Source organism: Varanus komodoensis, unplaced genomic scaffold (assembly GCF_004798865.1).
Source record: "Varanus komodoensis strain SLA01 unplaced genomic scaffold, ASM479886v1 scaffold104, whole genome shotgun sequence".
NCBI classification, from domain to species: domain Eukaryota; kingdom Metazoa; phylum Chordata; class Lepidosauria; order Squamata; family Varanidae; genus Varanus; species Varanus komodoensis.
In genome coordinates this window covers 38251-177283 of record NW_025335289.1, presented here as the reverse complement: position 1 = coordinate 177283, position 139033 = coordinate 38251, and the positions used below count along the sequence as shown (strand labels likewise).

General features: G+C 55.8%; 1 protein-coding gene across 5 annotated transcripts; it reads left to right on the top strand.

Annotated features, from left to right (window-relative positions):
- Positions 1-61581: 61581 nt before the first annotated feature.
- On the top strand, positions 61582-134146 carry LOC123017863 (nascent polypeptide-associated complex subunit alpha, muscle-specific form-like). 5 transcript variants are annotated; one of them, XM_044419485.1, is made up of 17 exons: positions 61582-61677; positions 62081-62188; positions 63169-63865; positions 64629-64799; positions 65751-69881; positions 106323-106426; positions 107829-108056; positions 110793-110970; positions 112702-112761; positions 112885-113180; positions 116830-116958; positions 120279-120371; positions 122904-122984; positions 124457-124538; positions 124853-124965; positions 127555-127723; positions 128185-134146. In XM_044419485.1, exons 2-17 carry the CDS (start codon positions 62123-62125, stop codon positions 128187-128189), a joined length of 6603 nt encoding a protein of 2200 aa, XP_044275420.1. In that variant the 5' UTR covers positions 61582-61677; positions 62081-62122; the 3' UTR covers positions 128190-134146. The 5 variants fall into 5 exon arrangements, with proteins under 5 accessions (XP_044275420.1, XP_044275419.1, XP_044275422.1 ...); XM_044419484.1 differs by lacking the exon at positions 128185-134146 and adding an exon at positions 128103-128156; XM_044419487.1 differs by lacking the exons at positions 120279-120371; positions 128185-134146 and adding an exon at positions 128103-128156.
- Positions 134147-139033: the final 4887 nt, after the last annotated feature.

The following is a 139033-nucleotide window of genomic DNA, read 5'->3' as shown; positions in this document are numbered from 1 at the left end:
TGGAAAACGAGTGCAGGGGAGAAATTCGGGGAGGAACCCTGGCTCCTACTGCCCCAATACGCACGCCCTCCATTGGTTTCCTTCCATTCTCTTAGCTTCGCGTGAACCACCTTTGTGGTTGCCTCGCAGGAACCTTCCTGCTCTCTTCAGGCTATGTTTTAGCTGGTTTGATTCCTTGTTCTACCGAGTTTTCCTTCTGTCTGTCTCTCGACTTTGCTCTGTTTCAAAAGAAAAAGTACACTCAGAATGCTCAGGATGCTGCTTCCATTGTGGATTTTCATCCTGTTATTCAGGTGATTACTTGGTGTTGCTCAGCAACCTTCTAGTTCATCTTCCTCTGCTAGGAAATGGAAGCAAGGGGTTTGAGCATGGAATTAAGAGGTCACAGCAGCCCACTGTCTTCATCCTCGCTTCTATTTTTGCTTTGGACTCCACATGTCTTTTGGGTTCTGTCATGCTTCAAGACAGTTACTTAGGTACATATACACAAGTTTGGCTCTGTTTTTACCTAGTAGCAGTTTCCAAATGTGGCTCTGGTTCTTGTATTCCCTTTTTATTCCACTTTCCCTCTGTAAGTAAGCCTATACCTACCTCAAGGATTTTTCTACCTTTGCAGTTACTGATGCTTCCAACCCAGCCACGTCCTGTGCAGAGCATTCCTTAGAAGTTTCTACATTCACTATTCCAGAAGGGCCTGAACTATTCTTCCTTCTGAGTAGACCTGGCAACCATTTCTGCTTGCCGTGTTCTGGGTTATGAATTCTGATTTCTCACATCCTCTCCCATGAGCTCAGCTGAGTCTCTTCATTGTCCTTCGTACCCTGATAGCCTTTTGGACCACTGGCATCTGTTGACCGTAGCCTCTTTCATGGAAAGGGACCATTCTGGTGGCCGTCGCATTTGCCCTTCATTCGCGTGAGCTCTCTGTGTTAAGAATCAATCCTCTGTATATGCTCTTTCATCAGGAGAAAGTGCTTCTTTATCCAGCTCTTGCTTTCCTACTCAAGGTGATATCAAACTTTCCTCTTAGCCAGGTCATACTATTTCCACCTGTCCTCCCTTCCCCTCCATCACAGCTGGAGTCTTTGCTTTATACCTTCAATGTTAGATAGGCTCTTGCTTTCCGAAAGTCTTGAAGAAATTGCATCATGTCTTTGTAAAAGGTAATCCCAACACCCTTCAGAAGGCGGCTGCCTGGCTGATCCACATGATAACTCAAACCTGCAGCTCACTGGCACGATTGGGGCCTGTTCTACTAAGGATTTTGTGACCTCTTGCTTTTGGACACGGTGTGCCAGTACCAGAACTCTTCTGTGCCTGCTGCCTGGTCTAGCCTGTTGACATTCATCGACACTGCCGTTCAGATGTTGGGCTAGAGAGAGAATTGCTCCTCTGGCTGTGTGCAACCTTTCTTCCGCTCTGCAGTGATTCCTCCCCCCCCCCCCCATATGCAGGGCTTCGGCTTGCTACGTGCCCTTCTGTGCGATGCAGAAGGAGCACAGCAAAGCAAGGCAGGCGTCAAGAGGAAGAACCTCGTCGCAAGACGATGACATTGTTGTCAGTCGCAAAGTCGTGTCCGACCCATCGCGACCCCATGGACAACATTCCTCCAGGCCCCCCTGTCCTCCACCATCCCCTGGAGTCCACCCAAGCCCACACCCACCACCCCAGTGACCCCATCCAGCCACCTCATCCTCTGCTGTCCCCTTCTCCTTTTGCTGTCAATTGTTCCCAGCATCAGAGTCTTCTCCAGGGAGTTCTTCCTTCTCATTAGGTGGCCAAAGTATCTGAGCTTCATCTTCAGGATCTGGCCTTCTAAAGAGCACCCAGGGTGGATCTCCTCTAGGAATGACCGGTTTGATCGCCTTGCGGTCCAGGGAACTCTCAGGAGCCTCCGCCAGCACCACAATTCAAATGATGTTGAAAATGATGTTGTTATTTCCATAGAAAGGATGCTTTGGATTGGTGCTTCCGCTTGCTTGTGCCAACCACAACGACCATGCAAATCTCTGTAGGCTTTTCACTGGTGCCAAAAAAGCCAAGGAAGGGCCAGTTGGGCCTCATTTGATTCCAGAGAGGGTTGATACTGGCTGATGACAAGCATAATTGTGAAGCACCATTGCATTTCTTGGCTTTGGACTAGTCGAAGCTGTCAGTCTCCAAGACAGTTGTGGCCCTGGGAAGAGAGGAAGCCAAGATGATGCCTTTTTTCCAGTCCAGTGAAGCAAACCCAGAAGGTAGCCAGGATCTATCATTCCTAAATCATTTGCTGCTCGTTCCCTGCCAGGGTATCACTTCCTGCTGCACCATCTTGCCCAGCCTGCCTAGTCCTTAGAAATGATCTGAAATTAGGATGAGCAGTGAAATGGCCGGGTTGACCGACGGCACAGAGCTGCTTGCAGTGATTAAAACCAGTCGGAATTCCGAGGTGCCCCAGAGGAATCTCTCCACGCTAGGAGAATGGTCGCTCCCAGGAAATTTGACCATCTGAATCCAGCACAAATTCAGGGAGAGGGGTTAGGGTTGGAGTCATGGTCATGACGCAAGACCTACAGCCATCTTGCTGTTGAGGGAGGGATCCACGCAGGCTTGGCCGCTCTTCCTCATGGCCGAAATAGAGAGCCAGAGGTTTGGCTCTGTGCAGCATTCTCTTACCTGTGTATTCAGAAACACACGGGGAACTTCTGAAGCGCCACCATGTCACCACTGCATGCACATTCTCCCCGTGGCCCAGTTATCATCAAAAGTAGTTCAAATGTTGAACTGTTGGTCATCCTGCTGTCGCCCAGGACGGCTTCCTGGCAGTGTACTGATCTCGGTATCACCAGGGCGGCTGAAGGAAGAAGTAGGAAATGGTGCATTGGCTTGATAGATTAGTTTATGCCTTTGGACTCGCCGAAGGAAGCGTAGAAAGACTCTGGGTGGTGTTTGGACTGCGAGCGGATCTTCACAAAGAGGGAGGAGTGCTTGGGAAGGTGGCTTTCTTCGTATTGTACTGAATGGCGACTGAGTTGGCGAGGGACTGCGCCGTGGGGGTGCGGGGAGGCATTACTCCACATGCAGATAGCACTGCCTGAAAGTTGGGGGGGGGGGGACCGGCGTGAGCCAAGTCATCTGGGGTCAGAAATTGCTGCAGGCTGTTCTGTATGGAAGGGATAAAAAGTGCCTTGCTGTGATTGAAGGATGTACATCACTCATTATGTAAAGGATAATCCCCATAAGGGAAGCGCGAGCAAGTGCGGAAGCTGCTGCAGCGCCTCCACGCCCTCTTTTTTGCTCTTCTAATAAATATTTACCCCTTTTTCCCTTCGTTTTGGAGCAGGGGATTATTTTAACATTTTATTCTCCACCTCACCCACTGTGGTCGAGCTGGTTTTACACAAAATTAGAGCAAGAGAATCCCAGCTTTAAAGCCTAACAAGGATGCTAATGAAATAAATGGAGCTAGACAACAATCTGAGGACTCGTTTGACTGTGTGTCCTGAACAAGTCCATGCTCAGAAGTCTGTTTCCCTTCCTCAAAGTGGAGAAAACGTTTTCCTTTCTCATTGTGACTGTGGCTTTTTTGCTTAGTGCTGTGCGTCTGTTGACTTGGATCCATGTGGATGTTAATACTAGCCTAGCTTTGGTCTGTAAACATAGGAGTACAGGCCTGTTCTACTCTGTGTTGGGGACCGGCAGACTGAAAGTCAATGTTTAAAGAAAAACATTGCGGTAAATAAAAGAAAACCTGTAGCATCTTACTTTTTCAGTGGGTCGGGTTCTCATATGTTTATTTATTTATCCATCCATCCATCCTGCTACCCAGTAGCTCCCTGGATGGGGAAGAGGCTTGCATTCTCTGCAGCAAGGAAAAAGAAGGAAGAGGTGATGGGAGGATTCCAGGTAAAAGCCGACACTGCCTTGACTCTCTGTAAAATTCTGTGGACGAGGCATGATGAGTGCATGTCAGAAGCAGGATGCAGAAGGGTTGTAACTTGGGTGTAGGTCAAATTCCTTGCTAACCGAATGCTGCATGTACAGTCCCCGGCATTTCCAGCTGAACCAGCCCAGGGAGCAGCTGTGGGAGAGACGTCTCCTAGTCAGCGTGGACTGTACTGAACCTGCCTGACTAGGAATGTGGCCGCATGCGCCTGTTCATAGGGTTGCAGTCTCTGGGATTAGCTTTCCATGCAGGAGGCTGCCTCTCCATCCCGCCTTAGCTCTTCCTCTAAACCTGTGTTTCCTTTCCCACATTGTTCCTACGAACATGTTTCTCCATTCCTTACGACACTCTTGTGTGGACATTCACGTGCGGCAGGCGCTGGGGAACATGAGCTGCCTTTGGATGCTGGGCTGGCTGGGCCTTTGGTCTGGTCAGGTGTGGCTTTTCTGATTTTTTAAAGCTCCTGGAAGAATACAAGCCCTATTCTGCACCAGTCCCGTCTTGAAGGTCTTGCCAAGTGGACGCACTGCAGGCCTATTTCTTCCTTACTGCCGTGAGCTTGGCCAACATTTCATGGGCATTGGGTTTTAGTCTTAGTTTAACAGGCTCCTAGCAGAGGGATAAATAAATTCCGTGCATTTCACGTTGCCCTTCTTGTGTCCAAGTACTGGGCGTCAAGAGGCATGCTGCCTGCAGAAAAGACTTTCTTCGGGTTACTCCTGGAGACCAGGCCAGAAGCCAGTTTGGTGAAGGAAACCACTGCCAATGAGGGTGCTCCCTTCTTTGTTTAGGAAATAGTTACATGACTTGAACGGCCTTGAGCCTCGCCTCGTGGGCCGAGGTGAGGCAGCGCCTGCTGGCGGACTTCACCGCCACAGCTTGGTTGGTCTAAAACCTCTCCTCCTGCCCTTACTCTCCTTTCTCGCTAGCTTGGAAAGGTGCTGAGCCATGGCTGACCTGGAGCACAACCTCAGCCTAGCAGATGCTCTGACGGAGCCGCCGCCGCAGATCGAGGAGGAGGTGAAACGGGATTTCATCGCCACCCTGGAGGCAGAGAAATTCGATGACGTGATTGGTGAAACTGTTGGCAAGACGGACTATGTCCCTCTTCTAGACGACGACGACCCCAAGGCTGGGAACCAGGAAGCGAAAACCAAGCCCCACGCCGACAATGTTCCAGCCGAGCGTAAGTGCTGCATCACCGCTGGGGATGCCCGGAAGTGGGGGGCAGAGTGGGGCGTGCTTGTGCCGGCAGGGTCACGGCTCCGCCCTGGCCACGTCACCTGGGAAAGGTGCTGCGGCATCCGATGGGGAGGCTCCGCCCTTGCCTCGTGTGCCTTCTGCTGCTCAGGGAAGGAGGGGTGACTGGCGCTTCAGCAGCAGAGCGTGGCAGGTGGGAGATAGGTGGTGCTCTGGCTGGTCTGTGGATGGCTTTGGGGGGGGGTGCACAGCAGCCACTGGGTGCCAGGTGGGCGAGTGCCAGAGGAGGAGGGACGCAGGCATGCTAGGAATTGGCCAAAGGGAGGTTCCTGTGCTCACGCTGGGAAGTTTAGAATTGGGTGGGCCGTCTGGCTGCTCGGCTCGGCTCAGCTTAGCATTGCATCTCGGGATAGGAGTGCTGAATTGGCAGGCCCTGGGTTCCCAGAGAGGGTGTGGAATTGGGGGGTTAGGGTCGTTTAGGATCCCCACCTAAACGACCCTGACCTTGGAGCACGAAGGACGCGCCCATCACGGCGGTATCTGCGTACGCCTGGCAAGGCCTCGCAGCTCGGTCTTTTTAAAGGAACGGGAAGCAGCGGCCTCTCTCGCCCGTCCTCCGCAGGCAGAGGAGCTGATGTCACTTCTGCCTTGCCTCATGGCCTTCTCCCACTTCTGTTCCCCCATTTGGTACTTTCACAGGCCTGCTTCCTCTCTGCACCTCCTGCCCAAATGCTTCAGGCATCTTCCTCTTGCTGCTTCTTGTCTAGACTGTCATTCTTCACTGTCTGGCTTCCCCTCGCCAGCCAGTGCAGGGTGTTTTTTTAGAACTTTCTCTCCCGCGGCTCAGCATAGGGCAGGCGTGCGAGCAACCCCCTCCCTCCAGTAGCCTTAAACTGCCTCTCTGGGGAGCCATTTTCCTAAGAAGGGCCCCTGGGAAGAGTTGCACGAGGTCACAGCCGAGGGTGGGCGGAGCTTGCAGGATGGCGCCGGCCTTCCTTTTTGCATTTTGCAGAAAGAGGAAGAGGGAATGATTTCCAGAGGGGTGGTCCAGAGAATGAGAATGGACTCCCAGTGTCCCAAGAGCCAGATGACTTGGAGGTTGCACAGAATTAGCCTGGGGGACCACCTGTGGCCTGCAGGTTCCCCACCCCGGTGGTACGCCTGCCTTCACCTTTGGGCTCGTTCCTTTGCTCGGCTCCGTGCAGGCTTATTAACCAAGCCCAGACCAAAGAATCATACATTCTTTCCCGAGTCCGTACCTTTCCCCCCATTCCTAATTTAAGTTTGGCATAAGTAAATAGCGATTCCTGTCCTTTGCTTTCTCTTTCCCGCGTCCGGAGCAGTTTCCCTGTTTCTGTTATGTAACGCTGCTCGGAGCTCTGTTCTGGAGAATCCTTGTTTACATAACCTTTTTCTAAAAGTAAACTTACATCTTGTGTCAGGATGCATGAATTGTCTGTTCTGCGGAGCCTAACTTTATCTCTCCTGAAAATGCGCAAATTGCCCAGCCTTTTGGAAAGATGCCTAATGTTTGCTTTTGAAACTAAAACAAGTTGAGCTTTTGGAGAAGCAGAGCGACAGGGAGGCAAAATCCTGCAGGCTCCTTATCACAGCTCTTGCTGTGATCTCTCCGAAGACGCTCCAGTGCACAGGTGGGGAAGATGTTTAGCCACCCCTTCTGCTGGTACCTGACAGATTTGGTAATGTCAAATTGAACGCTGATAGCCATTCTGGGGGCGGCGTAGGAGGTGAAGTACAGGGTCAGCAAGGGGCTAAGCAGTATTTTAAGGCTGTGAGCGCTTTTGAATCACTTGGGAACCTTCATCAGGCAGAAAGCATAATCAGAGCAGGAAAACCGGAACAAGCTTCCTTCCTGCCCGTTTGTGGTTGGGACGGGGACCTACAAACAGAACTGGTGCACCCCACCACCATCAGGACCTTGGCTACATGATAATGAATTATCCGTTTCCTCCTCCTCCTCAACTACTTCTGTGCCTCCCCTCTTGGGACCACCCCCTCCCATCCAAAATTGCATTAAGTCACATGAAGATTTGATGCCTTTCCCTTTTATTTATATTTGGGGGTTATTCAATAAACAACCCCCAAATATCATTAAACTTGTCCTTTTTGTCAGCCCCTTTTCACCTGTGTGTGTTTGTCTTATTATATTTTCCTCTTGCTTGGGGCAAAATGTGATCAGCTTCTGAGAAGAGAAATACTTCCTGAGTGTGGGTGATTCGCTACATTTTGTTGTCTCTGAACTGTGCCTTAATAAGCTGTCTTTCATTCTAGATCCTTGTGAGAATACGTATTTTCATAGAATCATAGAATAGTTGAGCTGAAAGGGGCCATGAAGGCCATCCAGTCCACCCCCTGCTGTTGCGGGACGCCAAGTCACATCATCCCACTCAGATGGCTGCCCAGTTTCTTTTTGAGTGTCTCCCCCACCTCTCTAGGCAGTTGGTCCCACTGCCGTATTGCTCTGACAGAGAGGAAGCTTTTCCTGATGTCCTGCCTGAATCTGGGTTGTCACAGCTTGACTTGATTATTTATTTTATTTATTTATTAAAACAATTTTATGCCGCCCCATTCGCCGAAGCCTCGGGGCGGCTTACAACAAATAAGTTAAAACATCATAACACTTTAAAATATATACATTAAAATAAATTACAAATATACAATATAAAATAAGCCGCCCTGGCCAGAAACATTCAATAATATTAACATTTAAAATGCTGCTTGAATAAAAAGGTCTTCGCTTGGCGCCGAAAAACAAATGATGTGTCCTGCACTCTGGGATCAGCGAGAAGAGATCTTGACCTTCCTCTTTGTGACAGCCTTTGAGGTCCTTCTAGAGGGATCTCATGTCCCCCCTCCGTCTTCTCTTCTCAAGGCTGAACGTGCCCAGTTCTCCCAGTCTCTCCTCACAGGGCAGTGTCTCCAAACCCTGGAACATTTCTGTTGCCCTCCTCTGACCCCTTTCTCATTTACCTGCATCTTTCTTAAGTCTTGGAGCCCAGAACTAGACACGGTATTCCAGGTGAGGTCTGACTAGGACTAGAAGACTACTACTTCTCATCCTTTGGAAGTAATACTTCTGTTAATGCATCCCAAAATCGCATTTGGCCCTTCGGCGGCTGCATCGCATTGTTGACTTGTGTTCATTTACTTCATGAACCTAAAATCTGTCGGTATACAATGTTGTCCAGTAATCACAAGCCTTTTGGGCAGGATGGTGTGTGCCAGGGGAGCCCACCTCTGGCGATACAGACATCACACGTCACTAGGCAAGTCGGATGATCTGTACCAGGACTCCCCAGACTGCTTGGGTCGCTTTGCGCATCTGGAATCTGGAAACTTCAGCAGGTGCTCTCACAGCATGGCCTCGTGGCCACTGTGGGGCCTCACACGACTGTCCCGGAGCGCCATTCCTGAGTGCTTTAACTCGGGCACCTGCCAGCAGAGGCCCTCACAATTTTTGCTGGAGCAGATGGGCTTTCGGGCAACAGTGGCTGGCTGGATCTTGCTGCCGAGTTGGCCTCTCCAGCTGCCATTGCTCTCGCTTGTGAAGAGCCGTTTGGAGGAACATGGAAGGTGGAGCCCCTGGCACCTTTAGCTTGGGGGATCGCTGGTAGTCATGCTGGGAAAGACCCCCCAGCCAGCATGTCTGTGGGGAAGGACAAACCTTGTAGCCCCACACCTGCAGAGGGCACCAGCTTGCAGAAGGGTCCTCCATACCCACTTCTGTGACCCTTCCTAGGGGCTGCAGCATTGCAGCTGGGGTGGTCTGTAGTTAGCTTCCTGGGCATGGTTTGGAGCCACAAAGCGGAACCCCCCCTCTGGAGCAGCCAAATGTCGGTAAGCAGCTGACACAGAACCGCCCCACCCATGTGCCCCACGTGCCTTCGGCCGTCCTGCAGCCTGCCCACATGGGGCTATAAATAACCCGCTGTGCTCTCCTGCCTCTATCTTTGCTGGAAAGGGGGTTGTGGTTGATTAAAATCCCTCAGCCAGATTATGCAGGCTTAGCGGGCAGTCAGATGGAGGCCTGATCCTTATGGGCCTGGTGGGGTGGGGCTCGCCAGAGGGCTGTCAGCCCCACGGGAATTGGTCTTAAATGAGCTTTTTTGGTGTCTCGGCTTCGGTTCTTCCCCACCCCTCCATTAACACGTTACTGGATTGCATTTTTCCCATGAGGATCATAACAACCCGCAAGTTGGTTTTACCAAGTGGCTGAACATCCTAATTTGACAAGTGGTGGATAATCCTCTTATTCCATCCCTTCTGTGATGCCGAGGGACCGTGGGTGGGGGGGCATCCAGCAACTGCCTGCTCTGCAAGTCTGCTTTAACCCCAGAACCTTTCCTCGCAGTTGCACTGCCTCAGACTTTTGAAATGCCACCGAGGAGTTAATTCATGTGGCCACTGAAGATGCTCTGCTTGAATGCAGCCCTGCCCAGGTAAAGTGAGGCAGCAGCCCACTCCCTTAAATCGCAAACTGTTCATGAGGAACGGGAACGGAATGTGTGCAGGAGACCCTGTCCATCCGTCGGCGGGGCAGCTCAGCAGCCCATTCCTTATTCCTTCCGTGAAGCAGGAAGTCACCCTTTCCTGACTCACGCACCGCATCGTCTTATCCCAGGAACTTACCAGTGGACTTGCTTTGGACAATTCAAGCATCCCAGTGCCCACCAGAGGGTGCTGGCCGTTTTCTTTTGGTGAAGGCAAATTGCAGCATATCCCTGCAAGGCATGTCCGCACCCAGCAGCACAACAAACACAGCACAAAAGACTTGGAGAAGGGGGGGGCAGAGGGCCTGCTCCCCCCCCCCGCCTTCCAGTGCAGGGCAGTGATTTCTGTGCAGCCAACCTTTTGTTTTTCCTACTTTTTTGGGGTATGGGTAGTTTTTTGCAAAACTAATGAACACTGGGGTTTCTGTTCAACAAATGGTTTGAGCCTTATTTTGCTTATTTTTTATTTGGAATTTTTGTATGCCATCCCATTCGCATAAGCCTCGGGATGGCTTCCAACATCATAAATAAAACAAACAGATGAGTACATATAAAATCTGGATTCATCCTGGCTGAAAATTTAAAACCAATAAATAATATTAACAGTTATTAAAATATCGTTTAAATAAAAAGGTCTTGGCCTGGCGCCGAAAAACAAATAATTTTCATGTCCCTTCCAAAGTAGGATTTGGAAAAAAAAAAAAAACCTTAACACTTAAGTTTTATTAACATATGAGGTTGAAATTGCCAAAGCCCCCTGCATGGTAAGAAATTCATCATGTTCCTTAAAGAAGAGGTCAGGAGTATGGTTCTTTGGAAGAGGAAGGAAGGCAGCAGGTGGGGTGGGGGGTGGGGATGATGATGATGATGATGATTTCCCTGAGCGATGGTATTCCAGGGCCCATCCTCATAACAAACATCTCTGGAGTCCAGGTGAAGACTCTGAATTTGCTTGGCATGCCATAGAGAGCTACAGCTCTTTTTCCTTCAGAGATTCAGCCTCCAAACAGAGAGGGATAACTGTGTAGGTAATGCTGTTAAAAGCAGGGGTGATAGTAAATGAAGTGCTAATCCTTTCTTTTCTTAAAAATGGTGTGGAAGTTACTTTGAGACTAATTTTTCAGTCTTGTATCAGTTGCTTTGCTGTATTTAGTGCATTTTTCTTTCTCAAGTTGTTTTCTGTGTCTGTGTGTGCCAGATAATAAATGCTGTTGTCGTTTTAAATCCTTGGAAGGGTTTAAAAGGTTCAGCTTAGAAAGAAGGCAGGTCAGGGGAGACATGATGGAGCTGTTTAAAATAATGCATGGTGCGGGGAGAGACCCTTTTCTCCTCCTCCCGTGACACCTGAACCCAGGGTCGTCCCATGATCGGTGGGAGGTTTAGGGCAGATGACAGGAAGTACTCCTTCACACAGGATATAATTCAACGGCCGAATTTGCTGCCGGGGAAAGCGGTGATGGCCACCAAGCCCGGATGGCTTTTAAAGGGGGTTGGACTGATTCATGGGGGAGGAGGCTTTCCGTGGCGACTAGCCTTGCTGGCCATGGGCTTCCTCCACCCCCCGAGTGGCCAGCCTGCATTCCCCAGTTGGTGAGACGCTTGGGCAGGAGGAGGCCCTGCACCCATCCTGCTGGGGGGATCCTGCGGGCAGCTGGTTTGCCGCCTGATTTGTGGAATGCTGGGCTAGCTGGGCCTTTGGTCTGATCCGGAACAGCTTTTCTCATGTTCATGTGTTCCCCTTTTGATGCCTGTGGTTTTTATCTCATTTAACCCTTACTGGCCTTAGGAGGTACAGTGAGCCCTGCTGAATCAGCCCTGCTGGAGCCTCTGGGATGCGGAAGTGACCCTTCCCTCCTGCAGGAAGGGAGGAAACTTTGCACCCCCCCTTGCTTCGTACCCCAAAGGCAGGAAGCGGGTGGACTAGCATAGGTACAGGAGGCTGATTCTGTTGATCATGTGATAAAGATCTTAAACCTCATGGGTGTTGAATGCTGCATTCCCTATCAGGAAAAAAGGAAACCGGAACTAGCTTGAAAGAAGCTATGTTCTGATGACACCTAGGCTACAGAAGCCGGTTCCCGTAAATATTTTTGCTGGTGATGTCCTTGTCATCTAATGACGCCCGTGCCTGAAACCCACTTGGACTGAGGTTTTTATCATTGGCACCCTGAACCAGCTGGAATTTTTCTTGGTACCTCTCCTGTGTGACCGGTTTCCAGTGTGGCACATTCCCAAGCCGATCCCTTGCACTGGGGTGGAGACATGGCTTGCCTTGAAGGCCTCGCCAGTGGCTGGGTCTGAGGCCTGACAGGTGAGCGATACAGTCTCATTCTCAAGAAGAGGAAGGGGTTTCTTTAGAGACCTGGCTGCAGAAACCAGGGCACCGTGGTTCCGTAACTCCGTTGTTACCTTGCCTGTTTTCTTCTGCAATGGCCATCAGTAGGATACTTGATTGGTAGACCATCTTTTGGATTCCCCCAACCCAACCCTGGAACGCCTTGATCGCCACTCTGTGTGTGTGTGAAGTCATGTGGCTGCACGCATCCGAGCCATGCTTTTGGGGGAAGCGATTAGGGATAATATATTGGCCCCATCCTCCTTGCTCTGGATTATCTGTTTTAGAGCATGCCGTTTTAAGGGTTGTTTATATAAAAACAATCCTTTGATCCTGTGGCTGGATGTAAGTATCTAATCATTTGGACCAGGATTACGGATGTTGGGCATCTTGGTTCATTTTGCATTCTTAAAACAGATTTTGAGGGGTTATTTGAATTGTTTGGAAGGAGGGGTGCGCCAAGGAAGAAAGGAACGGATCTGAGACATAAAAGCAGTAGAAAAGGGAAAAGTATAAGGAAGTGGTATGCTAGCTTTTCAAGTTGCAGAAACAGGCGTGAAAACTCTGCTCCAACTTTGGAATGTTGGGTGGGGAGAGGTGCAGGCATCTGCTGGGGCACATCTGGAACGGACTGTGCTGATGTCCTCGTTGATTTCCATTTATCTAGCACATCTGTTTTGAATGCTGAACTTTTCTGTGCGAGGGGCGCTTGCTGCTCTTCCCTAGCTGTAGGAGGAGTCTAGCCTCAGAGGGAAGGGGAGTTCTCTGTCTAGGGGAGACCGATCTAAGAAGCATCCTTACGTCTGTTCTTTATTTAGCCCTTGTCTATGCAGCAGATCGCTGCTTTTTGAAGAAAGTGGCGTCCTTTGATGGTGCTTTCTCAGCTGTGCTTGCAGATAAACGGGTTTGATAGCCTTCCCCACTATTGGATCAAATCTCTGCCTCGCCTGTTCTGAAAGGGTGTGCTTCGAGGAGCTTGATCTGCGAGGGTGCGTGGTGGCACAGCACTGTTGTGTGGCTCCGTTTGTGAGCTCGTTTTACCACCTTGCAAATTCAGCTGCTTAATGTCGGTGGCTTCCTGGCTGTGCTGCGGTGGGTTCGGACCAAATGATACTCCGGGTCGAGTGTGAGTCGCTGGTGAACCAGCATATGTACGGTGGCCATTTTTCCGTCCTCCTTTATGGCTCTGTTCAAGGTGCTGGCCATGGCTGTTCACTGAGTTATTTTGAGTTGGCCCCATTTCGTGCAAGGTACAGGCTGCCTTCAACTAATTTTGAGGACATGCCTAAATTCACATTTGTCCTGGCTTTAATTATATTCCCGGCATAACCCAACACGGTTGGGTTCATACTGGTCCGAGGCTGTTTAGGGTTGTGTAGGTTATCCATCTCTGTATGATGTACCTGTGTGCCCACTGAGATCTTGCACATATCCTCTGTCAGTCGGCTGCTGATGGAACTTCCCTTGGCACCAGATGAGCATTCTCCTGGCCACCGTGCATTAAGCAACCTTCTCTCTGTCTCCATGTGGCCCCGTTAAAGTGGGATGTTGGCATCTGTGATGGCTAGCCAGTGTCAGATTTTCTCGGATGGAATGGGATGGATTAGATCCCTTTCCAGCCTTGTTTTCAACAGAGTAGGCAACACAATGTGTGACACATTCTTCTGTTTTTCCCAGAGATCTCAGTGTCGGCCTTCTGGGTTGCCTGGCTAAGCTCTGCTTTTGGGGTGCAGGTGGTGGCACTTCCTGGAATGGCTCCAGATAGTCTTGGTGTGCCAGGTGGGGCGCGATGTCATAGCCCGTGGTATGCAACCTCCCAATTACATGCATGCTTTTCAACATCCCAATCTTGCATGTTTTTCAACATCCAAGTGTAACCTCTGGGTGAAGTAATCTGGTGATTGGGGCTTCCATCAGTTTAATCATCAGGAAGCCGGGTAAATGCCAAACCAGTGCTGTGGAAACCATTTTTGGAATACTGAAGATTAAAAAGCTCAGATGCAATTCACATGTGAGAAGCACTGTGGATTTGGGAGTTCTGAGGAGCGTGGAGATGCCAAATGTGCTTTAGGTAGAAACATAGAAACAGAGCGAGCCAGAAAGGGTTTCCTGGGCCATCTAGTCTGACCCCTGGCTCCAGCCGGCTCCGTTCATGACATGCCCACCATGTGCATGTCCTGCCTGTCCTTGAACACCCTCACTGATGGGGCCTCACCCACCTCCCCTGGAAGCCCATTCCACACCCTCGGGGTCCTGACTGTCAGGAAGTGCTTCCTGGCATCCAAATTGAACCTTGGCTCCCTGAGCTTGGCTCCGTTGGAGCGCGTCCTGCCTTCTTCTGCAGGGGAGAACAGGTCTCTGCCCCCCTCCATGTGACACCCCCTCACATACCTCTATGCCAGCAACAGATCCCCTCTGAGTTTCCTCTTCTCCAGGCTGAAGGTAGGACTGCTTTCCCTCTGAGGCAGTAGGCTTGGAGTTTGGGTGTGCTCCTTGATGCATTGTTGGCTTGAAGTATTGTTGGGTTTGGGCGTGCAGCCAACAGGAGTAGCTTTTTAGTAACTGGCACACCAGCTCTGCCTCTTCATGGAGATGCACCTCAAATGTGGTAACAATAGTGATGCCCATATAATGGAATTACTTTTCAGAGATCTGTGTCTGGTCCGTTGTCTTCTTGGCTGCGTTGAAATTTGTGCCAAAGACAGTCTTATTTCAATGGGAACTTAAATAATCACTTTTTAACTGCTTCTTCTGTTCTCTGCAGTTTTTCCCCCCTTGAATTGTGCTTTTAAATTGTAAGCTACCTTGAGTGTGTTAATTTTAATTTTCTCTTTTGTGGCAAGTAATTTAAGCCTGTGTATTTTAACTGCTGCTGTTCTCTTTCTTTCAGGATTTGGGGTTTTATTGTATTAAGCTCTTTGTTACGGGTGTATATATATATATATGCACTGTTTAAGTTGACTGCAGATTGCCTTGCAGGCCAATTGTGGTACAAAGGTGGAACAGACTTCCAAAGATAGTAATGTCTGGGCCACTACAGCCTTTCTGCACCTTTTTCTCCCCTCCCCTCCCCTCCCCTGAAAATCTTCTTATGGGCAGGTGGTATAAATGCACATACTTTCCCCCTGTGAATTTAAGGGCCCTTGCCTTGCTGGCTGCCGGAAGTGATGGTTGACCACCAAACGCTGTCCTGACCTCTAGAGTCTCCACTTCTGCAGGGAACTCCCAGAATGGATGGAGGAAGGAAGTTGGCTCTGCACCCTGCATGTTGCGGAGTAAACAGAGTCTCTGAAAAGAGGTCAAAACGAGGTTGGCCGTTTCCCATCGCTTGCTAAAAGCGTGTTTGTCTTCTAGGTACGTCAGCGACCGGACCAGCAGCTGTGGTTGAGAATGGCGATCATGGTCTAGAAGGAAGCAGGAAAGGTATGTTTTTAATGGCCCCCATTCATATGCCCCATTCATATGCCCGCCGCTGGTGCAAGAGGCATTTCCCTGTGGTGTGATCCCATGCTGCCGCTGCCACTGTGTGTATGTGTACATCTGTGTATGAGAGAGGGGAAACGCGGGACGGCTGAGTTTCTTCTTCCTAGGTTGTGCTCAGAAAGGTAAGAACAGAAGTTTTTCTGCCGGGTTATGGTGTTCCAGGCACTCCTTACTAGATGGTCATTTACCTGGTCAATTGGCACTCCTCGGCAAACCCTCGTCCTGACTTGCCCGGTTGCAAGCAACTGGCGTTTTGTGGATGCGCATTCTGTTGGTTGTTGCCCTGTAGCTTTGGAAGCCTCGCTGTCTCCCCGCACCCTGAGAAACTTTTCTTTAGTTTTGAAGGAATGACCATAGATCAGCTTAGAAAAAGTAGGCATGAGGGTCTTTGCAGCAGGCATCTTGTGGGCCTGGCTGCATGCGATCTCTCGAGAGTAGGATATTTCAGCATCCTTGGTTTAACTGCCTTCCAGTGGCACATTCAGAAGGATTATTTCAAAGAGATTAACACTTACGTTAAGTCGCATTTCTCCTCTGCATTCAGCAGAAAGTTTCTGCTGAGTAGTTTGCAGGCAAGGGACTCCTGCAGAAGCAGGCAATGCTTTTCACCTTTGTGTGATGATGGCAGGAACTTTCCTCTAGAACAGTTAGAACAGAGGTGGGCTGATGTCAGTCTCATTTGGTTCACTTTTCTCCCCACTCCCTAGAATCAGGATGTTTCCTCTATAGATCCAGTGCGTATACTCTGGCACTACTAATGCATCTAGTGATTTCTACATTTTATTCAGTCTAATATTTATATGCTGCCTTTCAGCACAAAGCCCTTCCAAAAAGGTTCACCTAAGATAACACTCCATGTGGGTGCACTCTACAATTGTCTGTAGTCTTTCTCTGTTTACACGCATGCCTCAAGTCGGAAACTAGAAGCCGCGCGAACATAAGGCCCTAGGAATCCCAGCTGATTTTTGGTGCTTCAGAGCACCCCTCCTTCGTCTGTTCTGCCCCCGGCCCACTGAGTTCAACTTTTCCTTGTAAGTCTCCCAACAAACACAGGGTCAGTGTTTCCCAGGGTGCTGCTGTCCAGAGAGGTTGGACTGCACCTCCTGCCAGCAGTCTGGAAAAGCTGCTCTTACTTGTTCCTTGGGCCTTCCAGCTCCTCGGCATTCCTCCTCCTCCTCTCCCGGTTTTTCACCTGATCAGCTGTTGCTTTCAGCTGTGAGAGAAGACGTGCAGGAATTGAGGTCGAGCAAGAAGCGATCCCAATTTGGGGAGCAGGGAAGCCCCGCAGGTGGAGTGAGGCTGCTGCCGGGAGTTCAGTCCAGAGTGTGACGAGCAGCCGCCCAGCCGCTTCCTTGCCTCCTCGCCATCAAAGCCAGTGGCTGCCGGTGCCAAGACGTGGCCCAGCGGTTCCCATCGAAAGGTGCCTGCCCCCGAACTATGGGATGGGTCAATTTGCCATGGAGACTCCTGGGCTCTGTTTAATGTGTGGGTGTGTCCCTATAATTATACATTATAGATACAGTTTTATCTACACACACACACACACACACACGTGTGTGTGTGTGGAGAGAGAGAGAGAGAGAGAGAGAGAGCTTTGACTGTTGAGACAGTATAGAAATTCAATCAATTCTTTTGACTAAAAAATTGAGATTTAATTTTCTAAATACGACTATTATTTCTACTTTCCTAAGATGTATAATGGGTTAAGGATGGAGAACCTGAGGGGTGAACAGCCAGGCCCACCCTGAATTCCACGCCATCACTGCGGGGCGCCTGTGGGTGTATAGGATAGTTTCAGACTGTGCCCGTCTCTTCAGACAGAAATAATGTAGCTCAGTGAAAGCGGGAAGGGGAAGGTTGTCAGCCTGCCTTTGGCAAACGGCAGGGCACTCTGCTTGCATTTGTACAAAGTCTGGTCTTTGCCTCCCCCCCCCCCCCCGCTCTCTGTAGTGGCCTCTCCGCCGTGTCCCTGCGGCATGTGTGCCCCTCCGCCCCAGCTGCCTAGGAGTGCCTGTCCCTCCTTGCTCCACTGACTGGGCTGGGGGTGCGGGGTGGCGGTCTGTGGGGTCACACACTTGCTGGCGGTGCTTCCGTAAGACCTCGGCCTCTCAGTTACCCACATAGCTAGCCGGTCTCTGGATCTGAGCTCTTGGTTAGGCTCCGTGATGGAACAGGAAAGCAGCGTGGGGTAACTTTGCCGAAAGCGTCACAGCGACCAGGGTTTTTCAGGGAATGGAAGAGAGGCATCTTTATTCACAGTCCACTTTTTGTTAGAAAGAGACCTACAACTCCCGGTATTCCCCAGCCAGCTCGTAGCTGCTTTACGTGCCCCTTGATTCAGTGTAGCTTGAGTCTGGCAGTTCGTTTCAGACGTCTGGCGGGGTAGGTACAGATGCTGCCAGAGCAATCCTAGGAGCTGCCTGCAAAGGGCTACTGGTGGCCGGGCCAAACAAGCCGCCAGGTTCCTCCTCCAGATTCTTTTCTCACCTTGCGCCGCAGGCCTTAGAGCCAGTTACTTATTTATTGGATTTATCTGCTGTTCCAGTAGCCGAGCGGACACTCTGGGCACCTCACAAACCTTGAAATCCCATATATACCCAAATAAAACATGAAACACTAAAAACACTAAAAATACAAACAGCAATCACTCCATATAAAAATTAACCCCACAGAAAGGCAGGAGCGATTACAATATAAATATGTAAATATAGAAACGTTTCCAACTCTTCATTATTAAAATATATGATAAATAAAAAGGTTTTCTCCTGGCACCGAAAGGATAATACAGATGGTGCCAGGCACACCTCTCCAGGGGGCATATTCCAGAGATGGCATGCCACCCCTGAAAAGGCCCTTCTCCTGTTTAAGGGCCCCCCCCCCCACTTTAGGGGGAGGTTCCCTGAGAAGGACCTCAGTAGCTGGAAGCAACGTGGCTCATTTTCTGTGAACCTGAGGGGGGCAAGCACAGAGGAAAAATCCCACAGAATTGGGGAGGCTGAAAGGAACACGGTGATTCCAGAATCCCCTGTTGCAACACCGCGGAGAGCCCATGTGGGCCGAAGGGAAACCAGTCCCCGTGGCGCCCAGCAGAGCCAGTATCGTGTGGTTTGCTGGCTCGAGTGGTGAACTGGGGGCCGGGAGACTTGGCCGTGAAAATCACGGGCTGGCTGTGGCCCATTCCAGACTCTCAGCATAGCTGGCTCCCAAGGGGGTTGTTGCGAGGTTGAAGCGGAGTGTAAGCCATCTTGGCTTCCCCACAGGCGATGGCAAGGTGGGATGCAGGCATGGAACGCGCCAACAGCGACATGAATAGGGGTGGTCTGGGGTGCGTGATGGCCTGCGTGGCTCGTGTCGGGCCGGACGTGTGGCGTTTGGGTCTCCCGAACCTGGCTGAGCCAGCGTCTCCCACTGCCCCAGGAGAGGCCGCGCGGGTGGGGAGGCGTCGCCCCGTGGGTGAGCGCCTGTCTTGCATGACGCATGTGCCGCGTTCCGTGCTTCGCACGCTGAGATCGCTGGGGGCCGAAGGGAGGCCGGCCGGTCAGCGCTGGAAGACCAGCACGCCGCATCCCTTCCGAAGAGATGAAGGCACACGTCTTTCGTTGAAGTCCTGGAGCTGCTGGCGGTGAAGCACCTGTGCTTCAGCCCCACAGCAGCGGTTTGTGCTGTTGTTGTTGTGCCAGCCCACACCTGGGTTGCCTTACCTGGCATTCAGGAGCCTTTCGGTGGCACGTTTGTTGCCTAGAGTTTGCCAGCCGTAAACAAAGAGCAGTGGAGTCTCCGTAAAATGCTGGACGTCGAAAGGGTTTCTCTTGCCTCCCATTCTTTGGGCCTCTAGAAGCACTGTTGCCATATGACTGGCTTGCTTGGGTACCCATGAACGGGTTAGTCGGGGGTGGGAAGAATCGGGGCATCAGTGAACAGGTGCTTCGTGCTCCCCCAGACTTGTGCAGGAGAATCTCTTGGCAGATTGTGTTGTGCTTCTGAGTTCTAGCTCAATGTGAAGGTTTTTGTGTCTCTTGCCGTGCTCACCAAGCCCTGGGGTGTGAGCTACCCCAGTCTCTGCAAATGGCCAAGTGATTTGGATGCCATTTGATGAATTCTGTGTGCTCGGGCCCCTTTCAAAGCCGGTGGATCAGGATTCTGCATGCCAAACATCTCAGGAACTGCAGTCCGAAATATATAAACAGAACTTTATCCAAATGCATCGATTTTTAACAGCACTTTAGTGCCCCCCTGACCTGCTCGCTCCGATGCTTCCGGAGAAAATGTCTGCATGTTCGGTGCAGTTGACCGGCTGCTTTCTCGCCACACATCCGCATGATTCCCTTGTGAATGTGAGCTGCCCATCTCTCTCTTCTCTGCTGGCTGCCTTTTGTGGTGTGTCGCTTCATGTGCAGTTTGCTGCATTAATGTTCATGTTTACTAATGACTTAATGCTTTTATGCCCCTTTCCCTCTCTCCCATCATCTTCCCCTTTTCTATCTTTTTTCCTTCCTAGAAGCCTAGATCCTGAGGCTGCTATCGACAGGAGACCAGTGTGCTTTTCTTCCCGTCATTACACTTTAAAAACAAACACCCTCTGCATTTTAAAGAGCTCTTCCTTTACCTACCTGGAGTTTATGGGGCTGAAGACACAACTGGGTAGATCTGCCGCTGGCTGGTCAGCTGCCGCCACCGCTGCCGCCACCGCTGCCGCCACCCTCCTCCTCCCCCCCCCTTCTGCAGTGCTTGTTGAAACCTCCCTTTGTGTAAGCACACACGTGCATGACAGATGTTATAGAACCGCACTTTTATTTTAGTTTCTGTTCTGGAATCGCCTCTTACCATTTCACTTTTCACTTTAAGCACCCGTCCTTTTGCTTTCAAAGACACAACACCACCTCTTCTACCCGTTTCTTTTCCCCTTCCCTCAGTGGCGGTACTTGCTTTCCAAACCGCAGGGACGAGGTTTCTCGCTCGATCGACTGCAGCCTTTCTTCGCCCTTCGCTTGCTCCACCCCCTTTAATCCCCTCTGCAGCCTCGCCATATATGGAACTTGGTTTTACTGTTTCTCCCTCATTCAGAACAGGTTTTTTCCCTTTGTAAATGCCTTTGAAGGGGATTTTTGCCAAAATTTGCATTGGGCGAGAGCTTGAAAAGAGTTCTCCGAGAGGGAGGCTGTCACCCAGCTTGCCGTTTGTGAAGTAACCTTGATCACGACGAGCTGCTCGCATCCAACTCGGAGCTGGCAGGCTGGTTCTGCCCTCATAAAAGTTTAATGTGCGCCGAAGTCTACCTTTGCGGGAACGGCGTGCCGCTCAGATGCAGATTCCTCCGTCGTCAAGAACTAAAGTATGAAGAGACTGACAGGAGGGGAGGAAACGCTGGGGCGAGCACTGAGCCAGACATCAGACATGTCAAAACCGCTAATGAAATAATTATCTGACAAGGCTGCAGTCAGAGTGGGAAGGAGCTGTGTCGCTTTGAACTCCTCCTGAACCGTATGTAGGTTTAGCTTGTCACTTGCAATTTTGGCTGCTGTCCCCTCACAGATGTAAATTGGCCCCTGTGCGTGGAGCGAGCGGTGACAAAATGCGTGCCGAGACCTTTTCTCTGCGCTCCCTTTGCCCAGCAAGAGAAGCAGGCAGCTTGGTTTTGTTCAGGGGTGCTTCCTTCACGTTCTTGCTGCCTTATTTGCTGCTTAAAAATGGATGTATTCATTCTTAGATGTTGACCGACCGTCCTCCCCAGCCCCCCAGCAATTTAGGGAGACCTGCAATTGTATACATAGCAGAGGTTCCCTGTAAGGCAAGACCTGCTGCCAGATGAGGAGGCTGTCGGCGGCCACGGGCTTGCTGGCTGTGCTGCCACTGCTGGCCAGGGGGCAAGCCTGCATGCACCCGTCGCAGAGGAGCTTGGGCAGGTGGAAGCCTTGCTCCCATCCTGCCGGAGGGACCCTGCAGGCGGCTGGCTTCCCGCTGTGCGAACAGAGTGCTGGACCGGCTATCCATTGGCCGGATCCAGGAGGGCTCGTCTTACGTTCTTCTGAACACAGTAATTCTCGCAAATTAGCGCCCGATAGCCAACTCCTCATTCGTCAAAGGACGGGGAAGTTCTAAAATTCCTGTATAGGAGAATGGATACTTTTAGGAGCCCCACGGAAGGAGAATTGCCGCATTTACCATAACAGAAGAGTCAGTGGCTTTGCCCCAAGCCGCGTCCGTTGCAGCTAAGGTAGCATTTCGAGCCACAGCGGAATCGTGTGTACAGCACTGGCTGTTCTGGAAGCTTTTGCTTGACTAGCCTGCTAAAGTTGTCCTTGATTTCAAGATTCTTCACTTAAGAATATTCTCCGTCTCGCTTCAGCGTTAGCTGCACTGCAGCTTAGCATCTGCTCAGTAGACGTGTCAGGAAGAGCACGGGCAGATATCTGGAACAGCTCTAGACTTAGCAGAGCAGAAGCGACGTGGTCTGCTGGGTTTTTCTGCTGTCTGCTCTGTTCCCCGGCAGTCATGGTGGTCCCTCGAAGTAAGGCAGCCATGTCCTATGTTCTGTCATCGCTCTCGGGGCGATCCTTTCATCGCCTTGACGGTCTCTCCTGGCTAGCCTGCACCCAGCTGTAGTCATCTGCTGACACAGGTTGGAGGCGTGAGAAAAGGCAGCCAACCTGCTACGCTGGCGCCTCCCCTCGCCTTGGCCTGAAGCACCGTGGGATTGGCTTGCGCCAACAGCCACGTCATGGCATTCTGTGGTCACCGGTGTGTCGCCTAAGTTTCATCTCCGTGGACCGGACCGCTCCCTGACATGCCCAGAAGATGCCAACTACCCGTTCTAGTTCAGCTTAGCATAAGACCTGGCGTGATCCCTGCAGAAAATGGCACGCATCCCAGATAGCGTTGCTTTTGAACTCTTCCAACAAATACCCCATAAAGAGGACATGTACTGCAACGAAGAGGCCTTTCATCCTTCTAATTAGTTCGTTTAAGGAAATGGGAGTGGGTCCCTTTGACCTGGCACTTTGAGTCTCATTAGTTTCAGGCTGGCTGTCTCAGGATGCCAGCTTGTTTTGAGCATTCTGAATAGTCGCTGCTCTTTGTTCGATTTGTTGTCCCAGGACGTGTCCCTGTGCTGAGATCCTTCGTAATGGTGTCTGCCTCATTAATCACTCCTCCTAACCGTAAAACTGGAAGATCATCTACTCTGCTCTCTTGCCTCCTCGTATACTCGGCATCCCATGCTATTCCGTAAAGCAGCCTCTGTAAATGACATCATGGGCACCTGTTTCTGGTTTGAGCATTGATGGATTCTAATGCGCCACTTTGGTCTTCTTGGAGTGGGCCCCAAGTCCTAAGCAGACCCTGTTGCAGAAGTCTTCTAGATTCCAGCCAAGGAAGAGGCTGTGATGTTTGTCCAGAGCATCTTCATTCTTCCTAAACAACCATCTCTTAGGAATTTTGCCCCCAAGAGTGGAAAGTGGGCCTGATGGCCCCTTAAGTTACTTGTTTATTTATTTATACAATTCTTAGGTGCTCTGACTTTCAGATATCCATTGGCAAAAATGTTTCTGCTAGGGAAGTGTGCTAGAAGTTGAAATGGGAGGAAGTGAAGCTTGAGATGCAGAAAGGTTTTGGTGAGTTGTGAGCAGCTGCCTGCAAGGATGGGTGGCTGCTTGTAAGGCTTCTATGGAGCTCTTTCTTGGTCTTCAGAACCAAATGTCATAGCTACTCTCCTAACTTCCTTCTGAGAGCCCCTGGCGTCTTCAGTCAGCAAGGCAAGCAGGAAGACATCGAGGGTTAGGGCCATGCGAGCTTTCTCTTCTTCCTTGATGCTTCTTTGGAGATGTGCCCGGACCAGTAACAAGCAGCCCCCCACAAGCCTGGCTCCCCAAATCTCCCCTGCCCCCTTTTCTTTGAGGAGGGGCCTTCCAAGCAGAACTTCCAAAGCACTTGCAGTTCAGTCTCATTTAACCAACAGTGGATTTGCCTTACGAGGGCAGCCTGCCAAAGAGCTCCTGCAAACAGGTAATCCAGGTTTGCCTCTCAGCCAGGCCTGGCACCTCTCCGACTAGCCCCAGTGGTGTGTTGCACACAAGGAAGCAAAGGCTGAGGGTCAAATTAGCTGCTCCATAAGGTAAACGAGCCATTTCATTCCTTGAACGGGCCAAAGAGGGACTTCCCAAGTTTCTTCTTTCTCCATAATTCCATATCCCATTCTTCCTTTCTTTTTAAAATCATATTTTTTTTCTACCTCACATTTTAGTTTATTCACCTCTTTGCGTTTACAAAACATGCTTGGGTGAAGTTGATGTGGCTAGTAGTGTATATTGACTACTGGCCACGGGTGGCTTCCTGTTGTGGACAAAATGTAATGCATTTCCGTAGTGGCGATTAAATACTTGGTGTTGGATGGATAAAACCTGAGCGCTTGAACCGTGTCTTCTGTTTGCATATGCTGCGGTACACCCAAGTGCGCTTCTCGATTCGCCAGGCCTGCTTTTTTATTTTACGAGGGGCCAGTGTGCTTTATTGCTTCGTTGCCTGCAGTAATTACAGGGAGCTTCTAAAAGAAGTCAGCCCATGTCTCAGCTATGTATGCAGCCTGTATGTTGATCCTGTACCACGTCGCTGAATAAAACACTAATAAACTCATACGCTAACCTCTCCGCTGGTGTCTTCTCTTGCTAGAAATGCCCCCGATGTGAATGCAGCCCCTTGCTCCCTGCCGAGTGGCATTAAATTCCTCCAGATCTGCTCTTGGTCCTGGTACTTGTGCCAGTCTCTGCTGTAAACATTTGGAGACAGGAAGTGGGTAACACAGACCAGGCTACCAAGATCGGAGCCTGTTGACCCTGAGTCTAATGAGTCAGGGAAGTTGGCCAAGTATTTTCTAGAGTGAAGGAAGATTAAGCATGTGTGGGCAATGCAGGCTCTGCCGGAAGCATCAAGAGCAGTGGGGACTTGCGTGAAGTCGGGGCCTGTGTGGAAACACAAAGCCAGCAAAAGAGCCTCGGTGTTGGATTTCCCCACCTGATCTAATGAAGGATGTTTCACAGCTTGGGCCACACCAGACTGGTCCTTAGATGCCTAGTTTATTCAAGGCAGAAGAGCTTAATTGGGCTGCTGCTTCCCCCCACACACACGTAAATGGCATGCTCTCGAAGAGCAGTTTTTCCTTTCAAATTAGTTTCTCTCAAGGGTCAATGGATACTTCCCTTCCCTCTTTAACTTGAGCTATGCAATGAAAGCTGCTATTTGTACATGCCAGTTGCGAAGCCGTGGCATTTTTGGTAGGCTCCCACCCTTCTAGGACTGACTGAGATAACGCTGGAACCATTTCCTAATCCACTTCATTAGAAACCCGAACCCCGTTTCTCTTCAAGGCAACTCCAAAGTCTCCTTGGCCTATTTGTTGTTGAGCATCCCATGTGAAACAGCCACCGCTGTCTCCCTCTTACGACTGGGGGACTGAGACAGAGGGCACCTCCAGGCAAGTTTCTGCAGTATGCAACCAGGTGGCCTCATTCCCAGAATTCCAGTAGGGGATGAAGCAGATCCCCTTTACTGGCAATCGGCCCATCTATCCCCGGCGCTCGCGCTCTTGTCTTCCTTTCCGCAAAAGAGGAAACAGCAGAGTGGCTGCACAGTACCTGCTGACCGGCAGCACTTAGAGGCGTTCGCCTGCAAGCAAGCCAGGAATGCGCTTGCCTTGCTAGTGCCCAGGGGCCTCTGTACCGCAGCTGGATAGGATGCAGATTCTGTAGGAACTTCGAAAGCTGCCTTCTGTGAGCCAGACCACTGGTCTACCTAACCCGGCCTTTGACTAGCAGCAACTCTGCAGGCTTTCAGGCTTTTTCCAACCCCACCTGGAGGTTGGGCCCTCCTGCATGCCAAGCGTTCCCCACCCACCAACGTGCAGCCCCTGCCTGCCAGTCCACGGAGGGTCTTTCTTGCCCGTGTGCACGTCCAGTTGCAAAGTATGTGCAAGTTTGCCTCTGGCTGGCAGTTGACTTCTTCTCCAGCACCAGTTTGAGAAGTTAATGTGGTGGTGGGGAATGATGTAAGGGCGAGAGAGCGTCATTCAAGGAGTAGGCTCCAAGCTTGGGGCCTGCTGGTTGGCGGTCCCCCATCTGCACCATATTTTTTCCCACACTCGGGGAGGAGACAGCTTGAGGAAACTTGCCTTTGCAGCTGTCCAAATCTGGCTCAGATCATAATATGCAAAGCACACAGCTGACCTCATAACATAGAAGGTGGAAGCCCTGCCTGGGCCCTGACGAGGGTGGAGCACAGGTCAAGGATGTGGGAGGTGGGTGGGGGTCCATGCTGTGATTCCCAGCGGGGGGGGGGGGCTTGTGGGTGGTATCCCGGCTGTTGCTTGGGCCAGGGGAATCCTTGGATGCTTCCCCTGTAGCCAGCTGACATTAAGGACCTGTGTATCCGCCCTCGCGTTCTGACACAGTGAATCTACGTCGCTGCCCCAGACAAGAACACACTGTGCCTGTTTTTGAATCTCGCTAGCGTAGTCGTGGAACAACAGTGGGGGAAAAGGCGTTACTGTGCTCTGGCCCACGAGCTGCGAAACTGGAGGTAAGCTGGGATTCCAGCGCACTCTCGGGTTTAAGTCCTTGCCAGTTCCTGCAGAGGATGGAGGTGCAAGGGATGATGCGGGGCTGTGTCCGCTCAAAACAAACGCAGTCTCCTTTTGGGGCGGCGAACTCAAGAACAGTTCGCCAGCTCTTCTCGCATCGACCTTCCTGACTGCATCGCTTTGTTCACACTCCTCTAAGGAGTAGTTGTGTGTTCAGGGTCTGAGTCCAGAGGACTTCCTGCCTTTCGGTGGAGTCTGGGAAACGCTCTGGGCAGAGCCCTGTAAGAACACAGCATCTGGATGCGTGGGTAGATCTGTGCTCCTTAATCTGGTGGGAAAGCTGCATCCAGACAAGCAGCTGAGAATAGGCAGGCGGGCTGGCCAGCGGGACTTCTGGGCCTTGTGCCTTGTGCTGTCGTGTTGCTGGCCTTCATCTGCGCCCTTTCTTTGGGGAAAGAAATGCCTCAGTTCAGTTCTTGGTCACTGTTTCCATGGCGCACCGTTATGCAGATGCTGTACTAGTAACTCTGCCAGGTGGGTACCATCTCGGTTTGTTGAGTGGGAACTCCCCCCATCCGCAACCAGTGGGTACAGCTGAGGATGCTGGGAGGCATAATCTGGCGCACCTGGGGCACTGGGCCAGCTGATGGACTGCTAGTCCGCGTGTTGAAGAGAGGAGCGGGGCCTCGCTCAGAAGCACATCTTGCCTACAGAAGACCTTGGGGGGATCTCCAGCACAGCTAGCTGAAGGATCTCAGGCAGCAGGGCGTAGACAGATCCCCCCCTGCAATCCCAGAAAGCCACTGCCAGTGGCAGTCACTGGCACTGAGCGAAACGGACCCCGCAGGATTTACCTGTTTGTGCGAACAGCAGCCCCTTTCTGCTGTAGGAGAAAGCAGAACAGTCAGGCACCGAGGGAAGAGGTGTGTTTACACAGATCTGTGCCTTTTCAGTCCCTCCCTTGGGTGTATTTTGATCTTTGATGATGGATCAAGGTAGTGTGAAACCTTATATTACTGCACACGTTTGCGCCTCACTGGAAAAGTAAGAAACACCATAACTAGGTACAGGGATGTTTCTGGCTCCAAAAGGAATTGGTTACGAAACTGAGAAAATGGCTCCTTCCTCTCCTGATGGGGAGGGGGATGAAGATGGCGATTTGGGATTCATCCACTGGTGAGACATCATCATTTCCTTGTCCCATCAAGTCCCACTGTCTGATTGTCGATACGGATGTCGCCCGTGGTTTGCACGCAATTGCCATCGCAGACGGCAGTTCCGTGTCTCCTGTGTGTGTGGAGCTTCCCTCTCTGGTGGCTGTGACAATATACATTAGTCGTGTTTGAACATGTGCAAGAGTGTTTCTGGAAAAAAGGGGGAGGCTTTGGCAAACCTTGGGTGAATGTTTCTTAACATGAGGACAGGGGTGGGGTGGGAGTCTGGTCTTGCCTGCTCGGTGGTTCAATCACTTCCTGTCCCTCGTGGGTCAGCCTTTCTTTACACGAACTTTGGCCTCTGCAAGCTGCCCTTATAGAAGTGACCAGAACTGAAGACGTTCCAAAATAAACGGAAGCCAATGCTGAACTCAGGCCTCTCCCTTTAAAGACAGCTTTGCTCTAGTTAAGTCTGCTCTAAGATGCACTGAGTTTAAACTCACACTCAGCCCTGAAACTAACTGAAAATGTTTTTCAGCCAGTGCTTGACCCTAATTACATTGTGGCTGTGAGAACAAAGCGAAGGAGAGAATGCATGTGTTTCTCACTGAGCTTTTAAAAGGAAGGGGTGAAGAGGTTTAAATGCTTCTCCTCCCAGAGATACTCTGTGATGGCATCTTGAAAGAATGACCCTTGACCAGACTTCAGAGGCGAGTTATCTGGTGCACGGAAGAAGCGGGAAGAAAACAGTCAGAAATTAGGCAGCCAGAGAAGTTTCTGCCACAAGCCTATGGCTAATGGCTTGTTATGGTAACAGTCCGGAGGAGGCACATCTGCCAGTGCCATGGAGGGAGGAGACCAGCAGCCTGTCTTTGATCTCCTCCACGTGAGCCGCAGGGAGTCTCCGTACAGCTGGAGCTTAATAGGAAGCTGCTTCCTGATTTCATAGCAGGGACGCTTCAGCCTTATCTTAAATTAGCATCCTTTGCTCTGCCTTGGCTGCATCGCGCCCCATCTTTCAGTGAAAGCTTCCGCTCCAACGGACTCTCACTGTACGGGTGCAGTCCTGGCCTTTGATACGTCAGTGCAGCATTTATATTGTCTCAGGTGATCCAATCTGTTTGGGTAACAGGGATCCCATCCAGAGTATCCAGCTTCACCTTCAGGGGAGTTTGCTCTGTATCTGTAACCCCCAAATTCTTACTTAGCACCAAGGAGATAAAAAGTGAGTTCTAGACATGTGCAAATCTGTCCAGTCTTGCAGATGGCCAGACAAATAATTTGCTTTCTTCTCTAGAGCTCATTGGCTTGTCTTTAGTTTTGACATTCATGCTGCTATATGTAAGTTAAGATTGCTAAAGTGCTTTTCTGTGCTTGCTTGTAAATCCCAGTTCTAGGGCGCTGAAAGGGCAGAGATATAAAACAGAGATTGACGGTAAACTAACTATGAATGCTCCTTTTGACTCAAAGAAACCTCTAAAAAGTCTTGGGGTCCCACCCATGAAGTTAAAAACTACCGACGAACACCGTGGATCTCTGTTCGTGCAAACTTCATGGGAGCAGTTTGCACCGTCACATAGGAGAGATCTCTCAGCAAAGAGCTTTTAAATGTGTTTTTGAGCATCTCATACTGAGCAGCTCTAAATAATGCAAGGACCTGGCTGAGAAAATGTGGGGAATAATGGACATCAGCTCAGTTATACAAAGCGGGAGCTGACCGTGCAGTGAAACGTGTAGCTAGCATGGCCTCTTGCGCAGATTGGCACAGCCTGGGGTTCCGGAATCTTGATACGGGGTGCCCACATCAGGCTAGGCTTCCGCTTGATGGTGTGGCTCGGCGTCCTCAAACTTTTTCACGAGGGGGCCAGTTGAAAGGCAGTGGCTGCACGCGTGGGCTGGTGAGGAGGGGGGCGGGGGGGCACGTGGCGGTGAGGTGGCGGTGGGCGTGCGTGGCGGTGGTGGCTCGCTCGCTCAGAGATCTCCCAGCGAGTCTGAAACCATCTCTGAGTGAGCAAGCCACTGCCTCCTGCCCGCGTGGCGAGTGGCAGCATGGGCCGGATGAATGGGCATGGCGGGCCGGATCCGGCCAGTGGGCCGTAGAGTGAGGACCCATGGTCTGGCTGGCCAGCACTCCCAGCTGCCAGAGTTTCCTTAAAATGCAGCCCGACTGCAGATACTTAATGGCTTGGGGAAATGCTGGGGCTGCGGCTGGAATGCAGCTGGTAAGGCTTGCTGGGCTGTGGGGGGGGGGGATTGGAGAGCAAGGAGGTCCCAGTTTTGAACTATGCCAACGTTGTTGTGTTAGGCTGGTTAAAGGAGGAAGAGTGCAAGCCCAGGGAAGCCTCTCTTGACCGTCGAGACTGCAAAAGGTTGGGGGATCCTTTCTTCTTAGAAGTGGCCTGAATCCCACTCTGGCCCTGTAGAGCTGAAGAGCCTCCACAGAGCCAGCCCAAGCTGGCTTCTGACTTCTCCTCGTTTCCTTGCTGGCCACGGACCTTTCTCCACCTCTCCAGAAGGCTCGCTCATGCAGGTTCTGCTGCCCTTGCCTGCCTCCCTCACAGACCCGCGATCTTACAGCATGCTAGAAATCCCCTTTCAGGTGCTGCCGCCGCTGCCATGTGAAGGCCGCCCTAGTTTTGCTTTTAGTGAGGAATGCAGAGTCATGGTTTCAGGAAGGGGTTGATGCTTTAACCTTGCCCCGCTTCAATGCCTCTGTCGGTTCCTTTCAGCAATAGCACGCTGAAATGTCTCCTCAGAGGAGGGTGGAAGGGAGCGGGGAGACAGGCGCTGCAGTTCCGGGGCTCGCGCCAGCTCTCTGCATCCAGGCGTTCGAGCCGAGCCCTCCGCGGAGCTGACCCGTGGCCTCCCAGGAGCCACAGCTCTGGGGGAGCCTCCTCCTCTGTGGACAGTTGGTGCTGGAGGCAGCCACTCAATTAGAACAGAGTTAGTGAGCCAGCAAGAAAAGTGACATGGGCATCTTTGGGAGCAGAATATGTCCTCACTCTCTTGGAAAGGGAGGCCGTCTGGAAGGGCACTTTGGCCAGGAAATTCCACTCTTGGCATTCCCGGAGACAAGCACTTTAGCTGTATTCCCCCCGGGGGCATTTTGGGGCTCCGTGACTTTGGAGGAGGAGGATTTGGTGGCGTTTCCCATGGAGAGCAGTGGAGAAATGCCCTTGCCGGCAGCATGGTGGAACACACGGCCGGCTCGTGGGGCGGGGCCAGCCGAAGCTTGCCTCGGGGCGGTTGGTGCAAAGACCCTTTTCTGCAGGCCCTCTGGGAATCGTCCGCCAGCGGAATTTCTGCCTGGCATGGTGAGATGAGCTCCTGAAGGAAAGGGGCACGGAAATAGGCTGGCTGTTGCAGACTCAGTCACTTGGAATTTGGCACTGGAGAGGGAAAGGCAGCTGCTGAGGACCCAGCACTACCTGTGCGCCGGCTCCTGCAGTACCTGCTGAACTTGGAACAAAAGCACACGCCATTTGTGCTCGATTTTCTGCAAAGGAAGCTGAACCTGTAAGCGCTTCCTTGAATTCCGTGGTGTTTGTGGAAGTGTGAACGATGCGCTTCTCCTCCCTTAGGGCCGGCCTGCCTGCCCTTTTCCTAAACAGCAAAGTCTCTGGTTGCATCCAGCCTCTGTCTCTCCCCATCCCGCCCCCCCCCCCCCCCCTTTGCATGTGATGCGTCCTTGGAGATGCTGTCGAAGACTTGTCATGACTTGGGCACCGCGTCAGGTTGCCGGCCAGTGCCGCTGCACAGTGCGTGGGCAACGCGGACAAGCATTTGTATTTCCCGGGAAGATCGCAGGCAGTCTAACACCCGTCCTCTGCTGGCAGCCTTTACTCGAGTAGAAAGGTGCACAGTCTCCCATGAAGGTGAGAGGACGGGCTGGAACAGGTTGCCGGGAGCCAGGCGGGAAAGAGGGGCAGAGGAGGTGGGTGCTCAGGCCCCCTCACCAGCCCTCAGGTGGGACTGAGCTAGAACCTTGACCCAAGTTAATAATGTCTCGTGACCATTCCTCCTCTTTTAAGGAGGATTTTCGCCTAAGATCGAGGTGGCTGCAGGTGGGGGTGGTTAACTCAGCCTTCCCAGCCGTTGGCTGTGAGTGACACCAATAGACAGCAGAGATAAGAGCCCATCAGCCACGTTGTTGTGGTTGGTAATCAGGATTCAAAGCTCAATTTTGGGACCCAGAGAGATACTTTCAGGGGTCCTGATTGGCTGGTTTGCCTCCTCCTGTAGGGTATGGCTCAGCTGCCTTCATAGAAGCCTCTCTCAACCAAAGCAAACATGCTTTTAATAAAATGGAGCCACTGTGCTTGCCTGCCAAGGGGCTTGTTCAGCTCTGTGCTTCGCCTGTTCTGGATCCCAGTCAAGGAAGGCGCCCTCGTCCTGCCATGGCGTGGCTGCTGCCGTCGCTTCCTTGGGAGCCCGCTCCTTCCAGGGAAGCTGGCTCCAGCTGGGCATACACCTGCAGTCCAGGTGTCGCCCATTTGTAGCCTTCAGGTCCTTATTCGTGGGTTGGGGATGGTGGCTCCCACCCGCTCCTGTTAATGAGCATTGGATGGGGCAGGCGGGGGGTGGGCGAAGGTGCTTGATGGCTTAATTTTGCTTTTGATACAAAGCCATGGGTTCCTTAATTGGTACACAAGAAACTCTGCCTTCCAAAATCTGTTTGTGGGGGAGAGGGAGGGGGACAGGGAGAGAGAAAGAGAGAGAGAGAGAGCATGCGGGTCGGTTTAAATCAGGCTGCTGGAGGGCTCTGTTTTGTCAAAGGAGGGGAGAGAGTTCTAGGCTGTGTCTGAGCAGAGAATAAATATTTCATTTGCTCGGAGAGACTCAGGCATGTTCCTGTCCCAGCTGATGCAGCAGCTCTGTCTGGTGCGAATCTTTTAAGCTTCTCCCAAAGTCTGCGCTGAACATTTTGTTTGGGTGCTTGGATGGGGGTGTCTCCTCTTACTGAGGCAGGAAGGTAAGACTGCATTTTATAACATACTGCAATGTTCAGTTGTAATTCCTCGACGAGATGGCCAGGCAAAATCGGTAAAAGGTGCTCTCAGTTTCAGAGTGGGGATGTAAGTTTGGGGCCTTGCATGCTGCCACATCCTTTTGTCGGTGTTTTAGGAGATCTATAAGCAGCACACTTACAGTCTCTGCCTATAATAGGCTGCATTTTATTAAATTTCTTGCTTCGCTGAAGAGTTGTTTGCTGCTTCCATCGCACAGTAGCCTGCCTCCAGCTTTAGTTTTGCTGGAAAATGCTTTCTTCCTGCAGATTTGAGTGCTGCTTTCCTGGAGATGAAGCCGTTCCGTGCTGAATAGAGAACACGGTGGCCGTTCTGTCGGTCCTTGTTGTGGATACAGGAGGACGGAGAATGAGTACTCTGACTCATCTGTTTCTGTGAAGGAGGACAGCTGCAGCTGATCTCTTCCTTCTGGAGACTTAATGCTATTGCTGGATCAGACTACTAGGCAGCCGCTCACCAAGCGCAAATGCTGTAGTGAGAAAGAGGGATGCGTTTGAGTGTAAAAATAATCCCGGTAGTGAATACCTGTCAGTGTGTTGGTGCAAGCATATCTTGAATGGCAAGCTAGACTATGGGCCATGTGGGTTGCTCCATGAGACCCCCGTAAAATATTGTGCATTTCTGTAAGATTTAGGGGCATGGTGCTTAGCAGGCACACAAGTCAGTGTGTGTGCAGTTTATAATTTTTGTGACATAAACAAGGGAGGGGCTTCTGGGATAGTGGGAAGCTGGCTGGCCACAGCAAGTGCTCCGTGGTGATTCGGAGTTAACTATTTGCCACCTTAAGGGGCATTCAAAAATCTGCGGCGGAGTTCAGCTGCGCCCCCCCCCCCCCCGTACCTGTGTGTGGATACATTTATTCCAGCTTTCCCCAGTCTTGTGCTCTCCAAATTCCCATACTGGTTGAGAATGATAGGAGTTGCATTCCCACAGTCCTGGAAGGACAGTCCCTTGGGGAAGGCTGCTGTATGTGGACGGAGCCATGGCTTTGCTTCAGAAGGGTCAGGATCAACCCCCAGCATTCCTGGACCCCCTTTCTTGTTCCCCCATGTTTTCCAACTTCACTCGCCAGAAAAGAATCAGCTGAAGAAGAAAAGATGGATTAAGTGCACCACAACTCTTGCTGCGGTGGCTCAGCATCGGCAAAGTTTAGTTTGGGCTAATCGCACAGTTTGTATTGCGATGGGAGACAAAAGGTTGCTTTTGTAATAAGAGGAATCTGGGTTTACAGCGTAAACCACGAAGTAAGTGGCAGGTGAGTGGTGGCATCTCATAAGGCTGATTATCCGGGTTTGTTTTGGCCAGGTTTTTGGCACAAAAACAACCTGGGCCACCCTGTGGGAACACCCTTGCAGGGAGACAGCTGGGGCGTGTGTCCCTGTGGATCGGGGTCCTCAACCTTTTTCAACAGGGGGCCAGTTGAAAGGCGATGGTGACACACGCAGGCCGGTGAGGCATTGTTGGGTGTGTGTGAGGTGGCGTTGGGCGTGCGCGGCGGCTCACTCACTCGGAGATCTCCCAGTGAGTTCAAAACCATCTCCGAGCGAGCAAGCCACCACCTCCCGCTCGCGCGGCGGGCTGGATGAATGGGCATGGCAGGCTGGATCCGTCCCGCGGGCCACAGTTTGCGGACCCTTGCTGTGGATAGTTCTGGACCTCCCGTTGACTAGGGCACTCTTCCACGGGAGTGGGGGCCCCACCTTGCACTCCTCCTCGGGTGGCCAGCTCCAGAAGGTGACGTTTGAGGAGCAGTGCCTGGCCCTGTGGGATTGTGGCCGGCTGGTACAAAGACATCAAGTGGTGGCATCCAGAGGTTTGGAGTGTGTTGCTGATGACAGTTCCGCTTTTCATGAAGCGGTGGGTGTTTGTTTGTTTGTTTGTGTAATCTATTTGTATGCTGCTCCATGGCCTGAGGGCTCTCTGGGTGGCTCACAGTGAAAATAAAAGCAATCAGCATAAATTAATAAAACCGCGAAGTAGAATGAAACTGTAAAATCCTGTGTGCAGCATAACATCCAACTGGTAGGCAGGGCAAGCAGAACTAATATCAAAAATGATAAAATCAAAACTGCTACTAAAAGCAAGTGTTAAATAAAAATGTTTTACCCGGCAGTCGAAAGCCAGTAATGAGGGTGCGAAACACACCTCATTGGGAAGGCTGTTGCACAGGCAAAGTGCAGTGGCGGATGTGCTAAATAAGTGCCGGCTGTGGACCAGCAGACGAAGCTCAGCCCAGACAACGCTGAGACGCTATTGCTGGTTGGCTCCTCTGGCCATGAAGATGCTCAGCCTGCTCTGGATGGAGTGGCACTGTGTGGGGGTGTCCCTGGAGCCCCCGCAGCATGGCGTGCCTTCAGCCAGCTTCAGCTTGTGGTCCATGTGGACGGGGACAGCCTTGTTCAGTAATCCTAGAACAGCACAGTAGAAAGGGGCCTGGAAGGTCCCCCTGAGTGCAGGGTTCAGTGTGAAGCTGAAAGCTGACCCCCTCCAATAGCTGTCCAGCTGCATCTTGAATTCCTCTAGTGTGGGCGAGCCCAGCCGTCCCCGGGCCATTGGCTTCGTTGGGGTATTGCTCTGACAGGCAGAACCTCCGGATTGCATCATCGCATCGCGCTGTGTGTGGGTGCTCTTGGAGGTTGTTCAGAAGCTGCAACACACGGCCAGCTGACCGATAAATGGGACCAGAAAGGCTGAAAACATAGCCCTGGCACTGTCCTGCTTGCATCGGCTGCCTGCAGGCTTCTGATCCTAATCCAAGGCTCTGGTTTTAACCTATAAAGCTCAGTGCAATTTGGGGCCACAATACTTGATGGAATGTCTCACCCAGCTGCAGTCTCCCGAGGCTCGTGCTCCACCCCTGAGACCTTCCTTCAAGGACCATCTCCGAGGGGCATTCAGTCGGTGGCAGTGAAAAGCGTGTTCTCTGTGGTGGCCCCCAAATTATGGGCAGCAGAGGCTAAGATCGCCCCCGCAGCCCCTGCAATTAGCAGCCCTAAATTGGGCTTGGGAGGTGTTATTGTCAGCAGGTAACTGGCCAAGCTGTAAGCGCTGCCTTAGCCATCGAAATTCAGCTTTAAATCCTTGAGTGAGGTTGGATGCGGCTTTGACTGTTCTGCGTACTCTTCTGTTGTATTTTTATCAATGGTTGTGTGGTGCTCAGGGAACTTTGGCCACTGGGATGCCTAGAAACAACATTAATGGTAACAATAGTTCCCTTGGCAGTTTAAACTGACAGGGATTCTATGAGGGAGGGAATATAGTGGGAAGGGTCTATGCAGCCCCCTCTATATAGTATGGTGCGATCGAGGTAATAAAAGCGCTACTTGAAAAGAAGTGTTCAGCAAAAAGTTGGGGAAGGGGGTGGGAAAGCAGATGCTGCTGCCAGCAGTGGAGATCTGCCATCTAGAGGGGATGCCGCGGTTCTGCAAATGACCGGCGGTGTGGCGTTTGGGGAGAGGCCCCCCGCAGTGGTGGGGGGCTTCAGGGGCTCTTGGCTAAAGGGTACCGTCCAGGAGCAGCTCATCATTGCAGGCAGGCTGGCTGGCTCTGTCCCGCAGAGCGCTCTTTCAAGCGAGGTAAGCGAAGCTGCGTCTTCCCTGTGAAGCTGCCGGGCCTCGCATCAATAATGCACTAGAGGAAATGAGTGATCTATTGGGGGCAATCCCGTGATGGGGCTGCCGCTTTTTTCCCTTCCCTGCCTCCCAGGGAGCCAGGAGCCGGCTTCCTCCGGAGTGCCTCTGCTGCGGGGATGCGCTGGCTTGCCACGTGTTGGCACTTGCCCTCAGGATTTCTTCTTCTGTTGCTCTTGCTTAAATGAAGACAATTTAATTTATGCGGCTTTCTTCATTCATCTTGGTTTGTGTAAGACTTTTCTCCCCGGCTTTGCAGTAATGAGTTCCTGAAATGACTGCAACCACACGCTCGTATCGATTCCTCTCCCCGCCCTGCCACCGGTATTGATCCCTGTACCTTTCTCCTTTGCATGGATTTAGATGCCCAAAGGCTAGAGAGAGAGGAGATGCTGCAACCGCATTTCCTGTGTCCCATGTCTGTCGCCTTGCTTCTTCCTGATGGCTCATTCTTGAGGTTGTGCACTGAACTAAGGCACTTACAAAATTGTAACAACAGGACAAATGATCAAAAATAAGTGTGCACTTTATGTTTGTTGTGGGATAGTTGTGGCTGCAGGCCTCTTCCCATTTTGCTCAAAATTAACTTTGCATTGACAGGGTGGAAGGAGAGTGAAATAACCTTCACTTTCCTCTTACAGACATTTTAAAAAGGCTTTAGAAAACTTGTGAACCTTCGTGGGGCGAGGAGGAAGATCCACCTGGCAAACGCTCTGGGTGGTACCTGCGCATGATCTGCTGGCTCAGGCAAGCTGCAGAAAGCGGATGTGCACCCGGTGCGGGGGACACAATCCAAAAGAAAGGAGCATCTTGCTGGGTGGAACTGTTGGGTTGTTGTGTTGCCCCCAGACCGAGCAGGGCAGCCTTCTCCAGCCAGGTGCCCCCCAGCTAGGTTGGCAGGGGATGATGGGAGTTGAAGTCAAACATATCTGGAGGAGACTGGGTTGAGGGAGGCTGGCATAGGGCTGCCCTGAGGAGATGCGGACTGCTAGAAGGCCGGCCGGCCGGCATCCCTTCTTCGTCCCCCTCACTTGCGTCACTTGATGGGCATGTCATGCGGTCTAGAAAGCCCTTTATTTTATCACATGTTGAGCTCAACACCGTGAAGGTGATTCTGTCACTCGAACTGCTGTAAGTGGGTCCGATCCAGCATAATGGGCAAATGAAACGCGCGAGAGCCACCGCTGATGGGCTTCCCGTTCGCTTGTAGAGCTCTGCTCTGAGTGGAGCTTAAGGTGGGTTTTGACCGTTACCTTTCCTCCTTAATTTATGATTCATTCTTCTTTCTTTACTCCTTTCTTGGAAGACTTCAGGCTAGCTTGTTCTTGATCGTTCCAGCTGTTGCCTTGTCTGTAAAGGAAAGCCCAGAGTGAGCACTCAGCAAGATGGTTGCTGTCTGGAAATGATTTGAGGCAAGCTCTCCCAGCTTCACCACACTTTTCAGAGGGTGGAGCAGTTTCCTTGGCGTAGTGGGGACCCTTTGGGAAAAAGGCTGAAAATCTGTCTCACCAGCAGGCCCAGGACGGAGCCTTCTCAGAGACCGGGGTGAGGATGTCTCTGCCTCGTCTTTCAGACAGGGCACAGCCGACGCATCTCTGGCACTCTGCGCTTGACCTTGAACACAGTTGTGTGGTAGCAGCAAGCTGTGCTGCCTGTACCACGACAGCCTGGTGCTGGCCAGTCCCGTCAGATGGAAAAAGGGCCCTGGAGCAGAAGGAGCGGACAAGCAAGGCCCTGATCCGTTGCCCTCTGGGGTGAAAAGCCAGGGGGGACTTGCAAGCAAGCCGAGGGGGTTCTGTGGACCCCGTTTCTTGGTTTCTCCTCCGGTGCCTCCCCGCCCGTGTGCTTACCTGTTCCTTCTGCACGGGCTTTGCTTTATGCGTGTCATGAACAGGTGCTGGTGAGCGCACATCTCTTACAGAGACCGGAACCGAGCCCGGAACCTCGCTGCCGTTGTGCGGCTGGCTTGCAAGGTCAGATGCCCAGTGCCTTTCAAGCGCAGTCGGAGACTCACTGGCCCCCGCTTGGCAAGCGCCCTCCAGCGCCGCGGCGGTGTCTCATGGCGTGGGCAGAGCTGGCGAGTACATGAAAGCCTTCTGACAAACTCGAGGAATGTCATGTCTCATTAATAGCAGTGGAGGAAAGGGGACAGGAATGGAGGTGACAGGAATTGCTTTTTGGGGGGTCATATGTTCTGTTTCTGAGTTCTAAAAATACCTTGGGAAGAGCATGGGGAGCCTAGCTCAGCCTCTTTTGCAGATCCTCCAAGAGAAAAGGTATTTCAGCTTTTTGTGAATGAGAGCCTGCGAAAAGCTCACGGACCAAAGGACCACCCCATCTGCGAACTCCCCGCTCTCTCGGCAGCAACCAGCTCCCCATCGGAACCCTCGGGAGTGCCTGCGTTCGCCTGCCTGAGCTCCTCAGCCTCTGGTGTGCGCAGGTGTACTGCTAATGACGCATGGGCAACAAGGACAGCAGCCACCGGCAGCCCCTTGCCTCGTGAAAGTGCCCAGTCACCTTAAAGCCATCCAGATGTGTGGCCACAGGGAATTCCATAGGTTGACTACGCACTCTGGGAAGAAGCCCCTCCTTCTTCATGTGTCCAGAATTTCTCCACGGCAGGACATGCTTTTAAACCCCTCTGTCTTGCCCCCCACCCGCACTTTCCTTTCTTTGAAGCCAGTTGCTCTCAGGTGATGTACGAGTTCCTCCCTGGGCACCTGCTCCGGCCCCTTCGCCACCATTTTCGCCGCCCTCCTCTCAACTTTTCCCGGCTCAACAAGATCCTTTTCCAGGAGCAGAGACCAGAACGGTGTACGATACTCTAAGTGGTGTCACTGAGACAAATATTTGTACAAGGAGAGTGCGGCCTTTCAGTTCCTTTTTCAGCCCAGTGCGGAGTTTTTGCCTTGCCGCAGCAGCTGCGTCCAGGGCCAGCGTTTCACCCAGCCGTCCTCCACAACCCAAGATCCCCTTCTCGATCCGTCACTGCTCGCTCAGATCCCACCAGCCTATCCTCGAACTGGGGATTTTTTGTAAAATAAGTGTTCATTTTACACTTGCTGACATTGAACTGCATTTGCCATTGTGGCGCCCGTTCTGTCATCGGGGTGCCTTAGACGAGGGGATATGCAAAGAAGTAGGCTGTGGTCCGAAGGAGTTGATCATCCAAATCTGGACAGGCAATGAAGGGTGGAAAGGGAAGAGCAGGACGTATTGAATGTGTGCGGATGCCATAGCGTCTACTCAGGCTCAGGAGGGCAGTGAAGGGCAAGGTAAGACTCTGGGCTGTAATGGAGTTCAGAGAGCAGACTTTTGTGTGGGGGTGATGGAGTTACAGGGGGAAAGGCGGAGAAGCAGAAATACCAAGCAGAGTGGAAAGCTCCCCGAATAGTGATGGTAAAGGTTTAACCAGTCTTACCTTTCCAAGAGATTTGGCCTCTCTCTCCTTGCTTGCCAGCCTGCCAGGGGCATCGGATTGGCCCTCTTGGAGATAGGCGGTTGCACTAGATAGTCTGTGCACTGATCCAGCAGGGCTGCTGTCGTATCATTAAGTAAGTAGAGCACCAGTCCTTCAGAGCGGCGGCTTTGTATTTGTGGAGCTCAGGTGGCTGACAACACTTTGTATTTGCACGTTATTGCAAAACTTCAGGTTTGTGGAACCTCTGTGATCCCCCCCCCCAAAGAATTCTGAGGTTCATCAAAATTCAAAACAGTTTTTGGGGTGGGTGGATGTAAGCTAAGGAACAGGGTGCCTCTGAGACCTGTGCTGCCCAAAACTTAGTGGTTGCTGTCGGAAACAGATCCTTTCATGTAAAAAGCCATGCTTAGTTTTTCTCAGTCCCCCCCACCTTAGAAACCAAATTTAGAAGACTTTTAAGGATGTTGCTGCAATTGTTAGACAAATGCAAATCACCTGGAGATCTTTCAGCAGGTCTCAGTCTTCCTTCTATCCTTCCCTGCCGTGTTGTAATAATTACAACAAAATAAAAGAGAACATTCGCCAAACCATTGTGGATGATTTTACAAACTTGGACAACTCTGTTTCAATCATCTGGTTTCTGTCTTAACAAAGAGAGAGTTGCCATCCAGAATTGCAAGCTTTTCTGTAGTTAAACAGAAGCGGTGAACAAAATTTATCAAAATGAATGCCATACATAAGATATCATGTTATCTGTGTTCTAAGATATGCCTCTTAACATAATTTTAAACATACGACTTCTCCCAGTTTCAAGATGAAGAACTGAAGCCAGTCCTTTGAAATAATGAATTTTTGTAACCACCAGTTTATTGCCTGAAGACTGGCAGATCTTCACAGGTTTCTTCTGCTGAACATTTATATTCTCCTCTTGTTCCAGCTTTCTTCCCCCACCCAGGTTAACATTAGCAGCTGGGGGAAAAGGCATGTGGCTCGTTTCGAGCCAGTTTTAAATGTAAGCTTCCTGCTCTTAAGATTTTAAATCCTGGAACACTGTGCCTTGTACTCCTCCCATGTCGTGCAAATGGCCGTCTTGCTCTGGTGTTCCTCAGTTCATCTGTTGGGTGCGCGCTGGGATTGACGGCCTTGCCCGAGCCCATGGTGAGTTGGGAAGATGTGTTTCTCACCACTGCTTCAGCATGTGAATTTGCAGCTCTTTGCCGGTGGGACTCGGCGAGAAGAAACTAGGTCAGCGGCGCACGCGTGTGTGAATATAGGCTGAGAAATGGGCTGTAATCTCAGCGTTAAACAAACCCGACTGTGATGCTTCAGGGTTTACTATTTTAAGCACTCATCGCCATGATTGCCAGCACTCTGTGCAGAACAAATATATATTTGCAGGAACAGGCAGAAGCCTTTGTGTTGGAATTGGCGATGCTTTTCTGTCGATTGCTTCTGAATGGCCCCAGTTTAGCAGGCACTGTCCTGTGCGTCTCTGAGCAGAAGTGGGCAGGTCCCAAGAAGGGCAAAAGGGACAGAAAAAGCCTACTGTGGGGGAGCAGGGTGGGACTCCACTGCTCATTGCCTCCCGAGGACCGAGGCAGGCAAGAGCAAAGTGTGGAAAGGCACCGATCCTTTTCCTTCAAGGATCGGTTCTGTAAAATACCGGGATGTTCCTGCTGTTCCTTAGGAGCAGAGTCAGTTGGTTTGATCTCCGGTTCAAACCAGGTGGCTGGATTGGGTGCCTTTGGGAGAACCAAGGGAATGTGTCCTTGGGGGAGCCTTTTGCCTGCTCATGCACCCGCCCGCCTGCCTCCTAGCTTGCCCTCGAACAGCTGCTTCCGTCCTCATTTCCTGCCAACAGCTCACAGCCATGCCTGGCCGTGGGTCATGTCCGTGGTCTTTCTCCCAGGCGAATAGAACTCTCACTTCCAGGGAGCTGCGTCACTGGTGGGCCGAGCTCCTTCCCCACGAACCGTGAATCGCCGGGCATCCTCCATGGTCCGCGGCTGCCCTGTAGCACAGCAGCAAAGCAGCTGCTAGCGCCTAGCCTGTGCTTGACGTAAGAAGAGCATGTCACATCTCATCCAGCTTTCTGTTTCCACGGCGTCTGTGGACAGGAGCACGACTCGCGCCCTCCCACAATTGCTCTCCAGCAACTGGAGCTTGGAGCAAGGAACAATTAAAAGAATAAAAGTCTGTTTTGAAATGTGCACACACCTCTGTTGTGCTAGTAAATTCAGTCGTATCCCTCTGTACTGTGTGAAGGAGGATATCCTTTGTCTGTCTGGAATCATGCACCGTTCAGCTTTGCTGGATGATCCTGGGCTCCAGCATTACCAGAAAGCCCTCTCCACTTTCTTCACCCGAGGAGTAGTTTGGAGGAGTAGTTTGATACATCCGAGTGTGCCTGTTGTCATCCACTGCCTTTCTCCATGTCACCTTCCAACCCTTTCCTTTGCCTGTTGGTTGACTCAGGTGCCTCGGGGCTCTTTGCTTTTGTTCACTTGAGAGTATTCCTTGAATGAATTTTGTTGATTTACATTTCTGGAAGTGCCAGATGGTATCCCATTTCCTCCTGTGAGGAGGATCTGAGAGAGGCAGGAGGCCCTCCAGTGAGCTTGGGGTCTGAGCCAGGATTTTACCCCAGGGCTCCCTAGTCAAGAGGGGAGCATGTGATCCACTTACCACACAGGCAGTCGGGCAGGTTCGTGAGACTGGTGGGAGGGACTCCGCAGCAGCCAAATCTGCCTCTCGGTCGAGGATTATGATGGGGCAAACCTGGAGCCCTGGACCTTTGCAGCCCTGCTGCTCTGTATGTGGTGGTCACAGTTTGGCCCTGAGAGAAAAACCACATACTGAGCCTGACCTGGGAGAATGCTGGCAAGAAGGTGCCTCCGAGTGGCTGCGATTCGCTCGGAAATAACACTGAACAAGCCCTGGAAAGCAGGTCCCCCCCCCCCCCGCCTTGTTTCCTCAGCCCTCTGTGCTCCTCTTCCATGTGCCGCTTTCTCCCTTTGGTCCATGCAAGATTCCCAGCACTGGGGTCGAAGTTACTTGTGGCTCCTTCCCCAAAGTCAGCTGGCCTACCAGGGAGTGTGCAGGTAGCATTCATCCCTCTGCATTTGTGGCGTGCAGGTGAGCCTGTCGTCGTCTTTTTAGTGGCGTTTCTGCGTTTCGGCAAGGCTTTGGGGCACGCGACCCTCTGGCTGCCCTCCGCATGTTGTCGGAGAACACAGCCTGCCTTACAAAATCCCCTTCCCTTCAACGCCTTCCTCAAGTGGATACTTCCACCATCGCAGCAGGTCGTCTGCAGCCAGTTCTCCCTTTTTGCTGCCCCTGTATTTGCTCACGCCACACAGAGAAAATAATTAGGTGCCCGTTTGGGAGGCAGAGGGGAAGGGAAGTGGGCTCCTAGCCATCGGTGCTTTGCAGAAGCAGCGCTTCAGTGGAAGACACGCTCTGTCCTGCCACTGGCCTTTAAAATGGGCGGGCTGGGATTTGGTGCAGGCAGGTTAAATGCAGACGTATCTGGATGTGTGGGGTGGAAAAACGGGTCCTGGAAGGAAGAGCAGTGTGGTGATTAATGGCAGGAACTGGCCAGGTGTGTCTTCCAGCTCTGATGCAGGTAATTCGTACTTTAGATCAAAGTGGTATATGCGGGACTATAAGAGAGGAATTCAGAAAGGTAATTATAACGACAAAATTCTGGGACTGAAAGGCTGGAAAAATTTCATGCCACCCAGTTGGAACCCAGTCTGGGCCAAGCGATACCCCATCGTAGCAGCTTTCACAATTTCCTTGATCCACAGGGAAGCCAAGAGAAACATCTGTGGAGAGCACTCAAAATGCAGAAGATTAATATGGGAAAAAATGGCCATGCTATACAAATCAGAATAAAACTTTGATAGTTGTGAGGTTGTATCTTTGCGAGAAGTAGGTGTCATATTGCTGTCATCCTTAGTACTAGAAATAATGGTTCAGTAATTTTCTTTTTAAGACAACATGCCAGAAGTGTGATGGACATCGACTGTTTTCCTGCACAGTCCTGCACAGGTTAGCACATTCTGCCTTCTTTGGAAAGACTTAAAATTCAGTTGCAGGTCTTGGCTACTGCAAGATGTTTTTTCCCTCCATGGTCTTGCACAGCTGCACAAAGGGGATTCGCTTCTCAACAGAGCTGCATTTTGGAAACTTCTGGCCCCTGCTGTTAGGCTTTGGTTTCTCCAAGTAACTGAGACTAATCCTGCCTTCCAGGTATATTGGACTTTTTCTGACTGAGCATGATGGGAACTGCAGTCCTAGCACACCTGCAGGGTCCCAGGCTGGGGAAGGCTGCTTTGAGCGTCATGCTTAATGCTGGCAGGCCGGGCTCCTGCTTGCCGGAAAATTGGTACGAACGGTGCTTTATCAGTGGTCCGGTGGGATCGCACTGGCCTGCTGTGAGAAGATGGGGCATTGCATTTGCCCCCCGCCCCCCGCCCCCGGCGTAAGACCTGCGCTGTGCTGGAAGCGCTCTGTGTTTGTGCCTGTGTCCCATCTGGTGCCCCGGGCTCAGGTTTTGGCCGGGGGTGTGGGGGTGTGTGTGTGTGTGTGTGTGTGTGTGTGTGTGTGTGTGTGATATGCAGCCTGCCTTCAGCGGGGAGGTTGGTGGCCCACCTGCAGTGTGGACTTGCAGGAGGGCGGCTCTTTTGTCGCACGGATTAGCTGTTCTCTTTCTCAGCCGGCTTGTACAGCCAGGCCAGTCTCTGCCACGCAGATGATAAAGCAGGCGAAGCTGCCCCACAGGCAGCCTGGCTTAGTGCGAGTGTGATATTTGTTTTGCGGCCCGAGGCAGGCAGTGTGTGGTGCAGCCCCAGCTGAAGACGAGAATCGCTGCGTCCGCCGCATTTCCTCGCCATCTGGGGACTTCCGTTGTGCTGACGGTGGCATTATCAGTTGACCATATAACTGTGTTTTCTGTTCCAGTTAACGCGGTCTTGTTTGGCTCCCATCTGCTCCGAGGCCTGTTTTCTTTTGGCTCAAAATGAGGGTAGCAAATTATTTTTTTCCGGGATTGATCTGTAGTGGTTCTTAGGGAGGGAAGAACCCCCAGCCTCCTGTCAGAGTCACCTGGCCCTCTGGGGCTCCCCAGCAGGCCATGACTGCTTCCCTTTCTCCCAGCCACTGAGCGTTTGGTGGCTCCCCGGTTGAGACGCCTCTCCTAAGGCTTGGTTGCTGGCCGTGAAATTGCCCTCCGCCCCGTCCGCTGCTGGAACGTGCTCCTAGGGAGCTTCTCTGAGGCTGAAATTGGACCCGAGGCTGAACGAGGCGCCCAGCTGTGGCCATATGCAGAGCTTTGAGGTGAGGGGGGCGTGGCAGACGAGGCTCGGAGTGGTGAGCCTGCCGGTATCTCATAGGTGGGTGGAACTTGTGGCTGCAGCCCCCATCAAAAAGCATTTTGATACACTTGGATTAAACTCTAAACATTTACTCGCTACCTGGGAATCATGTTCCCCCCCCCACAGTGGAAATGAGAACTGCTTCTGTGTGTGCTTTTCAGGGCCCATCTAAATTTAACTCCCAAATTCAAACAAGCAAATGCCATTACAAAACTTGATCTACGCCCACTGTTAGGCCTGACGCTCAGAACCAGAGAGCCGGCGCTGGAAGGCTGTCCGAGCACCAGGCCCAACCTCAGGCTCCCTGCAGCAAAATGTTCCGGCATGGCACCTCCGTGTTCAGGGTGCCAGCCAGCCATATCTTTCCATTCCATTTCCCTTCTGCAGTTCCCCATCTCTCTCCACCAGCATTTTGTGCCCACTGAACTTCATCAGGAAGTCCTCCCCCCCCTTAAACCAAGTTATTTTTGTGCTTCTGCAGGCCTTGAGCCTGTCGGTGTCTCCCTTTTGTATGTGGATAGTGTGGCTTTGGTGGCATGCAGGTGCTCACCTGGAGGTTGAGTTTGCTGTCCCTGTGTAAGATGCATCCCCACCAGTCCCTGGAAGTAGCGATGGGAATCCTGATGTGGCTCTCGGCAGATTCTCTTGTGCTTTTGAAATGGACACTCCTGTGCAGCTTCATTTCAGAGGGGTTTTCCAAGAGAATCTCTTGATAGCTTAAGTTGTAATGGTTTAAGCTTCTCAGATCTAGGCGCTATCCCTTTTGCATGTCCATATAGTCTGTTTTGAGGTCACTGGACACCCAGATGTTCAAGGAAGCCTTGTTTTGTGAGTCGGGTAGTTTACAGTGCCCTCAGTCTTTTGCTTGCTTGAAAAGAAAGTAAGTTTATAGCAAAAATGGCAGAGATATGAGTGCTTTCCCCTAGTATATTTATTTATTTAGAAAATTTCTATGCCGCCTCATTCGCCGAAGCCTCGGGGCGGCTCACAACATAAATAAATAATTTCAGTTAAAATAATATACATTAACAGTATATGTATCTCAGTGCACTGGAACTCAACTAATACCATGGTGTGAGAGCAGTTGCCACTTAGTTTACTCAGGCCCAGCCTGCAGAAATGGTTTGGCATTACCGCTCTCTGCCTTTCCGCCGGTGCTTTTCTTGCAGCACACGGTTAATAAATCTACCTTCTAAGCCAGAGGTCTGCACAACATAGAATGAAAGCTGTTTTATATTTAGCAGTTCTTAAGCAGAGCTCCTCTTGCGCTTTTCCCCATGCTGTATTTGCATGGTTCTCCCCACACCCTTCTCTTCCCAGAACGCCTCATGCTTCAGGGAAATTCCCTCTCCTCCTATTTCTGTAATCGCTTCGGATCTTCCAGTTGCTTCTTCTCTTTCTTGAGAAGCACCCATCTTAGGACAGCCCCCTCGGCATGCTGTGGGCTTTTCCCAGGATGCATCTGCGGATGACATCCGAGGGGGTACATACTATGCTCCGTGGACCCAGGAATGGTGCGGAGCTTATGCAAATGGGGAGGGCTTATTGAAATACAGAAGGAGGCTTCTTACTGGAACCTACACTGATCCTTGGCCAGCTGTAACCGGTGGAGAGAGCAATACACAGTTGATGGAGGGATTCTGGCATGGTAAGGCTGCAGTCCGATTCATTTATGTAGGAGTAAGTACACTTGAACTCGATTGCTGTTTACTTCTGAGTAGCCAGGCCACAACACATGAAAGCAGGATTATTGAAGCACAGTTAGAAACACAGCAGTTTATTGGAAGTTATAACAACCAGAACCACTCAGGAAATATTTAAAATGTGAACGAAAACTGATCTAACTGTCAAAACTCTCTTTCCCCTTGCCAGATAGTTCCAGAATTATGTTGTGGCAAACATGCGCTCTGGGATTCTGACCCAGGAGACGCCAGACCAGTGAGACTCTCTTATTGAAGCAAATCCCACAGCAAAAGTTTAATACTTTTCCCAAGCTGTGTAATTTTGAAGGGTATATTTTGCTGTAGACCCTTTGCATAATTCCACAACGTTCTAGCACTAACCGTTTTCCTGTATCGGATTCATTTGGCTTGGTTTCCCTATTATGGTCTCTGCAGCTCAGAATAACAAGCAAAGGGACTTGAATGCTTTTTGTGGAAAAATTTCCTACCATTCACAGAGGAGAGTTTGGGAAAGGAAATGGAGCAACTCCCTTCTGCTCTGGAGGCAAGGAAAGAAACTTGAGTGATTCCTGGAGTAAACCTTCCCAGGCAATGAGGAACTGGGATTTTAGCAGGGGACTTGAACCGACCCGCACAGAGCCAGGCTTCGTTCAGGGCTGTCAACTCTTTTAAGAGTTCAAAAGCAAGCTCAAAACTGGGTCCAAAGTACTTCCCCCCATGCAGAGATTTCAACAAGCAAAGCTCCCGCCTTTGGAGTCTCAGCACCAGGTTGGCCCAGGCGCAGGGAGGCCCAGGCGTCAGGACCAACCCAGCCAGCCAGACTCTGGGCTGCTGAACAACCAAGGCGGAGAGTCCAGAGCCCGCCAGGATTCTCACCGATGAGACGTCTGCCAGTCCTTCTCTGGGCAGGTTCTGGAGAGTAAAAGCCCAAAGGGACAAACATCCAAGTTAGGTGCAGCGCATGTGCAGAGTGCCTCTGAGGCGCATGTCGTGGTAGAGCCAGCCTGGAGAGGACGCCTGCAGCGGAGGCAAGGGGGCTCCTCGCGGGGGCTCTGGAGGCTTGGCCTTGACCCTGCATGGGGAGGGGTGGCTGAGAGGGCCCTTCTGTTAAGCAGCGTGCTGGCAGGGGAGTGTGGCCCCCAGCGGGGCCCTGTCCAAAGGCAGCGCATCCCTCCTGCCCTTTAGGTGTGGGACTTGGTCCTGCGTGGCACCACGCAGCCACCCTCCTCCTCTGTTCGGTGCTTGTGGGGGCCGCCGGCTTCCATCCTAGCCCAGGCCAGAGCTGCTGCCGGGCAGGGAAAGCCACTCGTTTCCCTTCTGACTCTTAGTGCACGCCTCCCAAACCCTTCTGGGTTACTGCTGGTCAGGCGCCAGCCTCAGACTGCCAGGCTTACTGTAGTGTTGAAGCTGGGCCCCCACATGCAGTCGTTCAAAGCTGCTGAGGACGTTTTAGACTGGCCGTCCTCGAAACGGCCCCTTCCTGCTGTTCTGGGCTTCCGCTCCCATCAGTTGCAGCCCACCTGGCTTTAGTCCGAAATGTCTGAAGGGGCCAAGCTGGGAAAGGCTGTGCCAAGGCCTGTCTTACCCACATCGCTCCAGATCCTACGTTTCCCTTGGGAGAACCAATTTCAGCCTGTTCTATGTAGTTTTATTTTTCAAACTTGGGTGGTTTATCAGCCTTTAAGAGCGACACGCTTGGAGAACCGCGGCACTCTCCAAGGTCAGAATCCTGGCTTTCCGGCTTCAAGGAATCTTCAAAGGAGTTGTAAGGAGATCTTGGAGTGGAGCGGGATGCATTGAGGCTCCAGAAATGAGGCAATTTTAAGCTTGGCTTCGGGGATACAGAAGTTTTTAAAATCAGATGCTCTGCAGCTCTTCCCAGTGGAAGCATAGAATCTCATTATCTCTAAACGTATTGCAGCCAAGGTTTATCTCCATGTCTAATGCACATCGCTCCTGCCTCCATTCTGTTTTTAAAGTTCAACAGGACTCTTGCCTCTGGCCTGACGTCATGCAGGCCCTTGCAAATTGGGGATCCATTTGGCACCTGTCTCAAGCTTGTCAGGACTTCAGCAAAGCACTGCTACGGAATGGGATTGGTACTCTGGCCTTGCAGTGTAGCAGCTTCAGTGGGATTCTCATCTGGCACCAAACCTTAAGTCCTTGCGTAGCACAAGCACACGGCGCTTCTACCCTGCTCCTTCGTTTCTGCACCTAGCTTATTTTCGCCACGCAGTGAATGGGGAGGGCTTGCATCTTCCAGCTAGCCAATTATTGCTGAAGCTGGCCGTGTCAAATGTTGCTCTTGAGCTGAGCGATAGAGGGAAGGCCTGGGAAGGAACCTGGATTTCCCCTGTCAGTTTGGAGCTGGGTTTGGTTTGGCAGGAAGGGCTTAAACCATTAAAAAAAACTTATTAGAGCATTAATCAATGCACATGCTGCCGAATATTCAGAGTGCCTTTCTTGAGGTAAGTGGCTGTTACACCGGTAGCATGCAGTTCAGGTAATAATGAACCACTTTGCATCAGAGAGAAATGGGGGTCTCCTTTTTCATCTAATTTAGGCATGCAAAATACTGCATTAACAGAGCCACTGCTCCTGGAATAAACCAGTTCAAGACCCATCAACATTATAGATGAGCCGGGTTAAAACGGCTTAACATTTTGATTCCAGGAAGATGCTGCTTGCTTTGGTTGCCCGTGGTTCTTAGTTTGCAGTAATCCGTTCCACCTGGGCAGCAGTCAGCACGTGGATTTTGGACGCCGCTTGGAGGAGAATGCCGTCAGACTGCGAACAAACAGAAGCAACTTTGTGTAGGGAGATGAGTCGCTTGTTTGATGTTTATGCTGCCTAATTATTGAAGCTTCCTGGGCAATTAAAAATTTGTAAACAACAAGAATACCGCAATAGATCCTCATATAGATTCAGTAAAAGAATAAAATCCACGGTAAAACCCCAAACATAATTTAACTCCATTGAAGAAGCTAAATTCATTCAGTAAACTAGGCAGCTGCAGACACAAACCCTCCAAGTCTGTTAAAGCTATCAAGTTCCTCAGCATGGAGGACAGGCTGAGTCTGATGCTGGAAAGATAACAGTTGATGCCAGGAGAGCCTGCTCACTATCGGGGCCACCACTGAGAAGGCCCGTTTCCTTGTTGCCGCCGGGGCTGTACGCGTTGTGTGTGCTTTTGGTGTGCCGTGCCGGAGACCGCCTGCACGATGCCGTGCCGGCCTTTTGCAAAATGATGCTCTCTGGAGGTGTGAGACTGCAATGCCCATCTTCCACCCAGCTAGCATATTTTACTTACTTATTTAATTCATTTATGTACCGCCCAATAGCCACAGCTCTCTGGATGGTTAACCAACGTTAAAATTAAGCACAAGTTAAGACACACATACAGCAATAACGAACAAAGCCCTAATTCTTTGTCATTCAGCACAGAACCACAGCAGTGGTGCAGAGATACAGTGCGACATGCGGGAGCAACTTTTAAAAGTTAGATGGTTAAAATGCCATTATTTAAAATAAAATGAGTAAAATGACATAGCCAAGACACTCTACCCTGCCTCACCCCCATTTAGGGCTCAACCCAAATCCCATACAAAGCAAGCGCCCAAGGCTCATTCTGGCATAAAGGGGTGGTTGTTGGGCTCTGCCTTCCTGGATGCATGATGTCGATGCAAATTGTTGTCAGCAGTGGAGCTTTCAGCCCGCCCGTTTTTCTCTGCAAGGTCTCCAACACAGTTCCCTTTGTTTGTTTCCATCAGACTCGTTTGCATGAGCAAGCCTTGTGGCACATTCCATCTCTGGCGGTTACAGCCACGTCTGGGCGCACAAAGAGTGCCTCTGCGGCCAGAGGTTACCTGTCGTGCAGGCCAAGGTGCTGGTGAAGAAGGAGTTACAGCACAGAATTCTGTTGTCTCATAGGAGAAATCAGTTACAGGGTTGAGAGATAAATTATCCCTGGACGTGAGCCTGTGTGTCATGGCTGGGAAAGCATCACAATTTAAGATCAGCTGAACTTAGTAATCGGTTGCCCTTCTAGGGCAGAAGGCCTGAAAGGGACGTGGCTCTCCCTTGACTGAGTCTCAAGAGGCAAGGGGGGCTGTCGGCTTGCTGTGTTGCGTGTATCTCCGATCATAATCGTGTTAATGGCAACGGTTATACCAGTGTCTGTTGTACAGGAGACGGGAAGTCCAACTGTGTAGCTTTTGGAGACTCGAAAAAACCCCAGCGCTAAAGCGTGGCTCTTGGATCCATGCCTGGGGCAAGCAGGGGCCAGGTGGGTGTTTGATGGCCCTGAGAGCATGAGAAGAGGGCTGCCAGAGCAGGCCGCGGGGACCGTTTCGGCCAGTGTTCTGCTGCAGCCTGCCTGGCCCCTCTGCGCGGAACGGGCCTGGCTCCCGGTCCCACGAGAGTCCGGAGGAGAAAGTGCGGTACCACAGGGGCCTCCTCGCTCCCCCGGGAGACGTGGCGGAGCGCTGGCCGGACTGCCTGCCTGCGGCTTGCTCTGCACTGGGCCGGGCGCGGGTAGCTTCACCGGTGCATCACCTGCGAGTGTCCCTCGGCTCGGCGTTCCGTGGAAACAGACGGCTCCCAGTTCGGCTGGAGGTGCCTGAGGCCTCCTTTGTGCCCTTGCCAGCCTGGCTGGAGTGGCCTCGCACCTTCGGCAGGTGACCCACGGAGGAAGGGCTGCTGCTCTCCCAACTCTGCAGGTGGGCCTGGTCTCCACGGCGAGGTGCAGCTCAGGAGTTGACTTCTAGGGACTCTGCCGGGCCTGCAGACGAAACCAGCTTGGCCCCGTCCTTCCCTGGCCTCGCAGACTGCCATGCTTTGCCCCTTGGTTTCTTGGCCCTGTCCGCTGACTCCCGCCCCCAGAGGTCAGGTTGCCAGTCCTCTCCTCGGCCCGGGTGAACAACCCAGGTTCCGGCTACCCCTTTGGTTCTAGGGTTGCTTGCAGGCTTGTTGGGGGAGAGGTCTTGGTCCTGAGCAGCCCCGGTGGTTGGTTATTCGCTGCTCCCGCCCACAGTAGGGCTTCGGGGCGCCCGGCACAGCCTCGCTCGCAACTACCCGCTCTGTCTTGAAGAGGAGGTTGTCACGGCACGCTGACTGCACAGTGTCTGCAGTGCTTCATTCAAACGGTCGTGCAAAGAGCCTTCACTTGTGCAGAATGTTACTGCGTTTGGTATATGCGCTTTCATGGTTTCAGGTCCTTGTGTTAGATTCCTCCCCTTTGGTTGGTTTTCAGTGGCTGTGCCTGAATTTGGATTCTCTCAAGCTGTGTGGGGCCGTCATTTGCTTTAAAGTCAGAAGTTCACGAATAATCCTTGCAAGCAGCCATGAAGTTAATTCAGGCATTCACAATTCGGTTGATGTGCCCAGGAAGAAGGGCACTTTCTTTGCCATCGCCCCTCCTTGGAACGGGCTGGCATCTGCTCTGCGGCGCGATTGGCGTTGCTGCTGCTGCAGGTCTGCAGGCTTCTGCAGCTAGAGCAAGGGAACCAGACATGCGCTGTTAGCATTTAAAAAAAAAACCCTTTTGTGAAGGGGATCTGTTCCTCTTGGTTCTGCTTCGTGGCCTCTCTGCTCCCCATGCAGCTCTCTCCCTCTTTCCTATGCAGCCCCGCCCTGCAGCCCCTGGTTCTTCCAAAGGTGGCAGGTGGATTGTTTAATGTACAAAAATGGAGGCTTTTGAGCAGCAGTCCCATCAGGCAGCCCAGTTCGACAGTTTGGTGTGGGCAGCAGCCAGGCGATAATTGCTTTGCAGACAGGAACACTCTCCCTATGCTCAGGAACTGTTGTACACTTGGTCTGGCTACTAGAAGCAATGACTAGCTGACATGTCCGGCCACGGTTTGTGGGCTTCTGTTTAGGATGCGTCAAAATACTTCCCACGTGTGTTCAAAGTCCAAGGTACATGTGCGTGAAAGCAGGGTCAGGCGACCGCATGGCTCTCCAGTTGTGCTGGCCTTCCACTCCATTCTCCCTAGCCTGCATCGCCCATGAGGGTAGGCAGAAACATCTGGACGGCTGCATGTTGCCCAGTCCTGCTTTAGAGAGAGGCTTCAGGTGGGACAGGCCTTTTGGTGGGAATCAGTTAAAACTGCAGGCAACAATTTGGCCTTGAGTTTGAATTTTTTTCGAACAGAACAGTGTCCTTCACACTGTTGGTAGAAATTGTGTCCTTCACACTGTTGGTAGAGGTTGGTAGAAATTCTGAGAGAGCGGGCAGCTTGGAGATTTGAAAATCTGGGATCGGAAGCATCACATCTTAAATAGAAAAGTTTTGCAACTAAAAAAGCATGGATAAGTGGGTTGGAGCAACTGGAAACTCTGGAGCAAAGTGTCCAGAAGAGAAATCAGATGGCTGAAAAGCAGATACCTCTATCAAGTCTAACTCAGAGAGAAGCAGAAAGGCATTAAAGAAGTAGCTCCTTTTAAAAAAAAACTGGGTGGAATTAATGATTTGGGGAGTAAGTTAGGAAAAACACTGAGTTTTCTGAAGGAAATGAAGGAGCAGTTTGGTTGGGGCGGTGGGGGGAGGGTGGCCTTTGCTTGCTTCCTCCATTGTGGTGATAAATGTCCATTGACCTCCTGTCACCAGAGGTCGGGTTGCATGTCCTTCTCTGACTCAGCCGATGGCCCAGCTCAGTTCCCCATCTGGCTGTTAATAACTGTGCTCTTTCTTTCACTTTCTAATGTCCCCAGGAAAGATCATGGATGAAAAAATGTCCTACAAGGAGTTCCTGGACCGCAACGAGTCGTGGACGATGGATGACAGGGATCGCAGCTTTGAGCCACAGCCAGCATTCAAGCCCATGGATGTGACAGGTGAGAAAGGGCAGTGAGAAAGGACCCCACCGTAGCTCTCAGAGGACCGGAGCCTGGAATTTCTCATTCTCATTGGAATCAGTGCTCCATCCTGCATCTTTTTCAGCAACGGAATAATGCACAGAACAGTAGCACAGTAAAGGCAGGGGTCTCGTTCCCTTTGTCAGAACGTTGCTTAGAAATGGGAGGGTGGGAACGGGTGCCTTTTGTAGGAGCGACTAGAAATGGAGATTTCCACAAAGACAAAAAGCACTCTCAGGCATCGTGACCACATCCCCGTGGCGTGTCAGAGAGGTCTTTCTGCTTTAGAACTCGTAGGGCAGAAGGCTTTATGCTCGCCATCCACTCTAGGTCACATGGGCACCCAAGTCTTCTCGCATCCTCCTCATTACTGTTGCTTGAAGCCTCTCCCTCTCATTGATGGTGCTTGCCAGGGATGGCCACAGTCTGCCCTTATCTTCCAGAAGTTAATTATCTGTTGCATGAGAAGAATAAAGTACTCCCACCAGGCAGAGCTGGGTGACCTTGGTGGACCAGAGAGCACATTTGGCAGTTGAATAAGCCACCGCCACAAAATGGCTGCCTTGGGATGTGTGGCTCATCACGAAGGACGAAATACCTTCCTAGAAGACTGAGCAGAGGGGCCCAGAGCTCTGGAGCATGTGGCGGCTCCTTAGAACTCGGTTTTCAGCACCAGGAGCATCCTTCTTCATAAGACACAGAACTCCCTCCCGCTATATCTCTGCTGGGTGTTCATTGCTCCCCATCTGTCTTTCTCTCTCTCTTCTGCATCGCTCTTTTACACTCTGCACAAGTACCCCCCATCTCCCTGCTCATGGGTGTGCTCTCTCTAGGTGACAAAAGCGGGCAGGGCATCGGCCGTCAAGGTGCAGAAGAGGGAATTTTAGCAGGAGCCGCTTGCAAAGACAAGCTCCACCTCCGCTGAATTTCCCTTTTCTGCTCGGCTGTTAAGGATGCAGGTGCCCTCTCTTCTGCTGCTTCTGGCTACCCTTAGCGCATGCGCACGCACACATGCCTATGCTCATGGGGTCTCAAGGATTTATTTATTTATTTAGCGAGCTTCTGTCCCGCCCCATTCGCCGAAGCCTCGGGGCGGCTCACAACAATACATAAATACATGTCAGCCAAGGATGCCCATGCAAAGTGCTGATGGACAGTTGCTTGTTAGTCTTCCTGCTGCAGGAAATGCGAATGGTTTTTTTCAGTGCCTTGACTTCAGGGACTGTTTCCTGGCGTGGGATGTGGAAGGTTAGGATTCCGTCAACATACAAGTGAGCTTAGGATTTCACCCACTCCCTTGGTCTGCATTGATTTTTCAGTTAGAATAATGTCGGATTAGCCATCTCTCTGACCTCTTTTTCCTCCTCTCTGGCTCCTCGGTGCGTATTTGGAAGGCTTGCATGCAAAGACATTCGCCAGAGTTACATAATGTGCATATCTGCCCTGAATATATAAATGTTTAAAGTTGACAGTACTAGGAATAGGTCATGCCCATTCCCCAGTGCTTGGATCTCCTCCAAATGGGGGGTGAAGGATCTTCAGAGGACAGTAGAAATCAAACGGCCTTTCACATCCTCGTTCTGGGCAAATGGAGGTGAGGAGGTGGGTGCAGTGTGCCGGATCATGTCCACACGTCGAGCAGGACGCCTGCTGAATTGGCCATTGACCTCAGGCAGTCCATGTGGTTCCTTTTCCTTAACTGGTGCCTGGGAATTAATTTGCCATTGCTCAGAAAGCAGACTGTGCTTTAGCTGCCGTGGACGCTGCAGCCGCTGCACCCTGCCTGCCTGAGCGCCCGCCACGTGCGCCGTCCTGCTCTGGGCCGCTCTTCGTGCACGGCGGTTGCTGCGTGTCACGGAGCATGAAACCGTCGGTCCGGTCGTTCTCCCCGGCGTCTTGGCTCGAGGGGCTGGCTGGACGCTCAGCGGAGCAGCCGCCATTGCCAGCCTGTTTGCACAGTGGCCCCTGTGAGCAGAACCCCTTTGCTGTTCCCCTTTCACGCCACGGTTGGTTCGAAATACCTCGTGCGTTCTGGTTTAGGGCTCAGGAAGAAGGATGAGTAGGCAGACTGCAGTCATTAAACTGAATTACGTTCTGTCTGCAAAGATTTAGAAGGCTGCCTTAAGTTTGCTCTTACTGCCTTAAAACGGGAAGCATAAGCAGAGTCCTTGGACGTTCCACAGGAAATGGTCAGTACCACTTCCTCTAGCACAGGGCTGGGCAACTTGCAGGACAAAACCTCCGGAGGATTCATAACTCCCAGGATCTCGTGGGCAGTGCTGGCCAGGGACTGATGTGTACTGCAGGCCAGAATATTCGGAGGGCCACAGGTTGCTAACTTGTCACAGCCGCTGCGCAGGACTCGGCTTTGACTCCACACAAAGAAACCAGCTACCTTTATTAATGGCATCGGTCCTGTCCAGGCCGCGTGAATCTGCATAGAGAAAAAACAGAAGGAAGCCAACATCTGGAAGGGCCCCCTTGCCCGCTGGTCTCCCTGCATGTGTTGGGAGGAAAGGAAAGGGCCGGAACACGGTCTGTTTGAATGCAGTTGTTCCCAGGTTCAGGATGGTTGAACGGAGCTATAGTGTGATTCACTTCAGATGCTAGGAGTTGTGTGAAGCCTGAGCTCACCGGGCACTGGGAGCACTCTGGGAGAGCTGACACAGTGAGTGTCCGTGGGGCAGTCCTCAGTTGCCTTGTGACCTCCGCTAAAGGGTCCAGTTGAAGTTACAGAAATGTACAAACCCCAGCCAGGTCTTTGGGGTTCTTGCCTTGCGTTACATTCCATCTGTACGTGACTCATTGCGGAAGTACAGAAGCATAGTTGCTCAGTAACAATGATCCAGGAAAGCTGGATCCCATGGGATTGTGGTGCGGAACCAGACCATGGCGATCACCCCCCGCCCCCCGTCACCACAGGCTCTGCCTTCCAGGGTGCAGATACAGCGTCCCCGTGAGGCGGCCGTCCAGCTGATGCTTGCGTATCTCCAGTGAAGGAGGACCGGCAACACCTGAAGGAGGGTGTTCTGTGCCGAGGAGCCCTTGCTGTTAAGAAGCTTGTGCCAATATTGGGCTGAAATCTCCTTCCTTGCAGTTCTTAATCTATCCTAAGTTAAAAACTCCCCAGAATTCCTTATCGGTGTTTGCAGGATGGTGTCTCAGAATGAGCACCCTGAGAGGACCCCTTGAGATCTGATGGTATAAAAGAGCCCTGAAGTGGAAATGCGACTCAACTTTATATCTATTGATTTTTTAAAATTGGCATTTAAGGTGAGGAGAGTGGGTGAATTACGACTGCAGTGGTTTCTCCTTGTGCATATATGTCATTACTGCCCAGAAGTCAGAACTGTGCTGGTCCGGAGAGGCTGGTCCAGGGCATGAGGCACTCGCTTCCTTGGCCGGTGTCAGTTTCCCTTCTCCCTGCTCCCCGGTTCGGCAGCATTTAGCTGTTTGTCTGCATAACCTGATTTTTCTTTATCATCATGAAATTCGAGCTCCGGGCGCGTTTTTGTCCTGGCCTCCTTTGGAAGCATGGCCTGTGCACATCTCTGGCTGCTCAGCCACAAGGGAGACACTCGTTTTGGAAAAGTCATTTTGTCTGCAAGGGGGTCTCTGGGGCCGCTTCCTTGCTTGGCTGCCTCTGTCCAGTCAAGGATGTAATAGAATTCCTGGCACAGGCTAAAAAGATGGATGTGCAGATGGTCTGAAAACTGCGTGGAAGTGACAGGTTGTCATTATTACCTTGCACGCACCTGCATGCACCCATACCTGCCCCTCTTACGGACAGAGTTTTTTCCTTGTTCCGTCTGAGGGAGTATCTGCTTATTCAGGAAACTTTATTAAAAGTACTCTTTTTTCCAACTTTCATCAGTTTGGCTGGATGACAGCAAGTGCATTTCCCTGAGACATTTCTGTGTGGATCAAGGGTTCTTATATGCTGAATGAACCCAGCGATCCATTATCAGGGCCTGAACTGCACAGACAAACATCATTTTCCTTTCGTTTTTGCAATCCGATTGCTAAAGGTTGCAAAGGTACAACAAAACCTTCCTCTGAAGGGTTTGAAAAGGAAGAGAACGTTGAGGCTTGCTGGTTAATTGCAGACACAGGTACCAAACCGTCGCCACTCAGATGCCTTTGCCATGCATGTTTGATGTTGATCCATATTTTGCCAATCCACTTCGAACAATGGTTTCCCATCCTAGTTTGTGACTGTTGACTGTGATGCAACACTTAACCATGATGAAGCATAAGGTCTGCTCTGAGCCCGTCTTGCTGATGGGCAGAGTGCAAGATCTGTGCACATGAGCTTCCCCTCTCCAGGACAATATGTCATTGAACGAGTTTGCAATTGATGCCTTGTCAGGCCTGGGCCTAAGTATTTTGAGGTCTGAAGCAGAAAACCCAAAATCTCTCTCCTCCTTTCCTACCTGCCTGAGTAGCAGCAGCAGCAGCAGCAGCAGCACACCCAGCAACATTGATTTACACAACTGCACACTCGCTGCTGTTGGACGGTGCCTCCGGTCAGCTGCCTGAAGCAGCTTGCTCTGTGAACGTGTGGCTGGTCCTGTCCTCCTCCTCATGCTCTCTTTATTATTCCTGCTTTGCATTTATACCGCCCCTTTCTTCCTCTAGCAAAGGGCCCCAAACGGCTTACAAAGTTCTCTTCCTTTTCATTCATTCTGTCCTCACAACAACAACCCTGTGAAGTAGGTTAGGCTGAGAGGCAGGAACTGACCACAGTAGCCTTAATGGCCGAGCGGGGTCTAGCACCCGGATCCCCCGAGCCCCAGCCCACTTCACCACCACCCCACACTGGCTCTCTGGTAAGCAACAGAAACAAGAGGTTTAAACCCTTGAACTGGCTGCATTTTTGCTTGTCGGGTCATAAGTGGTACAAGTCTGAGCTGAGGCAAGACCGACCTGCGAGGGAGTGAAAAGAAAGGGGGCAGGTGAGAGCTGGAGGGTTTCTGTGTTTCCCCACCTTTCACTGGAAGAACATCTACAAGCAGGTCCTTTGCTAGCACTTTTAACCCATTAAATAATACCCCTTTACTTCTGCTGAGGTGTGTCAATTGTAACGGCAGTGGGAAATGCTTAGTGTGTGGGCATTTCTGGACTCCCTGGTGTGGGTCCTCGCCTAAGTGGAACCAGTTGGGAGGAACCGCAGCAGGAGCCCAGAATCCTCCGTTCCCAGAATGTTGCACAGAAGAGTCCCTGCCTCCTTTGCAAGCCTGCCTTACCCTTATCGAAAGGTGCTGTACCTCTTCAGTGGAAGGGAAGGTTGGACAGAAAAACGGCCCTGCAGCATGCAAGACTGACCCTGACTCCCGGATCCTTTCTTGACTGCCAGGGAGCCAACATTGAACTGTCAAAAGTCTGTAGATCGCCCTTCCCCAGCCAGGTGTCCCCCAGATGGGGTGGGCTGCATCTCAGCTGAAAACACCTGGAAGGGCATCAGATAGCGAAAGAAGGCAGCCTTAGACTAAAGCTCTTCCTAGCGTTGCTGGATAGGGGCCTCCCCAGCCCTCTTTTCCACAGCACCGGGTGCTCCTTGTGGCAAACCATCTGTGGGGGGCCCGTCAGCTTTCCTGAAGCTCCGTGTCCTCCCACCCCATTGTTCTGGTGTTCTGCACCTCTCCTTCGTGGCTGCTGCTGGCCACCAGGGATACTGTCCGCAACCATTGCAGGTTGCAAGAGCCGGGTCACGGAAGCATCTTGCGCTGGCAGGCCTTGGGCCTTGCGGTCCCAGCATCGTCCACGACTTTGGGTGTTGGAGAAAGGCCTTTGATATCTGCCGATTCTCCCTTAGAGCCTTTTAAGATGCACCGAGAAGATGTCCTGTCCGACCTGCTGCTGCTTCCTCAGGAAATGACGAATGTGCCGCCTTTCAGTGCGTATTGTGGAGCTCCGGAAGAAGTCCATGGTACCGTTTTTCATTGTGCTTGCCCGTTACGTAACACCACCTTCTTCAAGTGCCACTAAGGAATTCTTCTGCATGGCTAACATCTCTCTTCCTCCTCCGTTGCTTTGAAACACTCATTAACAGCAGAAAGGGCTGAGGGACATAATCTGCTTCTTCACTTCGAGACAGACTTTCCAGTCTTCAGTGGGTCTTGGAGACGGCATGCCTTCCATCCGGGGTGGGACTGGGCTTCTGCAGCCATGGGCTCTTTTCTGGCTGAAGATTCTAATTTGTGGGCGAAGCTTTCTGTTTCCCGAGAATTAAATCCCCCCTTTCCAGTCTGTTGTCCTTTTGTCTCTATACCTCTGCAGCGTCCCAGATACTCCGGCCCTTTCTCTTCTGTGCAGCCTGTAAGATGAAACTCCCAGCTCTCTGCAGCCAGAATAAAATGAAGCTACGCTGATTTACTGGTGCAGCGTTTTATTTGAGGCATGGGGAGCCTCCTGATTTAATCCTTTCTTCCCAGTCCGGTGCCCGCTGGATGTGTTGGACTGCAGCTCTTTCCATGCTGGCTGGAAAGGATGAAACTTGCAGTCCAGCACATACATCTTACTTATTTTATTTCTGCCCTGCCCAGGGCACGTAGTCTTTGGGTAGTCTTTGGGCAGACTACGACAGCACGTAAAATACAATAAAAATGAAATATAAAATACAGGTAAGATTAAAAAATAATGGAATTGCAGCACGTCATTTTAAAGGCCATATTTGAAATGGAAAGGAGCTGGAGAGCCCAGAGCCCAGTCCGTGCCAGTCCCTGCAGTCTGTTGCAAGGGGCCGGGAAGCGTGGGGAAAGGGTACCTGGTGGTGCAGACCTGCCTGTTTCTTACAGCACCTTATGGAGCTGCAGGAGTGCCTGAGCAGCCCCCACTGGGACCCCCACACCCTCCTGCCAGTATCTTTGGCCCTCTGGCCTTCCTTGGTGCAGATTCAAGTGTGGAGACTCTGTGGAACCAGAATGAAGCAGGTGAGCCCACGCTGATCTGCTGCAGCCGTGGAAATCAGCCAGGCTGGAGGGGAACCGGCCGGGAAGCCAAGGTGGGCGGCTGGGCAGGTGGAGCAGCGTGCCAAATACAGCTGCCGGACGAAGCACGCAGGCCTGGCTCGAGAGCTAATGCTAATGCTGGCGAGGGAAGTAGCCGCCCTGCTGCTCCTCTGCGGGGAGAGAACGGGGTGGCAGATGGGAAGTCAGGCGGCACCCGTGGGGCTAAATTCAGTCCCCCCATACCCGAGCCAGTTCTTTAGCTGACTTGGGCGTGTTCCAGGTAAGCCCGGCAAATGGAAGGGACCCTGTGCGAGCCCGGTATGAGCGACAGCCCCAGCCTGGGGTAGCTTGACCTGGGCCGCAAAGGCCCTTCTGAGAAGCCCCCGTCTCAGAAGGTGGGCTTTCATCAGGGCGCCTGCTCACTCTTTCCCGTAGCACCGGCTCAAGAGACGGGACCTCCTGAAGATTTCTGGTTGGGCGCACAGCACTTAGTGGCGGAGGGACAGGGAGCACCTTTCTTTGAGCTGCCAGGTAAAGGCCAGGAGCGTGCAGGGGGTCGGTGCTGCTTGCGCAGGAGCACGGCGGGTTCCCGCATCTCCGCAGAGGACGACAAAGACGCCTTTGAGAAGCGGGGAGTGGGCCGCTCTTGACTAAGCCCTGCTGGCTCTGGAAGTCTGTGCTGGGACTGACCCTTGCGCTCTCGACCCCGGAGGATGCAAGTCCCACAGCCTGTCCGATGCCCCTTCCAGATTCGTGGTCGCAGCAGCGGCCGTCTTCTCCCAGCTGAGGGCAGTTGTCCCTCTGGCTCCCGCTTTAGTTTCCAGACAACGCTTGGTTTTCAGAGAGGCTGCTGCAGCAGGAAGCGTCCGGGAAGCCCTTACTATTTTGGAAAGGAGTTCCTGCCAGTCATCGCAGCCTTGCTGCTGGTCCCAGAGGCTTACTTAGAGAATGTGGTACAAGTGGGGAGGCCAAGAGAAGGGGAGCGAAGCGGGCGGGAAGAGCAGTGGGGCATCAGCCGGTGCTTCCCCGAATCCTCTGCATTTTACCTAAGGTGATAAGGTGTTCCGGCCCCCTTCTGGATCCTGCTCTCTGTCCCTGTCTTCCTGCATCCCACTTAAAATGGGGTGCAAGGCGATGACCCCACACCGAGCCACCAGAGGCCATCCATTTCCCCGCCCCACCTTGCTCCGATCCACCCATCCCAGCAGAGACAGTTGAGTTCCTCTTCTCTTCTCTTGAAAGGATAGGACAGGAGGAGAGCTTTGCCTGAGAGAACGGCAGCACCTCCACCTGTCGGCACACCTGAGGAGATCTTTCAATGGTCTTTGATTGTCCCGTGTTCAGGTCTTCTCTATCAGATCATTTTGAAGTGGAGGTTTCACTTTAGGGTTCCCATCACGTAGAGCTTCTGGCCTGTGCCCCCCCACCCCCATCTCGTGCGTAAAAGGCTTGCCTCTCTCTTAGTGCCCAGCAAGATCCCTGAAGCAGCAGAGGTCCCCTTGCCAGAAAGTCCTGTCACAGGCCTGAGGGACGTCGAGGAAAAGCAAGCGGTACCAGCAGGTGAAAGAGAACTTTTGAAAAGCTTGCTTTGGCTTTGGGCTCTGCCTCACGCAACGAGGTCGGCAGCGTCTGTGGACACCGTTCACCAGGAGGAGCCTGCAGATGTTGGACCCGCCCTCATCTACTTGGCTGGGGAGCATCTCAGTTGGGGGGAATCGGGGGTGTCCGCCCCGCTTCCGGCCCCCTGGCTCTGAGCGCTCGGGTGGATCGGCACCTGGGCCGCGCTTGGGCGCTGCGGATTGTCGGGCCGGCCCCAGTGGTGGCTCTGGATGAGCTCCACCTCCCGGGCAGGCGGCATCGCTTCCCTTTTCTCCCATGCCCACCCGCTTCATCCTGTTTGCAGGCCCCAAAAGTGGATGGTGGGAGGAGTGAGACATTCTTCTGTCTGTTTTGGTTTCTGTAGCTTCTCCTCGAGCAGGCGGCACCGGCCCCGTTCCTGCGATGAATGAGTTTCTGGGCCTCGAACCCTCCTTTGACCACACATTCCTTCCTCCCAAAGACCCTTTCGCAGGTAAGCCTGCGCATGAGACTTCCCTGGACGTGCTTAGCTGCCACATTTCAGCCCCGCATTTCCCTCCACGGTGGGGTACATGCTCCTCCTTTGCGCCCGTGTTCAGAGCAGCCCTGTAAGTTCGACCAGGCTGAGCGCCAGGAGCTGCGCAGTCACCCAGTGGGCTTCGTAGAGGAGGGGGGACCTCAGCCCAGGTCTGCCCGGCCTCAGGGACTCCTGGTTCCACCAGGAGATGCTCCTGGAGATCCTGCAGGCACCAAGGGGACCCAAGAACCGTCCTGCCAGAAGTGGCGGTGGCGTCAAGAACCGGGGCGTGCTTGTCGTTCCCACTTCTGCGCCCCGTCTCGCACCTTGCGCTCCAGGACCCCCAGCAAGGTGTGCCTTCGGAGGTGCTGGAGATCCAGGCAGGAGCGGAGCTGCCCACCGGTGGCTCCGCCATCTCTTCGAGGCGGCCTGGTGCCCCTCGGACACCGGCTGTGGCTCCCCGCCAGGACAGCCGCACTTCTCCTGCACGCATCTGGGGAGGGGGGGGTGCCAGCTTGGGGAAATCTCTCCAGGACCAAAGGTCGGCTCCAGGCAGCTTTCCTCCGCTTCGGGGAGAGCAGCAGAGGCCCTCTCCCGAGAGCTGGGGGTCTCCAGACCAGGCACCCGTTTCAGGGCCAAAGGGGGGCTGGGCTTGCCTCTGCCAGCCTTTAACTCCAGGCACGCACCATCCGGTTCAGCCGGTCATTTCCGTGCTGCCTGCGAAACGCTCGCGGGCAGAATGCGAAAGGGGCGCCCGCCTGTTCTTCCTGCCCAGCAGCAGGCGTGTGCCCACGGCCCGCTTGTGGCCGCACGGTGGCTCAGCCCAGGCCGGACGTGTGGGTCCTGCCCCGTGGATCCCGGATCAGCTTCCTGAACTGGCGGGGGCGGGGCGGCGCGAGGGTGTCTGCGCGCCCTGCAGATGGGAAAAGGCGGTGTGCTCCTTTTTCTCGCAACAGATTCCCCAGGAGCCGCTGTGGCACAGGAGCAGAAAGCAAAGGCCACGGACTCCGCGGGCCCTGCCACGGGCAGCCCTCCTGCGCCGGAGAAGCAGGAGGGGGGCAAGCCTGCACCCGGCCGCCACGAGGAGGAGGAGGGCACCAGCCAGCCCTGCCCACAGGAGCAGCCCCAGCCCAGCAAGCCCCTTCCCAGTCCAGAGGTGGGAGGCAAGAAGGCTTTTCTCAGTCATCAGGAGGAGGAGGAGGTGGCCGCCGAGCCTGCCCTGCAGAAAGCCGCCGAGAGCAGGCCCCCCCCTTGCCCCCTGCACGGAGAAGCAGGAGAGCCTGCTGCCCGGCCCCAGAGCAGAGGAACAGGCCGTGCCTCCTGCCCCGCATGCGGAGAAGGTCGCCGAGAGCGCCGCCGCCGCCGCCCAGCACGTGCAGGAGGGGGCCGACGCACCCGCCCCTTCCCCGACAGGCCGAGAATCTGCGCCACTGCCCACCCAGCACACCAAGGAAGTGGAAGGCGGCCAGCCCGGAGGATCGTGGGAGGAGGCTGCGTCCTTCTCCTTCCCCAGCCAGCCTGTGGAGCCCCTTCCCGGGCCAAAGAAGCTCGCTGAGAAGGACACGCCGCCTCCCGGTGCACCTACTGGGAAGCCAGAGGAGGCCGAGCAGCTGCCGCTGACTCCGCCTGTGGTGCATCTCCCCGAACTTGCAGGTAAGGCAATGGGCTTCTGTTCCTTCCTTAGGAGTGTCACCCGGCGGGACGCTTGGGCAAGTGCCTTGTGTGCCGCGGCGGCGGTGCCAGCGGCCCGCATCGTTCTGCCGGCATCGTCTGAGAGCCGGATGCCCTGATCCGGCAGGTGAGCAGGCCCATCGCTGCCATGACGGCAGTTCCGGACGGCACCCGGGCCCGCCTTTCCCAAGCGGCTGTCGCCTAGATGTTCCGGACTGCAGCTCCCATCGTTCCCAGCCAGCGTGGCTAACACGCCCACATGGCCTCCCCCCGAGCCCACATGCCCGGGGAAGACCCTTTTAAGAGCAGCGTTGGTGCAGTTTTAGAATTTGGCCCTGCTGGTGCCTTTTCTCCCTGGCTCCATTCTGTGTCCAGCTCATGGATTTTCATTCATTCATGCATTCATTCACTTTTCGAGTTATATCCTGCCTTTTTCCTACAAAGGGCTCAAGGTAGCTGACATCATTCTCCCCCTCCATCTTATCCCCACAACAACAACCCTGTGAGGTAGGCTGGGCCGAGAGTCTGTGACTGGCCCAAAGGCACCCAGTGGGCTCCATGGCCGAGCGGGGACTCAAACCCGGATCGCCTGAGTCCCAGTCCCACGCTCTCGACCACTGCGCTGCACTGGCACTTTAGGCTGTTGCTGTCCTCGAGGGCTCTCGTGTCGTGTGAGCTTGAGAGACTGGCCGAGGAGCGTCCCCTCCTCGCGACTGCCATCTCTGTACGCTTTTGTTCCTGGCAGAACCAAGGGGATCCGTGTCCCCAGGAGAGCCCAGCGCCGGCCTGAAAGAGCCTCCGGCAGAAGAACCCCACCTCACTCCCGTGGACACGTCCCCACCAAAGGAAGTGCCCGAGCCTCCCCCCGTGCAGCCCCTGGCGCCGTCCCAGGAACAGCCCCCCCAGGAACCTGCAGGTAGGCAGTGGTGGGGAGGAGCCGGGCGCCACCCCCCCTTCTCTTGCACTCCGTCCTGCTGCTCCTGCCTCCTCCAAACCGCGTCTCCCCTTGCTTCCAGAGGGGCACCCCCCCCCTCCGGGACCGGGTGGGCCATGAGAGGCTGCCTCCAGCTTCTTCCTCCTCCTCCTCAGTCCCAAGTCCTGAGCATCTGACGTCACACTGGTAGCCAGGTTAAACGTGGGCAGGTTTGCCAAGGCCCGCCCCCTTCTTGCTGTGTCTGGTACGTCAGGTTTTGCACCGTGGTTCTGGGAACCAGGGTCTTAATTCCTGATATTGGCAGGTAGGCCAGCGCTTTTCTCTTGGACCTCTTAATTTTACAGCTCTTCCCCTGAAATTTGCAGGACTCCCACTGCCGAACTGCGGGGTGAGTCGGGACCCAGCTGTGCAAAGATGGCGTTGTGGTTTCTCCCATGAATGAGAAACAGAGTCCATCCATCTACATCCAACTCCTTTGCTCCCTGGCCTTCTGTTAATTGTGTGTCCACCTCCCTGCCTTTTCCATCTAGTTGGGTCCCTGCTCTGCCATGACTTGCCGCATACCCATTTCCTGCCGGGGGAAGTTCTGTATTTCTAGAACTCTTGTCTCTCTACCCAGCCTTTTCGGTTCTAAGAGAAGTAGCACAGCGGGCCCCGAAATTCATTTCGGAAGGTTTAATGACTTTCTGGGCTTAAGAGTGTTGCTCAAATAATGCTGGACGTAAAACCAAGAATTTGTCTCTGATGTGTGACGGAAGTGGAAGAAATGATGCATAAAATCCACCACGGTGAGTGAGTGCTTATCTCACCCCCAGATCTGCATCATTAAGATGAGAGTTGGTACCAGTGTAGATAATGAGCCATTTGGAGAATCCCAAAAGTTGCTCTTGGTGAATAATGCTCCAGTGCTTGAGCAGACTTCCTGTATTCCAGGTGTGCCTCCTGCCCAAGTAAGACAAGCTAATAAATCCAGTGACCACCACAGGTTTGGCAGAGCAAAACCTTCCCACGGGACAGTGGCAGACACCCCGGAGGAGCTCCTGGTTGGTTCCCCGGCCCAGGAGAGCCGTGCCCAAGGAGGGGAGGCTTCTGCCGCTGCAGAAGGCGGCTGTGCTTCCGGGACGTCCCCGCGGAGCAGAGCCTCTCACCGGAAGGCAGCCGGCCAGCCGCTGGAGTGTGCAGAGGCTCCCAGGGATGTTCTGCGAGAGGGGTGGGAGCTCGAGGCTTCGGCGGCGTTGAAGAAGAAGAAGAGGAAGCAGAAGCAGAAGCGGAGCCAGCAGCCGAGGGCTGTGGAGCCTTGGGAGGACAGCTGCGAACGGCCGAGAGCCCCGAAGCCCGAGGTCCCCTTTTCCAAATCCCCCGAGAGCGCCAAAGAGATCTCGAGCACCTCCAGAGAAGTCCTGGAGAGGAACACTTGCAAGCATGAAGGGGATTTGCGGTTCTCGGATCCCTTGAGCTCTCCGCCAGTTCCCGCCGGAGTGCCAGCCCAGCCGACCGCAGACCCTCCCAAGCCCACCTTCGATGCGAAGGCAGGGGAAGCTGGCGGAACAGAAGCTGTGACTGGTGCTGGCTCGACGGTGCTGGCTCCGTGCCGGAGGGAGGAGCCTCCTGAAGGGCAGCTGAAGCACCATGCCAGGCAGAGCAAGCCAGGCGGCAGCCCCGTCTCGCCGCCCGCGCAGGCCAGTCCTGTGGAACCGGGTCCCTTTGCTGCAGGCAGGCCGTCTCAGAGCCAGTCCCCCTGGACTTTGGGCCCTGATGCGTCCACTTTGGAGCCCAAACTGGCAGTGGGAGAGGGGGCGCCTGCAGCCGTGGGTGCGGCGACGGCCCCGGAGGGCCCTGCTCCTGCCGGGGAAACCCTGGCAGAGAAGGCAGAGGAGCCCAAGAAGGGGGGCAAATGCGAGAGGGCCCAGGAGGGAGCTGCCAAACCTCCAGGGGAAGCGAAGGCTGCGGAGGCGGCCAGAGAGAGAGAGCGGCCCACGAAGAGGAAGGACAGGGTCTGCACTGCCTCTGAGCTGCCGCCAGAAGCAAGTCCCCTGCGAGAGCTGTCACCAGGTGATGCGAAGGATGGAAAGTCGGCCGCTGCTTCGTCCGAAGTCCCCTTTGTTCCGGAAACCAAGCCAGATTCCGTACAGCCCCTTGCCCCTGCCAGCACGGGTGGCGGTGCTAAAGAGGCCTTCGCTGGTGCAGACAAGGGAGCTTGCCCCAGTCCTTCCGAACAGCCAGCTGGGCCCATTCCCAGGCCGGGGAACGACCAGCCTAAAAAGAGGGGCAGTGATGGGAAAAGCAAGAGGGCTAGAAATCACCCGGAGCAGCAGCAGCGGCTCCTTTTGGAGGACAAGGACAGTGTGGGCAAGGCTCCTGGTTTGGAGGTGGCCAGGGCACCTGCCGACACCAGTCCGGTGGCCCGAAGCCCTGAGCTGGGCGTCTCCGGCACAGAGGAAGGTAAAGCGGCGCTCAGCTCTGCGGGGCTGGGAGAAAAACCCAAGAAGAGAACCGGCAGTGGGAAGAGCAGAAAGGCGGCAGAGAGGATCTCGTTCGGGCCGCCGTACTTCCCGGAGGTGGAGAGCAGCAGCGTCCACCTCGCCGCTGAAGCAGGTGGGCTGGGCCAAGCTGGAGCGATAACGGAGGACGGCCGAGAAGGGGCCAGCGCCTCACCTGCGGGCGGGCTGCCGGAAGCGGCGGCTGCTGCGGCGGAGGCCCACGCTCCGGCCGCGCCATCCGCGCAGGGGAAGGCCAAGGCAGCGCCGAGCAGGAAGAGCGAGTGGGTGGACTTCCCTCCCTCGGCATACCCCTTCCTCTTGGAAATGCCAGGCAGGCAGATGGCGTGTCCTGCCGCTCTGGAGGCAGCTGCCCAAGCAGAGGGAACCGACAGAGGGAAAGGATCCGGCCCAGCGGGTTCGGAGGGCCCCCCCACTGTGGAGTCCCCCTCCGTGTTGCCAGCCAGCAAACCCAAGAAGAGGACGAGTGACGGGAGAAGCAAAAGGTCTGGGAGGGGCCCGGCCGAGCAGCCGCCCTCGCTGGACTCCGTGCCCGACTTGAGCAAGCCTTCCAAGAAGGCCGATGCACCGAAGGAAGCCGGTGCTGCCGGCGCCCCGCTGCTGGAGCAGCCCGATGACTCTCGCGCCCCACTTCCTGCTGCAAAGCTGGTGGGGAGGACGGAAGAGAAGGAAGGGGATGGCCTCGGCACAGCTACACCAGGTCGCGGCTTGGAGCAGCCTCCCTCCTCTGGCCTCGACAGTCAGGCTTCCCAGGCGTTGCTGCTGACCCAGCCCCGGGAGGCCCCTCTGCCTTACCAAAGTCAGGAAGCCGGTCAAGGTGCCACAGATCTCCTGAAATCGCCCACCCCTCTCCCTGAGCCGGTGCCAGAAGAAGGCAAGAAACGGGGTCCTGAAGGACAGAGCCCCCAGACTCTCGACTGCTTCGATGCGAAGTCCGAACCCACCGGGCCTGCTCCTGTACAGAATGAGGCGGCTAGAGCAGAGGAGCCTCCGTCATCCCGCAGGGGAGGCGAGGAGGAGGGTGTTGGCCATCCCCTGGGGGATGCAGAAGCGGCAGTCCGGGCCCCCGTTGTGCCCCTTGACGAAGCGGCTAGAGGAACAGAGAAGGGAAAGAAGGGAAAGGACGGGTCCAGTTTGGAATGCCCTTTCCTCCTGGGGACCAAGGCAGAGGCAGACGTGGTCCCGGGTGCGGAAAGGGAGGCTCCGCTCAAAGAGCGCGCTCCCCCTCCGAGCCGCAGGGAGGACGGGGGCAGTGGCTCAGACCCTGCGGCTGGGCAGGATCCGTTGGCCACGCCTGCCAAGAGGGGTAGCGACAGGAAAAGCAGAAAGACGGCAAAAGAAGCGGGCGCAGAGCAGCACCCCGAGTTAGCTGGGTTCGGGCAGGCTGTGGAAGAGCTGGAGTTGGTGGATGAGAACAGGAACGTTAAAGGCCTCCCCGCTGAGCATCAGATGCGCTGGGAGGAGAACCCCATGAGCTTGTTTGGCTCCTTTGCGCCACCTGGTTCCGGTGTCTGTGAAGAAGCCGCTTCGAAAAGCTGGGGGCTCGGGTGCCCCTTTTTAGAACGACCCGGCAAGTTTGTTGGTGAGCTGAGCAAGGAGCAGGGTTTGCCCACAGATGTTCTGAGAGGTGCCAGTGAAGGCGAGCAGAAGGAGTGGCGAGAGCTGCAGGCGGATTTGGGAAAGCTAGAAGGGAGAGAGGCCACGATAGAGACTTCTCTCTTGGTGAAAGCAGGCGATGAAACGAGAGAGAAGAGGAAGAAGGGTAAGCGGCCCCCAGCAGAGGGCCTTGCCAGGCAGGACGGAGCAGGAGGGGATCAGGGGCTCCCGTCTGTGCCGGCAGAAGGTAGCGGAGCCGCTCTCCCAAGCCCAGTGCGAGCATCTGGGCCTGGTTCGTTGGACGTGCCAGGGGAAGAGGAATCAAAGATGGCCGCTGGAAGGGAAAGCGGCGTCCCTGCAGCGCCGTTGTCATCCGGTTGGAGCAACGAGGAGGAGGCCACAGTGCTCCGGGATCTGGCAGCCGCCCTCGTTGGCGGCCCCGCGGAGCAAGCGGCCGCAGCGAAAAGCCACCCAGGAGCCGAGCAGAAAGCCGCAGAATGCCTGGGCAGCTTAGGAGGCAAGGCTGGGGCAGATGAGGCCCTGGAGGAAGTCCCTGCGGAGGAAGCGGGTTCTGCGAGTAAACCTGAAGCCCTCTCCGAATGTCCGCAGCTGGAGGATGTGAGCGAGCCGAAGGCCAGCCCTGCAGTGCAGGCGGCCAGCACAGAGGAAGTAGGGCTGCTGAGGGAGGCGGCTGACCTGGTGGACACCCAGCGCCCGGGCTCCAGAGCCGCGGAAAGTGCCGCTGAAAGTGCCGCGTCGGTTCAGCAAGCTGACCGCGGAGACCAGGTGGCCAGAGAGACCAGGAAAGAGGGGAGAGCCAAGGCCCCTCAGCCAATGAAAGGCTACATGAGACCCACCAAGTCAAGAGGCCTTCCTCCTCCTCCTCCTCTGCTGAAGGCTGCTGCTCAAGAGCAAGGCAGGAGAAGGCCCGCCAAGCCCGATGGCCCGGGCCTGCAAAGGCAAGAGAAAGGTGTGTGTTTGCAACCGTGGCCTATCCTCCTACGGCTTGTGTGTGAGAATTGGCTCCTTGTCAGCGCATTGGCATGAGCGCCTAACTGTTAATCCTGCGTCCAACACACAACTGTGCCCGGCATGACTGTGTCTTGGCTGTCTCCTAAGAGCCTGTTGACGATTCTGCTTGCCTTGTTCACTGTGCTAACGGCCAGACGGGGACGATCTGAATTTGTAAACCGAGCTCCGTACCTTATGTTTATGTGCTTCTCCTCGCTTACGTATTTCCTACTCCTACTCACTAATGTTAAAAACCGTTCATTTGCTGGCAGAATAACTTTGCGATGTCACATTGCTTGGAGGCTTCCCATTACCTGAGGGTCAGGTCTTGGTGCATTCAGGTCTTCACCCCCCTCCCCCCCACCCGGTCGTAGATCGAAACCTAAATGGCTCTGAACGCCACCGTTGGCCAGTCCTTTTCTCAAACCGGTTTATTTGACGATTTGGCCCGGCATGGGCATCCTTTCCCAGTGTTGGCAGGAACACGCTCAGAAAATGGTCGACTTGCACGACACGCTCAGTGCAAACCATGCGAAATGAGGCCAACCTCGTGGGACGGTTTCTGGGGCTCCCACTGGGCATCGTGCATGTCGACCCCTCGAGTCGGCTCTGAGGGGCTCTCCACGAACGAAGCCATGCAGCTTGCAGTAGGGGAATGCCCCGCCTCCGAGGTCGCCCGCGGAAAGGGATCCGCACCCCGCACGTGCTTCCGGGGTGTCCGTTCCGCCCCACTCACGCCGCTGTGCAGTGTCAGCAGGCAAAGACGGAAGCCCAGTTTAAATAAGAAGGTTCCCATTGCTCTGCATGCATGTTCTGCGCAGTGGTATGAATCGGATAATGCGGATCTGTTACCTGTTATTGCACTAGTTATACAACAGCATTATATAGGAGGGGGTTCTCTGTATAGCTGGCCTTTTTATTAACTTTAGGACATGTTACAGGAGATACGGCTCAATGGGTAGTTTTGCTAGTTACATGTGTTATTTAGGTCAGTACTACCCAAGATATTTTTTAGAAGAGAGTCTTACTATTTATAGCTGTTAAAAATGAATTTATTTCATCAATATTTAGCCACCTTGAGAAGGATTGTCCAGGGTCCGTCCGTGATTCTCTTGGGAACGTAAGCGAAGCCATGCTGGATCAAGCCAGTGGGCCATCCAGTCCAGCACTCCATTCACACGGTGGCCAACCAGCTGCTCCAAAGAGCCCTCCGGCAGGACGGGTGCAGCAAGCGTTCTGCCTGCCCCGGCTCCCCAGCGAGGGGTGCATGCAGGCATGCTGCCCCAATAACGGAGGCAGCACGTGGCCGCCAGGGCTGGCATGGATTGATAGCCTTTTCCTTCACATGTTTGGCCAGCCCCCCAAATTGGTGGCCCTCCAGATTCCTTCCTTCATCTGTTCTGAGCCTCCCCCTGTCTGTTTCATGGAATGCCCCCTTTGGGTTCGAGTGTTATGGGCGAGGCAGGCATTTCTCTACCCCTCGCGCAAGGCAGGTTTCACTGGGGGGAGCATCCAGGTGCTTGGGAAGGCAAGAGACAAGAGCAGGCTGGGCCTAGAAGTTCTGAGGTGCTGTTGCCTTCGAGGCCACTCTCTTCATCTTCACCCCACCCCTGCAGTGACGTCCCTTTCCCCCTGGAACCCCCACTGTTCATGCGTGAGCAGTGGGGCCATGCCTGCAATGGGGCAGACTACGAGGGTGTCTGAAGAGGGCAAGCTGAAAGCGCACAGAAGAGCTAAGGGACCTTCCTTGGCCATCTTCTGCCTTGCCCACTCGATCTAGACTGGCCCGTGGGGAGAAAAACACGCTCAAGGGCCCTGGTAAAGCAGTTGGCAGGATGTGTGGCCTAGTAAAAGTTTCCCCGAGTACCAAGTGACATAAGGGTTTTTAGAACCCTTTTGAAGCCCATTACTGCCAAAACTGCCTTAAATGAACGAACGTACAAAACGGCATTCTCTAGGGCTAGACCATTTAGCTCCAAACATTTCCTTTGGGATGTTGAATAGCCTCAGATTTCCATCCAGTGGCTCCTCCATAGTCCTTCCAGCAAATGGGGTGCAGGAAAACGCCTTTCCTGCATGAATTCTGGTGCTGGCACTCGGCAAATTGAGTTGATGTCGTTCGACCAAATATTTCATCAGCGTGCGCGGAAGAAAGATTCGGTGAAAGAATGAGCCAGCCTGGCCTTGATGTTTTGCTCCGGTTCTGAGGCATTTTCTATCTTTCATGAGTGTTGCATAATCCATAAAGTCGTTCTGTTTTGGTGGAAGTGCTGTTCCCTGCACGAGCTTGCGACTGCAGAGGTGCATGCGTGTTTCCTGCATGGGGGTGCAAAATCGAGGAGTGGCGGGGCCGAAAGCAGGGCCGTCTTCTGAAAAATGGGAAACTGGGCTGCTTGGAACATTTCTTCCTTTTTTTGTTTTGTTTTCTTGGTAAGCGGCTGCATTAAATAGGGACGTGAGCAAATCCAGGAGCCTGCTGCTAATCAGAAAGGGCAGCCCTAAATGAGTAATCCCTGTAGGGAGCTGGACTGCGGATCACACGGCGTATCCCAGGACTCCCGTCCGCTTTGCAGCATCCCTTCCGGGAGGGCTGGGGCATTCCGAAGGCATGGCATTCATTTCAGTGGCTGGAATAACTCTCTCTCCTCTGGAGGAACATCCCCCCGGATGGAATATGTGCTGGCGGTTTGTTAGGGAGGTTGGAGTTGGAGTTAGAACGCCGCCGCTGTCAGTTTGGGGTTGACAGGGTGGCTAAGTGCCCTTGCCGGACTGGTCCCTCTGGCGTGCCTCGAGGCACCCTGGACAGTTGGCTAAGTGTGAGACAGCACAGAATTTGTGGGGGGCGGGGAGATGCCAGGAGCGGAGAGTAACCATGGAGCAGGCTGCCCGGAATGAGTTTTGTTATAATTGCCCTTCGCCACTCGGGAAGGAAGAACCTGCCGTCAACTTAACGGGATCAGAGAACAGGCCAGTGGGTGGAGAGCTCTGGACCTGGCTGCCGGTGCGAGTGCTTCACAAGAAGCGCCGCCGCCCTTTCCGGCCCGGCTGGCCTGCCGCCTCTCCTTGACCGTTCTCCTGCCTCTGGCAGCAGCGAGCACCCGGTGCTGCGGAGAGCGGTTCGTGAGGAAGGAATGAGGCCATCGAGCCAGACGGCCCTGGGTCACCTGCCAGCTCGCAACGGGGCAGAGCATCTCCAGCTGCGAGGCCTGTCGCCTGTTCCCGGGTCTCCGGCAGCTCCCTCGGAGGAGGTTTCTCCCCCTGGGAAACACCCCACGCTGTGTTGCCCCGCGCTCCTGCAGGAGCTTCTGCCACAGCAGCCGTGTGGGTTTTCAGAGCATCCACCACCACCAGCCAGGCAGGCTCAAGATGCGCTGGCCCACAGCCATGCGGGCTGGGGTGATGGCGCCTGTCGTCCGATGCAGCTGGAGGGCACGTGGTTGTGCAAGTCGATTTTAGAACGCAGTGTTCAGGACCCCGTGAGTGGTTTTGGGGCCCTCTGGGCTGTGGCATCACCGAAGCTAAGCAGGTACAGGCCCCTTCATTTTGCGGGGACGGGAAACCTCTTTAAGACCATGTAGGTGGGCAAAGCATGCAAAACTCCCCCCCCCCCCGGAATGGTCACAGCACATGGCTGCTGCCCACGTCCCTCAGGACATGCTAGACGGACAGGCACAGTCCAGCACCCCACGGCGTGATTCTTGGGAAGGGAGGCCAGACAGCTCCCTGGTTCGCAGGCTTTTCGCAAGATTTGCAGCTTTTCCATTGCAACCCACTGGGTTTCACATTGCCCCGGCTGGCTGGTGCCCCATTTCCTCAAGGCTAGTGCGTGTGGGTCCAACAGGTGAGCTTCGCTCCCTCTGCAAACGTTTTATACAGGCCACCCCGGAGCAAAACGCTTTTCTTCCCACACTGCACGTGGGCAGCCTCTGAATGGTGCTTTTTCACGGCGCAGAGAAGCTGTGGCGGGCTCTCATGCGTTGAAAATGGGGGTGCCTCTGCATTCGTTCTAGGGGTGCAGTACCCCAGCCTCGGGACCTGATGTGACCCTCAGAAGGACCTGCAGGAAGGCACACGCCCAGCCACTGATTTGTGGTCATGTCTGCTTTAGTTCGGTCAGGCTGAGAGTCAGAGAAAGCCCCATGGGGCCACGTGGGGCCCCGAGCTCAGGATCCCCCACTCCCAGACTCTGTGATGCCACGCCGGCTCTCTTGCGGCCTCCCCCTTCTAAAAGGTTGAAATGCCTCTCCCGAGACTTCGCTACTGGCGAGTCATGCTCTGCCCCGCATGATGCTCTTCGTGTATTTTTGTCCTTCCCACCACTGGGAGGTGACATTCCCCCCCCCCGAAAAAAAGCATCTCCAAAACGGAACCCGCCCCCCAGGCAGGTATAGACTTGGCACCCCTGATTCGCACATCAGTAGCCAGCCGTTTTTGTGTGTGTGTGTGTGTGTGTGGTGCCTTGTTTGGCGCCACAGGCAGGAGCGCTGCCGGCCGTGTGCCAGAAGAGCTCAGAGCGGACGTGAAAATTCCGCTAGGTGCGCCAGTCCGTTCCTGCGCTCAGACGCCCGGCTGCCTGGTTGCCTGGACCGCTCGCTGCCTCTCCTGCCCATCGCTACAGTTGCTAGGCGCAGGGTTTTGCGTCCTAGCAAGGGTAGCTATTTTAGTCCCACTTAGCAGGTGGGATAACATGCACCGCACCCCTAAAGCACCGTGCACATTGTTCTGCTTCTGAGCCCGCTGTGGTGGGCACACCGTGCGAGTCAGCTGAGACCCCAGGATTGGACTGGCACCTTCTCGTAGCCCCTGGCCATCCTTGTGCATGGCCGCAGCTTGCTTAGGTAGCAAGCGGGGGTAGAATGGTGTTGTGTCACTTGAGCTCTCAATGCCGAGGGTTGGGAGTGTGCCAATTAATAGACCGGACGCTTGCCCTGTTTTGAAGGTGGGCAGAAGCATTCCGTGCAAGCACTGGTAAAGCTCTGGCTGATTTTCAGCGGGTTGGCATCGGTTTTTGACTCCCGGTTGGTTAGCAATAGCGAGGCTTTTAAAAATAGCAAGACTGTTTGAAAAATGAAGCTGATACAGAGAAGTTGCTGGGAAACTGGGAAGGACAGGAGAAGGTTTTTGTGTGAAAAGACGAAGGGTTCAGTTTTGCATATTATGGATTTGGCCTTTGCTGAGTATTGCCAAATGAGAAGTCCCGGGATTTGGGAAGCCTTTGCCCGCCAGTTCAACCCAAAGCTGATTGATAACACTTCTAACAAAACATATGCCAGGAGCTGTCTGAGGGAGCTCCAGTTTTGGTTTTGTACTAATTTGAAATGAGCTGAGCACAGAGATCTCCAATTCCTTAATGTGATGTCTGTCTTTCTCTCTCAGCCATTTTGCACTTGACTTTTGTCAGGACATCCGATGTCTAGTCTGAAAGATAAAACAAAAACAGCCACTAGGTCCTGCAAATGTGAGAGAAGCCTCCCAGGAGAGAGCGAGAGCGAGAGCGCTTGCATGGTGGGGGCGGGGGGAGAGATGCAGAAATAGGATCCCTCATCTGCAGGCCGAAGTAGCGCAGTCCAGAATTCTGCCGCCTCATACGCTTTCCTGCACCCAGGCGCCCTCCCCTCCCCTCCCCTGCTCCTCTGCCACGCGTGGCTTCTAGACGAGGCTCTTAAACTCGCCTTGCTTCCTTCGCAGAATTAAGGGGGGGGCAGTGCAGCCCTCCCGTGTTTCCATCCATGTTCTCCATCTTGTCTCTTACTGCTGAAAATGCACGGAGGAGGAGAAGGTGGAAGGGCTGTGCAGTGGCCTTCCAGCTCCACAAGCTCCCCATCTGGAAGTTGCCATTATCTAAGAACAAGCCACTTACTCAGGGTGGCACCCAGTCCAGCAGCTTCAGCCAGCGGGGAGGCCGTCTTCAAGCGGGGACGGGTGTGTGTGGTTTCTTGCTTCCTTTCTTCTCAGGCTTCAGAATCGTCTCCGCTAATGGGCATCTGTTTCCTCCAGCCTCCCACTAGCATACATCTAAACTGACAGCTTATTTATCCATTTATTTACATTATTTCTATACTGCTTCCCATCAAAACAGACTCCAGAGCGGCGAACAGTGTGAGGCAAAAGCAAAATAAAAAAGCAGCAAGATGGCGGCTGGCCAGCTGGGAAGGCTGCCCAGAAAAGGCTTGTCCTTCACAGGTGCCAAAGGCAGCACGGTGTCGGTGCCTGCCTGCCCTCCCGAGGCAGGAAGCGCCGAAGAAATGGGGCCACCACTCTGCAGGCCCTTCTCCTGGTGGGCTCCGGTTGGAGCCGCCTGGACTGCGTCCTTCGATGCATGCAGTGACCAGGCGGCTGGGCAAGGAAGAAGCTGTTCTCCGGAGTCTGCTGGTCCCAGGCGGTCCAGGGCTTTACCCACTGCTCCTAAAACCGTAAACCTGGCCCAATAGCGCAGTTCCTTCAGCAAGGAGCTGCGTGCTGAAAAGAGGCCACTCCTGACAACGGCCGAGCCGCTGCATCCTGCACCTGCTCTGGCTTCTGGAGCAGCCTTAACGCCAGGCTGTAATTTAACCTTGAGGTTATCAGCACTTGGTAGACCCATCCCTGGGCTGCCATGGGATGCACTGACCCATCTCAAAGAACTCATTCTGCCGAGTGTCTCTTCCCTCTTCACTGCTTGGCTTGAGCACCACTTTCCATGGAAAGGCAGAATACGAGCTCAATAAGTAAACAGCCTGATTTATGTGGTTAATCTAGCAGCCCCTTCTGGATATTGGGTGGCTCAGAGAAACCCGCCGTGCTGTGCAACCCCCGAAGGTTCCTATTGAGCCAGCGGTTGACGACTTGTGACCCCCACCGAGCTTTTGCTCTCCGATTCCCATGATGCCTCCCTATTGGCTATGTCGGCTGGGGCCAGTGGGAGCTGCAGAGTAACGCTCTGGAGGGGCCCACGTTGCTTACCCGTTTTAAGCCAAGGGGCTTGCAAAATGTGAAACGGAAGGGTGCTTCCAAGCATTTCCTTCTGTGAGGAAACATAGAAACAGAGCGAGTCAGAAGGGGACTCCCGGGCCATCTAGTCTGACCCCCGTCTCCAACTGGCTCCGCTCGCGACATGCCCACCATGTGCATGTCCAGCCTACCTTTGAACATCTTTGAACTCATACCTTTGCGGAGATGTAGTCAGTTCTGCACCTCTGAGGGGAGCTGGAAAGGTGTCCCCTGAATCAGAGGCGAGGCTTTCGGGCAGGGCAGAGGCTCAGAATCCCACTCTTTCCGCCAAAAGCAGGCAGAACGGACCAGCACCGCGGTGTCTGCGAACCCACGTGCCTGCCTTTGTGAGCCAGTGGGGGATGCTCATTAAGGACGTTATCTTCTGCTCCCCGGTGTAGTTTTGCCCGTTGCTTTCACGAGTTCCCAGAAATGAGTACCACGGAAAGGGGGCTGGTAAGTCTGCTGCCGAACTCCGGGGGATTTCTCCCTCTGCTTCAGGCAGCATCTGAGAAAATGGAACCTGCTTGCCAAACCAGCGGCTGCACCGCTCGGCTCCGCGCTTCCTGTTGATTATTGCTTTATTAATCAGGTGTGCTCACGAGGCCAGGTCATTCAGGAGGAAGACTCTCCCGCTTGAAACCTTTGTTTGCGCATGTTGTCCTTCCCAGCACGTGTCTTGGTCGATGGTGATGTTCAACCAGTGGTCCCGTGTGGCTCTTTGAGAGTTTGCGAGGGAGCACTTCATCCCCCCGGAAGGTGCCGTTGCCTTGGAAATGGGTGCAAAAGGTTCTTTGCTGGAAACCATGTGCTCGGTTTTTAAAAAGGCGTTGAATGGGATCAGTACCAACCAGAGGAGCGCAGCAGAAAATAGCAGCGCGAGGCTGCTGTGGGCGGCAGTTGGCGGCGTGGGGCTCGGGTCCTGGTGTGCTGATGTAGCAGTGACCCCAGCATGGGGCCGGCCCGTGTGCCCCCGCATGCCTGCCATGCATCTCGGCTCCGAGCAGAATCGGATCGCTCGGGCGACGAGAGTGCTCTGCCGATTGCAGGCGGGCGTCTTTCGCGAGCACGGGTGGGCCGCCTGCAGCCCGCACGTCGCTCTCCAGGCTGCTTGGGCAGGCCCACGGTCCCCGTCGCTGCTCCCGAAAGCGCTGCCCTGGAGCCGGAGTCACTTGGCGGGCCGGGAGGAACCCGATGCTGTGGGGGGAGCAGGGCTTCGGCATCCGTGGCATCACAGCGGCACCGCAGGGGGGATGCTTGCCCCTCGCCCATCCCGGTGATGCTGCTCAGTCGCGCTGGGAAGGGAAGGACGGTTGATTTCCAGCAGGATTTGTGGGAGAGGGTTAGGGTTAGCATGCGTGTGAACAGACGTGTTTGTGTACGTCTGCAGGCCCCAGCCTCCTCCTGTTCCTGCGGCCCTTGTCCTGAGGGAGGTTGACCTCTGAAATGAGCGAGCCGCTTGCAGCCGTTCTGAAGGAACAAGCCGATAGTTTGGTATTCTGCATGGAAGTAGCCAGTAAGTCGAAATAATAATCTAGCTGTAGATGACGTGAAAGGAAAATACGGAGGGTGTTCAGTAGCATTTTGTGGTGGGGAAGGGCTCCCTCTGTGAGCTGCCATCCGAGGAGCCATGTGCCAGCGCGAGGGGAGCACCCTGGTCCCGGTTGGCCCCGATGTGGGGCCTGCCCATGGCGGGAGGGGCATCATAGCCCTCTTGAATCCAGGTAAGTGCCCATCCGGTCCAGTATCCTGTTTTTGACAGTGGTCAGGCAGATGCTTCTGGAAAACCACCAAGCGGTAGTATTCATTCCGCCTGTAGCCGAGGTTCTTTGGGTGGCTCGCATCATGTAAGTCATCCTTCCAGATTTCGACTGGCCCGAGCCCTGCGTAGCTTCTAAGGTCCGGCTGTGGAGTCTGTCTGCATGCTCTGTCGCCGGGTTCTGCTGTGTTCTGAACTACAGCAGAGGCCTGAATGAATCTGATTTTGCAAGGAGCCCACACCAGAACGAGCCAGCCCCACAGAAAGCTGCGCGTGGGGTTGGGCCTGAAGGCTGGGCAACGGTTTTTTGTTCTTGTTTTGTTTTGTTTGCAAAGAGCAGCGCCTTAAACACAGATTTGGGTGCTTTTAGACTAGTTGGGCCCACATCCGGGCTGACCGGGGCGTTGTCTCTTGACAAGCGTTTTGCCAGTCCCAGGCTGCACCAGTGTGGAAGTGGAAGTGGCTGTGGATTAGGGTTAGGGTTGGAGTCTCCTGAGACTAAGGATGGGAATCCAACCTCCTTTGAAGTCAGCTTTCAGGGTCTTCCTGGAGAATTGGGCTCAAGGAAGGTTGAAATTGCCTGGCATGTTTCCATAGCAGAGTCTTCCTGGACCATTACCTGGGGAGCATCCTTCCCCATGACGACGGTTGGGATTCAGAGGTACGTATGCTGCCTCTGAACTTGCCGCAGCCTTACCAAACCTGGGTCTAGCAATCAGCGCTAATCTCCAGTACTAGGCCTTTTCCCATAAGGCCGCCTTTGAAATGCGTCTGTGACCATGACAACATGCGCTAGCTAATGCCATAAATTAAGTAGGCATAACAGGAGGAAGGCGGGGAAAGCAGCCGTGCAGAGCATTGGCTGGAAAGCATCCATATAATCTAGTGCGAAATTAGTCTCCGGCCGATGAAGAGATCTTAATTTCAGAAGTTTGCCCACAATTTTCTGCACATATCCTTGGTTCTAATACATGCTTTGCCTGGCTGTAGATGCCGGAATTAATCTGTCATAGGTGAGCATGCGCTGAGGTGAGGAAGAGGCACGAGTAGACCAGCTGGCCGACACGAGGGGTGGCCAGGACAGGCAGCGAAGGGCCCCTTCCGTCGCGTTTTCCCATCAGACTGCTGAAGCCACTGCTTTGCCGTGCGAAATCCCTGATGGGCGGCTGCCTTCCTGGCATTTCTCCCCACTAGGATCAAAACAGACTGTTGAAGCAAATACTGTTCCCAAGTGAGAATCTAAATAGAGGAAAATAGGAAAACTACGGCAAGGACTGGAGACCAGCGTTGTCTTGATGGTTTTCCGTGGCACTTAAGGCTTCAGCCTGTCTCGGCCCGGCTGCAGTTGCATCATCGGAACAGCCATTCCATCCGAAATTAAGGGTGGACCTGCCTCTTCTGCCTTTCCCCTCACCCCAGCAAGACAGAATTGGTTTCGTTTATCAAGACCTACCGTTCCTGCATGACATCCTTCCTTTGCTTGAATTCATTTTCAGATACGGTATGGGAGAGCAGTCAGGCCTTGTGGAGATAATGCTGCCAAGTGTTAGAGCATGTGAAGGAATGGAAGAGTGCCTCTGAGCATGTGTGGAATGCGTTTTCCTCCCTGCTGTTGCAGGAGTACTTCAAGGGCTTTAAGGAGGCAGCTTGAGCCCTGTCTCTCTCAAACACTACCCCTTTGAAGACCAGAATGCTGGTCCGGAGCCTGTTCTAGAAGGCATGGGAAGGGAAGATTTGAAGTCTCAGAGGTTCAGGACATGCAGGAAAGTCAAACCTCTGAATCCGCAGCCCCCAAGCCCCCGGTGAGCCAAGCTGGCTCTCATTCTCCGCAAAGGCCAGCAGTGCCCCGGCTTTGAACACCAGCTAGAAGCAACACGTTGGCAGTTAACATCTTCGCAATGTCTCTAGAAAGGTGCCTGGGCTATTTTAGGTGTACATCTGAGAAACAGGGTGTAACATAGACCCTGAAACTGGGCTTTAAAAAGCATAAAATAGTTTCTCTGAGAATAGATGGTTTTCCTCCCCTTCAGGCCATTCTGTTGTTGATTTACTTGCATTAAAATTATAGCCTGCCCTTTTCTGATGTGCTCAAATCATACAAGGCAGCTATCCTTAATTCAAATCGCAATATAAAAATAGGAATTGCACATCAGAAATTAAAGCAGTGGCAGCACCCGCATCAGGCAGAATGTGGTCGGATTCCCTGGTCTCCTTGGCGGTCTGAATGCCCGTAATAGGGAGGGGGTCCTGCTTCCGGTTTGCTTGTTCTGAGCTGACCTTCTGCATCTCTGCCGACCTGGCATTCTTCCATGCCTGTGTGCCCGCTCAAGAGCATGTAGCTTGCCCCACCTGTAGTAGAAATAGAACTAGCCGGCACGAGCGACGGGGCCTTCTTGGGAGCTGCCCCAGCACTCCAGCACATCTTGCTGCTGGAGATTTGGACGGCTCTGTTTCTCGTTACCTTTTGCCACGGTGTGAATTCTTTATTCTGTTTCAACAGGTCTTTAATTTGCTAGAGTGCGCTGGGCATAGCGCTAAACCGCTTTACCCCACATGCCTTCCCTTGCTGTGATTGCCGCCGTTGCTCCTCTGCTTTTAATTCATGGCTGCTGCACCGTGACCGGAGCACGGGCGGGGGGGGGGGGCTTGCAGAAGTGCCAGGAGCTGCCAGGCCCCTTGCGAGGGGAGGGGAAGGGCAGCCCCCCAAAGGGGAGCCATCCAGCCGAAGAGGTTGCAGGCTAGCCCAAATCAGCGGTCCGCCCTCGGCAGGAGGCCCCACCCTGGTTGGCCGCTTTGCGCTCTTCCCCACGGGAGCCCTTCCTCCTCCCGGTGGGCTCCTCGGAGACTCCCTTCCCCGCCCCACCCCGTCCTCAGCCCCGTCTCTCCCTGCCCTTGCTGACCGGTCCGTGCCATGCTGCGCCCCGACCTGGCGCCCCCCCTTCAGTCCCCTTGCCTGGCAGCCTTTCCTTGCTTTCCGCCTCCCTGCGCTTCTGATCCTCCGACGGGTTTGTTGCTCACCCTTCCTGGGCCGCAGCACCCCCGGCCCCCGGCTGCTCCCAAGCCCCGTGCGGCCCCGATCCAAGCACCCCTGCCCTCCCTCAGCTCTGCTCCTCGCTGGCTGCTTTTTGTGTCCCCCCCCCCCCCCCCCGGAGGCAGCAGTGCTGTCTGATCCACGCAGCAGCCCGGCCTGCTTGTGTAATTTTAAGTCTGCGTGCGTGAACTCCGCTGCTTTGTGATCCACAGAGGTGGGCGGGCAGTAATTGGGGAGTGTCATGAAATAAAGGATAATATAGCTTTACGCCACTTTATTCGCAGCTCCAACAACTCTTCCACCCCGCACTTAAATGTAAAGTGGCAAATGCCTGAATGGCGGCGGGGGGAGGGGGGTCTTGTATTTCCGTGTGCACTAGGATAAATTCAGGGGGTGTGTTGAAGCGCCGAGTCTAAAAATACTCCCCACAAATTAGCAGGCAGGCGCTGTCATTGCCGCGCGGTGCCATGAGGGCAGCGCGTCCTCCAGGGCAGCCATGCCTAGGAGGCAGAGCCCGCCTTGTCCAGGCACAAGGGAGCAACTCGGTCAGGCCAGGCCAGGCGTGGTGAGGTGAGGTGGAGGACAGGTCCCCGTCTCTCGTCGGGAGAGGGCCGGCGGTCCCACCAGGTGCCTCGAGGGACCGTGCCGGTTGTGGTCTGCCCGTTGCTCGGGTGGGAGGCACGAGTTCTCCCGACCCTGATAATGAGGAACGGGGAGGTGGGCAAGCGGATACAGGCGTGGCTTCAGACATGATGGCCGTGTCTGGAGCACGCGCTTCGGTGCACTGAGCGTTGCCCCCCTCTGCCGCCACGATGCGTGGCCCGGGGTGCAGATGGCCGGGGGAGAGCACTGGCCCGGAAGTCCTCGCAGGATTTTCAGCACTGAGGCCACTTTGAGCACTTCCGAAACATGAAACAGTTGCCGCTTTATTGGATGGAGACTGGACCAGTCTCCCGGAGGAATGTTTACCTCTGCTTGCCACAGGGAAGGCGGCTTCAGTCCAAGAAGCCGCGCGCACAGGGCCTCCTCCCCTGCGGTGGCCTCCAAGTGGCTTCCAAGTGGTGGGGAGCCCTGCTGGCTTGCCCCCGGCACGGGGGACGCGACGGGGGGCTCGTTTTGCAAGCACGAGTGCATTGCGGCTCCTTTGGGGCTGGGGCGGGCTGGCTGGCTGGCTGTGGTGGGAGCCGATGTGGAGAGCCGTCCGTGGTGCTGGGCGACGTGGAGTAGTGGAGAGCACGCCTGCGCCGTGTAGGGCGGATCTGGTTCTTTGTGGAGCTGCCCTGGGTGCCGCCCTGGGAGGGGTGGCTGGTCATGAAAGACACGGAGGCTTCCCAGGGACGGGAGGGTGGGTCTGTTGGTGCTCAGGCCCCACGGCTCCTTTCAGGTTCTCAGGTTCCAAGAGCAGCAGAAACCTGTTTCATAGCAGCCTTAGCCGTTGAGAAGCAAGTGGGGTAATTCAGAGGAAGGTCACCTGCTCTGTGGTGACATCCCACCACGGTAGGCCACTCACTGCGGGTCAGTGACCTTTGGACAGGATCCCTCCGGCCATTCCCCTCTGCAAGCCCCATGGAGCTGGGATGGGTTAGACAGGGCCGTCGCGTTGCTGGGCATTGCCTGTTTAAGCAGCCCCCAGAAGCAGCCTGCTGCAAGGTCAAACGGAGTCTCCCGGCTCGGCATCACCTGCGCAGCTGGGCGGCAGCTCCCCGGGGTCTCCTCGTGGAGCTGGGGGTCTTTGCCGCTGCGCTCCGGCCCCTCCTCTCCCTGCAGAACGGGGGCCATGCCGCTGCCCGGAAAAATGAAGCGTGCCGGTGCTGGAACCGAGCACCTTCCACCCCTCACGATGAGTGCTGGAGTGGCACGGCGTGCACAGTTCCCGGGGGTTGTTTTATTAGAAGGTTTGGATGTTTCTGCATCTGGAAGGAGTGTATATTCATGCCGGCGGCTGCCCCTGCACGGCGTCCCTCAGCCGTTCCTGGGAGGGTGCCCTTTGTCTGCCTCCCAAGTAAAGGGGAAGCTGTCGCCGTCTGGGCGATGGAGCTGGCAGACGCCCTCCCACCCGTCACTTCCCCGGTTTTGGCATCTCCCGGCCGAGAAAGGTGGCCACCAAGCCAAGCAGATCACCAGGCACCTCAGAGCACATCTGCCGATGAAATTTGCATTTTATGTTTGGGGAGAGACTGAAGATGTGAGCACTTGCGATTTTATTAAGGGTCTGACTGAAACGCAGCTCTATATTTAGAAAGCGACAGTCCTGGGCAAGTGGGGGGGGGGGGGGTTGTGGGTTTTTTTCAGAGATACATCGGCGTGCAGGGGGCATGGTGTGTCGTCACCACATCGGATCGCTCGTGCGCCTGGCTGGCTTGCTGGGTGGTGCTGCAGCTCAGAGCAGAGGAACGCGGGAAGCAGGCAGCGATGTCTCTCTCCAACCAGCCGCCCACTCCCCTCTCCGCATACAGCCAGCTGTGTAAAGCCAAGAACACGGACGGCCTCCCAGAAGCGTTCCACTGCATGGAGGCGCAGAAGGACTTCGGCAAGCCCGAATTCGAATGGCAGCGGACGGAGGGCAAGCTGAACGAGATCGGGCTGAGCGTGAACTCGGGGGGGCAGCTGAAGGATGGGCTGAAGAACGCGGGCTTCACGGACGAGGACAAGCTCTGCTTCTTCGAAGGGAAGCTGGACAAGGAGCTGAAGGCAGCGCCGAAGGACCGAAGAGAAACGGAGGGGCAGGGCAGAAAATTCCCGGCAGCCCCGGGTCACCTTGAGAACTGGTCTCTGATTTCGGAGGCGTTCCCCCCCGCAGAAGGGAGCCCGGGGGGCCTCGGCCTTGCAGGCTTCCCTTCGGGGCAGGCAGAGTCCGCACGGCCCCCTGCTAGGCCAGGGCAAGCCCCCCCTGTCACTGACCAGGAGAAGGCAGCAGGTAAGCAGGGGGCCGTGGTTGCAGAAGGGAGAGGCCAGCTGGAGCAGCCCAGTCCGGCTGGGCCGGGGAGCGGCCTCAGCACGCAGGCCAAAGTGACCGAGGGCGGCACGCGGAGCCCCGGGTCCAGTCCGGCCCCGCCGAGCGGCTCGGGCTGCCCAGAAGCAGCTGGGAGGAACAACGGGTCCCCTGCCTACAGTGTCATCGGGGTTGTCAACAGCAGCTACGTGCAGAGCGGGCTGGCCCCCTCCCCGGCGGTGCCCAGGCTGGGACCCCCCACGACCACGGTGGAGCTGGCCCAAGATGACGGCAAGCCTGGCTACTTCAACAGCATCCATGAGGGGGAAGAGGAGGGCTTCTCGATCGAGAAGCTGGGCTCGGCCGACGAGGGCGGCTTCCTCAGCCGAGGGGCGCACCAGAGGAAGGCGATGAGGCGCGCCATGTCGGAGTGCTCCCACCTGTCCGTCCCCCAGGCGCCGAACCTCGCGGACAAGTACCCCGAGCCCGTTGCGCGGGAAGACCTTGCCGCCAGCCCCGTGTCGCCCAGTGGCAGCCTCGCGCAGAGTGTGAGCCCCATGACCCGAAAGCCGAGCGCACCAATGAAAAGGTCAGCCACTGTCTCGGAAGAGCAAACATCTGCCAGCAGCCCGGGTGCTCCACAGCACAATGCCGAGCCGCCCAGCCGCCTCGTGAAGGCGCCCCCGTCCCTCCCCATGGAGGAGCCATCTGCCAGGAAGAGAGAGGAGCGGGACGGCAGCGGCGGCGCCGTCAGGAGGGAGCTGGCCAGCCCGGGGCAGTTCCACTGCAGGCTGGAGCAAATCCCCGAGATCGGCGGCCACAGCAAGGGGGGCACGGCGGGAGAAGAGGCAGCGGCGGTGGCCAAGACCGAGAAGAGCCATGCTGCGGACGAGCCCGGGCACCCTGGCTCTCCGAGCGGCAGCGGGATCCGCGCGCTGGAACTGGGCAGCAGCCGCACTCCCACCATGCCGGAGAGGCGAGAAATCGAGGTCAGCGCAGAGCCGAGCGCTCCATCTTCCCGGCAAGGAGGCAGAGCCCGTGACGGTACTTCGCTCGGTTTTCCTTCCCCAGGGAGCCAGGCAGACGGCGGCGAAGGAGCGGACCTGACAGATTGCGGGCAGGGGGTGGGCCGCTCTTCCCCTCCTTCGCGAGCAGTGCCGCCTGTTCCCGCATGGGTGGAACAATGGGAGAGGGGCTTCGGGGGGCCGGGAGGGGGAGAGGGGTGGGGGGGCAGGCTTTCGATGGCTCTGGCTGCGTGCACATGAAGGCGATGGAAGGGGCTCGCCTCCCTCCCACCTCCCAGTCGGGGTCCTGGGTTTAAGAGTCCCGGTCGCAGGGTGTTCCCACAGACGGTGGGTGAAGATGCCCCAGTGGGACCTCCCACGTTCGGAGAACCCTGGCCGCTTCCCTCCCGAAAGGGGGTGTGGATGCGCAGGCAGTGTGTGCCTTCCGCGGCTCAGACTACGGGGGCGGACCTGCCTTTTCTGCTTGGGGAGCTCCTTTGGGGAACAGTCAGCCTCTTCCCTCGAGTTCTGTGGCCATCCTGGGGGGAAGAGCACCTGCCCCTTTAACAGTGGCGGGAGCCAGGCAGCTCAGCTCCCCCATCTGGGCAGTGCTCCACCAGAGCCTCCCGTCCCCTGCCTGGTCTTGGCTTCTCTCAACAGGGGCTTGCTTTATTCCTTCACAGCCGTGTCCCGCTGCCGGCACAATGCTTTGAGGTCAGTCTGCTGAGATAAGATGGGAAGGATTGGGCGAGCACAGTTAATCTTCTGTGGTGTCGAAAGAGGAGAGAATCTCTCCCGTGCTCTCGGGCTGAGCTGGCTTGCGCTGTTGCCGGTGCTTTTTCGGGAGCGAGGCTGGGGTCTCGTGTGGGGCAGCTGCAGGAAGCACCTGCAGGAGGCACTGTGCTGGAGCACAGCTTCAAGGCAGGGCTTTCCCTGGGCAAGTTCCCTGCAATTTCAGAATTAAGGGCAGGCGCTTATTTGCTTTGAATTGTAGCCAGGCAACTCTGAAATGGTATTTTCGGAGCTAGCCTGGGGGAGCGATCCCGCCACAGTATTCCGTAGCAGCAAATGGGGCTTTAAATGAAGCCTTCGCAGCCAGGGTTGCATTTCTGTCCCTTCGAATGGTATCGAGAAAAACCTTCCGCTCTCACAACAAAGAGTCCCACCCCTAAATATCTCTTGGGTTGCTCCTGCCCAGTCCTCCTTCCAAATGGCCTTTCTGATGCATTTCTGCACGGCCGTCTGCTAAATATTTCCCCCCACCGAGGTCACGCCCTCCGTCTAGGGGGTGGCAGCGTAACGAGCTCGATCGATGGAATCGCGAAACCAGCCACAATCGAAGGCGCGTGACATTGGCACTCGGCGGTGGCCAAATGCTCTGCACAGGAGGGGGGCACAGAACGTGCTGGGGGCACTCGGCGGGCAAAGTGAGCTCGGGCGGCTGCGGCTCCGGGGGGGGGGGGGGGGGGCGCCGGTCCGGGGCAGGCGGAGAGGAGCCGGCTCCTGCCTTTCCGGGTTGAGCCATCGATCCGTCCCCGTGCGCAGAGAACAAAGGGGCGCCTGGGCCGCCGGTTCCGTGGCACTCGCCTCCCAGTCACGTTGTGCGACAGACTCCCCTGAGCCCCGTCTGAGGGGCACAGGATATTTTGACTGCCACACTGTGTGCGTTTGACCTTCCTATTTTGCGCTTCTGGTGACACCCAGTGGATGCTGATCTCCGGCAGGGAACGTGTTTCTGCGTGCAGGCATCCAGTCCGCTCCGCCGGTGCTTTGCCCATCGCCCTTTCTCCCTCCCCCTCGCCTTGGCCCAACTCTCTGAGAGCGTTTTCCAGTCCCTTTGTCTGGGTGGGGGCCGGTGCTGATAGGCCTAGCGCTCAGGAGGACGTCATGTGCGAACCGATCTGCTCGCCACCGACGTGTCGCTTGCCCCGTGGTGGCTTCTCACACACACATTAGGTCTGTGAAGGGAGTCGGGAGTCTGCCTGCTTGGCCTCTGAGAGCAGCAGAGGAAAGTGAGATTCCTTGTCTGCCTCCCGGAGATCTTTCTGACTGTGACTGGACCAGGAAAAAGAGGAGGGTCACTTGAGAGGAACTGCAGACCCCCAGGGTCTCCTAGCTGCTCAGTGTATTTGGGCACCCTTCGCGTTTCGGTCATGGTTTCTTGGCCAACCAGGAGTGAACCTTTTCGCCCTTGATTGGTGGGGCAGGAGAGAGAAGCCTTGTCTCTCCCTTGAGACTCCTTCCTTGAGACGTGTCAGGCAACAATTTATAAGGCCGTCCTAGAGAGAGGTCTTGAAGCTGTGAGCCGATGCGGAGGGAAGCCTTTGGCGTGGCAGATCTGGGGCTCCGTGCCACCGTCGACTGGAGACCCCGCTCCGGGCGAGCTCTTCAGTGAGGGCTTGGACCTCCACCTGTGCTGGACCCTGGACAGAGGGAGCACCGTGCAGTTTCTGGTCACACTCCACCTTTCCTCCCCCCTGTGAATCCCTCAGAGGCTGCCCGTTTGCCCAGAGACAGAGATGGTGGTGCGGAGCCATTGTGGGCCGTGGCTGGTTGCAGGGACGTAGGCCAGCCTTCCCCACCCTGTGCCTCCCAGATGCGTTTGGCCACAGCTCCCATCCTCCACATCAGCTGGTAAAGGGGAGGGTGTCGGTGCTGCAGAAACAGTCCTCCGTTCCCATGTAAGGTGATTTCTGGAGCCAAGAAACCACCAAAGCCCCCGAGCCTTGCAGGCATCGTAAGCGTGATCCTAATTTTTAGTATTTATACGTCCCTTCAGACAAAAGGGCCTTGTGCACAAAGGAGCCCTGCTTGCAGGCCGGCAATTTAAAAGAGGTGTCTGTGTTCTCAAGGTGTGTGACCCAAAGTGGCAGGGTAAGGGAGGGGCCGCCTGAGGAAAGAGGCTGCTCTTCCCACGGAGATAGCCTTGGACTGGGAGTAGCTTGACCCCGCGCAGGAGAGAGGAGCCAGCCCATCAGTCCCTCCCGCCCCCTCTGATCTCCTGCGCCCCTCCTCAACCTGGTGGCTGCCCCGGCCTCTTCCCTGACCAGTTTGGCCTTTCCAGAAGACAGGTTTACCTCCACATATCCCAGGTGAGTGCTGAAGGATGCAGAGGGCTTTTCCACCCCAGCACCTGAGATTCTTTTAAGTGGAGATGAGAGAGTCGGCGTGGGATCACTTCCCACTGAGGGGGCAGAACGCCAGGAGCCTTCCAGGCCGAGGGTCCAGAAACGGTGCAGCGGGTCACGTTTAGAGAGGAGAATGGGATTGGGAAGAGGCCCTGCTGGCGCGCCAGGGAAACTGGAGGAGGATTCCGGGGTGATTGCCGGCAGCTGGCAGAGGCAACCGTTGCAGCCGATGGTTAGGGGTCGGAGAGGGATGGACCCCAGGCATTACAGAGGGGACTCCACGGTGGATGTCAGAAGCAGCGGAGTGGAGGGAGGACCCGTTGCCAAGGTGGCTCAGGGAGGGCTGGGTTTCTGTGGTGTCCCCAGAGCCGCTGCAGCTCCAGTGTGTCTTGACCCCACGGGTGTTTCTCCGTAGCTGGAAGGGCAAGCATCTGCTTCCTTCCCATGGATGCCAGTGGCCTTGCGGGGCCGTCCCTCTCTCCCTCGGCTCATTCCGCACTGGGCACAGTGACCCTCCTCACGTGGAGAAAGTGGCTTGTGCTCCAGCGGTGACCGGTCAGTGAGCCTTCCGGCATGGCGGGAACCGGGGTCTGCGTGGCCTCTGGGGCCCAAGTCCGTCCAGCTGCCCCACCCCACCAATGTTCATTTCCGTAGCCGGACTGTCTCCGAAGGAAAGACGGACCCCCAGGAATAGTCGGAATGCTTCCCCACACACCAGCAGGGAGACACGGAACGCGTTCCTTGGGGGGATGCTCAGCCCCAGCCGCTGCGGGCCGCGCACCACAGGTGCTTGGGAGGGTTGCGCACAGGGATGCCTACGAAGCCATTACGATGCGGAGCAAATGTTACGCTTTGGCATGGCTGCCAGCGGGGCGTGCTTGTTTTCAGCAGTGGCCTCCCTGCTTGATGCCTCCTCAGCCTGGATCTTTTGGAGGGGGTGCATTTCAGTCCGGGCTGTACCACGTTGGGCTGCAGGCGGGGCTCGTGCACACGGAGGGCGGGGCCTGCCGCTGCGAGGGCGGGGCTCCCTCCCTCTCTCCGTGCAGAGGGTCTGGCTCGCAGCTCGGTTCAGCCCCGGGACCCTTCAGCCGGCCTTCATCGTCCCGGCACCTGCCCTTCCCACCCTTTGACGCGTCCGGCCAAGTGTGCCCGACTCGTCCTCGTGACGGGGGCCTCCTCAGCCTTGCCCTCCCCTCTTCCCCCCAGCACATCATGCCAAAAGCGCAACACGCCTCTCCCACCTGCCGTGCAAAATTGGCGGGTTGTTTCCAAGCCTCGTTCTGCCACACCCCTCTAACAACCAGGCGGCGTTCAGCGCTGCTCCCGCACTCCTCTCATCCAAGTTGCCTTTCAGGCGTGCGGCTCCCCGGTGGTTACGCCTCCTCTGGGTTCAGGCTGTGTAGGTGTCCAGGACAGGCTGCAGCGCCTAAGCCGCCCTGGCCCTGTTGTCTTTGTGTGTAGAAAATGCTAAGCTTTTGAGCAGATTAGGAGCTGTGCAAATTTGGTTTCTGTAGGCAGGAGAAGCGAACCCAAAAGCAAGGCTTGCTACATGTGTTTTGTCCTGCCTCCCTCTGCACCGCGGAGATGGTCTCGAGAGCGCTTTCCTGCAACGGGGGTCACACAGGTGTGCATTCCAGAGAATGGATGGGAAAGGGGGCCGTGTGAAGGCATGGGATGGCAAGAAGGCAAGCGCTTGCGTCGTTCGTGCAGAGCAGTAAGGGGTGGAAGAGGCATTTCGGGTTGTGCAAAGCTTCCTTTTTTTGCATAGGCTGGCGCTTGCTTTCTGTCTGCCATGAACATAAATTATCCTTGTAGGACATGTCGGGGCATTAGACCACCCTTCCTCATCCTGGCGCCTTCCAGATGTGTTTGACCACAATTCCCATCATCCCAGATAGTGTGATCTGCCTGCAGGGGTCGGGTGGATTGGACACTTTCGGCCTGGGGAGGACTGATCCGCTCTGTAGCCACGGAACGGCAAGTGGCGGTTAGAAAAAAGGCGTGGAGACGGGACAGCGAGAGGATCGCACACCAGGCAGGAGGAGAATTCTCCGCAGGTCCCTTGTGTGCAGTGGCAAGAGCGGTCGTGACTGTCTCCGGCTCTTGTCTGCCAATCATGTCTTCCGGGTCCCAGGCTTCTCCCTGGAGGCAGAAGGGGCCAAAGAAAGCACAGATGCACTCGGGGATGCATGGAAGGCTGATAAAAATACTGGCCAACAGGCACACCCCTTCCTTGGTCCGCAGAGTCCCCTGCTCCCGGCAGCCCAAGTCCTAATCCCGGCTCCAGGCTCCTAACATCGTGCCTTAGTGGTATAAGTGGTTTTGCGTAGGAAGATAAGAACAGTCTTGCAGGGTTCGGACCATCAGGCAAGAGCGGTTGCCAAGAGGGGCTTCGCCTCAAGGTGCAGCCACCTGTTTGTCCCCAGCATCTGGTATTCAGAGGAATTCTTCCCCCAGAGTTGCAAGTTCTGTTTAACATGGGTGGGTGGGTGGGTTGCATCCCTGTGCTGCCCCGTAGCTGAAACCCTCTGGGTGGTTGGCACAGAATCCAGCATGAACAAGTAGCTCGCAGCCACTGAGATACCTGTTCACCTCTGCAGACAGGTTGAAAACGGGGCTACGCCGGTGCTGCCTTCCCCGGAACTTCGGCTAGTTGTCAGTCCCATAACTTGATGGCGCACAATGCAGCGTGGGAGAACTTCAGGTGGCTGAACAAAGCCATTTTTCATGGGGGTGGGGGGCCCTTCCTTGCTCCCTTCCCATCTGCCTTGCTTTGGCACAATGGCCCTCTCCTCCTCGGAGATCCGCAGAGGAAATCTGCCACCGTTGGTGAGCGCGGGGAGCAGCTTGGTGGGACGGCTGTGAGCGAGACAGTGAGCGACGCACAACTCCGTAAGTGCATGGATGTGTTTGAACTGAACAGTTCTCCCCTGCACCCTCCCAGCGGTTGAGTCCCTGAGTTATTTTGCCATGATACTCGAGTTCCTTTTCTGAAGATTCTTTTAATCAATTAGGGGCAATCAATTTTAAAAGAGTGAACTATTCCAGGGCATCTGCAGCAATCACGGAGGCCATTTTGCAGCTTGCCGAGGAGGCAGCCATATCAGTTGGTTGCAGACTGTTCCATACCTGGTGTGCGGGGAAGGAATTGCGTTTTGCATTAAATGCAGAAAGTGGCAGTCACAGAGGCCCTTCGCCATGACCTGCAGTCCAAAAAAGTCCGTGCCCATAGTGGTTTGTCTTGAGGGTGGCGCAGGACCTTTTGTTCTTGCCGCGTCTTCAAGCACTCAGCTTCAGAACGAACCCGGTTTTGTGGCTGTGTGATTTGGAGCCCAGAAAAGCCAAATTTTACCGCTTGACTTGATTATGCAAATCTTAATCTCATGAACTGGTTTCTGCTTCTCTCTCCAGTGAGGGATGGGCATGGCAGGCAGGCCGCAGTGGTGTTTGTTCCGCCTTCCCTCAGGGAGACCTGGGAGTCCTGCTTATTCCTGAACCTCTTGGTTGTCATTCTGCATCACTTAACGCACCTTGCCGGGCTCCCTCATGCCTGAGGGCTGGTCTTTTCATGCAGCGGGGGGGATGCCGGTTGGGTCCTTGGCAAGCCAGTGTTTTCTGGCGGCAGAATGCAAGGACCGCTTCGGACTGCTTGTGGCCCTCCCCACCCCATCACAGCGTTAAACAGAACAAAAGCCTCCGTGCAAGTGCAAACAAGGAAACGCTGGCTTACCAAGGACTAAACAGGCCTCTCCCTGTGGCACTAGATCGCGCTGGGGTGAAATTTCTGGTTGTGGTTCAGCACTGCAGGGAGAAGTGGTTGTGCGGTCCTCGCGCCGAATTTGGGTTGTGAAGCGTTTGAAATCCAGGACCAGAGAGGAGCCTTCTTTGAAATCCTGCCTCATAGAATCACAGAACAGTAGAGTTAGAAGAGGCCAAGAAAGGCCATGGGGTCCAATCCAGTTTGCATCATTCCACTCAGGTGGCTTTCTTTTTGAATGCCTCCAGTGCGGCAGAGCCCACCACCTCTCCAGGCAGCTGGTTTTCGGTGGCATTAAAAAGGGATTTTAAAAATGCACGGCGGATAAACCTGCCAATGCCTATTGCTACCTCCAGTACCAGAGGCAGTGTGCCTCAGGGCCCCAGCTGCTGAGGAACATGGGTGGGAGAGTGCTCTTGCCCTCGCAGCCTGCTCGCGGGTTTCTCCCCAGCAGCTGCTTGGCCGCTGTGAGAGCAGAATGCTGGACTGAGTGGTCCATGCTCTCCTCCAGGAGGGCTCTTCTTATGTCCTGACCTTGTCCTTGCAAGGTGCCTTCACTTAAGGGGGTATTTAAAATCTGTAAGCCCCCTCCAGAGTCGAAATGGTATGGTCCGTTCTCCATATCCTTGTTCTCCCTCCCGTAATTCCGCGAGGCCCAAGTTTGAGCCTGAGGAGTTCAGTGGCAAAGGGGGTGAACCAGGAGCCAGCAGGGTCCCCCAGTTTGAGTCCTTGTTCGCTATTTAGCTTGCTGGAGAGCTAATTTAAGAAGACTCTCAGGAAGGGTCTTCTCCCACCCCCATTTTCAGTTGCAGACATTCCCAGACTTCCCATGCGGTTCCACTGAGTACGGCTGCCATGTGGCCTGGGCGGTGGGCTAAGGCGGGGGTCCCCGTAGGGACACTTCTGGTCGAATGGTCATTGAAACGTCTTTTCTTTTCCCACTCCCTTCCCCTGCCTCCATTTTCAGTAACGGGGAGAACAGTAATTCTGTTCCGTCTTCCAAGGATGTGGCAGCTTGAGTTGCTGCTATTGCTAGAGGCGAGCATTTGAAAATAAAGCCCTAATACTTTCTTGATGCTGAGTTCCCAGCAAGGGAATTCCCAAAGGGCCGAATCTGGCGCATACACAGGGTGGTTTCCATGTTCCGGTGGACTGAGTCCCACAGAGGCCTGACATGAGGATCACTCTTTGCTCTTTGTGCCTGCTTTGCTGAACAGCTTTCATTTGGAGAAATCTTGTTCCTGAAAGGAGCAGAAGAAATGCGGATGGGGGGAGAACGAGATGAGGCTGAGTCGGTCACACGCTCGGTTTTTAAATGTGCATGTATTTCGTACTGACCTTGTGCATCGGCAGGGAAGAAGCGGTTTGGGGAGGACATTCCTAAGCAGAAAAACCGCCCAGCAAGGAAATGGGAAAGGGTCTTGCGTAGCTGCAAGAGGAGAAAATGGGGGTGTGTGGGGCTGGCGGGGGGCTGTGCTAAATAGAGCATTCTGTGTGGTCCAGCCCCTGGCACCCGTTCCTACCCCACCCCTCCGGTGGGAGAGGGCCTTTTGGATGTGGCGCAGGGGAGGGGCAGAGCACTCACGGGCGGCCCCCCCGTCTCCTGGGCAGATCTGCCGCTTGCCACAGCTGGGGCGGTGGGAGACGCTCTGGTGTGAATTCCCCACTGATCAGCTGCAACCCACTCCTTCCCCGCGGCTGCCCTGGGGTGGGGGCAGGCAGGCAGATGGGCCACCCGCCGTCCAAGCAGCCATGGATGCTCCATCGCCACACCCCTTTTGTGCAGGTGGGAGGCTCCAGGTTTGGCCCCTCGCGGCATCTCCTGGCAGAGCCAGGAAAGAACACCGCTTGACACCCCGGAGCAGCCGGAATCGGCAAGGCTGAGGGGGTCCAGCGTGGCCAGCGCAGCCCAGCGTGTTTGGAGAGCACCTCGTGTGGCTTCCTGCCCTCCATCTCTGCAGATCGCGATAAATTGGCGTGCTGCCTTGGACTCCCTGTGGTTTAAGGGCAGCAGCAACTCTAAGACCCACCCCCACCCTGCCCCCCACTTCCCCAGTGCTGTTCAAAACAAGGAAAGCTTCGCTGCACCAGGAATGGGCTTTCTGTGGAAGGTCTGGAAGCTCCGTTCAGGTTGTCTTGACTCTCGAAACCAATTCCTGGGTTCATGCCATCCTTCATAATGGGTGGTCCTTCTGGCAGGTGGAGGGTACTTGGCCCATTCTGGATGGGGTCAAGTCCTTGGGCTTATGTATTGTGGAAGGGAGTCTGGGGAACGAAGTTAGACAGTAGTGACCAGGGAAGGAGTTCTTCACCTTATCAACAAACTGAAAGTCAGCAAATCACCCAGTCCAGATGGCATCTATCCTAGAGTCCCTAAAATACTCAGATAGGAAATCACTGGCATTCTTACCATAATATTCAGTATGTCCCTGAAAACAGTCCATGTGCTAGAGGACTGGAGAATGGCCAAGATAACATCAATCTTTTAAAGGGGATCCTGTGGGGATTCAGGAAGTTACAGGCCAGTTGGTTTGACGTCCATCCTGGGTAAACTGCTTGAAAGCATTATTAAAGATAGAATCAGTGAGCACGTAGAGGGACAAACCCTGCTGAAAACAAATCAGCATGGCTTCCGCAAGGAGAGTCTTGTTTCACTAACCGACTGGCCTTTGAGAGTGTCAGTGAGCATGTAGACGGGCGATCCAGTAGCCTTTGCTTGCTTGGACTTCCAAAAGGCTTTTGAGAGAGGCTCCTGAGCAGGGGAGGTCCTTATATGGGTCACTAACTGGTTGAAGAACAGAAGGCAGAGGGTAGGAATAAATGGCAACAGCTTCCAATGGAGAGATGGAAGCAGTGAAGACCTGCAGCTCTCTGTATGGGGGCCAGTGCTTTTCAGCCTATTCGTAAAGGATTTGGAATTAGGAGAAAGTAGTGATACAGCCAGGTCGGAGTCAGCGCAGCACAGGGCCACAAGGTTGGTGGCCGGTTTGCAGGGGATGATGGGGTATGAGGCGAGACTGAGGGGACTGGGTCTCTTCAGCCTGGAGAAGGGGAGACTCGGAGGGGGTCTGTTGGCGACATGCAGGTACGCGAGGGGGCGTCACACGGAGGTGGGGAGAGACCTGTTCTCCCTGCAGAGGAAGGCAGGACGCGCTGCAACGGAGCAAAGCTCAGGAAGCCAAGGTTCAATTTGGGTGCCAGGAAGCACTTCCTGACAGTCAGGACCCCGAGGGTGTGGAGTGGGCTTCCACGGGAGGTCGTTGAGGCCCCACCGGTGCGGGTGCTCAAGGATAGGCTGGACGTCCACATGGCGGGCATGTCGTGAGCGGAGCCGGCTGGTGCCAGGGGTCAGACTAGATGGCCCTGGAGGCCCCTTCTGACTCGCTCTGTTTCTATGTTTCTATGAAATGGCCAGGTTGGCTGCTGGCACCAAACTATTTAGAATGAGCAGAACCAAAAGAGATGGTGAGGCGCTGCAAAGGGATCTCTCCAAGCTGGGGGGATGGGCACCAGAATGGCCAGTGCGGTTCAGTGGAAGCGAGTGCAAAGCAACGCATCGTGGGGCAAAAAAATCCCAAAGACGAGCGTGCACCGATGGGACCAAAGCTAGTCGTGGCGGAGCAAGAAAGGGATCTTGGGGCAATAGCGGGCAGCCCGATGGAAGCGTGGGCCCAGTTCTGGTTGCCTTGCCTAATTAAGGGCATCATTGAATGGGAGAAAATGCAGAGAAGGGCATCGGGAATGATCAGGCAGCTGGCGCTTCTCTCCCCTCTGTGGAGCCGCCACAGCAGGTGGGGCTGCCAGCGGGGAATGGAGGCAAGTCGGGCAGACAGGATAGAGGCGCTTAAAATGAAGCACGGAGTAGAGAAATTGGAGAGGGAGACCTTTTTCTACCTCTCCCGTCTCACTTGAACTTGGGGTCATTCTTTGAAGCTGATGGGTGGGGGGTTTCAGACCAAAGGAAGTTCTTCGTATTGTAAAACTGTAGAATTTGTGATGGTCACCAAATTGGCTTTAAAAGGGGTTTGAGCAGATCCCCGGAGGAGGCAGCAGCTATCCGTGGCTACTAGCCTTTCTGGCTGTGGGCTTCCTCCTTTACCAGAGGTGGCTTTACCTGCAGACACCTGTTGCTGAGGAGCTTGGGCAAGGGGAGGTCTTGCACCCGTCCTGCTTGGGGGATCCTGTGGGCAGCTGGTTTGCCACCTTTGTGTACGGAGTGCTGTGCTAGACGGGTCTTTGGTGCAATCCAGCAAGGCTTTTCACACATTCTTGTGAATGCTTGGAATCGAGTAACAAGCTGTGGGAGGCTTTTTCCGTGGCAGCCCCACATCTCAGAAATCCCCTCCCTCTGAGGCCACCAGGATAAGATGACTGCTGATGCGGAGGCTTTTAAAGATAGACGTGGATATTCAAGGACTTGAGAGAATGACCTGCCGTTTTAGAAGGCTATTCCTCATCGTACGTTGTTTTGGTTATTTTAATTTGTTTTTTAGATTTTTGTACTTTGGAAAGATTTTATGGTGTTTTATTGCACTGGCAACTTGGAACTGTTGTAAACTGTTCAGAGAGCTTTAGCTGTTGGCAGAATAGAAATGAAATTGAAGTAGTGTTTGTTGGTTCTGTTGGGCTCCACTACTAGGCCAGTCTGGGTTTTATTGCCCTCCTGGCAATAAGGCAGGACATCCCTGACGATGCCAGCCAAATGAAATGCACAACAACCCCAAGAATATGAATTACGGGCATGTCGTGAGCAGAGCCAGCTGGAGCCAGGGGTCAGACTAGATGTCTCGGGAGACCCCTTCTGACTCGCTCTGTGTCCATGTTTCTGTGAATTAGGCTGGTGGCTTTGCTGCTTCATACGAAGCTTTCAGGAGCCTCCGAATGCAGCGCTCTTTTGCCAGCTCGCGTTTGTAGCACTTCAGCATCCGGGCAAGCGCAGCAGTCGCGTTCTCTCTCCGTCTCCCCCTTGGGTGGGCGGGATCAAAGCAACGAGGATTCTTTGGCTCTGAGTTTTGTTGAATTTTAGGTTCTCCTCTTCAGAGTAGTGTTGCTTCGTGTCTCCCCATCTTCAGTGCCCACAATTCATGTATTCACAGTAAGCCGTTGCTGCTGCCCTGCTTTTTTCCGGCCCGCATGGCTGCCTTTTTGGGTCCGTCGCTATGAAGATAGAGTAAAGATGGCCATTCCCGTGCGGCTTAATCCATTCCTCTAAAGGATTAGCGTCATCGGCAGAAAATCCATTATGAGAATTATGGAGCTATTTCAATGAAGGATGATTTCGTTCAGCTTAGTTCCCCTGAGCATGCCCTGTGGCTCTTCCGGTCCTTTGCCCGAAACTCCTTGTGAATCCCACTTCCTGTCTGTTTCAGGGTAGGCTGATGGAGAGCCGAACGTGATTAGACCGGAGGCGGGCAGGAGTAGTCCTGAAAGCCCCGTGGCTCTTTGGGCACCTGAGGCTGCATGGAGTGGGTAGGAGGGCCAGATTTAAGCCTTGCTAAGCTGTTGTTCTGAAATACCCCTTGCTGATCGGTCATTGTGGAAGCTTGCGGTGAAACGGGGTCAGGAGTAAAAGGCATTCGTTCAACCACGAAGGAGAGATGCTTTTCTCCTTTCCTTACCCAAGTGGCCATAGCGCTGAACTCCTGCTGGGTCAGGTGGAATCTCCAGACCCTGAGAAATGGCCTCAGCTGAGGCACATGTGACGCTTCCCCTGTGAACGTTTGAAAGAGCTGCATGGACTAGCTAAAGTTCCACGTGCTGAAGGGGTGAGCTTTCAGGCGACACAGAACTTTTCTTCAGCGGGAGGTCTTCAGAGCAGCGACGTTTAGCGTAGTACTGCGTGGCGGGCCGCACGGAACGTGGGAAAATTGGGTGAAAGTCTCGTCCTGCTTCAGGGGTCATGTCTAAAACCTCCCTCCCGACAAGGCAGGAAAAAATGAGATGTGGAAGAGCGCAGAAGTCTAGTGGAGGGCAAGGAAAGAAGGTAAACCTTTCTGCCTCCAGTGCCGCTGGGGCTAAAGTCCCCTGGGAGGAACAGTCTCATCATTTTCGCAGAGCTGGAAGTCGATTTGGGAAGTGCGTTATCTTAGTCGTTCAGCTGGCAGGTTTGGAACCTCTTGCTTCAGTGACCAGCTGCCAGACTGAGAAGGATCAGACCTTGCAGTTACTTGGATGGTGACTAACAGCACGTTTATTATGGCTGAACTGACACCTCGCCTTTTGTCTCTGACGATAATGCAGAACTGCCCTCCTCCTAAATCTCGGAGCACATCTTCGCCCACTCCACACGTGAACCAAGCTTCTAGTTCATCTTGCCTCCCAAATATTTATGCTGAATTCGTTAATACGAAACTTGCAGATGGTACACGATTGCTTGCTGTACAAAAGCTTTTTAGCAATTCTGAATGTGCGGTGCGTATGTAAATAGATACTGCCTTAAAATATCTTTTGGCATCATTGTATTAACTGCATGGGGTGAAGCACTCCATTAAAAAGCACCACCAGAATTACAGAATAGTAGAGCTGGAAGGGGCCAAGAAGGCCATCAGGTCCAACCCTCTTCTAATGCAGGGCATCAGATCACACCATCTCACTTAGAGGGGTGTCCTCTTGGATCTTGAATGCCTCTAGTGTGGGAGAGTCCACCACCTCCCTAGTAAGGACATTTTTCCTGAAATCTAGTTTGCATCTGGTTCCTTGCAACTTAAGTCCATTGTTCTGGGTTCTACCTTCTGGGATGTGCGAGAAGAGATGCTGTCCTTCCTCTTTGGAAGCCTTTCAAGTACTTGTCGAGTGCTGTCACATGTCTCCTCCATCTTCTCGAGGCGAAACGTACCCAGTTCTCTCTATCTCTCCTCACAGGATCTGTTTCCAGTCCCCAGATCATCCTTGTTCCCCTGTTCCAAGCTCTTTCCAGCTTGTCTGCATCTTTTTAAAATTGTGGTGCCCAGAACTGGGCATAGTACTCCAGATGAGGTTTCACTTACACTGAGTAGAGCGGAACGAGCACTTGATGTGATTTGGAAGTGATCTTTCTATTAATGTAGCCTAAAACAGCATTTGCCTTTTCGGCAGCTACATCACGTTTTGAGCCAAGTATTCCCCATCTTCTAGCAATGCATTTGGATTCTTTTCCCTAGGTGTACAACTTGGCTTTTGTCCCTCTTGAATTTTATTCTTTTGTTTTCTGTTCACCATTCTAACCTATCGGGATCTCCCAGAACCCTCTTTCTGCTCTCCAGGATAATTGCTAATCTGCCCAGTTTTGTATCATCTGCAAATTTTGGTAATTGTTCCCTGTACTTGCACATCCAGATCGTTGTCGAAGAGCACCGAGCCCAGAACAGAATCCGGCAATGCCCCACTTGTTGCCTTTCCCCGGTGTGAGAAGGTGCCGTTGATGAGCACCCTTTAAGTCTGATTTTTGGAACCACCCAAGTGTTCTCTCTAGACCACTTTTAGCTCGTTTGCTAATCAGGCTGTCATGGGGCACTTGCTTTGTCAAAAGCTTTGGTGAAGTCAAAATAGATTACGTTCACAGCATTCCCACAGTCCATCTGGGAGGTCACCCAGCCAAAACAATGAAACTAGGTTAGTTTGGCAGAATTTGTTCTTGTGAAATCCATGTTGGCTTCTAGGAATCACTACTTTGCTGGAGGAAGTGGTCAGCACTGCATGTGAGAAATCTCTTGGAGGAGTTGTGTTGGGAGGCAGATAGCAGGAAATTGGAAGCCCGCCGTAACAGTGGTATCGAGTTTGGCTCTCGCGTCCTCCTCGATTGGGTGGTCAATAACAGACTCCCACTACGATTTATGGAACACGCTCCCCAGAGAGGTCCGCCTGGCACCACCATCATTTGTTTTTCGGCGCCAGGCGAAGACCTTTTAATTCAAACGCTATTTTAATTGATAGTACTATTTATTTATTTTATTCTTTGGCCAGGGCGACTTAAATTAAACTGTTTCATATTGTGTTTATTTATTTATGACTGTGAGCCGCCCCGAGGCTTCGGCAAATGGGACGGCATAGAAGTTCTCTAAATAAATAAATAATACTGTGCCCCTTTTAGTCCTGCTTCCATTTATATTTATCCAAACGCTCTTGAGGAAACTACCAGCCTCGTCTTCCCCTTTTCCTTTGCAGAGATCTATATCTTTAACATACAGTGCAGCTCCCCCTCCCCTTTTGCTCCTTCTCCTTGGACAAGTTACAGCCTTCAGTTGTAGAATTCCAGTCATGGGAGTCATTCCACCAAGTTTCAGTTATGCCCATCAAGTCCTGTATTGTGAGTTCCAGTTCATGGTGTTTGTTTCCCATACTCTGGGCAATAGTGCATAGGCATCAAAGGCCAAGTGGATGAGACTCGGGCTTCATTCCTAGATTTTTTGGGAGACTGTCGTTAAGCCCTGCTAGAGCTTCTTTCTCCGTTGTGGTGCTTGAATCTTTGTTAGTTGAGGGCGTGCCAAAGTTGTGCATCTCCCTCCCCGTCAAATTCCATTTAAAGACCTCCAGATAAGCTTCCTCCTGCCGCGGCCAAGCCCATCCTTTCCAGTCGTCCGTCCGTGAGGTGCAACCTATTGCTTGGTGGCTGTCCCATCTTGCAGGAATAGTAGCCCGTTATCCCGGAATCCAAAGTTCTCTTTTGGCACTAATTTCATAGCCAGGCTTTCACTTTGAATATTTTTCTTTCTCTGTTTTTTCCTCTTCGTTGAACTGGAAGGATTGAAGAGAAAGCGATCTGGGCCCCCAGGTTCTTGATTTTCTTCCCTAAGTCTCTAGGTGTAATTGTCTGACTCACGAATCCTGGAAATTTGCCTTCCCTTTCTGGGGTGATGCCAGAACACATCTTTTCAGTTGTTTTTCCAAGAGCTTTCCGAAGGCCTCCCTGGCCGATGGCTTTGCTGATACCTCGAGGGAAAGCTTTGTCTTGGTTTGATGTCATACGTGTAGGCCAGTTGTTGTGGAGCATACCTCCTGTCATCCTTGTACGTTGGCTATGCTGGCTGGGGTTGGTGAGTGTTGTATTCCAACAAGATCTGCGGGGGGGGGGGGTGGCCAACGAACATCTCCAGCCATGCTTTAGACTCAGAGGAAAGCCCAAACCTTTCCCTTCTGCAAGTTCCTCTGTTGGAGTTTCTGTGTGCTGTGCAACCCCCTTTTTGTCCATCACGGCCTCCGCTTCCGTGTGCCTCTTCACCCGGTGGGGTGGGGTGGGGTGGGGTGGGGTGCTGAGCTGGTGATCCTCGTGCAGTGCGATTTTTCCACGGAAGTCTGCTTGGCCCCCTGCTCACCGCTCTGGAACCATCTGCTGGCTGGCCCGGCTTCTCCAACCTGGTGCCCTCGAGCCGGACTGGAGCACGACTCCCAGAATGCCCCAGCCAGCGTGGGGCAGTTGCAGTCCAGCAATCCAGTGGCACTAGGGTGAGGAAGGCCGGTGTGATAGCTTTGATGCCAGAGCCTGTTCATGCGGGGTCGTGGCACCCACATCCCTCGCTCCCGTCCCGTTGCTCGGAGTCACGTGCCCTGGCCGGACTCGGCTACGACTCCCCGGCCAGTAGATTGGCACAGCTCCGCTGGCAGCAGCTTTGCTGGCCCCTCAACTCCGGTTTAGCTCCCATTCCTAAATTTGGACTACTGAGACATTGAGAAAGGGGTGGGGAGGGGTGAGGAAGTCCTTTGGCGCCTTCCCAAACAGAATGCTGGCACAGACCCTTTCGTCAGGATATGCGCATACTTGAGTCGCTGCATCGAGCTAATGGCCACTCTTCAGAGATTCCCTTTTCAAGAATAATTGTGTCTGGCATCGCTGCAGATTATCTAGTGGTGAGCCAGCCAGAGTGAATGTCACATCACAGGATGGGCTCCGTCTTCCATCCGTTTCTTCCTCCAGTACAAATAGCACTCACTCCATGAGGGGTCTTGTGAATATGCAGGTGCGGTGACCCAGTCATGCAGCCCGTAAGGCCGTTGGTCCAGTCCGAGGAGCGCAAGAGCCCATGGGGAGTTACTGGGGAACCAGGCCAAGCCCTCGGCCTCCCTCGTCAGCCTCGGGGCTGGCGGCACTGGCCTTGGAGCAAAACCCAGGGTCACCGAGGTGCGGCTCCCTGTGAGTGCTGCAGAGGGACCCAAGTGGCCCTGCTCCGCGACCCTGAGCAGCTTTTCCCCACACCGCACCCTCCAGATGCCTCCAGTTGCAGAACACATCGTCCCCAGCCAGCTGTGATGTCACAGAAGGGCGCCAACTTGGAGAAGGATGCCCTAACCCCCCCCCCCCCCCGGTGGTGTCTCTGGCAGCGATGCCTGATTCTCCGAGGGAGAGGATCCACAACTCCTCCAGGGCGCGGCAGCTTCTTTGCCGCCAGGCTGCCCTGAACTTTCCCGGGGTTCAGTAAGAGAGACCTCTTTCTTCAGGGTTTTGCTGTGCCCAGTATTCAGTGCTCACCCCGATCAAGCTTTTCTTGGGTTCTCCCTTCTGATGCAGCTTCTGCACGTTCCCCCACCCCCTTTATTTAGTTTATTTATTTATTTGAAGTTTTTATATGCCGTCCCTTTGCTACATAGCCTCGGGGCGGCTTACAGAAATGAATAAATACAAAATACAGAATAGTTACAATTACAGTTAAAACCCAGAAACACACTGGCTGCACAATTAAAATTAAAATCTATAAATATTAAACATTAAATATTACAGAGAGCAAGTCCATCCAAGCCAACAGGACCGTTCTTATCTTTGCCCCGATTGATATCTCCGTCCTCATCCTGAATTTTGGCTTCTGTTGGCCGCCTGGTTTGGCTTCAGGTGGGGCACCTCCGGGCTAGGCGCCTTATGCAGCCCATGAAGGCTCCCCGTCAGCTTGCAGGGGTTCCTCCAGGACCAAGAGCAGTCTATCTTCCCGGACCTTGTGTGTGCTCCCCATAACAACCTCCACGTGTTGCTGTGCGTACTGCTCAAAAGGGGGACAGGGGGGTCAAGACCCTCCTGTCCAGTGTGTTTTGGAGGGAGATGACGTGCAGTTCCTTTTGGGAGGGGGACTCGAACTTCCTCGCTCGCTGTCCCCGCAGTCAGCAACTCTCTTGCACAAGTCTTTGTTAACTAACGAAGAAGCCTGCTTGAGATTTGGCAGTCCCCCGCCCGCCCGTATTCCCCGGAAGGGTGGGCAGGGGGGCGAGCATTCATGCTCCAGCACTCTGAGAAAGGGCGGCCTCGTAATTAAATGCTGAATGAAAGCAAATGTGCGCCGAGGAGCACGGTGGGCGGCAAATTCAGCGGACGAGGGAGGGGGAGAGCCCGGCGTTCTCGCCTTGCTGCGCTGGCGCGCTTTCTCTTTTGGTGGTCCTCTGGAGGAGCTGCCCAAATCGAGTTAGCATTTGCGCACACAGTAATCAGGCGTTCCTCTGAGGAGGCAGGGTGCCGCCTCCCCGTGAAAACCACATTGAACTGCTTCGCCTTCCAGAATGACGGCGTGCCCGGCACGGGTGCATGCCGGGGGCGGGGGTGTCGCTTCATCTGCTAGCATAGCGCTCGATCCCAGCTGCCCAGGCCGTGTTTCCCAGTTACGGGAACTGCAGGCCAGTTGTGGGAATTGGAGGGTATCAAGTCGGGGCAGGTATTCAGAGAGAGGAACCTAGATTGCCTGTGCGTTTCTGGCTCAGTCCAGACCTTCTTGCCATGCTGCTCAAGGTTCAGGGATGTGGTTCGGTAGTCTCATTCCATCGGCACCCCAGCAAAGTTACGAAGGATCAAAAGGCCCGGCTCCCAACACTGGGTTGCAGTTGCTCAGAAAGACAAAGCGGCTTTGGCTGGTAATACATTTGGGTGGGTGGGCTGGAGGGAGGGAGTGGGAGGGGCTGGGGACCTGCCATTAGGGGGGTTTGCTTGCAAAGGGATGTGCAGGCCAGGGGAGGGGCAAACGGGAAACTGCTGAGAACGGAAGAGAAGGGATCAGCATGATAAAAGCATTCCGAAATGGCTCAGCCTTTCCCGACCTGGTGTGCCCCAGGTGTGTTGGAGCAGGTGCTGGAAGCTGTGGTCCAGCACACCTGGAGGACCTCCGGTGGGGAGAGGCTCGACAGTTCGGCCCCGTGTGTGTTCCATCCCATCGCTCTGTCTGTGCCACGTGAGACCTGTGCTGCGCTGTGCCCTGAGATTTGGATGAGGTCTGGAGAGGACCAGATGCAAACCTTGCTCGGCTCTGAAGCTCAGGAAGTGATCTTGGGCCAGTCACTTCTCCCAGCCTTGGCCGACCTCACCGGGGAGGTTGTGCGGATGGCCGGCCGGCCGGCCGGCCGGGGGGCCAGGAAGCCTCGCGGACCGCTGCAGACTCCTCGGAGAAGGGGCAGGGAAGACGGGCCATGGATGCCTCGAGTGGGAGGTGCACCCTGGGGATGCTGCCTGTGCTTAAACCAACAGTTTCTGAGCGACGGCCGACCAGAATGGCCAGGGAGCAGGACTGGGGCGGCTGAATCGGCGGGAACGTCAATCAGTCGATCTCGCATGAAGCGTGTGGAGCCACCCGGTTCCTTGTGGCCCTGCCTGTCCTTGTGCCCCCCCTGAACTTGCAGGAGGCAGCAGATAACCCTGAGCCTCGAAGCCCGGGACCTTCCGTGACCTGGCTGCCGATTCAGTCTGGCCAGAGGCCTGGGGCTGCTGGCCCCCAGCACAGCCCATTTTTCTGTGGTGTGAATTTTGCCCTCGTGACCGTCTGAATTGCATGTTCCCTTGCCAGAGGCCAAAGAAAATGCTGACGCGCATTAATCGCTCGTGGTGGTTTGGGGGCAGAGATGAGGCTCACCCACCACCACCCCCTCACACGCACTCGCCCCGCTTTGCCGCGACCTGCTTTTTGCCCATGGGCCGGATTTGGGAGGTGGGCACCTGAACAAAGCGGGCTTGGGCGGGCTTCCGTGGGATGGGGGATCCAACACAGAATGAAGGGGGAGTGTCCCCCGCCTTCCTGTATAGGGTTCTACAGGGACTTCCCCCGTTCCTGCACACTTAAACCCAAGGCAGAAGAGAAGTAGGAAGCCCCGGCAGCGGGAGCCGCCGGAATGCCAGCTCCTGCCTGCACCTCCTGGCCCCGTGTCGAGGAAAGAGCCGCGTCCAGATGGGCTGCAGGGACGCCCTGCCGTGACGCGGGACTGAAAAGAAGCAAAAAGAGCTTGAATGTCGCTCAACCGCCGAGTGTTGTGGTCTGCAGGCCCAGGATGTTTGGCATTCGGGAGCGTGTTCTGATTGCATGCGGGTATTAAAATACTGGGCTTTGCATTCCTCTGCGTGTGGGGGCTTGTGACTGCGGAATCAAGGGGTTTCTCTGGGCCCCCACATGAGCTGCAGGTGGAATAGCCACTTGTGTCGTCCGTGCTGGGGCAGCCATGGCATCTTGACCAGTGTCCGCTCGGCGCATAAACTCATCACACAGTCGGAACACTTGCACACTGCTTGCTCCGTGGAAGACGGCAAGGACCCCTGTGTCGGCGAGGCGGGTGTGTCCTCGCACGGGGGGGGGGGGGACAGACGCCCTTGTGCGCCTTGTGAATGCACCACTGTTCCAGACTGAGCCTAGCAGTGGGAAGTTTGCTTTCTAAACAATCAAGTGACCCAGGCTTTGTAACCAGCATGTGGAAATCCACTCCCTGTGTGATAGGAAGGCTTTCTGTCCACTGCGGACATGGAGTAGGCCGTGATCCCCATTGCCTTGGCCATGCTCCGCGGGCCCCGTCTGTCTCTGTCTCTCTCTCTCATGCCGCCCTGCCGACTCTGCTGAAAACCGTTCCGATGGGTGAAATTTGAGTGCCTGTCGTCTCCTTTTTGCTTTGGGCAGCAAAACCAGAAGAGGCAAAGCCGGACGCGGAGGTTGAGAGGGTGAACGACGCGGCCGCCCCTCCCAGCAAGGAGCTTCCGCCAAGCCCCGAGAAGAAAGCCAAGGTGAGGGTCATCCGACAGCCCTTCTCACTCTGCGGGTTTTAGTCTCCTGTGCCTGCTTCTTCTCTTCCCCGCTTGAGCTAATGATAAGTTCTGTTCTCTGAGCTGGTGGCCTCAGGAGACCCCCTTCCCTTCCCTTCCCTTGCCCAAGCCCCCCCCCACCTCCCAAGTCCAACTGGTGGTCAGGTCGTAAGAGGGATCCAGGAACGAGGGAGTGTTTTGCTCCAGAACTGCGTTTGCAAGCCCAGCTGAGTGCCAGGAGGAACCCTCGGGCACCGACAGGCCTGGGACGCCTGGCCTCTTGCAAAGGCCCCTGGGGGCGCGGGCAAACCTGCTCTCAGATTCTCGAAGGAAACTCAGCCTGTCAGGAGACAGTCCCGAATGGACGCTGACTCCGCTGCTTTTCTTTCTCTCCCGGGTGGATTGGTGGCGCTAGGGACACAGCCGCCTGGCGGAAGGATGTGCCGCACGTTCCCTTTGCGGGGAGGCTCCTGGGGAGAGCAGCAGCCTTTGACCCCCTCGGGCCTCCTCGGTGGGGGGGGGGCTTTGGAAGACCCCCGCCTGACGCCCTGGAGGGCCACTGCTGCCGGTCAGTGCCGGCCGCACTGAGCCGGATGGGCCAGGGGCTGGGCTCCTGCAGGGCAGCTCCCGGGGCTGTGCCAGCGTGATGGGAAGGCCGCGTGGCTTCCAGGGCTGCTTGTTCCTCCAGCCAGCTGCTTGCCGGTCCGGACGGACGGGTAGCTCTCCAGAGCCCCAAGCGGGGAAGCGCTAATCCTTCCAAGTGGGAAGTCCGTCTTTGATCCGGGGACCTCCCACCAGGAAGTCTGCTCCGCACCCTTTGCCCCAAGCCCCTTGGCCCGATCCCCGGCACGATGTGGGAGGCAGGGAGGGAAAGGAGAACTTCTCGGCATTGCGGTGTCTTTTCAGCATTGTCTCCTGACCAGCGGGGGGCGGGGGTGCAAATGGGGGCGGCTTGCTCCCGCTGCCGTCTTTGCCCGTGGGCTGCTGAAGGCGAGCCCGCAGGCGGAGGGGCAGGGGGCTCTGCTGATCTCCCCGCAGGACTGCCCCGGTCCCCCGCCCTCCCACCCGCTCGGCCAGAGCAGGGTGCCGGCAGAGGCGTCACCTTGCGGAGGCAGCCCCTCGCTGCAAGGCTGGCGTCGCCGTCCCCTTTCCCAGGGGCGTCCGGAGCAGGCGGGGAGGCTCCATGCTGTCCAAGTGGCACCGGTGGCCCCCCCGCCGTGGTCACGCTTTCGCTCAGAGAACTGAACGCGCTGCCTTTCTGTTCCTCCTGAATTGACTTGTTTTGCTCACGTTTTTGCTGCCGAACATTTTGTTTACAATGCGCTTCGTTTCTTTTTGTTACACGTACGTGTGTGTGTGTCTGCGTGTGTGTTATAATTTAAAGCCTTCAGCCGCCACTCCAGCAGCAAAGCCTGCTGCCACGAAAACCAAGCCCATGCCCGCCGCCCCCGCCGCCACCCCCACCAAGCGGCCGGCTTCTGCCACACCAGGCCAAACTAAAAAAGCCACCAGCCCTACCGCAGGCCCAGCTGCCGCCGCCGCCACCCCCAAACGGCCAGCAACAAGCGCTGCACGACCCGCCACCTTAACTCCGAAGGACGCCAAGCCAAAGGTAAGGAGCACCGTGTTCCGGCCGAGAGCCCCCGGCACGGCCTGTGGGGCAGGACCCGGCCTCGGGGGTCGGGGTTCGGCTTCGCACGTGTCTGGCCCATCGCCACCCCGCTTTCCCCAGCTGAAGTCCTGCCACTTTGCCTTTCTGTTAAGCAGCATGTGACTTCGGCTGCAGCCGCTTTGGGCAGCCCCGAAAGGTCGAGCAACTTCCTGGGACATGGGCAGGAACATACATCCCAGAATGCAGATAGGGAGGCACGGTTTTTATGGCTTGCTCTTCCCGGAAAAAAACCTCAACTCACACGTGTCATTAGCACGCCAGGGAAGAAGGGGGTTTGGGCACATCTCAGCTGGCCAGCTTCCCACCCCTGGCTTGGGGGGCGAGGGCCGTGCCACTCAAGGGCATCTGGTCACTAAGCCGCCCCCATGAGCCCCTCTTGGAGGCCCTCCAGGGAGATGTATTGATCAGGCGTGAGTCGCATGTCACAAGAGATATATCTGGATTTGTATCACATTTCATATTTTATCACAAGAGTCTGTAGATGGTAGCACAACCTTCGCTGACCTGGCGCCCTTCCTCGTTAGGAGAATTACAGAAATGGCCTCCCAAAGCGCCTGGGAGGCACCGGGTGGGGAGGGGGAGGCTGCTCTGGAGATGGAGGTCAGACTAACGGGAGAAAGAAGGCGGGTTTCCACCGGTGCTGTCCGTCACAAGCGCTGTTTCCAGAGGAACTGAGGTAGAATGAATCCGCAGTCACAGAGTCAGAGACATCACTGGGAAGCTTGGTTGTGGGGAGGGGAAGGATGGGACGAAAGAGCGGGATCTCCAGTGCTCCTGTTAGGAAGCCAGGTGGGGGCGTGGGCAGATCCTTGAGCAAAAGGCCCTTCTGCTTAGATTCTGGTGGGAAGGCTTCCCTCCAGGTGAGCAGCCTTCGCTCGGCTCTAGTTCCCATGGCTACCGAGTGCCACTTGCCAAAATTCAGGCGCTCGCTGTGACGGGTTCATGTGTGCGAAAGTGGGACGGACTGGACCGCACGTCCCCAAGCCCGCTACACCTTCACTAGGAGAATTTCACCTTAAAATACGCGCACAGTTCTAAACAGCCCCCAGGGAACAGCGTTGGGTTTCGGTGATTATGCGCGGAAAGGAAGCCCATAGCATAGCTTTGCCTCCGCCCCCAAAGGTATTCCTGTGCCCCCACACCTTTATGAAAAGGGATGTTTTCCCAGCTGCGTCAACCGATCGAGCGATTGCACCAGTTCCAGATGGTCTCGGACAAACTCCATCTAAGCCTACAGAGTAATTTTCTCTTCTGCCTGTAATTAAAGAGCTTCCTCTTGGCAGACGGCAGTGCGGGCGGGGGGCGGGGGGGGGGGGGGATGACTCAAACGAACAGATCGCTGCTCCTGAAAATTGGGGACCAGCGTTTTGTGAAGGGGCAGCATCTCCTGGGTCCGTGGCCTCACGCCGGACACAGCTGCTCGCAGCACCATGTGCCACATGGCACGACATGGCGTGGTTGCGGCCACGCCATCACAGTCCAGGGTGGCACCCACCGTGTGGGTTGGGGGGCTCCACTGGCCGGAGAGGAGGAGGGTTGTGATTCTCCGGCGCATTGGGAAGGCGCCAGGTTGACGAAGGCATGCGTTTGATCATTTATGTGTTGCGCACCCCATGGAGAGGAAGGCTGCTGAAGCCCAGCGATGCTCCACGATCACGGATGGCAATGCCTCGAATGGGCGAGGGGGAGCCGCGGGCTTCAAAGCCAGGCTTTGCATCGTGGCGGAAGAGTGCTTTCCCATGAGTCGTGGCAGCAGGGCTGCCTGCGGAAGCTCTCGGAAGGCCAAAAAGACGCCCCTCCCCACCACCTGGTCCGGCCCCATGTCGGGCTCTGATCCCTTCCTCGGATCATTTCCTCCCGAAGCCTCCGAGAGGGAGGCCTAACCCCCAGGTCGAACCCTGGGACCACGCAGGGCTCTCTAAAGGTGTGCTACCTGAGTCCTGCTAGGTGAGGAAACAGTTGGGCCTCACCTGTTCCCCGGCTGCTGGATAACCCCCGCGATGCAGGATTCCTGGACTGATCCTGGTCAAACATGAGAGCGTTAGTTGGCAGTATCCAAAGGCCCCCTGGCCCGTCCCAGCCTGGAGATCACGAGGAGTTGTCACATTGGCGGTTTGCGCACGGCTGGAGACAGGGCTGCCTCCCGCTGGATTTCAGACTTCCAGAAAGGAGGGCTGGGCCAACGCCTGCCCAGTCTGTGCCGGACCCTGCTGTGGCTTCAGCCCCGCGGCGTTCCCCAATTTCGCTCCTCGTATCCCCTGCCCCCCCCCCCCACCCACTTGCACTTGGATTAACTCCCGGTCTCACGGAGAGGGGCGCCCGCAGGGGCCTGCCTGTGACCGGGTGGCGTTTCCATCGGCCCCAAGGGGTGTTTCACCTGGCCGTGGGCCGCACGTGCGCCCTGGTTGAGCTGGCTGGGTCACGCCATTCAGTTGCCGAGTTGTGCATTACGCTGCTCCTCGCACAGCACCCCCATGGCTGGCGCTGGGGACGGGGAGAGCAACCTCTGCGGGGAAAGGCCGGAAGCATCGGGGTGGGTGGCCCTTTCCTGCATTTTCAGTGTGGGCATTTTCTTGGGATGGGGCGGGGGGGGGGGACTGCTCATTTTCGGTTCTCAAGGAAAGGGGCTTTCTCAAGAGAAGACCCTTGGTTGAAAGTGGCCCTTCTTGTCACTAGGGGACCGATGTAAAGAGCCCGGATAAGCGGCCCTCCCCTTCGAAACCACCGTCCGCCGCCACCCCTCGGCCAAATGCGAAAGGCAGCCCCGCCGCCCCCAAGCCGACGACAGCGCTGACCAGCCTGAGCACGTCGAGCCCTAGGAGCGCCACTGCTTCCCCGCCCAAGAGGCCCTCCAGTGAGTGTCGCCCCGGGGGGGTGGGGGGGACCTGGTCTTTGTCTTCCAGGTTTGCCCAGATCGGGGTGGGCGATGCCCAGCTGAGGGATCGTGGCTGTCGCAGAGCCAACTGCACCCTAGGCCTGCCTGTAACCCCGGTCCTCCATCAGCTCCACTGGCTCCCCATGGAAGACCAGGCCCGATTCAAGGTGCTGGTGATCACCTACAAAGCCCTGGATGGCTTGGGACCTGGTTACCTGAAGGAGCGCCTGCGTCCATATATGCCCTCCCGCCCCCTGAGATCCTTATTTGTTTTTCGGTGCCATTTTAACTGTTAATGCTATTTTAACTGTTAATGGTTTATTTGTTGGTTTAAATTGACCAGGCTGGATCCACTATTTTATTTTATTTTTTGTATTTTATTTATTTGATGAATTTTTTGTATTTTATATGGGATTTTAATGATTGTAAGCCGCCCCGAGGCTCATGCGATGGGGCGGCATATACGTTGTTTAAATAAATAAATAAGAAATAAAGAGCCTGGCGTGTCGCCGACGGCCTCCCTGCGTAAGTTGGCTCAGAGCAGTGTCAAGGCTTTGCAGGTCCCAGAGCCCAAGTGGAGGCCGGCTTGGCTAGCGACGATTAAGCAGCCGTGCCCGTTGTCTTGTGGCCTTCATTGTGGCAGAGCGTTTGTGCGTCCGTGGCCTGCGCATGCTTTCAAGAAGAGGCTCCACAGTGCTGCTTGTTCTTAACGAGCAAGAGAAAAATAAAAGGGGGTAGTAAACGAAGCTGTGCTCATTTACTTACAGGCAGCCTAAAAAGAACCCGAAATGAAACGAGAGATGCCAGTGTAGTAGGAACGGTTGGGTCCACATGGTGTTCCCTGAACAGCTAGGTGGTGGGCATGTCGTGAGCGGAGCTGGCTGGAGCCGGGGGTCAGACTAGATGGCCCAGGAGGCCCCTTCTGACTCGCTCTGCTTCTGTGTGGTACTTTTTGGTGACTGGCCATCACTCAGCAGCTGATTGGTCACTCTCGGTACCTGGGTCTGTGCCCCCTGGTGCTGCAACCCCCTTTCTGTGCGCTTGTGTGAAGGGTTCCTGTTCCAGGTTGAGATGTGTAAAAGAAAAAGCAAAAAGGACGCATCACTTAAGAGTGGAGCCCTAACTGCCTTTGAGGCTGCTCGGCACGCTTAAGCGGAAGGGAAGCAGAAACGGAGCGGCCTCGTGGGGTTCCTCCGACGTTTTTAGCATGCTCTCAAGTGGATGGTCTCTGATTTATTTATCAGATAAAAGACCTTATTTAAAAGACCTTTTTATTTAAACGTCATTTTAATTGTTAATATTATTTGCTTATTTTATCTGGCCAGGGCGACTTATTTTATATTGTTAATTTGTTTTATATTTTTAATGTATTATATTTTAATTTATGTTGTGAGCTGCCCCGAGGCTTCGGCGAATGGGGCGGCATAGTCTGGGGAGATGCACGACGGTTGCGGGAGCAAGGCGGCTGCAAGGCCCCCGTGCGAGGGAGGCGGTTGGGGCGGCTGAGAGCCTGCCGCAGAGACGCGTGCAGGCGCGGTGTCTTCCGGCAGCCTTTGTGAACCCGCTGACCAGGGGCTGGTGGGAGCTGCAGACCGAACCGCCTGGAGGTCAGCGGCTGGGGGGGTGGGGGCTCCTTCAGGCAGAGCAGCCAGGGAGACGCGGGCTTGGGGCCAGACAAAAGCCTCAGCTGCCTTTCTTCGTCTCGCGCAGCCATCAAGACAGACGCAAAGCCCACCGATGCCAAGAAGACCCCTGCGAAATCGCCATCAGGTAACCCATGCCCGCTGCACTGGTCCCGTGGCCCCGTGGCTCTCCCAGACGCGGGCTCTCCACACGGCTGCCGCACAGGCCCACTGACGGTGCTGTCCTCTCCTCCTCCTCCCCCCTCCGCAGCTGACCTGACCCGCCCCAAGAGCGCCCCGGCCTCGACCACGACCACGCCGGCCCCCGCCCCCACCGGGACCGCAGCAAGCCGGCCCAAGCCCAAGCCGGCCGGGCCCAGAGCCTCCGGGACGGCGAGCACGGCTGCCGAGCCCAAGAAAGCCTCCACGCTCAAAGCCGCACCGAAGACCAGCCCCGTCCCCAAGCCCCCGCGGCCCCCAACCAGTGCGTCGGCCCCCGACCTCAAAAACGTCCGTTCCAAGATCGGGTCCACAGATAACATCAAGCACCAACCCGGTGGAGGAAAGGTAAGTCCCCAGCGCTGAGCAGCGTCTGCCTTGAGTCCTGGTGCCCTGGCGGCCAAGATCTCTGGGGGCTCGCAGCCGCCCTTTTCCTTCGGGCCGTTGCAGCGGCCATTCCCGTCCTCAGCCCCTCCGCCCTCGCTGGCTCGCTCTCCAGGTTTCTTTTCCCAGAGCGCTCTTGCCGGGAGGCAGTCGCCTCGGACTCAGGGACCTGCCGGCGTGTCCCGCAGAGCCACTTCCCAGCCAGGCCCTCCGTCACCCCCGGCCTGCCTGCTGCAGCGCTCCGTCCAGGGAGAGGCGGGTCGGGGCCGTGCGTCGTGTTCCCGGCCTCCCCCTTTGGCTCCACCTCGTGGCTTCTGTGGGTCCAGCCCGTCCAGGAGGGGGTCGAGCCAGGGCTGCCTCCGTTGCACGCTTGGGTGACCAGCCCTGCCCCACAGACCCCTCCCCCTGGCCCAGGGTCTCCGCCGCCGGCTTCTCTGCGGTGTGGTTTTGGGCCCTCCCGCTTGCAAGGGCCCTCTTTGCACCCGGAGCCCCTGTTCCTGGTCTGGCTCACTGAGCCTCGTGCCCTGGGCAGAGACGAGCCCCGTCTCCTGCCATTTCCCATGGCCATGCCAGCTGAGGATGATGGGGGTTGCAACCCAACCTGTCTGGAGGGCGCTGGGGCGGAAAGGGCTTGTTTGTGCATTCACCCAGCCTGACGGACCTACCACCAGCTCTCTCCCCCATCTTAAGTTTGTTTCTACATTCACACTGATGTATTTATTTATAAATACATATTTATGACAGTAAATAAACCGCATATTTACTGGATCTGAGCTCTTCCCATCCCAGAAAAAAGGAGCATGTGGCAATGCCTCGACCTCATCGGCAAGAATGAACACTCAAGCGTGCCAGCAGCGTATGCGGGTCCCGTGCCTGGGGGAGAGTTGCCGCCTCTGCTTCTGGGCCCCCGGCTCTGCCGCCCCAGGCCGAGTCGGGTGGGCAGAGGCGGCAGCCGCACGAGCGGTGCCGTTTCAGGGGGTTCAGGGGCCCGCCAGAGCCACGGGGACGCATGGGCAGCCCCAGGCCGCCGACACGATTCGCTGTCGCCTCGGGGGCTCCAGGAAGGGCCCTTTCCCAGGCCTGCCTGTGGATGCCTTGGATGGATCCGGGAACGGGCTGCATGCAGAGCAGGATGCGCTGTGCTGCCCCTCCGTCAGAGGAAAGGGGCCGCCGGACTCCTGGCAGCGTAGGCAAGGACGAGGCTGGCTCGGGCTGAGCCACGGCCCTGCCAGCTCTCCTGCCACAGCCTCTCGCATTCGTCTCGGCCTGAGCTGGGGACGGTTGGGCCTCGCCGAACGATCCCAGAACGCACGACGTGGAAGCCCAAACCGGCACTCCCTTTTCCAAGCCCTCAGCCTGAAACCTGGGTGGTAGCAATTGCCAAAGAGAAGGTTCAGGGTTTCAGGGCTTCCCTGGGAGAAAGCAGACAAGCTCGAGGTAGGTGATAAGTTTATTTATAAAAGGAAAGGAGGGAGTAAAAGGCACAGCTGAGCCAAAAGCACATTTAGCAACAAAGCTTCAAGGCAGAAGCAACGAAGCTTGTCTAAACCCTGCCTCCACACCAAAGAGCTGGCCTTCAAGTAAATCAGGGCCGTCCAGACGTACGTCGAGACCAGAATCAAGGCAAAGGTGGGGACGAACCCCAAGAACTGTTGCCTGACCCCCAATTTTGCACTCGTTCTCCTGGCTGCTCCCAGTCAGCCATCTGCAAGCCAGCGGAGACGGCACTGCCAGTTCCCAAGGAGGGGGCGAGCATCCCACAGGAATGCCACCGCGATCCTCGGTGTGACCACCTGCGACCTGGGGGCCCCCGAGCTCATTCTCATGCAGGTGGGCCGTCCTCCTGTGCCGCTTTACTCCAGCAAAATGGCGGCTCACGGGCTGCGGAGGCACGGGGGACGCTTGTGTGTGCCTGACAGGTGGGAGCCCCCTCCTCAGGGAGGCCCTCTAGCCAGGCCCCACTGATGAAATGCAGTCTCCCCCAGAGAACGCCACAGAATGCATCCAGCCAGCCTGTCTGCTCTTTTACTAGCATCCCAAACTTATCCTTGATAGAGCTGCTGCTTTGGATAATTTACCTGAAAGCTGCCTCTCCCCCCGTCACTGATTTGCATGAATTAATGCTTTGGTACACGTGGGCATGCCGGAACAAGTGGATGGTTGTCTTCCCCCCACTGTCTCTCCAGCAAATGTTCTCACTGCAAAGGGGGCTGAGTGCAGTAAGAGCGCCGGGGGGCAGAGGAGGGGCAGCACCTGGAGGTGGCTTTTGGGTCCAGGGTCCAGGAGTGTTTTCCGAGTGGAAGCCACAACTTTAGCCCCTGACTCTGGAATAGAGACCCTGCGCCCTTCCAGATGTTTCTGGATTGCAGCCCCCATCAGCCCCAGTCAGCCTGGTCCGTGGTCTGGGAACGATACACAGCACAACCCAACCATATAGCAAGACCACAGAGTCCCACCCCGTCTGAAGTGGAAATAACCCTTTGCTGTGCACGAGCTGCATTCAGAGGAAACGTCATCCAGCGGGACGTGGCCTTTTGCAGCTTAGTTTGGTTCTCCCAGTGTCTTGCTCCCTTCCCAGTTTTCGTCTATTTATGGCGCATCAGATTTCCGTTTGCATATAGTACTGTGGGGTCAGGTGGCCTTGTGTTCGGGGAACGTTACTCAAGCGAAAAAACACCCCCCGTAGGAACCCTTGGTGTGGCAGATCAAGGGAGATGCGCGTCTCCTGCCGTGTGCGCCCGGGTCTGAACCTGTTTGTTTATGCCGGCCGGGCTGCCTGCTTCCCCGCATCTTTGGCTCAGTCGTGGCCGAGCAGAGAGGCCGAGCGGAGGCTTCCGCAGTCTTGCCAAAGCCAGCCTTCGCTTGCGCTAAAAAGACACAAAAGACGCTTTGACTCAAAAGACACAACCAAGACTATGACCCTGGGATGGCGATGCTGGTAGCAGCCCTAGAGCAGTTTTACTCGGGACAAGTTATCAGTGTTCACCTTCTAAAGCTCAGCAGATCAGTGGGTGCTTTTGGGGGGCTGCTCTGGAAACGAATTCCCAGTTTAAACCAGTAATGTTTCCAGGAGGGGTCCTGGGGAACCACTGTTGGGGACCTGGTGACGGGTAAACACCTGTGCTCTGGCTCGGGAGACCTGGGCTTGCCCGACGACGGAAGAGGTGGCCCACTTGCTGAGCTTAGGAACTGGGACTTGGTGTAGGGGTTTTCCCCTTGGGAATTCCCTGAGAATTAGGATCCGCGTGCGGGGGGCAGTTACCAGCCTCTGCGGCGGGCTGTTGCAGATTGCTCTCTGCACCGAAACCCCATCCCAGCGCCGTTCCCGTCCGTCGTGCCCCCCCAGTGGGTCAGACCCAGGCGTGGCAAGGCGCAGCGCTGCGCAAGGAGGCCCATACATGTGTGGGGCTTGAGCCTGGCTCTCCCAAGCCGGGACAGTGGTCGGGTGGAGCAGTTGCCCGGAGCTGCCCTCTCCAAAGCGTCCCCTCTGGCTTGTTGGAGCCCTGCGAATGCTTTGATGTCCAGTTGTCCTTCCCGTCACTGTTCTCGCTCGCTCTTTCTTTTTTTTTAACACTCATGATGTGAAAGTCACCCTCCATTTGTCTCCATTTAGGCAAAGGTAGAGAGAAAGGCAGAGTCAGCCGGGGCTGCCCGAAAGCCTGAACTCAGTGCAGTATCTAAAACGGCTACCGCTAAAACCGCTTTTACAAAAGAGGGTGCCCAAAAGCAGCCCAATGGGAAAGTGAGTTCCATTTCAGACTTCTATCACTTGAGAGAGACAAGGATCAACTCCTCTGCTGTTTTTAATTTCTCCTTCCACCCATCGGTTTGGGTCACTCCCCCTTTCTCTTAATGCTCTCCACGCTTTTCTTGCCACTGACCATTTCTGGTCCTTTCCTCTTTGCATCCTTCCTCCTCTCTCTCTCTCTCTCTCTCTCTCTCGCGTTCTGTTCTGCTGTCAGTGAAATGCATGGGAATGAGTCCCAGAAACATTTTCTCTGAGGGTCTCCGGCAGTGGAGTTCCGCAGAGCTTCTTGGTTTTCAGAGTGGCCGTCCTTCGGGCTGTCGGGGAGACTCTTTGCTTGCTTGCACGGCCCGCCCACCTCCCGAAGCCCCACGGGAGCAGCTCCCTTCACTCTGTTCCCTGGAAAATTGGCGTTGCTTTCCCCGTGCAGTGAAGCTTATTCTTGGGACTGGGGTGTGCGAGGAGAGGACCCCCGGTGTGCCTTCTCCACCGTGGGCTTGCACCATGGGACTGAGATGACAAGCTGTGGGGACAGGGTGGTGCCGGAGGACCTGCTGTGCCTGGGGTGCACCCCCATCCCACAGAGAAAGAAAACGGGCTGCTCACATCCTCAGCTGGCAAAGGGAGGTATTTTGAGTTGGGGGGAGTTCTCTTCCAATGCAGGCATGGCGACACCCCCCCAGATCCCGGCGGCTGCCATGTCCGTGGGGATGGCCACTTCCACATAACCCTGTGCAGGCGCTCTCCGCCCGACCGTTTCTAGGCATTTTCCAAAAACACAGAGCCACACTGGTGTGGGTGGACGCCGTCGCTGGCCAAGCCGCTCTGACCGGCCAGACACGTAGCGAGTGACATGACTGGCACTCGCTTGGTGGCACCAGGGACCGAGTGTTTCGCTCTGTCAACAACAGTCTTTGCTTTTGTCCATTCAGGTTGGACTTTGCGACATCCAACCCATTGTGAGGCGTTAATGGGTTCTTGGGCTTGTTTCAGCTCGCCCGGAACACAAGACAATGCCCCGCTCTGCCTGGCAGCAGCCATGACCCCAATTAAGTTGAACTTTGGTGGCTGGTCGGCCTGTGGAGAGGCCGAGTTTCTTGGGCCAGCCTCTGCTAGCGAGAAGGTTTTGTAGCCCGGCTTCACGTGGACTTCAAAGGGAAAGGGGCCGGCTGCTTCGGGACAAGTGTGTCAGAAGCTGTAGCGCCGTTTTGCAGGCCTCGGGGTCGAAGGTGGATGTCCCAGGAGAAGTTTTTGTGCCAATGTAAAACTCCACTGTTCTCGTGGGGAACCGATCCCTGTAATGCCGCCCTCTCCAGCCCAGTGCCCTCCAGATCTGGTTGGACTACAGTTCCCAGCATACCCCAGCCAGCCGGTATTCCTGGGAGTGGTAGATGCCACCCAGCTGGAGGGCACCCAGTCGGAGAAGGTGCTTTGTCATTCTTGCAAGTTTCTCCCCGGGCTATCCGCAAACGGCAGAACACGGACGCAGCAGCCATGGAGTTCGCCTCCCTCCAACGGGCATCAGGACCGCTCACTTGTGGCCTTCCAGGGAGAGGCCTCGGCCTGGATGGTGCCTGGGGGCACGCGAGTTCACCGAGGCGGCCATGCTCGTGCCACGCACCGGCTGAATCCTGGCATCCTCTCCATACCTGCCAGCCGTGCACGGAGGAAGGAGCAGATTTTGCCAGCTGGCCTCCGGTCCGCCCTCCACAGTCCCGTTGGAAGGCCAGGAAGGGGCTCAGGATGGAGCCCTTCCTGCAGGGAATGGTCCCCGGGCCTTCTGCACGAGGCCCAGAGCGCGCTCTCCCCCTGGGCTCAGCCCTGAGCTGCTTCCGGTTCACGTGCGTTTTGTCGCATCCCATGATGAAGCGACACCCTGGGCGCTGCTTCCCGCCCCAAGCTGCTCACTGCGAGACAAGGTAACCCCTGGAGTGGCCTTCGCCTGCGGTTCCGCTCACGCAGGGTGAAGGAGGCGGCTCGCCCTTCTCGCGGCCCAGCCTGCCTGCCTGCCTTGAATGCCAGCCACTTTTCCCGGCGAGAGAGCAAGAAGTCTCGTGGCACCGGAAAGATCAACGAGTCGCTTATGGCCTCCGCATCCAGGGATGAGATGCCAAATTCCTCTGTCAGGTGTAGGCAGATCGTGAAGGAAAACTACAGCCGGGGGCGGCATACAAATGTTCTAAATAAATAATAAATAGGGAAAAGGCCCGCAAAGAAGACCTCTGCAGCCGGCCAGGCCGGTGTTCACTCCGCACAGCTGAGCGTCTCTCTCACGTTTGCACACAGGCAGCTTTGGCTGCTGGTGGGATAGAAAGGAAGGTAACCAAAGGTGCGGAAGCGTTGCCTAGGGGTTATAACCAGCCGTCTCATTCTCCCCTGGAAGTGCATCAAGCACAGATGGCAAAGAACACCCCCCAGGATGGAAAAGCGGTCTCCAGTCCAGGGGTGCAGGGTCGCTTCCCCAGTTGGGCTGAGGGGTTGGTGGAGGAGCCGGCCAGGGAAGCCCCCCCCCCCGGACCGCTGCCGTGTGGTGCCTTGTGCGGGGGTCAGTCCCAGCCGAGGAGGTTCCCGCTCCCCTGAGCCACATAATACAGCCTGGGGGCGGGGGGGGGGGCAGTCCTGGGCCACGCGGGTCTCTGCTCGCCGCTCTGATTTTTGGGAGATCGGAGGGTGCTGCACCCAGCCAGCCGAAGTAGGTCTCTGCAGCTCTTCCAGCACAGTGACCCTGTCAGGACAGATTGCTCAGAAGGCAGCACCCCAACTCTTTCAAGGCGTCTCGCGGAGGCACCTGGCCTTTGCAAAAAGACTCGTGAGCTTAATGAGAAATCGGGCGTGCGGGCCCCGCCTGGCCACCCCATGCCGGCGGAGAGTCGGCTCTCTGCCTCCCACCTGCGCACACGGTCGGCCCGTCAGAGCAACTTCCCACACCGCCCCGGGGGCCGTTTATGGGGACGGCCTTCCTCAGAGCGCACTCTTCCTCGTGCGCTGTGTGCCAGGCCGTAGGGTACGGGGTGGGTGGGGGGGCGGGCCGCCTGTGCTCTTGCCGCCACCTGCTGCTTGCTTAGCTGTCTGGTTTGCTCATTTGCGCGCTCTGTCCGCCTTTCTCTGTCCCTTCCCTGTCCAGTGAGTTCGCACTTAACCAGGTTGAAAGTCTAACACGAGCTCTTGTCTGTCTGTCTGTCTGTCTGTCTGTCTGTCTGTCTGTTGTCCGTCCGTCCGTCCGTCCGTCCGTCCGTCTGTCCGCCCGTCGTCCCTTGCGAGAATTCTAACCGACCCTCTTCCCTTGTGTTGTTCTCTCCATCTCTGTGACGCTCCAGGTCCAGATAGTCTCCAAAAAAGCCAACTACAGCCACGTCCAGTCCAAATGCGGTTCCAAGGACAATATTAAGCATGTCCCTGGAGGTGGGAATGTAAGTATGGGGACCTCCAGCCAGCTGTCTTTCTACTAACCCCTTTTTGTTCTGGTTGTGACTGGTGTGTGTGTTGGACTGTGTGAATGTTTCTGTTTGTGGCCGTTCCCCCCAAAGAAGCAGGGCCCGAAATCAGAGCTTTCACGGAAACTTCTGGACAGGCGTGGTTGTTAGGGGTTTGTAGTCTCTCGGGAGCTACTTTGATCACTTTCGGGCTGTGATATCTTGACCGGCCTCGATCTGCCAGGCTCAGAATCTAAACCGAGTGCCCCTTTTTGGCCTGCAGTACTGCTAATCCAGCCCTCTCGACCATGCGCTGGGCTGAGTTAGATGTACGAAGGCCCATCTCTGCACGCAGAAGTCCATCCCGGGCTTGACGCCGGTCGGCACGCAAGCCTTGTTCTCCCTGGGAGAGGAGGACTTGAGCCGGGTCTCGGATGCGCCACTTAGGCCTCAGAGGGGCTCGCAGGTCCAGATGTTCCTCCATAAGGAAGAAAGTGCTCCACGCAGAGGACAAGCGCATCCAGGAGATGAGGAGGCAGCGCCGGCCTCCCCTGGACATCCCTTGAATGGAGACGCAGTGGGCCTTACGAACTCTGTCCACCTGAAGGGGCGAAGGCGGGCAGCGTGCGCTTCCGTGGTGGGAGACCCAGTCATACGCTCCATGTATCGGCCCAGGACGAGGACGCCGGGCTGGACAAGCTGGTTCCCTCCAGAGGTTTCGTGCCGCGACCTCCATCTGCCCTAGCCAATGTGGCTAACCGTTTGCCCGAAACATCTGGAGGAACACTGCCCTGGCGGAAAACCACATCACATTTTACACCCAGGAGTATCTATGTTCTGCCGCTTGCAGAAGTCGTTCTGATGGTTTATTTTACCATTCAGTCGCATTTCCTCCCCTCGCGAGGAGCCCAGGCACCTCCCGAGGGTTTTGTCCTCGCAGCAGCCACCTTGGGAGGTAGGCTAGGCAGAGGCTGTGCCTGGCCCCAGAGCCACAGAGGGTGGGCTCCACGGCCAAGGGGGACTGGAACCAGAGCCCCGGTCCCGACTCCAGCGTTCCGCCTCGGGCCGCCCTCGCTCGCCCTGGCAGGTTTTGCATGGCTTGATTTTCGGGATGCGTCCGCGCAGCGTGCGTCGCTTAGCCTGCCCGGGTCGCTCGCTCTCTTGCACGGTTCTGCTTCTGCTTGACATGCCCCGACTGGGAGGGCCTTAGCCAGCGGCCAGGTGTGGCCCACGTGCCCAGGCCTGCCTTCACGTGAACGAGAGGTAGACTCGGGGGAACGGAAGCGGAGATTGCCGGGCGAGGGGGGACTCTGCTGGCGACCAGCGGGCGGCAGGCCCGAGTCTGACGCAAGGCGGAGGCGCCGCAGCCAAGCAGGCCTGGCGTGGCAGTTCTGGCTCACGTGGGGTGGGGTGGGGTGGGGTGGGGGGCCCAAACCTGCAGCCAGCCGTTCATTGCCGTTTGTGAGCGTTCCCCTCCTTGCAGACTTTTTGGAAGTGCCCCGTACGGGCTGAGGAAGGAGTGCCAAGCGCTGCCGCCGCTCTAGCCAGGCAGGGTCATGGCCGTTTTCAAAGAGCGGGCCATGCTGGCGCAGGCAGATGAGCCCTCGTGGCCCCTTCCCCGCTGGGAGTTGCCTCATGCTGTGGGGTGTTTTGTATGGCAGGCCAGGATGGCAGACATGGAGCAGAGGCGAAGTGGCGGAGGTCAAGCCGCTCGTTAGAGTGGTGACTCCGCGGCAGCCTCCCTCCTCACTGGCTGGGGCAGATGGGTGCAGCAGTCCGGCGCATCTGAGGGGCACCACGTTGGGGGAGGATGCTTCAGCTGCAGGCGGTCTCAGCCTTCGTGTCTCCCTGCCAAGGCTGCCTTGGAACTCGTTTTGCGCTTGCCGGTGCCTTGGAGAATCGCGTTCTTCGGCGGCCTTACCCCTCGAGCCCTTTCCGCGGGCACGGGCGCCTCTCAGCTCCGGCAGTGCTGCCGAGCGTATCAGATGCGAGTCGGGGACCGGGTCTTGGGGTGGCTCTGGGGACTGGGAGTTGGGATCTTCCGCAGAGCCTTGAAGAGGGTCGGACGCTTCTCTGAGTGGGATCCACGGGATCCCTGGAGCACCTGCATTGGCTGCGTCTTGGCGGGGAGGGGCCCCGTCTGTAAAATGTTCCTCGTAGATCCTTCTGTCCACATTGATTCTCCGGATCTGCTGCTGCTGCTGCTGCTGCTCTTCCGTCTGTAAGCTCTCTTCTTTCCGCCTCTCCACAAAGATAGCTGCAAAAGAAAGCCACCTGCAGGAGTGAATTCTGGGCGCCTCTCGCCTGATGCGCTGCAGCTGCCCCCTTTTCTGTCCCATGTTGCCTTCTCGCACCTTTCGTGGCCCTCCTGTGGTGTCGGAGAGGGGTGGCGCCCACTTGGCCCTCTTCCTCCTCCTCTCCCCGCTGCCTTCCCGCGCTGTCACCTGCTTCCTCTCGCTCTCCTTGCTCTGCAGAGCAAAACGACACCAGGCCATGCGGTCCGGAGAGTAAAGCGCTTGTCATTTTCAGGTTCCAAATGCCCCAAAGCCAGCTCCGGGCAGCTGCTCCCAGCCGTCCACGGTCCCCAAGCCCAGCCAGGGCAGTACCAATGTGAGTAGACCCTCCACCGCGGCCCGGTCGGCCTTGCACAAGGTGGGCTTGTTCGTCTTCCGTCAGTTCCGCGTCGCCTGCCGTGGCCGGATTTGTGGCCACGCGCCCCGGCGCATCGCTGGCCCTGCGGGGAGCCAGCGGCCTTCAGCAGCCTCTCCCCGGCTGTCGGCCTGGGCGGGATGCGTGTCCCGGCGGGGATGGCTGTCAGGCTTTCCCGCCCCCCCCAGAGCCCCACCTGCCACCCGGGAGGAGCGTGGTGGCTGGCACAGCCCCGCCCCAAGACCACGCACGTCGAGCCGTGGGGCTCGTGGAGAAGGGCAGCCGAGGCCGGCCCGGCCAGGAGAAGAGGCGGGAGGCCTCCCTGTCCGGCGGTGGGACGGCCCCTCTGCTGCCCCCAGGGCACCGCTCAGGAGCAGCAGTGCTCCTGGGCAGCCGCATGGGCCCTGCACCCGCCAGGCACATGGCGGAAAGATGCCCCGGGTGCCCGGCGCCCAGCAGCTCCCAGCACTGAGCCGTGTCCTGCCTGCCGGATCCCTTGCGCGGCCTCTTCCCTGCCACGGTTCGGCACGTCCAGAGGGGGGCAGCTGGACAAGGCTTGTCCTACGGAATCAGAAGCCCCCTTTTCACCCCCCCCCCAGCAGTCTTGTATCCTGGTTCGGCCACAGGTGCGTGGCCTGAGCACCTCGCTGCGTGGCCTCTGGCTGCAGGACGACGTGGGCGGAGCGCCTGCCGAGGTCGATCCTGGAAGGGGCAGGCCAAGTCCCCCCCCCCGGCGGAACCCCCCCCATTGCCCCTCATCCTAAAGGAAGTCCTAGATGTGCTCATTCTTCTGCCCACCCGAGTGTCAGCTTCCCCGCCCCCAGTTCCTTGGCTGTTGGAATAAATTACGCAGAGTTGGTTGAGTTGGCGGAATCTGTTCGCAGCACATGCATCCTGGACGTCGGCACCAGAATTCGGGAGAGCTGGGCAGAGGTTTGGGGTCCGTAACATGCCCACCCTTTGCAGCCCGCCTTGGGCCAGGCTCTCGGCCTGCCAGCGGGCCCCAGTCTCACCGGCGTCCGGGGGCATCGCCCCCGTGGCTTCAGTGCGCCAGGGGGCTCCCTCGTTCTCGCGCCGATTCCGGTGTTTCACGTGGATCCTAGTTCGCCGGTGCTGGCCCGTGCACGGCAAAACGCCTAACGCTACTGCTGGACACGTCGCTCCTCTTTGGCTGCGCTCTCACCTCCGGTCGGCGCAGGGGCCTGGCTGTTTGTGCTGCCCTGGGTGGGGCTGGGGGCCCCGTTCTCCTGGCGCCTCTTTCTCACGAGTCTCCGGAGCCGCATCGCAGCAGCAGCTCCTGCCTCGCCCCGGCCAGGCCCCGGGCCAGCGGGGAGCTTGGGCAGGGCGGAGGCCACGCCGCCTCGGCGTTCTGGAGCCGCATCCGTGCTTCTTGCTCCTGAGCCGCCCGCTCCCCCCCCCCTCCTGTTCTGCAGGTGCAGATCCTGAACAAGAAAATCGACCTCTCCAGAGTGGCTTCCAAGTGTGGCTCCAAAGCGAACATCAAGCACAAGCCAGGTGAGGGCGAGGGGTGGCGACCGCCGGCGTGCTTGGACGGGTGGGGGGAAGCGGCCGGCCAGCTCCCCTCTGAGGGGGGCTGCTGTGGAGATGCTCTCGGGCCAGAGCAGCAGCGGGTCTCCTGCAGGGGCCCCCTGCCCTGTTCGAACGGCCTCGCGTCGGAAGGGAAGCCCGGGCAGACTGCCCTTTCCCCACCGCGCCGCGCGCCTTCCGTCGATTCCACGCACGGCCCTCTCCCCTCCCCGTGAAGGGAAGGGGCGCGTGCCGTGGGGGTGGGAAGCCCTCATCGTTCTGCTCTTCCGTTGCTTGGCAAGGGGGCGGAGACGTCAAGATCGAAAACCAGAAGCTGAACTTCAAGGAGAAAGCGCAGGCCAAGGTGGGCTCCCTGGACAACGTTGGGCACACGCCAGCGGGCGGCACCGTGAAGGTACGGCCGGGCCCTGCCCCCCCGCCCCCACCCCCCCTCATGTCTGTCTGCCCATTGCCACCGCCACGTTCATGGTGCCACGCGAAAGAGGGTGTGAGTGAGAGCAGCTTGTCCCCTGGAAGGGCCTCCGAAAGATCAGTCACCCTGGGATGCCAGACAGTCGGCCCCATATCGCGTGGGCCGCCAGAGTGGTGGGGAAGCCCCCTCCAGTGCCCAGCCCCCTCCCCGCAGATCCCCCCGAGGCTCCCGGGTCCGCGGAAGCAGCACAGACGGAAGCAGCAGCTCTGGCGGCACCCCGAGGGGGCACAGCCGCTGCCAAGGGCCTCGGGGCAGGAAGCCACTGCCCACCAGCACCTGGCGGGGGAGAAGGGAGCTGTGGGCACCCACGGCGAGGCCGGTCCTCCCCCCAGAGCTTCGCACTGGGCAGCTCAAGCCGCATCCATGAGCAGCAGAACCCCCAGCGGAGTTTGGCTACGAGTCCTTTCCAGGCCTCCCGCCGCCGGCCTCAGGCTCGTGGCTGCCTGGGCTTTTCCCTGGAGCAGCAGGGGGATTGCCAGGAGCCCTGCGGGGTGGCAGGGAGGGAGACAGCTGGAGCTGAGGCTGAAGAAGGTGGGTGCTGGGCCAGGGGGCAGGAAGGGAGCCTGGCAGGGGTCCCCAGAGCAGCGGGAGGCTGTGGGCGCATGGCGGCTCCCCCTGCCCAGCCCCGGAGGGTCGCATCCTGGCATCCTTTGCAGCACGGTGGAGGGGACGTGCCGCGATTTTCTTTCTGGCCACAGAGGCAGGCGGCAGGAGCAGCCAGTTTGCAATCCCAAAACACAGTTTTTCCCAGAAACGTTTATAAATTTCCAGTTCTTTAGTTGTGCTGGAAAATTGCATATTTTTTAAAAAGGTGTATTTTTTTTAAAAAGTGCACATTTTAGGCTTCAGTTAATGGGGGACATACTTTGCCCCATTTGAAGATGTGGCACGCAGGTCGAAAACGAAAAGAGCTGGCCGAGAGGAGCTTGGCTGCAAGGATTTAAGCAGGCTCAGACATCACTGGTTCCTCCCTTGCCTCAGTTGCCGGGGGCTCTGTAACACCCCCCTGGGTCACGTGTGCCGCTCCATGACATGCCTCAACCACCGTGTCCCCCCTGTGACTGTCTGGGTCGTTTGTGTTGTCGGCAGAAGGTGCAGAGGTGGGGATGCCAGTGGGAATTCGGACTTCCTGCTGCTTTTAAGGCAGATTCCCATCCCCTGCCTACTAAAATTTGGCGTGGGCTAGGAGAAGTTGCTGCCTTGACACCGACTTCTGCAAACAGGGACAACCGTTGAAACTAGAAATGGAATACTTTTTTCTTGGAAAAAAGTATCATGCATGCACCCCGTTCATAGGAGCGGTCGCAACAGAAGTAGTAAAGAATTTGTTACCGTCTTCCAAGACCCTCTGTACAGGGTTCGAAAAGACCCTCGAAACCTTGAATGAGGGCAAAACCTGGGGTCTCTTCCGTACCTTGCAAGTTGCCCGCCTCCAGGCCTGTCCCTGCAGGCGGAAATGGCCATCTTCCAAGGCCCCTTGCCCAGAATCTGGGAGCTCCAATCTCCTGGCATCACAGCCAGCACCTGCCTTTATTCCAAAGTCACCCAGATTCTCCCTCAGCACCGTGTTTCTGTACCTCAAAGAGGAGTGTTAGCTTGCAGCCCTGGGCCGGTGTAGGCAGAAAAAAGCCGGGGCCTTCTGGGAGCATCAGGCTCCTTCCTTCCTTCCTTCCTTCCTTCCTTCCTTCCTTCCTTCCTTCCGCCACGCACAGGCCTTCCCGGGGCCCCTCGCGCCAGCCGGCAGTCCCCTCCTGCAGTGCAGCCGAGTTGCGTGAGCTTCGTCTGGCTTACTCTCCAAAGCGGCCTCAAGCTCCAGCCGAGAGGGGGCTCGTAGCTCCCGTGCCTGCTCCTGGCTATACTCTTTCACGCTGCCTTATTTGCGAGCGAAAACTGTACGCCGGCGCGCGTGGCTTCTACCTCGGGCACAGACGGCCGCGTTGTCTCCGCTGCTGCCCCCGGCGCGAGAGAATGGCTGGCCGAGGGAGAGGAGCAGGGCTGGGTGGAGAGAGGAGGCGCAGAGGGTGCAACGGAGAGCCGGGCCGTTCTGCCCTGGCTGGGGAGAGGATGTGGCGGCGGGAGAGAAAGCCAGCAAGGAGGGGGGGCTGCGGTGCGCCAGGCAAGAGCAGCCCAAGGATTTCGAGCACGTGCAGAGCTGTCGAGGCGGGGTTGTCCCAGGAAAGGCACTGCCCCGGCCTTCCCTGGACCGATGCCCGGGGGGTTTCTGGGAATTGTTGCCCAGCAGAACTGGAGGGCCCCAGGTGGGCAAAGCCTCGTCGGACCAGAAGCCCCGGGAGGCCCCTTCTCACTGTTCCTAAGGCTGTTCTGTGGGCTCCCCGGGGGGCTTCCCACTGCCCCCCGGTCTGTGTGGGGGGCCTCGTGCGGGCAAGACGGGCCCACCCCGTGGGGCATCCCCATCTCCTGGCCGGCGCGTCTTCATCCCACGCCACCCCATCCCACCCCATCCTCGTATTGACTCCTCATTGTCCTCCCCACCCCATTGTTTCCTTGTAGACTGAGGGGGGTGAGGAGGCAGCCCCCCAGAACGGCGCTGCGACCGCGCCCCCGCCCCCGCCTGGCAGCGGCGCCCCGCAGGAGAACGGCGTAGGGCCAGCTGCGCCCGCTCTGGGCGGTGGGGACCAAAGGGAAACCCAGTCCTTCGACACTCACATACCGGAAACAAGTAAGTGCGGGGCCGGGGGTGCCGGGGGCTGCTTGCATGGGGAGCCCCCCATGCCCGAGGGGCCGCCTGCGCCAAGGGCCCGGCCCAGGGCGGGAGGCGAGCGGTCGGCGGCCGAGCCCCTCCCGGCCCTCCCGGAGAGCCGCGGCGGGCGCGCATTCGGCCCTCGGGCGGAAGGGGCTCCCCAGAGCGGCCCTGGAAGGGCACGTGAGGAGCCCGGGTCCCCCCCCGGGCCGGGGGGCGAGCCGCCCGAGACCCCCACCCGGGACCCCCTCCTGCACGGCACGCGCCTGCCTCGGGCGGGGGCGCCGCGGCTGCTCTCTCGCGTGTTCTCGGACTCTGCCACGTGTGTTAATGGAGCCACTCGCCTTTTATTTTCCAGGCCTCTAACGATGACATTCTGGTGTCGCCTTGTGCCCCTTTTCTCCCCCCCCACCCCCCCCCCCCCGTGTGTGTCGCTGCAGATTGAGTCCCACAAGCTGACGTTCCGTGAGAAGGCGAAGGCCCGCACGGATCACGGAGTGGACACCGTAGTCTGCAACCACCCCCCCGTCTCTTCTGGCGGCCCCCCCCCCCGGCATAGCACCGCCGTCAGCGAGAGCCCGAGCTCTGCCGCCGCCGCCCCCCCACTGCCGCCGCCCCCCCCCGCAGGCTCCCCCCGCGGAAGAGGTCTCTGCCGCTCCTTCTCCGCAAGGCTTGTGACTCTGCCCCCCGCCCCCCGCTCGCCCCCGCCACCCCACTCGCCGCGCTCGTCTCCCTGGGCCCAGGAAGGGCGGGCTGAGCCCTCGGGGGCACGGGGGCCGCTCGCGTCGGCCTGCGCCAGGGCTCCCGGGCTCTGCGGGGGGGAGCTCGTCGGGCGCAGGGGGCCCTTGCCGGGGCCTGGGCTCGGGGCGGCCGCGGGGCGAGCTGGAGCGCTTCCGCCTCCCCCACGAGGGGGGCTGTTCCTGGAGTGGCCGGCTTGGCCTGCTTGCCCGGGGCCGGGGCCGGGATCGGGGCCGGGCGGGCGTCCACGGGAGAGGGCGTTGCGGGCCACCCTGCCCACCCCGCCTCCAGCCGCCTCGCCTCCTATTTAACGCTGGTCTGTATCCGCTCACTCGCTTCCTCCTGCCCCCCCCTCGTCTCTTCCCCCATGGTGATAAGCGTGTTGCTGATGACTGTTGCTAGATCGCCGGCCCCCCTCCTCCTCCCCGCCCCCCATCTCTGCCCCCCCTTGCCATAGGAGAATTAAACGCATTAATCGCTACTGCAGCGCTGCCGGCTTCGTATCAACATATCCAGCCATTTTAACTTGTGTTTCTTTTCATTTTTACTTTTGTGTGGTGGTTCTTTTGTGTGTGTTTAAAATATTTTTTGAAATGATGGAGCTAAATTACAGTAAGCCATGTTGACCTGAAAGTGTATGAGGCTGCTTTGCGGGACGAAAGGGCGGGCGAGCGGGCAGGCGTGCCCGTCGCTGCGGCCTGCAGAGCCGACGGGCCTCCCCGACCCACTGCCGCCGGGGACGCGCTAGCCTAGGCAAGGTCTGCCTCTCGCACGCACGCACGCACGCGCGCACCCCTCGGCGGCCCTGCGGAGGCGGGTTCCTCACCCGCTCTGCCCGGGGTCTCCTCCTTCACTGCCGTAGCATCGGGGCGCAGGGTGGGGATCGCCGGAATCCACCGGCTCCGGGTTCCCCCCAGGACGTGTCGGTCGCACGAGAGGCTTGGGACGGGATGTGGTGTTTAGAGGGGAGCCCGCCGGGGCGGAGAAGCTGGCCGGTGGGCTGGAGGCGAAGCTGCCGTCTCCCGGAGAGGGACTTTGGAAAGTGTGCGAGGGTCTGACGAGGCAGGGCTCTTGGCGGGGCTGACTGGATGCGTATCAGGTGCCGAGGAGGGCGCTGGAGGGCACGTGCCCCCGTCCCTGCCGGAGAAGCCCCTGGCTGTGTTCTTGAGGGAGGGGGCTGTGAGGATCGAGGTCTCTGTTTCCTGTTAGAAATGACACTAAACTGAAATGTAAATAAAAGTTTAAACGTTGTGAAGAATTCTCACTGAAGTCTGAAAAGCCAAACACAGGTGTTGGGGGTCGCCCTGCAGGCAGATCCCTGCTTGGGGCTGGGACGGCGGATGGCGGGGGGCGGTGGGGGGGGGCGCCAGAGAGGCGGGGCGTGGAAAGCAGTCGAGGACACGCAGCTCCCCCACCATCTCCCTGTAGCCAGAATGCTTCTCCGTGACACAATAAACCCCCGGTCTGCATTCACACAAACAAATTGCACTTGTGGTTGTTTTTTATATATATTAAAGGTTGCATGATTTCTAATAAAATGGCTTTTTAAACTGTAACAGGTTTTTTTTCATCCATGTGGTCCACTGAACCTTACGATGGCATCCTTCTTTTCCTACTGGGCCTTCAGCGTGCGGGTTTTGTACCTAGGAAAAGGATGCTTCTGTCCTCGCCACGAGCCCTGCCCCCTTCCATGCCTTTTTTGAGCAGGCCTCCGCGCTGGCACCGCCATTGCCAACCAGCCGGGTAGCCACTGTTTTTGCAGCAACTGAGCGCACCCCGTGCCCCTTCTTTGCTCACCTTCAGGTCTCGGGAGCCTGCGCTTCACCCTGCGCTGCCCCAGAGCACCCCAGTCGCCCCGCCTGCCCCCTCTTCTGTCCGTTCACCTCCGGTCATGCAGGAGGCCATGGGGATCAACCCTTGCGATCCGCAAAAGAGCTGCGCCCTGGAGCAGCTCACCCGGGAGGCGATACCCCAGATTTGGGGCCGGCATCCCAGGCGGTGAATTGAGGACAGGCCTGAGCTGTGCTTGGGGGCCAGCTGGAATTCTCCTGCCCAAGCCTCAGCGAAACGCCCTCCTCTTCGTGTCCGTGAGCCTCACGCGGGAGAACTCCTTGCCGGGTGGTGGCTGCTGCTCCCCTGGATTTTGCAGTGGGGACCCCACATCTGTCCGGCATCCTGGACCAGAGCGGGACCTGTCGGGAACAACACCGTAGGCCTCCTTTGGAAAGGCCCGGCTGCTGTGGTGCCTCCAGGCCCACGGGGGACACATTGCCTGTCCCTGAACCCCCACAAGCCCCCATCCTTGTGTCTGGTCCCTGCTCCGCCATCTCCCGGGGCGCGGTGGCAGATGCTCTCGGCACTCACGCCGGACTCTGACGCCCCGGCCGAGGTCGCCCAGCCTGCTGACGGAGCACGCAGAGTCTGGGCTCAGATGACGGGAAGGTGGGGGGGAAGGCTGGTGCAGCCGTGCCCGTTGAGGGTGGGGGCCTGGCCCGAAGCAACGACGCAAGGCTGCTGCTGGGCACCTGGGCACGCCGCCTCGTGCCCGGCCCTCCCTCGCTCCCGTGGGTCACGTGCGGGGGGAGGCCAACGCCTCCCCCTTCTTTGCGGAAGACGGCCTTGGTGCGCGAGCGAGTCCGAGGCGCCGAGAGCGGGGGGCGGCCTGCAGCCGGGCACTCTCCGCGGTCCCCCCCTTCCCCAGGTTGGCTGCTCTGCCGAGGCACTCGGTTCGGGTCTCGCTGCCGCGGGCTGTGCCAACCGGCGGGCTCCTTTCGTCGTCTCCTACTGGGGACCCCTCGGGAAGTCAGATTACGTTGCACTTTATCTCCTGTGACGGCAAAAACCTCCTCTTGTAAGGGTGTTTCTTTGTCCTCCCCCAACGCACATGATTTGGGTGCAGCCCCCAATCCGCGAAAATGCACAGGTGTCCCCTCTTTTGCACCCAGTTCTGGCTAGACAAGCCTTGGGGTGTGCACCTTTCTGTGCCACACGCTCACTAGTAAGTGTCGTGCCTGTGTTTTTAGCCTTAGATTAATAGAGGATCGCTTTAGCAAAGAGGGAAGCTTTAACTTTGAACAAGAACGTGGAAGATTTGAAAGTCGCTTGTAAATGCTGCACTTGTGGAAGAAGGTTCAGAGTCCAGGGCTGGTCGTCTCCTCCCATCTTGAAAGGGATGGAAGCAGTTGTGGGGAGGGGAGAAGCGGGTATTCTAGCAAAAACTTCATAGGAAGAACAGCTGGCATGTGTTGTTACGTGCAGTAGACTTTTTCTTGTAAAAGACCAAAATATCTGCCAAGCCCAGGTTTGAAAAGTACATTGAGATCTTGGCTTTGTTATGGGTGTTCGGGACTTCCTGCAACTGACGCTGAACGTGTTCACCTGGGATAGCAAAAGAAGGGATGGATTGGATCTGAACCCGGGCACGATCGATCGGGAAGTGCGTTGTACCCACGTTTATCTGTGTGTAGGCAGCTCAGAGGTACCTCAGTGTCTTGTGCTCTCTCTGGCTAGACCAGTCCGTTTCCTCCCCTGCGCGAGCGAAGTCGCAAATGTGCTGCGGTTTGTGTCACAGCAGGACTGCCTTTTGTGGTCCAGGCGGAATGACCTGCAGGGTCGCAGCATTGACTCCTGGGGCCGAAGCTCTGGGCGCTGCAGCTTGGCCTGGGGCATTTGGGGCCGAGATACCTCGTGGCTCGCTCCGGAGTGGGTCGGCGGGCTGCTTGCAGCTCGGTAGGGGTGCGGGACTCTGCCAGTGCTCGGCTTCTTTCCGATGCTGATGGTCCAGGATTTCGGGAGGCCCCTTGGTGTTGGCCACACGGGCTGAGAAACCAGGTTGCCAAGCCGGGGTGGCGGAGGAGGGACGAGCCCATCTCTGTACCCAGGGTAGCAGTGACTCCAGAGAGCCGGGGGCGCCTTGGGGAGAAAAGCAGGTCCCAACAGGTGGGCAGGTCTGGAGCATGGCTTCTCCATCACTGCCCACCTTCCCCTGCAAGGTGTGCTGCTTCCGTTCCAGGTTACACCTTCGGCCTGAGTGGGCAGAGGTGAGGCCCAGAAATCACCCTGGGTCAGCCTTCCCCCACCAGCACCTTGCAGGGGTGTGGGGCTACCGCTCCCCGCATTCCTGGTGGGGTAGATGGGGCTAGTCGACCGGCGGTTTCCTGGGTGAATGGCTGCCAAATGGAGGAGACCGTGGCCTGGACCTTGGCTGTCCGCCCCCCCCCCCCCCGCCTTCCACAGGATGATCCTGGCAGACAAGCGAGGGGAGAGCAGGTGGGCTCAGCTCTGCAGCTTGGGAGAGACCGGCTCTGCCGCCACCTTGTCCATGGAGCCGGCTTCTGTTTTCGTTGGTAGAAGGAAAGTGTGTACCGCATTTTTCATCCTTCCTCCTCACATCCCCCCAAAAGTTAGCAATGCTCCATGCAGCTTGGGTATTTTCCTTCAAGCAGAACCACTCAAAAACCTGCGAAACTTTTTTTTCCCCCCAAAGCTCATCCCAGGAGACAGAAAACTGCAAAACTGGCGCTCTTTAAATGGGACCTCTGTGATGTGACGTAACGATAACCTGTCTTCGGCCCGAGTGCAGTTTTTCATGGCTTAACTATGAATTTTAGGAGCACAGAATGGCATGCAGAAGACAGGTTGGATTAGTCTGGACTGAATAATGCTTACAGTTCCCAGACATGGTAAATCTGGCTGTGATCGAGACCTTCCCTTCCCTTCCCTTCCATTCACAACCAAAGCAGCTAGGAAAACCACACGCCTTTTTGTTTTAGAGCTGGGCTGAGGAAACGGGCCAGGCCAGGCCACCCCTTGGTGTGCTGGCATCCTGGCATTGGGCTGCATCCGGTCCGGTCTTGGCCGCAGTAGGTTCTGGGGCAAGAACTCCTGGGCCACGGTGCATTTTTGGAGCAGAAAAGGTCCTCAGCTGGCCCCTTCCCGCGTCACTTGCAGCGTTCAGAGGGACAAGGGCGGTCTGCGAGCGAGCGAATGGCCGGGTCTTGCTGGCGGGGAACGGCGTGTGTGGTCCGGCACAGTCGGAGGGCACCTGTGGGGAAGTTGGGGTACAGCGATGCGGGCGGCCCACAGAGCGTGTGGGCCTGAAACATCTGTGGGGTCGGAGCAGTTGATTTTCCCATCTCCCCCCTCCCCCCCGCTCAACAGGGGACTGGTTTTCCCTTCCCAAGAAGGCAGCGAGGCCTTACCTGCCACCGTGGCACTTAAAAGCGCTCCTGTGTGTGGAACCGGCGGTGGCGGCTTTGGATCTCCGTGGGCGTCTCCCCTCCCTCCTCGTGGGAGCCGCACGTGGCTGCGGAGCCGGAGGGGGCGCGAGCCACGCCACGCCACGCCGCTCGGGACGGTGTCGGTGCAGGCGTGTCCAATTTTGCAAGTGTTTCTGTGTTAGCCTCGTGGGGGCGGTTCCTCTTTCTCCTGGGGCGGGGGGGTGGGCAAGAGATGCATGGACAGTGGGAGCTGGGCCACGGGAGGTGGCCGCTTGGTGCGTGGGTGTCACAGCCGCCGGGCTGGTTCTTGTTCGCCTTCGCCTTCCCCTCCTGCTCTTGGACTTGTATGACTGTCTCCATTAGCAGCATTTCCGGATTTGATGTTGTGATTCCTCCTACCTATTGTAAAGGGTTCAAATAAAGCTTCTAGATGTTCGGTCTCGGCTGCTCGCCTCGTGTCAGTTTCTGTGTGGCTCTCGCTTTTCTCTTTCGCCCCTTCCTCGCCAGCGGTTCCACGTCCATTCCCGCCTAGGCTGGGCCTTCCTCCATGGCTGTCCAGGCCCCGAACTGGACTGCATTTGCTGGCTGGCAAAGCCAGAGGGGGAGCGAGCGGCGTGGGTGCCGGAAGGACGCGTCCGGTTCCAGCTAATTGAAAGGAGCCGGCCGTGTGGCTGAGCAGGTGGGGTCTAAATGCCAGCCTGTTTCAGCTCAACGCTCTTGCTGCCAGAAACCAAGCCTTGGAAGCGGCATCTTGGCATTGTTGATTGTGGGGGAAACAGGTGCAAAGGACAGGAAACGCTAAAGGACTGGAGGATGGAGGGAGAGGGGAGAGGATCCTTCCGTGGAATTCTGGACAGACCAGGTGTGGCCGGAGGCTCCACAAGCCTAGTTTAAGCAGACCTGGTTTTAAATCTGGTGCTTTGTTTCTGCTCTTCTGTTTGGCTATTAGTTGCCCGGAGCTGACAGGAAGCCATCATCTGACTTCTCTGGAGAGCACTGGATTGGAGAAGATTCCTGTGTGTTTATATGTAGTTTTGTATGCTTTCTTGAGCAAAAAAGCAGGGTACAAATACTGTAATTCATCAGAATATCGCTACTCCTATTCAGGCCCACAGAAATTAAAACAGGAAGGAACCCAGGTTTTGTTTCTTAATAACTACCTTTCCTCTCCCGCAGAAGCGCAGTGAGAACCCTTTGTGTGGAAAACCAGTTCTGCTCTTAAAACGCCTGAGCTGAACTTGGAGTGCAGCTCAAAACATCACAAGCTTGCTTTGTTTTTTTCCAATATTTGCTTTAGAAACACTTAAGAAAAATGGAACCGAAGCTGTTTTCGCATGGCAGGGAACTAGATGAAACTGTTCTGTTAAAGGGGTGACCAGGTTGGGTTCAGAAAGAGAAAGATCCTCCGACCCTCCGAGTCTGCGTAACACGCAGGTCTGCTGAGTGCCCCCCTAGGAAGAGAGCACCCGGAGCGGGTGGTATTTCCACAGCTGAGAAGTGAGCGACCTGCATCTTCCAGGTCTCCTGCACTGCTGATTCTGCCAGCGCCAGGAAGGTCCGATGGGAGCCTCATTCAGCATTTCAGGCAGGCTCTGGGTTGATTAAATTGCCTTGCACCCCTCAGGTCTAAAAAGTCAACTGTGCTTTGAGGCCGTTTCCCCTGTGCTTGTGTATTAGCACAAGCAAGACATGAAACAGAAAACAGGATTTTTCGGCTGAACTGTAAGGGATAATGCTGTTCGCTAAATTCTTTTGGCATCTCAGAAATGCCCTCATGGTAATATATAAATTATTTCCATCTCTTCTAAATCTGGTGAATGGCTAAACTCTTTGGTCAGGCTCCAGGGAGTCAATGGAGCTATTTTCTGTGTATCATTTAGGCAGTGCCTAAAGGCAGTGGGTGCTGTACAGAAATTAGGATCCAGAGCGGCCCTGCCTACAGGCCTGTGGTCTAAGCAAAGCTGTACCCTCAAGAACGCAGGTTCTGGGCAGACGGACAGAAACAAGATGAGGAGAGAGAGAGAAAAAGGTTACACACTAGACTCTGAACTGGGGCGGGAAGAGAATCCAGACTAGGATTTCAGTCATGGGGACTGGACTTTGTGCTGGAGGTGGTTTGCCCGCCAGGATTCTCGGGAACAATCCACGCTGCCCGGGCAAGGGCATCTGCTTGCAAAATTGGGGCTGTTTTTGCAACAGGTCTGGGGTTCAAGGACACCCTTCGTGCCAAAGCAGCAGTTCTGCTCAGGAGGAGGAGAGATCCTTCAGCCCCCTGGCTCAGACACCCGTTGCAGGCGGAGAACCAAGACGAAGGTTCCCCAGCCCTGCCCTGAGAACCTGCCCGTGGCCCTTCGGGGTCTTTTCCCATTGCAGGGTTCCCGGCTCTGGGGTGGGGCCACCACCTCCCTGGTGCTCCAGCAGGGGGTCCCGGCAGGCAGAGTCCTTCCTGCACTTGCCCACACGCAAGCACGAGTGGGTGCCTGGAGAGGCTGCCCCAGGGCCACAGCGGAGGCGGGTCCCCAGCGGAAGGCAGCCGCCCTCCAGAGAGTTCCATCAGCCCCTGCCAGCACATCGGGTGTTCAGGGATGCTGGGTGTCACAGCCTACACACTGGGAGTGTGGTCAGGGGAGGGGAGGGGAGAGGAGAGGCCAAGCTTCCTGGCCTCCCAGTGGTGTGGCTTGCGGGAAACCCACAGTGCAGTGTGAGCTGGATTGGGTGTCCGGAAGTCAAGGCAGATGAAGCCGCCTGCAGCCGAGCTGGTGGCCGGCGTCTCCTTCCACCGGAGGCTCCTCTGCTGCCTTCTCTTCCTCTGGCGGCTTCTGCTCAGTCCCTCAAGAACCTGACCAACCGGAGGAGAGAAAGAGAAGCCACTGGTGGCCGGGGGGTGTACACGCCCCTCCAGCCGTGTCCCCGAGCTGCCTTCGGCATTCCCAGTCTGGCTCCATGCAGATTCTTTCGATGTGGCCAGCGCCTGGCCTCCGTCGACCTGCGCACTCTGATCAGGCGGTGGCCAAGAGTGCCTGGCCCCCGATTCTCTTCGGCCCCTGAGGGCTGCCCTCCAGGCACCTTTTCAGGCGCCGTGTGTGTGCAGTCGCTTAGCGCTCGCTTTTCTCTGCCGTCAAGCTTTGGCTATACGCTGGTTCTGTGGTATTTGCTCGTCCTGCAGCCTTGAGGCCAAGAAAGCATCTCCAGTGTGACGGAGAACAGTTTCCAGGAGCTGGAAAAGACTTGTTTGGGTGTTTCTCCTTTTCAGCCACAGATTCTTTGTGGCAGCTGTTTCCAAATTCCTCTCCTAAGGCTTAGTTGCTGGCAGTAAGAGCTTGAGGCTAAAATTTGGGGTACTTTAGCATGCCCCTTTTGCCTTTGGCTATTCTCCTCACGTGAATGGAGCACCTCCAAAACGGAACTTGGGCCTCAGGTAGAACAGGGTCCAACCGCCCGGCTGGACAAACCGCGCTCCATCTGCTGCGTAGCTTCTCCAGGCCTGCTCTTCTCATGGGGCTGGGGACGGCAAGCTGGCCCGCGGGCAGACGGCCTTTTCAGGGAGCACGTGAGAATTCCAGTCGCCCACACCTCTTGTGTGGGGGCTGCCCAAGCCCTGAGGGTACCTGCAGTTCTGGCTGAGTGAGCCCTTCCAAAGGTCATGCTAAGTGACCTGCAGGGCTCGTCTTTTCCTTCATCTCCTGGTTCAGAGCCGCATTCGCCATCTCCGTCCCAAAGGCCTCAGAAGTGTCGGACCGCAACTCAGCGTCCCCAGCCAGGTCTCCCCGTTGGAGGAGGCCAATTCAGGGGGAGAGGTCGCTGCACCCTTCTCGGTGCTTCTGGGCTCACAGTTGTGTTCCTGCTTGATCCAGGAAATCCCGTCTGTTCTAGGGTGCAGGTGGATCTGTTGGGTGGGGGGCAAGAAGGGAGACATCCCAGCTTGCCGCTGCCTTGGGGAAATGCTGGCAGTGGAAACGGATGCTTTGTCAAGCCCTTAGAAGCCCAAAGCAAACCCAACGCTGCCATGTTTGATAGGGAAGGGAGAGCAAGCAGAGAAAACGGGCTGAAGGGCAGGCCTAAATCATTTTAAAAAAATTTAAACCTAAAAAAAAAAAAAAAAATTCAACCTAAATCATTTTAAACTATTTAAGAAGTCAGTTTGTCCGTTCGTCAGCAGCAAGACGATGAAATCTAGACTCCGGAAACTTGGCATGCATATGTAAGGGACCCTAGAGGTTTGCACCTCCAAGTTACCTTGTTTTTAAACCACATGGATTAAGGTTAATTTAGATTTGTCTGTGTGGTTGAAGCCTGCAGCAATCTCTTCAGCCACTAGGGGCTGGCTTCCCCGGCCAGCGCAGGGACCCACCACCTACACAGCTGGAAGTTGTGTTATAGGCCCGCCTTCCCCTCCGGGGCTGTAAAGCCGGAGCTTGCTGTGCTGGCTGAGGCCTTATGGGAACTGTAGTCCAGTGCCTCTGGAGGGCACCAGGTTGGCGAAGGCTGTGACAGAAGAAACTTGGTATCGTAACCGGACGTCAGCCTCGTAATGCACCTGAATAACATCCAACTTGGGCGGCGGCCCCACTTCTCGTCTCTGCTGCTTTCAGCAGGATGAGGAGAAACGGAGAAGCAGAGCGAGCCAGAAGGGGTCATGCGGGCCATCTAGTCTGACCCGGCTCTGCTCACGATATGCCCACCATGTGGACGTCCAGCCTATCCTTGAACACCTGCAAAGATGGGGCCTCAACGACCTCCCGCGGAAGCCCATTCCACACCCTCGGGGTCCTGACTGTCAGGAAGTGCTTCCTGGCATCCAAACGGAACCTTGGTTCCTTCAGCTTGGAGGATTTTACAGTCCTGGTTAGATCATGGTTCCCATCAGCGGCTAAGGAACCATTTGCCTTCTGTGGAATGTCCAGCACTCCCAGAACTGTGAGAAAGAACTGATTTTCCAGCACCTGCTTCAGCTCATAGAAACATAGAAACAGGGCGAGTCAGAAGGGGTCTCGCGGGCCATCTAGTCTGACCCGGCTCCGCTCTCGACATGCCCACCATGTGCAGAGCTGGCTGGCGGCTCCCGCCCTGGCTATGTTTTGGGGGGCTGCCTGGAAACGCTGACCCAGTGAACACCGTCCCGGCCGCCGAAGCGACGGGCCCCAGCTCGGCCCCAGGAAGCCTCGCTCCCCGACGGAAAAGGGGCGCGCGGAAGAGGCGCCTGCGCCACGCGCTTGAAGCCCCAGAGGCCACGCTGCAAGCCCCGGGAGGAGTCTCCGCCGCTTGGCGGGGGGCTCTCGGGGCAAGCACAGGCCGCAGCGCTCGGGGGGGGGGGGCTCCTGCGGGAGCCGCG

Excerpts from the sequence above, each read along its gene's own strand:
- LOC123017863 (XM_044419484.1), top strand. The coding sequence starts at position 62,123 with ATGAGTTTCTGGGCCTCGAACCCTCCTTTGACCACACATTCCTTCCTC. Across the intron at positions 116,959-120,278 it reads AAAAGCAGCCCAATGGGAAA|GTCCAGATAGTCTCCAAAAA; the intron begins GTGAGTTCCATT and ends GTGACGCTCCAG. Across the intron at positions 120,372-122,903 it reads ATGTCCCTGGAGGTGGGAAT|GTTCCAAATGCCCCAAAGCC; the intron begins GTAAGTATGGGG and ends TGTCATTTTCAG.